This window comes from Passer montanus, unplaced genomic scaffold (assembly GCF_014805655.1).
Source record: "Passer montanus isolate IOZ18808 unplaced genomic scaffold, ASM1480565v1 scaffold9, whole genome shotgun sequence".
Taxonomy (NCBI): Eukaryota; Metazoa; Chordata; class Aves; order Passeriformes; family Passeridae; genus Passer; species Passer montanus.
The window spans coordinates 13,686,822-13,813,163 of record NW_024374367.1 but is presented as its reverse complement, the minus strand read 5'-3'; the positions used below and the strand labels follow the sequence as shown (position 1 = coordinate 13,813,163).

General features: G+C 47.9%; 1 protein-coding gene across 2 annotated transcripts; it reads left to right on the top strand.

Annotated features, from left to right (window-relative positions):
* The first annotated feature begins 52,931 nt into the window (after nt 1-52,931).
* Nucleotides 52,932-94,847, top strand: LOC120495668 (RING1 and YY1 binding protein). 2 transcript variants are annotated; one of them, XM_039695421.1, is made up of 5 exons: nt 52,932-53,187; nt 53,953-54,078; nt 86,567-86,743; nt 86,858-86,956; nt 90,863-94,847. In XM_039695421.1, exons 1-5 carry the CDS (start codon nt 53,156-53,158, stop codon nt 91,113-91,115), a joined length of 687 nt encoding a protein of 228 aa, XP_039551355.1. In that variant the 5' UTR covers nt 52,932-53,155; the 3' UTR covers nt 91,116-94,847. The 2 variants fall into 2 exon arrangements, with proteins under 2 accessions (XP_039551355.1, XP_039551354.1); XM_039695420.1 differs by lacking the exon at nt 52,932-53,187 and having other exon boundaries at nt 53,421-54,078.
* The last annotated feature ends 31,495 nt before the right edge of the window (nt 94,848-126,342 follow it).

The following is a 126,342-nucleotide window of genomic DNA, read 5'->3' as shown; positions in this document are numbered from 1 at the left end:
TAGTCCTGGCTTTGTTAGTCTGGCCCCCACATCTTTGGCCAACTTATTTATCCTTTTTTGCCTTTGAAATTTTCAAATAATCCAGTCAGGTTAATGCAGTTTGTTGGCTAATTTATATTGCTGTAATCAGGTGGCTGCTCCCAATCATCTGCCTTTTTGTTAGCCAATTTCTGCAGAAGGATTTGGGAAGATGGAGCATGGACCACCACGTGTGGCTCAGCAGGAGCACAGAGCCAACAGGAGCATCTGATTCACTCCTCTGGAGAAGCAAGTTTTGATTACTTTTCAACCTTTTTTCTATTAAAGTGTACAAAAATCCTAAGCTAAAGGACTTATTCTTCAGCAGTGCTGTTCCCTGCTGGAAATCAGCAGGTGAGCTCTGCTCCTGCTCAGTGAGAGCTGCAGCCCTCACCTGCCAATATTTTTTATGTTCTTAAATACCTGCTGCTCCTTTAATCAGTCTCTGTTTTCTGTTCCCTGGGGGAGAAACCTTTCCCATCCTGTGTGGCAGGGAGCACTTATTCTTCTAAATGCCAGCAATAAAATCCACACCAGAGCTGCCAAAGTCTGAGAGAAGGGGGGAAATGCACTTCAGAAGAGAAGAGCAATGGTCCTGCTCTCCCCAAATTCCAGGGATGAACTCAGGAACTTCTGCAGCTGCCCAGGGGCTGGAGAGATCTGTGTAAAACTTGTTTTCTGGCTGTGGAGCTGATAAGGGGTGTTGATTGGTGTGGATTGACTGATGGCAATTTGATATGACCTCTGTAGGGGTGGGGTGTGAAGTTTTTGCCTGTGGGGGGATCAGAATTTCACCTGAGGCTGAACTACCCAGCACATGTGGAGGGTCAGGATGAGCAGGGTCTGTGAGAGGGAAGCCTTGCTTCTCCAGAAGGAGAGCACAGAGACACTTCTGAAAGAAAATAATACTTTTAATTTAATACTGTTTAGCCAAAATTGAGGGTTACTGAGTCTGTGAAGTATCAACACTTCATACTGTTTAGCCAAAATTGAGGGTTACTGAGTCTGTGAAGTATCAACGCTTGAGAAAACAAAACAAACAAAAAAAAACTAACAAAACAAAAACCAAAAAAACCCCAAACAAACACACACACAAACAAAAAGGAACTCCTAAGAAGGCACATTTACTTAGAAGGGAAGGAGGCCTTTGCATCCAGGAGTTGGCTGGAAGAGGACAGAGATGTCTTAGGGACATGCTTGTTCATGTAGTACTTTAAGGTGTTAAAAGCAGTTAAGTGGAATGCTGAAAACCATCAGAAGGAGCTAAACAGAACTGGGTTTTGATTTTTATTCCTTTTTCTCATGGGAACAGTGCCACATTTTCCTCTTTCCCCAATTCAAAAATCAGAGCCGAATTGATTAAATATCTTTTTTTTCCTCTGCTTGTCTTAATTCCAAACAGATTTGTGAAAAGCTTGTAAGGGCTTTGCTGCACGTCAAAACAAGAAAGCATCGATTAGACTTGATTTACTGCAATAAATGATAAATATGGCCAAGGCATTGATTCAGAGCCCTGAGTGAGGGGGCCGGGTGACCCTCCAGCAGTGCCACAGCTGAGCGTTGTCACAGCCCAGCCCATGGCTCAAGGCTGCAGAAAACAAACAGGGAAACACATGTCAGGCAGATAAATGGCTCTGCTGTTCAGAGCTCTCCGTGGAGGCCATTTGTCTCCAAGATAAGGAAGAATGCACTCCAAAGCTGGAGGGAGATAAGCTGGGAGAAGAAAATGGATGTGGTGGCACTTGGGTGGTGGCACAGGCAGCAGAGAGGGTCCCCAAGCCCAGGGTGTCTGCAGGGAGCAGGGTGAGCACCAGGGAAGTGTCCTATGGGAACCTGCAGACCCTTCCTGAGAATTTCAGCAGTGGGTGACATTTATACCTTCCCAGCAAACAAACAAATGGTGTCTGAGTCACCCAAGTGTTCCCTGAGCCTGTCCTGGATCTGTTCCTCCCCTTTTTCGTGGTACGTGGGCACATGTGAGGCATGATTTTGCATTGACACAACAGCTCTGGGTTTGTAGTACTGTGGTAGCCATAAATCAGGCTATTTTTATATCCTTAGGTTGTGGAGAAGTAACAGTCCCGCTTTGACAAATGCTCATTTTGGTGACCTGACTGATATCAGATCCAAAATGCACTCGGCGATGTTGGTTTGCATTTCTTTAAATGTTTTCTCATATCAAAAACCACCACACAGCAGCAACTGAGCACAGTTGGTGGCACTGTGAGGATGCTTGGAGACAAAAACAAGATCTGTGTCCCTTAGGTGAGGACGTTGGCAGAGCTCCCTGAAGGACAGCTCTGACCCAAGAGCAGCTCATTGCTGTGGGAGAAGTGATAAGCATGGAAAAGTACAAAAAGTTTCAGGTCTAGAAAGCAGCAAGGTCGGATAATGTAACCCTCAGTGACCCCAGGAGCTCTGTGCTCAGTCCTCCTTTTTAGTGTTGATGTGTTGACTGACTTAAATGAAATAATTTTCCCCGGTGTCACAGAGGTACCAGGCTAACTCAGGAAGGTCCAGACTCTGGAAGGGGAGCACAGAAATAGAGTAAAAAGGAGAAAAATTAAAATCTGACCATGGAGATTTCTCTGTCTGCTACTGACTTGTGCAGAGCAAGGGTGAGAAGCTAAAATCTGCAGTTTCTGAGGTATTCTTAAATACCTTTCTGTGTCTCAGTATCCAAGTGACTCAAGGCCATCGGTGCCTTGGAGCTGTGGTGCTCACCCACACCAGCTGCAGTCACTGCTCCTCTAAATCCCAGGAAATTTGACACAACTGACCAAAATTAGATCCCAGAAACCTCCTGAAAATGTAATGTTGGGCTTGGCCGGGCCTCTGTTCCACTGTGTTTCAGCAGCTCCATGAAACACCTCTGAGCTTTCTGTCCAGGGCACCTGTGAGCCTCAGCAGCACCTGGACAAGACTCTGGTGGCTCTCTGGGACAGGTCCTGCTCTCAGGCAGTCCTGGGGCACAGCTGACTTCATCCACAGCCCAGGATAAAACCCACTCGGTGTGTGCCAGGCCTGGAAACAGATTTCCTTCTTGCAGGAGGATCACCTTCCTTGAAGAGCCCAGAAATTAAAAGCCCCTCTCACTCATCCCTGATTTGCCTTGTACCCCTCTTCTCCGTGCAGAGCCTCCTTTCCTGAGTGTTACCCTGCTCCACAAGGCTCGCAGGGTGCTCATCTTCACCACACCCACTCCTTAACTCAATGCATTTTATTTAATATTATTTTTTATTATCTTTCTGCCACTGGGATATGGTGGGAGCTCACCATGTCCTGCTTCCCACGGGCTGGGAGCTGCAAGGGCTGGAGAAGCAGAGCAGGGAAGCTGCTGAGCAGGGAGCCAGCACTGCCCTCAAACAAAGCTGTGCCCGGGGAGCCACAGGAGGAGAAGCTCAGCAGCCACTTCAGCTGGAGCTGTGTGTGCTTGGCTTCCCGGGGAGGGCAGGACTGCTGCTTGCGTTCTGCAGCCTCCAGTTGTGCTTTTGGTCTGGAGGCAGCGGTGGGGCGAACGGCTGCAAACATCCCTCTCTCTAATTATGGATGTGGGAGTGCAGCTCATCAGTGGTAATGAGATGTTTAAAGCATAAATCAACAACAGAATATCAAGATGAGACCCAGTTCCCCTCAGCTGTGCTGCAGACGAGGCAGGTAAGTGACCTGCTGGCTGCACCCCACCTGCCGGGGCTGCGATTACATTCCATCTCCCGCCCGCAATTTTTTGGCAATTACGCAGAAATGTCCCATTTCCTGCGGTAAATAAATAGGGATCCGTGCTTCGCCTTGATGCAACTCCACCTCCTGTAATACGCTGCATTGTCCATTGATTTGCCTAATTATGTGTATTAGAACTGCACGAGGCGCTGGGTAGCAGCGGGGGTCCGTGCGGGGAGAGGAGGAGGGCGATTGCTCCATCTGCTCCTGCGAGCGCCGGGAGAAGCGTCGGGAGCGCCCTGGGAAGCCGAGGGAAGGAATTACCATCCGGTGCAGGTGCCTCTGGAAGGGGAATCCCACTGCCAGGTGCTGGGCGGCTCTCCTGAGCTCCCCACGTGCTTAATTACCCTACAGCGAGTCTTCCCAGCTCGAATTAGAGCAGGCAATTGCTGCCGAAGCCTTGAAACAGAACGGGGAGTGCAGCAGGGCTTCATCCATCTCGCTGCAGAGAGCTGCATCTCCCACCCAGCGAGATTCATGCCCCATTCGGCCGAATTTAAAAGCACTTACCTGGAATTAGATGATTAATTTTAAAATCTGAGTGTAGGAGTGCAGCAGACAAGGTCAAAGCATCCGAGCTGTGAATGTGGGTTCCGGTGATGGCATTACAAAACCAGGGAGTGTGCTTCTGTGTGCTGTGGATTTAGGGAGAAGTCGCTCAGGACTGTGGGAGGCAGCACAGGGAGAGCCAGGGGAGCCTGGGATGAGCTGTCAGTCCTGAGCAAGGAGCTTTATTCCTCCAGAGCCGCTGCTCCCTGCCACGCTCCATGTGGGAGGCAGCACAGGGAGAGCCAGGGGAGCCTGGGATGAGCTGTCAGTGGCTGCTGTCCTGAGCAAGGAGCTTTTTTCCTCCACAGCCGCTGCTCCCTGCCACGCTCCGGGATGGCTGATGGATCAGGGGTGGCAGCAGGGTGATGTGCTGCTCCTTCTCCTGCTGGCTCCTGCTGCTCCTTCTCAGCAGGTAACTCAGCAAATCAGCCTGTTAGCCCGACTGGAAAATATCCGAGGGTAAAAACTGCCCAGAACCTGTTGTGTGCCTGTAACGAGCAATACACAGGGCCTGTGACATCCTGGGAATAACACACCTGGAGGGGGAACACTGTCAAAGTTAAAGTCATGGTGTGCACCCTGCGGGGTTTTAAATTGCCTCAGCACTTTTTTGTGGGCTTCTGCAGTTTTTTGTGGGCTCCTGCACGGCGGGGCAGGGCTGTGAGGAGCTGCACACAGTCTGTGCAGGCTTGGCTGTGTCCAGGTGATGCTGCAGCACCAGCTGCATCCACCCGGGCTGCATCAAAGAGCTGCGGGTGTCACGCTCGGGAGCTGTGAAACTGAACCCAGGTGCCTGGCAGTGCTCCAGGGCTTTATCCACGGTGTGAAGGATTAGACAAGGATTTGGCATGGGGCGCCAGAGGAAAGTTGCCTTTCACCTTCAGATGTCCGACAGAAAAGCCCATCAGGCTCGGTGGTGGAGGGAGGGGAGGCTCTCGGGGATAGGGGGAATAGCTCTGCCTAAAAATTGGGGTAAGTCTCTATTCCAGGATCCTGGTGCTAACATGATTATGCTCTGAAATCCTGGAGGTTTGAGCTATGAATAATTGCAGTGATATGCCTTTGCAGAATCCCTTTATTACACAGCAGGTTTGGACAATGCTCTCAGGCACAGGGTGGGACCCGTGGGGTGCCCAGTGCAGGCACAGGAGCTGGATTTGGATGATCTGTCCCTTCCAACTCAGCATATTCCAGGATTCTGATAGCTGAAACAGCTTTAATACCCTGCTCTTAATGACCCTAATGCAAAGTCCTAAATTACACTTCGATTGTAGCCTGCAGAGCTGTTGGGTGTCAGTGCAAAGCCAGCACGGGCAGGGAAGGATGTGTGTGCGCCCGCACAGGCGTGTGTGTGTGTGTGTGTGTGTGTGTGTGTTAATCAATTTGCTTTTCAAAGTGGCTAAAAACAGAAGCCTGAGGAGTTCCCCCTGCGAGGTGCTTTCCCTGGATGCTGCTCCTTGCGCTAATGGTATCCTCTCACCAGAGAAAACATCCCACTCCAGAGCTGAAGTGGTTGGCAGGAGCTGTAATTAAGGTGTGAAGAGACTTTCCACACGCGAACCTGCCTTCCCGTGCTGGGCTCCTCGCTGGAGAACAGAGACTCTTTGGCAATTGGCTTTTACACGTGGGCTGTTTGTATTCCTGCTATTCTGTTTGGATTGCTAATCCTCCAATTTGCACCTTAACTCCCTTAAAATAAAACAGGGGCAGAAATGTTTTCGCGCTGATTTGTAGTAATAAGCGTAAAATAACAAAATATTTATAATATAAATATTTATAATACAAGTGTTTCTCGACCCAACTCTATCAAAACCTTGTTCTCAAACTGCTATTAATTTTTTTTTAAATACTGCTAGTTGCTAGAACAGTATTTCTGAGGCTTAGAAATACGGTTGAGATATTTTTTCTTAAAGAATTGCTGGATTTATTAATTAAGTACAGATTTATATGGGGAAAAGAGAAATGAAAGAAAATAGTGATGTATTAGCTCGGTAGGAGAAGTGATTCAGTGTGAGGAAAGTCACAGACCAGTCCATTAAGAGAATCTGTTGGATTTTGGTGAGTCATGGGAAGATATTTTCATTGATAATGTGAAGCAGACCCTGGTGCACGTGTCTGTGGGAATGCAGGAGGCTTTGTGCAGGGAATGCCCAGCCCTGAGCGTGTGTCTGCTCAGGGATCCACATCCTCCTTCCCCATGGGCTCTGACCCAGCCAGGCCCTGCAGAAAGGGCTGCACTATCAGCTTTTCCTGGCTGCTAATGTTGCTTTAAAGCAGCCCCGAGTTCCTTGAATCTGGCTGGGTATTTCCACTGGATCCCACCCCAGGCACAGTGAGGGCTGAGCATGGGTAATTTTGACTCATTGCTCTGTTTTCTTGAGCGACCATGGGCACCTCCCTTACACTCCTGGCACCTCACATCCTTTAAGATTCCAGCAGTAAAGCTCCCTAGCCACAAGCAGGAAATCAGCAGAAATCTGTGCTCATATTCCCTTTCTCTCTCCCATTTACATTTTGCTGGCAGGTTGCTGAGATTACAGGTTAATAGCAGTGCAGAGAAACTGGGTGATCTGGTGTAACTGGGCCTGAACGCTGGAGCAAAGCTGGGATATCAGCATGGGATGGATGTTTTACAGCTCAGGGAGAACCGCCGGATGAGCGGCAGCGGTGGGGAAAGTGCAAATACCCGGAGACACCCAAGGCTGGGAATGTGGTTTGAGCGCTGAACTGCCCCTCGCATTACACACACAATTACAAGCTGTGTGGTGAGCAGATGGGAGCTCCAGGGAGGCTTTAAGCTGGCGGAACGCGCGTGAGGGAAGGCAGGAGGAGATATCCAAACCTCCCCTGGAGAGCGTCCCGGCTGGATCCGCTCCACGGGCCTGCTGGGCTAACTCCACCCTGGGGAGCTGCATGCTGCTGCTGCTGACTCGAATCCATCCTAAAGATGCCACAAGAAGTGCCTGTGGAGGCTGGCTCTGTGCTCAGCCACGGGAGATGCCGTGAGCCCACAGGCTGTGCTGGCCTTTCCTCAGCATTCCCTGAGCTCCAGGATTTCCAAGCTTTGATGAGACCTCTGGGTGCTGTCCTGTGCTGGAGGAAAGCCCCCCATGAGGACAAGGACACGGTGACTGGAGAGTCCTCTGCTTTTCAAACTCAGTTGTGGCTGCTGCTGCTCTGTCCCGAGCTTGGCTTTGTGTCCTTCCAGCAGCCTGGCACGGTGGAGTCCATGGACAAGGAGGCTGGGAGCTCGGCCAGAGGTGAGACCATGGTTTTCCTGGCCTCCTCCATCCCTGGTAGGTTTGCATCTTGCTTTGGGGAATATAGACAGGACAAAAATGGACACGTGGCTTAAAAGAATAAGCTGCTGAATTGCAATTTCCATCAGCTGCAAGAGGCTCTGAGGTGCCCAGCAGTGGCCTCTGCCCGCTGCGGGTGGGGTGGGAAATCAAACCCGGAGATTTCAGAGGTGACAGAAGAGCCCCATGCAAAACACACTGCACAACTCGAGTTAAAACGTCTGCGAGTCGCCAGCCTGAATTTTCACTCCACCCTAGTCCAAAACCAGCCCCTGGCAATTCTCTGCTGGCTGAGATTAATCCGTGGGCGTCTTTAATCTCAGATGCTAAATCGGAGCAGAGTTTCAGTCTGTGCAAGCCCGCCCGCCTGCGCCCGGAGTTCTGATTCTCTTTTTCCGTTACTTTTTCCCTATTGCTACAACAATTAATTAAGAATGGTTCTGCTGAACCCTGTTGATTCATTTGGCACTTGGAAGCTTAATGAGGTGTGAACCTGCAGACTGCGGCATCGGTGTAGCTGACACGGTAATTTATATCAATTGCTGTGATTAGTCCAGCTCCTCAATCACCGCGTTGTTTCTCCCAGCAATCTGTCACAGCCTGGACGGGGGGACCTCAGAGCTGGGTTTCTCTTACACTGCCAAGCAACGTTCTTGAGGTGCTGCTAACAAGGAAAATACAACTCATGGGATGCTTTGAGAATAGCAGCGCAGGGATTGCTTTGGTTGTAATGTGCTCTTCTCTCCCGAGGTGACTGAGATGCAGCGTTTTGGGAGGGTGTTCTTTCGAGGTCAAAAGGTCTTGTTGCTTCAGCCTGTCAGGAGCTGGCTGTGAGAGCCACTCTGTGGGCTGTCGTGTTCGCTGTGCTGTGACGAAATTATTCATCAGTAACTTGAACTTCTGCAAATTGAGCCCAGGGCCGTTGGAGCCACCCCGGATCTCCTTGCCCATGGCATGGGGTGGAGTAGAGCACAGCAAGGGCTGTGTGACCCCTCTGCAATCACACCCCCAGTTATGTCCTTGGTGATGGCACTGCATCCTCTTAACTTCCACATTCTAACAAAAATCATGGAACCACAGAATGGGCAGGAAGGGATCCTAAAGACCATCCTGTTCTATCTCTGCTGCCATGGGCAGGGACACCTTCCACTATCCCAGGCTGCTCCAAGCCCCATCCAACCTGACCTTGGACACTTCCAGGGATCCAGGGGCAGCCACAGCTGGGCACCCTGTGCCAGAGCCTCCTCACCTTTGCAGGGAAGAATTTCTTCTTAGTGCAGATCTAAACCTGTCCTCCTTCAGGTTGTCACTACAATCCTTGTGAAAAGTCCCTCTCCAGCCTTTTAAACCCCTACAATCACACAAATGCAACTATTTTGAGTTTTGGGAACAGCTCGGTGTTGAGGCATAACAAGAAAGAGAAGGACAAGCTCCCTTTGGGCAGCCTGGGTTCAACAGAGCCACCACAACTTAAACCATCACCTCTGCCCTTCAAAAATACCCGCTCTGTGGGCTGAAGGCCCATTGCCTGTTGCTGCATCACCTCCAGGTGCCCCTGTACACACTGCCTTGTTTGTTGGGAGAGGATGGCTCTTTGTGGGCCACCAGGGAGCCCATCCTGGCTGGGGACGAGGGCCGGGGTGGGCAGCAGTGCCGTGGTGGCCGCTGCTGCAGGCAGAGGAGCGTGGAGCGCCGCGGGGCCGTAAATCAGCCCCGCTGGTGGGGAGGGCTCTAAATCAGCCTAATTGGGCTGGTGTGCTCGCAGTGGAGCTGGTGATACTTTTGTTTATTTTACGCCCAGTTAATGGGAAAATAAACAAACCACCCCCACTGAACTGAAACCAGAAATGGGAGAAACTGGGCTGCACCAAAATAAACCCGCTTTAAATTATTCCCTTAAGCTGGATGTCTAAACAGGAGAAATGGTTACATGAGTAAATCTAAAAAGCTGAACAATAAAGGTAAAGATCTTTTTAATGTTCACAGAACCAGCAGGAAATCGTTAAGTTGATGTTTCTGGAAAAGAAAATTCAGCATTTGCAAAGTTAACGCTTTTAAACTGATCGGTGAGGCACGGGCACATCATTTCTGTACCACTGCAGATGTGTAAACTAATTTTAACACCCTTTCTATTTTCAGCACAGAGTCCTTAGAGTAAGTGAGCGTTTGACCTGTAACCACTGAGAGTAGTGTTCACTTTGGGGCCTATGTGTAGAGAAATATGATTTATTTTAATGATATTTAAGCTAATGAGCTTGGCTAATAGATATTTTTTAAGCCCTTTATAGGGGTTCAGTCATGGGACAACATGCCACTGGGCACAAATGCTCATTTACTCTGTAAAATGTCAGAGAATGGCCCAGCTATTAGTAAAGTGCATTCTGTTTGATTTTTAAGAATATATTTCCATAAATTACTGGCCCTAGAAATGAAATAAATCAGCCAGCTATCCAGTGAAATCTTAAATGTTAATTGAGAGTCATGGGAGTGGCTGGAGCCAAAGGAGAGAAGGATGTGGGGGATCTCCCTGGGTGCTGGCTCAGAGGCTGCCTCACCCCAGGGCTTGACCAGCATCCCATGGATGTGTTCACCCCAGGTGGATTCACCCCAGGTCTGGACTCACTTCTGCTGCTGGAGATCCTGGCAGGAGACCTCCCCATGGCTGGGCCACCACTGAGCAGGCTGGGGCCAGCTGGGCAGGCTGGGGCTGCTCTCCTGAGCAACTTGGACAGCCTGGAAGTGCAAAGTGAGCCCTGAGGGAGGAGGAGAAGTGAGAAACTGTCTGGGGACCAGAAGGGTGATGGCCAAATGAGTCCCCTGGTCTGGGTGCAGGCACTTGAGTTACATCGTGTATAGGCTGCTGTAGGCTCAGCTCCTTCCTGATAGACCTGGTTCAGTTTGGGTATCAGGATGCTTCCTTGCATGTTCCTTTTCTATTTATTTGCTCAATGCCAGCTAACCAGTGTTTCCCATTGAGGGAAGATGTTCCTTCCACTGGCACCAGCTGGAGCTGGTCACATTTTCAGCAACCCTAGAACTGGGCAGGGAAAAATGTATCTGTGATGTCATTGCATCAGGGAACACCAGAAGGGAACAGACCTTGCAAGGGCTATTTTCTGCCCTCAGGCAGGTTGATCTGTGTCAAAATCAATCCCTGAAGCTGTTTGTTTATTTAACCCCTTCCTGGACTTTGCCAGCAGTGGAGGTCCCACACTGCCAGCACTGTCAGAGTTTTGGTTACAGCCTGTGGCGTGGATGTATTGTTACAGGAGTGCTTCATACCAAGGACAGCAGGTTTCTCTTCTCTCCTTGTTAGCAGCAGTGATGTGAAGCTCCTTCATACCCCAGAACAGCAGCAGCAGAGGGAGGGGGCAAGGGCAGCAATTAAATCTGTGTCAGTGCTGTCTGTGGGCAAACCCAGAGGCTGCTCAGGACTCTGGATCTGAACCCCCATCTCCCTTCCTCTTCCCTCTGTCAGGTGAGATGGTCTGGGTTTGTGCTGTGCATCCTCCTCCCAGCCTTGCTCCAGGGCTCCTCTCCTCTGGACATGCTGATCCAAAGCTGTGGCACCTCCACATGCCAGCAGCCCAGGCTGGCGCTGAGCAGATGAAAGATTATAGTGATCAATTTGGTGAGAAGGGAGATTTTTCTCCATCTGTCCACCCTCAAGGTTCTATTTCCTCATAAACCATTCCCCGAGACATCAGGAAAATTGAAGCTGCTCAGAAATGGAAGAGATAGTTAACCCAAAATGAATGAATATCCGACACGCTGGCTGCTCTCTGGAGCAGGAGGGGAGCAGCCAGCCGGGCTCTCCTGCACCGTGCTGGCTTTTGCAAAGAGCAGAGTGCCTCAGATCCTGATGTTTTCACCCAGCATCACTCCTCTCCGAGCTGCTCTGCTCAGCCAAGCGCATCCTCCTCTGATCAAAGATCCCTCTGCCCCAAACCAGGCAGGAGGAGGGCTGGATGAGCCCCCCAGACTGAGCTGCTGTTGGACCCTGGCTGTGTGGGAAGTGCTCAGCAGCAGAGCCTGGGGCTGGCAGGCTGGTCCTGGCCAGCCACAGCAATTTCCTCCTTGGAATATGGGCTTGTGGTTTGATTGGTTTGTATTTTAAGGGAAGAGCAGAAGATGAAGAGACTTTACAGGATCTGTGTTTGTGCAGCTTTCCTGTCCCGTGATTTCAATCCTCCCAGCTTAATTTGTGAAACTTTTTGGAAGCAGCAAGGTCAGCTCTGCAGGACTGGGGCAGGTTTCCAGGTGGGACTTCAGGACACAGCAGGGCACCTGCCTCAGTTTCCCTCTTGGGGCTGGAAGAACTGAAGGGATAAAATCTTTGTCCTTGTCCAGGTATCCCTCCCTCCCCACCCTGGTTCTTTCAAGGAATTTAACTCTCTTCCTGCTCCATCACTTATTTCTTTTTCTTTTCCTTTCTGCTGCAATGGAGAACATTTGTTACATCCCCACAAAGGCTTCTTGCCAGCCAAAGATCTTCAGGGCATCCCCCAGACAGAGCAGAAGAACAGGGGTGAGCCACTGGCTGTGGAAACATCCTGCACGGAAAATGCTGTGGATGAATTTGCAGGTGAGCCTGCTGGAGGAGAAATCCAAGGGCTTTCTGTAGGTGCCTGGGTGGTTTTCCTGAGGGCCAGGCATGGCCAGGGGTCAGGAGTGGGAAGGTCCTTGGAGAAGCTGGGAGCTGCAGGGCAGACCTCAGCCTTGCTCTTAGCCCTGTTCAGCCTACGGATGCTCCAAAGCCCTGAGGAAACGATGGCACTACAGATTTTATTTCTGCCTAAAGCCAAGTTTCTGCCAGGAAAATTTCTCCCACGGATCCTGAACTGAGCCTGCGTGGGCAGCCCCCAGCAGCTGCTGCTGTCTCCCACCAAAGCCCAGTGGCAGTGAGTGCAGCAGGGAGGCCAGAGCTGCATCCCAAAATAACTGGGGTCCTCACGAGATGGAGAGCAGCCAGCTCAGCCTGGAGGAATGAAAACCACGTTTCCTAAAAGATAGCCCTGGAGCCGTGGGTGATGCTGGGGGATGATGGTCCAAGGGAGAACCTGTGGCACCAACTCAGCCCACTGATGCTGCAGGAAAGAGCTCAGCTCTTCCCACAGCCACCATCCTCCTGCCATCCCTGTGTCCCTGCCATCCCTGTGTCCCTGCCATCCCTGTCCCCATCTTCCTGCCATCCCTGTGTCCCTGCCATTCCTGTGTTCCTGCCATCCCTGTGTCCCTGCCATCCCTGTCCCCATCTTCCTGCCATCCCTCTTGTATTTCTGGGTTCCCAGACAAAGGAAGGAAATTATGAATTTGACTCCATGTTCTTAAAAGGTTAATTTATTATTTTATGATCTATATTATATTAAAGAATACTATACTAAACTATACTAAAAGAATACAGAAAGGATTCAGACAGAAGGTTAAAAGATACTAAATGCAGAGAGTCTGACACAGCTTGGCCATGATTGGCCAATGAGTCAAAACAACTCACATGAAACCAATGAAACAATCAATCTCCAACCACATTCCAAAGAAGCACAACACAGGAGAAGCAAATGAGATAAAATTGTTTTCCTTTTTCTCTGAGGCTTCTCAGCTTTCCATGAGAGAAATCCTGGCAAAGGGAATTTTTCCAGAAAATATGGTGGTGACACCATCCCTGTGTCCCTGCCATCCCTGTCCCCATCCTCCTGCCATCCCTGTGTCCCTGCCAGCCCCGACCCGCAGCTCCCTCTGGGCTTTCAGATGCTTCTACAATGCCAGCCAGGGCTGGGAGCAGCATGCTATTGTAAGCATGAATGCAGAATCAGTCCCTTTCCTACCAGCTGTCAAAAAGTATTATTTAATCTCAAATAGCTCTCAGTAGCTTTTTTTTTGTTGTTGTTTCCTCTAGTTTGTTTTAAGAAGGTTGTTGAGTGTGAGAAAGCAGGAAGCAGTGTCAATAACACAGTGGGTTTTTTTCTTTTCACAGACACCCTTTGAACTCCCTTATACTCTGCCTCCCCTCCAGTTACATTTACACACCCTATAAATAACCTTCCAGGGCTTTGAAATGCTTTTATTAAAGCTAAGAGTGGAGATTTTTTTTCCAAATCCAGTGTTATTTGCTGCATTATCTGTAGACAACCTTCAGCATAATTACTATAAATGGCTTTAGGTTTTAACCCATCCCTGTGCGTGCTGAATGAGAGGAAAAACCAGGCAGAAAAGTGGCAGAAGCTTGGGAAGGAGATGATGGATGTGCTGGCACCCCATGGCCCCAGGTCTCTGGGGTCTGTGGGGTGAGGGGAGCTGAGTCCAAGCCTGACCCATGGCCATCCCTGGGGACAGCTGCCCTGGACACTTGCAAGGTCCTACATGAGCACTGGGAGGAACTGGGACCAGTGTTTGGGGGATGGAGGCTGTGGGTCCATCAGCAAGGTGTCCCCAAGCCCAGCCTGCCCTGCCCAAAACCCCTGCACAGGTACAGGTGTCACCTCTGCACCCAGGGAGGGAGGGGGGCCACCATCCCCATGTCTGGGGTCAGTTCAGCACAGTCTGGCTCTCTGGGATGGATATTTCTGCTGCTTAGTTGTTGCTTTAGCCTTTACCTGGGTAACTCCCAATTTTCACTGATTTAAGCCAGAAAATGATGGTTTTTCATAATAATTCTCTGTTCCTTGGCTTCCTCTGCCAGAATCAGTGCAGATCTGGCAGTAAGGTTTTGGGATTTCTCTGCTTTGGGTTTCCTTCCTTCCCACTGTCCTTTGTGGTGCAGCAAAGTGAGGGGAGCCACCTGTACAGCTTTTACTGACCCACATTTTGCTCTTCTCCCTTTAATTTATTTTTTCTATTGGTCATCACTAAGGCTGTGGCTCAGAGAGTGCTGGGATTAAGTTTTGCTGTCTTCTGGAGCCAGCCCCCTGGAAAGCCACCACATCCCCTTGTGTAGCCCTCAGTGACAGCAGATGGAGCTTGCTGGAAACTTAACGAGGTGGAAGACCTCTCCCCCCAGCCTTGCAGCCCCCAGGAGTGTTTATCTCTGCCTCTTACCTCACTGAATGATGAAAATCTCATTTACCATCATCAATCTTCAGTTTTCTGTGCCTCCAGGCTGATGCAGGGAACTCCTGCAGCTCACCTGGGCTGGGGGTGGCTCTGCTCTGCTCAATGTCCCTTGCAGCCACCTGCCCCAAGAGCTGGATCTAGATGGCCTTTAAGGTACCCACTAACCCAAACCATTCTCTAGCTCTATGATTCTGTGCCTTTGAAAGTCAGGAAATGACATAATTCACAGAAAAACACATAATATTTTGAATTAATTGAAATATTTCTGTTTGTGAACACTTTCTTCTTGTTTCACCAAACCATTCTCTAGCTCTATGATTCTGTGCATTTGAAAGTCAGGAAATGACAAAACACATAGTATTTTGAATTAATTGAAATATTTCTCTTTGTGAACACTTTCTTCTTGTTTCGTTAATAACTACCGAGGTACAGTTAAAAAAATTAGCTCCTTAATAATATTAACTAGGAAGTTAAAACCGTTATCATAATATTAAATAGAATAAAATTTTGTTATTGGATTAAACAGTCCTTAATGCATTTATTCCTTCACAATGGATTTCACTGTTTGGAGATGGACATTTTTGGTAAGGGGAATGAGAACCAGAAAAAAAAAAAAAGGACTTTTAGAAAAATATTATAACTACCTAAAAATAAACCCACTAGTCCTGAAATATTTATAAATACATTGTTGATATTATTGGGATGATGCATTTTGGAGGAACTGAAGGAAGGAGGAATTTTCCTGACCAGTGTGCTGGGAACCTGGCAGGTGATTTTCTATTCTAGATGTAGCTTTTGCAGGCGAGTGCGAGCGATGAAGGGCATTAGCTAAATAAGAGATGATTTAGTGGTGATGGCACTGTTGGTCCACAGATCCCACAGCTGCTAAATTTCAATATAAACTCCGTAACTCTGGAGGCAGAAAGAACTGAACACGCACAAGAGACTGTTTCTGAATATATTTTTCCCCCTCTCTCCAATAGAAGGCACAAATAATAGTGCATTTTTCAAAGTGCAAAGCACTTTACATTGCAAATAGTTGCATTAAATTTACATTTCATGGGTGAGTGGCCGTAGCTGCTGCTTGCCACATCCTTGCTGGTGACACTGCAGCAGTTGTACATGATCTAGTGCCCGCTGGGCTGTGTGTGCCTGGATGCCCAGGAGCAGAGGGGACAGAGGGCAGAGCACTCTGGAGCTCCACCAGCAATCCCTCAACCTTGTCTCCAACTCCAGAAGGGAGAAGGATGGGAACTCAGGGGAGCAGGTGCTGGGAGAAGGCTTGTGCAGCAAGGTGGGGAATTCTGGGCAAAGCCAAGGTGAAATCCATTCTTCCAGTCCTGGAGGGACATGATTCCTGTGCCCTCGAGGCCGGGGGGAGCGGGACAAATCCTTTTTTTTGCAGGGTGACAGCCAAGCCGCGCGCTCCCGCTCGGCGGCGGCCGGCCCGCGGATGCGCGGAGCTTCCCTGGAAAGGTCAGCACACTCGGCGTCCCTGTTTTCTCCAGAGGTGATCGATGAGCTGCAAACACTGTGCTGACAGTTGTTGTGGCCATGGAAAACTCATTTTCTGCTGCTCCTCGCTGGGAGGTGCAGGATGGCCGCGGTTCCTCCGATAACGGCTGGGCCCCTCCTGCCCTGCGCCACCTTGCTGGTTCCTGTTGGCAGGGACAATTTTCATGGAATCACAGAATCATTTGGGTTGGAAAAGACCTCCAAGACCATCAAGCCCAACTGCTAACCCAGTGCCAGTCTCCAAGTGCCACATCCACATGTCTTAAATCCCATGTCTCCATGTGCCACATCCGTGTCTCTTAAATCCCTCCAGGGATTTAAGACTGCCCTGAGCAGCCTGTTCCAGGGCTTGACAACCCTTCAAGTGAAGAACATTTTCCTAATAGCCAATCTCAGATAATTTCCTGTATAATATCCAATCTAAGATGATTTTCACGCCCTCCTTTGAGGAGCTCCCTGTCGGAGCCACCCTGGCAGTTACAGGCTCCCTGATTATCCTGCCTCATCAGAAAAGGTTGCCCTCCCCTCCCTGGCCCTGCAGGCAATTGCTGCTGTGCTTGAGGCCACTGACCAAACCTGGCTGCTCCCTGGGGCTGGGTGGGTTGTAGGGATGGGTGTGCAGCCTCCTGGCTGTGGTCATGTCCCTCTGCAAAGTCCCTCTGCCACCAGCACGTGGTGTCAGACAGGAGCCCAGTGCTCCTTCACTGCCATAAGAAAACGTGGGGAATTTTTTCTCCTTTCTTCGTTTATCTACAGCATCCTTGATGACTTTTCTGGTCAGTCCATACTGTGACCTTCTCACTCAGTGCATGGTTTCATTTCTAGTCTCAAGGTTTAGTGTTTGTCATTTATTTGTGTTGGCTTTGGCACCTGCGAGCCCGGGGTCTGCCCCTGAGTCATTCCTCACCTGCAGGGACAATTCCTCACAGAAACAGCCAGTTTCTGTGCTGGCATTTACCATCCTGGCAGCCTCTAGAGCCTGCCTGGTGTGTGAGGCCAGGCTGAGTCACAGCTGGGTTTGCATCCATGGAAAATTAGCGGAGACCTGAGAAGGCACAGGGGGGTCTGATCTCATCTGCAGAGAGCACAGCAGGGCAGGGGTGCCAGCACAGGGAGCCCTGGTGGGAACCTGTCCATTCCAGGCCTGGAACAAGCATTTTTTTCCTGTGGGATTTATCCTACTGTGGGTTTTGCCCACCAGTGCCCACACTCACAGATTAAAAACCCACGTCCGTTTGCCAGCCTGTGCTGCAGCCATGACTTTGCTGATGTGTAACTCTAGCTGCCTGCTGGGATTTGCTCTTCTGGATTTGTTTGCAGGCTCCTGGGAGAGATCTCCCTTTTTATGAATCTTTTTTGCTGCAGACTGTGCTCCTGTTCCCTGGGAGCAGCAGCACAGTGTCACTGAGCCTCACACAGTGTCACAGCCTGTGCCACATCACGGGGCCAGCTCCTGCTCGCAACATCATCATTTCCAGAACGGTCCCTCTATGAAAAAATCCCAAGCAGTTCCTTAATAAACTAGTTCAGCGAATAAAGTAGTTAACTGTTGTGTAATTTCCTGGCAAGCCAGCGGGTCCCCTCATAAATGCAGGAGCGTCGTGCTGGCTCCTGGCCAGCGCTCAGGCGTCCCTGGCCACTTGCCCTGTGCCAGCTCGTAAAACCCTCCCATGCTGGCTCCCCTTCCCATCCCACTCCCCCTCCAGATCCCTGCGGTGGCACTGCCAGGTGGGGGGGTTTCTGTGAGCAGATTAAGGCTCATTGCCCTGTCCTGTGCAGGAGGAGGCTGGACAGTGTCACCCAGCCACCACGGCCCCAGCACTGTGTGACAGAACCAGTTTTTCTCCTCCCGTTTGCACACACGGAGCCCTTTCCCCAGGGGTCAGAGGGTTTCTGGCGCCTGCAGCAAAGCCACAGGAAATATCACCGACTTCAGGGGTTTCTCTGGGTTTTAGCAGTTTCTCACCTTTCTGGGCAGGAGGAAAAGCGTGGAGAAGTGATTCATCCCCCCCTGAAAACCAAGCCAAAACCCACCAGGGAAGCAGCCAAGCCTCGGGCAGCGAGTCAAACCTCCCCGTGCTCTAACCCAGGGTCACGGCTGTGGGCCTGACTCACACATGTCACCCTCCAGGGTCTGATCCCAGGGGCCTTGTGCCTCACCACAGTGGCCCATCCCTTCTTTCTGTTTCTCAGTTCCCTGCAATAACCCCCAGCCTGTGCCTTCTCCCTCGAGGCACAGCTCCTGGCTCGTGCTGCCGAGTGCCCGCGGCTCTCTTGGGGTGCTGGGGCATCTCCTGGGGTGTTGGTGGGTCTGCTGAAGTGCTGCTGGGTTTTTTGGGGTGCTGGAGGGTCTGTCGTGGTGCTGGTGCTGCAGCTGCCCGTCCATGTGCTGTCCTGGTGTGCTGGCCAGCTGAGGGAGGCGCGCAGGCCGCGTTTGAACCAGGAGGGAGGTGGGACGGGGATGCAGCTTCAAAGGCTCTGAACCGGTTGCCAAGAAGTTCAAAGTGGCAGATTTGGGGTTTGTTTCGAGTCTTGATACCTTATTTTCTGAGCTGCTGGGATGCTGTGGTGGGGTTTGAGAGGCTCTGGCTGGGAAACAGGTCCTGTGTTTGCTCAGACCCCTCCGGGCAGGGGATGATGCCTGACCTGGTGCTGCAGCCCCCAGCAAGCCTGGAGGAGAGAGGAGGAGAGACCAGATGCCTTTAGGTGTGAACTGAATCCATCTGTCCACAGACAGACAGACAGACACCCCACACTGGGCTGTGTGGGCCTGGGTGGGTGGCAGGGGCTCTCCAAGGAGAAGGATGGGGAGAGGAGGACATGGAGCTGGGCTGCCTGGAAACACCTGGGCTGCAGTGAGAGAAGATAATTATTCACCTGGCTGTGACACTGGGCACACTGGGCACTCTGGGTTTCCTGTGACACCATCACAGAGGGCAATACCTGGCCTGCATGGCAGGGTCTGCTGGAAGTCCTTCCTCTGCCTGGAATCAGTCAGGATTGTCCCAGATGATCTCTAGGGTCCCTTCTAACCCTTCTAATGATTATTTGATTCCACATTTTGCATTTTTGTGCAAAAAATAAGGTCCTTCTTTTATTCTTCAGATCCTCCACAGGAGGATCCTTCAGATCTTTCTTTTATTCTTCAGGTCCCTCCACGTCTCTGCAGAAACATTCATTTGGGTGTGAGCAAAGGTTAAGTTCCCACAGCCGTGCCCGGGCCTCCCGTGTTCAACCCCATGAAAACAAAGAGTGAAGGAGATCTGCTGGCACCAGGCCCTGTGCAAAGCTCACTGAGGCTGATGAGTTTTCCTGATAACTTTGAGGACTTTGGACCCTGCCCTTTGGCACTTGTGGCTGAGTGCCCTCAGAAGGGATTGATGCCCTGTGGGTGAGAGAGGGAGTTCCTGGGAAGCCCCTTCTATTTTCTCATCCACAGAGGTTTTTTTGTATTAACAGATATGTTTTGGGTAGGGCAGATAAAACTCATGCAACATCATTATCCATATTTCTGAAGGAGAATCACTTACAGTGTTTGGAAAGATGTGCTGGCCTGAATCTGCTTCAGGATGCAGTTGTGCTGGGGATGGTTTGGATCTGATTGGATCATTTATGCCAAGCCAGAGAAGCAGCAAAATCATCATGCTCTAATTGCTCATTGGAAGGATTTTGTTCTTGTGAGATTTCTGTTAATTGTCTTAGTGAGGGGTGGCATGCTTGAATTTGGCAGCTCCTACACTAAATGCACAAGAGGGCAAAATTTACTGGCAGGTCTTCACCTAGAAATGCTCCCAAACACCCACCTTGAACCATTCCTCATCAGTGCAGGTGATCATGGCCACATTTTAGTCCTGCATGTGTAAGTTAGTGGGATTTACACGTACATTCTCCCCCCAGGAAGACCCGAGCACCTGCCCAATACTCTGCAGAGTCACAGCTTCAGAGCACAGCTTACAGCCATGATACCAATTAGGATTTTAGTCACTATTTTATACCAGCACTATCTGTACCTCGCTGCCTAATGTGGGTTTTTTTCTCTCTTTCCAGGCCAATTTCAGACCAGTTGCTTTTCTTGCTTGTCCTGCATCTATTTCCTCCAACCAGCTTCTGCCCTGGAAGGTTTCATTTGGAAGCACCATCCCACAAGGAAATCAATTGTGTTTTGGTTTGAAATTGCACACTTCTCCATATTTCCTTATCTTTAGCTAAGTGGCTGTCACCTCCTAATTATAATTTCCTCTTTTTTTAACTACTGGGCTCAATTTACAGCCTAATTACTCTTACCTTGTTTGTTTAATGAAGCTTATATAATGATTCCTGTGATCTTCATGAAACGTTACACTGGGATTTTCCTTTTCACTTTATAAACTGCGATTTTATATTAATGTTTTTAACCTCAGGTTTCTAATCATAAAGTCATAAGGAGTTTAATTGATTTGAAACTAGCCATGCCCTGAAGTGTGTACATGTCAGATTGATTCAAATTGATCCAACGTGTTTAAATAAAACTCGTGCCAAAAGCCCGTTGCACCTTATGCTGCCAGATATTTGCCCAAAGCCCTCTGGTTACTTAATTATGCTGCCATCTCAGTGTAATAAATTATTGATTAGGATGTGTTTTTATGTGTGTTTGTTGTAGTTTGGGGAGCCAGAGAAGTCCCCCAGTCCCACAAGCCAGCACAGGCACATCGTGTTGGGGGGAATGGTGCAAATCCATGTGCTGCTGGTACTGGAGGCTCTCACTGCTGCCCACTGCTGTAATTTGCAAGTGTCTGGTCACATCCTTGTGTCTTCTCACAGTTTGGGTCAGTCTGGGGGCTCTGAGAATCCACTCCTGCAGTTTAAAGACAAGAACAGGAGGCCAGAGGGAGAATACAAGGTGTGGACCCAAGCTGGCAGTGCAGCACCATCTGATTTCAACCCCAGTGTTTGCCTGGAGACCCTCGGTGTCTGATCTGCTGGGTCTGCTTTGCACATGGACCTGCACAATTCGCTGAGGTCTGACAGACCCGAATGCTGCCAGCTCACAACACTCAGCTCTCTCGTGACAGACACAGAGGCTGCAGCCCCAAAGGCAGCCCTGCAAACTGTGACCAGCTGCCTCCCACAGGATGCTAAATTTGGTGTCTCTGGCTGAGGGATGCAGCAGCCATTCCTGCCTTTGAAAATACCCAATAAATACCAAGAATCACTGTTTCATGGTGAACACCCTGAAGCCACAGAAATGCCTTTTGGAAAGTAAGATTTGATTCAAGGATCCCAAGATGTAATCAGCAAAATCAAACGCTGCATTTTTACCTGAACCTGCTTGAGCAGTGCTCGGGTCATGTCACCATCACCAGGGTGTCTTTCCAGGGCCCCCATCCCTCCCCTGGAATTGTCTACACAGCTAGAAAATCTGATGAGCTGATTGACAGGAGTAAAAATCTGTGCAGTAAAATGAAGACAGTTCAATCTAGGAAGATGGCAACAGATTTTTGTCTTTAATTAGACCTCAGTATTACTATTGGATTTTTTATTTATTCTGTAGTTGGATTAGATATTAATAAAATAACTACATGTGTCAGTACAGATGAGCAGAGACAAAACTGCTGAGTGGCCTACAACGTGGCAAAGTTGATTACAGTGACTGGTACAGTCAGAAGTAATGAAGTCACTTTTGGTTTTAACCCTCTTGGATTATTTTATTAAAATTTATGCCAAGAAGCATTGGCTGAGCTATGATATATATGAATGCAAAAGTGCATAAATAAATTTAAAAAACCCAACAAGTGGATGTTGAGCCCCAGCAAATATTTCCTGGCACAGCCCTCTGTCACAGCCATGTCTCCTTCCCAGTTTCAAAGGTGAGAGGTTGTGCCTGGGGTGAAGAGTTTGAGCTGGGTGAGGAGAATCCCACAGAAAAATTTCCATGGAATCCTGGCCTTCACTGATCTGCCAGGGGCAGCAGAGCAGGGGCAGACAGCAGGGGTGTAGTAAAATACAAAAAAGCTGTTATCAGTCAAGCACCTGATTTCCAAGTTTCAGGGTAGTTTTCCTGTGAGTTTCAAGTTTGTGCTCCAGAGTCTGAGCTTCAGACTGCTCTTTTCTATGTAGATGACACTAATTAACTAAATGAGCTCTGCTCCTCACAGACAGGACTTGTGGATTCAAAGAAACCAGAAAATCAGAGCTCAGAAAAATTATGTTTGTTTGCTTTTATTTAACTGTTCATACCCTTGATACCACGGGTAAGGGAGAGCTTTGTGCACACAGAAAATGCACTGGAGGTGTTTGTGTGCTCCATTGCCACCTTGGCCCACAACAGACACCCACAAAAATCCTGGCTTAGATTGTCATTTTTCCACAGGCCAAAGAGAGGGGTTGTGCCTTGATTCCAGGGGAGAATTCCCCATGGAGCACTTGTGCTTGTGCTGCCCATGCCGGGGTAGCCCTCTGCTCACAGTGTGTAAATCACACATCGCCACGTTGTCTCACTAGTAAAATACTGGAGCTCTAGAAATAATGTGCATTGCTCTCATGAGAATATTTTTTATCAATTGGCCCATAAAATCCACCAAGGAATTATGTGAGCACCAATATATCTCTACCATCCTCCCACTGATGAGAGCATTTATTTGGTACGGACGAAATTGAATTTTAATTTGTTCTCCTTCACGCGGGCAGTTTTCTTCTCCGGGTGTAAATACGGTGCTTAAACAAACCAATGAGTCTTCTGGGACGTGGCTTATGTGCATCAGTACTTCTCCTGCCTTGGTGGCTGATGGCAAACACCCACTCCTGAGCAGCACGCTCCTCGTGAGCACTGCTGGGCACATTGGAAGGGACACATTTCCCTGGGTGGCCGTGGCAGCCCTGAGTGCCCACACTGCAGAGTCACACGCTGCAGGCGGTGTCTGTCTCTCCCTGTGTGCACATCCTGGGATTTGCAGCAGGTTCTGGCACCTGAGGACATCTCTGTGCTGCCTTCACGGCTCTGACAGTCCCCAAGTGCTGGGGTGACATCACCCACGTGGGGCTTGGGCTGCTCTGACAGCTCAGACAGTCACCCTGTCCCCAGCCAGGGCAGTCACTGCTGTCCCCCACCAGGACAGTCACCCTGTCCCCAGCCAGGGCATTCACTGCTGTCCCCAGCCAGGACAGTCACCCTGTCCCCAGCCAGGACAGTCACCACTGTCCCCCAGCCCAGATGGTCACTGCTGTCCCCCCTCCACACCGAGCACAGTGCCAGCCCTGCCAGCAGTGCTTAGGGCTGGAGCAAACCCTCTTTGCCACAGCAGTAGGGGAGGATCATGGAATCACAGAATTAATTTGGAGAAGCCCTCTGAGATCACTGAGTCCAGCTGTCACCTCACTAACCAATGTCCTCAAGTGCCACGTGCACACATCTATCTTTTGAGAACTTCCAGAGGTGGTGAATCCACCACTTCCCTGGGCAGCCTGTTCTAGTGCCTGACCATGCTGAAGAAATTTTCCCAAATACCCAACCTGAACCCCTCCATACAATCACTTGGCCCCTGTGGTTTTCTGCATCTCACCGAGGGTCTGGGGCAGCCAGAGATCTCAGGGGGAAATGTGTGTGGTGGAGCCAAATGTTTCCATGGTGTCCAGGGGTACAGCAGAGCAGCAGCAGCTGCTGGGGGGCTGATGGGCATGGGATCCATGGGAGTTGATGGGCAGCCAGGTTAAAGGCAAAACGGGACAGTGACACCCATGGAGCTGGTGATGGTGGTCTGCAGAAAAACAGGTATTTCCCAGCCAGCTCCTGGTTCACAGCTGCCTCTCAGACTCCAGCCTGAAAACCAGCTGATCCAAACACTGCTTCTCCTGGTGCACATATTTAAGCTGCAGTCCCGATGGCTCTGTGGAACAGGGCATTGTAAATTGAGCACTCCCTGCTTTCCCTGGCTGCAGGGAGAGCCCCCGGGTGATGCAAACAGCCCCAGGCACGCTCCGTGGCCCCGGCTGTGGCAGCTCAGTGGTGTGAGGGCTGGAAGGGGCAGGCAGGTCAGGTCTAATGGCAGAGCGAGGACAGGATGATTTATCCCAGCCCCTGCTGGGCAGGGGGATATCTCTATCTCTGCCGAGCCCCACAGCTGGCTGATAGAGCACAGCTCGCTCTCCTTGATAAGCATGTGGGCAGCATGTATAATTCTTGCAGAGCTTTCCTGCTAACCTAAACAGAGATTCTGCAAACTTTATGTGCTGGGAAGATAAAAGGTAATGAGACTCCATACATTTCCTGGCTGAGCCCCTTTACCAACCTTTCAATTGCTTCCAAAATGCCCTGTCGTAACCTCTCCATTAGAAATAGATTGGCGGTCTTAATTCTCCTCTTATCACCGACAGCGCCCAGGGGAAAGAGTCATGTCCTTCCCCTGCTGCTCTCCGGGAGAGATCTGCCTGCCGATGCAGCTGTAACCCCGAGCAGGTCCTGTGCTGGGCTGTGCCACACAGATGGGGAGGCGGCAGGGGTTTGTGGCACTTCATATATCTGCACTGATGGAGAGGAATTAAAGGAACAGGGGAGCATTGAAAACAGACAATTGTATTCCTGAGGTCGGGCTATTACATTTTATTTATCATTTAAAAGTACCGTGTCGGCTGCCCTTTGGAACCTGCTGAAATCCAGCCCTGCTGGTGCTGTCCTGGATTTGCAGAAAAGAGCAATTTCTGTTCCTCATTAAACAAAGATGCCATCCGCTCCATCAGCTTTTGGGTTTGGTTCCAAGCAGCTCAAACCTATTTTATGCTTCCTGATTTTTTTTTTTTAACCGTGGCTGATGCCCACTTTTCTTTGCTCCTGGCTCCCTGGTCAAGCCAGTGAGCAGAATCACATTGCTTTATCCTGCTCCCATGCTGGCCCAGGAATCCAGGGGCACTTCCCAGCCCTGAAGCAGTGATCATGCTTCTAGCACTGAATTCTGTAATTCCTGTTCTGTTTCTGGAGGTAAATAAGGCAAGGTGAGGTAAATAAGCAGTGCTTTGTGCCCTGCAGCCTTTCTGGCTCAGCCTGTGTTGATCCATGAGCTGGTCCTGGTCCTGGGATGCTCCCTGCCTGCTCTCCTGCCACAGAGGCTCCAGGTACCCAGGCTCACACTGGAGACGCCTGTTGCTGGTCTAGGCTGGGACATGTTCCGTATAAACCTGACATTTAACCCTCTCCAGGCTCTAGTGAGGCTGGTGTTTTGCAGGAGTTTTCCCTGTTTTCCTGGACTTTCAGGATGGGTGTGCTGGCAGCAGTGGGATGTGCTCTGCTGGGATGGGGAGGATGCAGAGAGCCCAGGGGATGTTTCCAGGCTGCTCTCTGCCATCTGACGGGCTGGGGCAGCCCCTTGGACAGGCACAGAATGAGAGTCCTGCAGGTTTGGGTGCATTTATCAGGCTGTGCTGCTCAAATGGCCCCAGAGTGCCTGCCCAAGGCCAGTCTGACTCTTGCTGGTTCCTGCCTGCTCTGAGGCTGGCAAGTGGGAGCTGCTCCTCCCAAGGCATTGCAATGCAGCCAGCCAAGTGCCAGAGCATCACCAAATGACTATTGATTTTCTAGCAGGGTGTCTGAGCTGCAAGCAAGAGAACTGCTCTTTAGCCTGGCTGCGTGTGGCGAAGAAGAGAAAATGAGCAAAGTGTCACTTACAGATCCAGTGAGCCTTGCTGACCCCACACACCCTGGGTGCCAGAGAGGGTGTTACTCCCAGGGGCAGCAGCAGGCACTGGAGATGCTCTGTGTCATGTGGGTTGAACACTCTGAGGCCTGTGCAGGCAAAGGAGGCACAGGGTGTTTTGCTTTTTTGGGAGGTTGTGCCCACAGGTGACAGTGTGGAAGTGGCTGGGGAACTCCAAATCTCCTGAGGCAGGGAGGGGGCTCGTGCCACAGAATCACAGAGAGGTTTGGGTCGGAAGGCACCACCTCATTCCAGTCCCCTGCCACAAGCAGGGACACCTTCCACTGGACCAGGCTGCTCCCAGCCCTGTCCAGCCCAGCCTTGGCCACTTCCAAGCCCTTGCCCGTGGGGTTTTGGTGGCTGCTGCTGCTCAGAGGTTTGTGCAGCGAGTTGCACTCTCTGAGGAGCAGCTGGAGTTGTGTAACTGCTGCCATCAGGACGGTGCCTGTTGCTATAACTACAGAGCTCAGGATCCTGCCTGGCCACGGCACTCCCAGTGTGGAGGGAGCAGGAGGGCTCGTTTGATTCCACATCTGTGGTATCAGTCATGGTGGAGCTGCATCCTGAAATCAAATTCTGACAGATTTGTATCTGTGCTTCAGAGACCCCAGGAGGAGATTGGCTCTCCAGTGTGTGGGTGCTGGCTGGCACAGCTGGGGTGTCCCACAGCCACTGTGTCACAGTGCTGGCAGCTCTGGCCCTGCTGCAGTGCCTCCCTGAGCTGCAGGGCTGGCCTCCAGCAACAGGCAGGGTCATCCACCAGGAGAGTTGTCTGTCTGGGTCAGGACACTGGAGTGATGCTCCTCCAGCACCCTGGGAACTGTTTGTGTTGCAGGGAGTGCTGCCTCAGTTTCCCTCTGTCTCTCCAGTAATCTCACACCTACCCATGGTACAAACACAGCTCCTCTGTTGGAAAAATGTGCTAAGGGCCCCTCTGACAGTCCTGTCCTTGCTCCTCCATCCCCACTGCCCCCAGCCATCCTGGAGAGCCCTGCCTGTCCCTGCCGAGGCTGCTCCTGCTCAGGAATCTCAGCAGTGGGTCAGAGCTCCATTCCCCTCAGGCTGGAGGGGTTTCAGCACGGTCTGACCACGATGCTCTGGCCCAAACTGATATCCTGCTCCAATCCTCAATCCCAGGCATCGTCCAAGGGATGCTTTCCAGCAGAAAGAGCCCTGTGGCAGAAGGAAAAATTCAGTTCTGACTTGGCAAGTGCCCCATCAGGAGGGATAGCCAAAATCCACCACCATTTCTTCCACTCATTCTTGAAGCTGCAGCATCTGGGGCACGATGGAGGCAGCAGACAAAGCCCCCCAGGGCTGCTGCACCCCAAAGTGCATCCCTTGCCTTATTCCCATCTGCCCCAGAGCGGTCAGGTGGCTGTGAGGGAGCTCAGAGGGCACGAAAGCCTCTGCAGAACGTGGCCAGGCAGGGTCAGGGTGCTTTGGAACAGGGTTTATCTGCTCCCATCAGCTGCAGCAGGACGAGGTGGTGGCTCTGCAGGGCCAGTGGTTTGCAGCTGCACTTCATTTGGGGCACTGGGGGTTTCTGGGATAAATAAAGCCTCCTAGCAGACCATCTTGAAGAGATGTGTGTGCATCCTCTGCTGCCTTGCAGAGAAGATCTCAGGCGGGTAATGACTTTCCTTGGCTAATTTAGCCCCTGCCCAGCTCTGACTAATTACAAGCCCTTTTAGCTTTATTCTTGCGTAACCCTTTAAGTGTTTCCTTTGGAAAAGGCATTGCTTGTGCTAAATGCAGAGCCTGTGAGCTTCCCAGAGCCTTTTTTAAATTTTTTTTTTCCAGGATAGCATCAAATGCAGGCTGCCAAGAAACCAGGCTGCAACACGTGTGGAAGTGCTGCTGAGCCAGCTCGGGAGTGCCCGGGGCAGGGATGGGGCCAACAGCAGCCAGCAACTTAATTTTCCTCCTCTCCTTTATACAGAGGGAGGGAGGGAGGAGGAGGAAATATGTTGGACATCTTCTGACTGCACTTTGAACTAAGTAATAAAACTGTGCAGGGGGATTGATTTTTGGTGCCTCGAGGCACCTCTTGCAGGAGAGGTGTGGGATGTAAATTTTTCTGTTGGGTCAGGCTTTGCAGCCAGGAGAGGAGGGAGTGTGGGGCTGCTGGCCTGCTCCAGCCCTGCTCCCACATCTGCAGGGTGTTCCTGTGCCCAGGGCACTTGTTTGTCAAGGACTGGGCGGGGGAGTCACCGGCAGCCTGAGAGGTTTCTTCTCCCCCAGCTGTGCTCGTGTGGGGCTGCTCCATGTGCAGAGTGGGTGCTGCAGATGTGCACCCTGTGTTTGGCACTGTTTGATGGGCTGGAGGTCATTTAGATTCATTTTATAAATGAGATGGAGCAGGAAAGGGTCTCCCTGAGGGATACTCCCTGGAGGGAGCAGATCTTGGCTGTGGCTCCCCAAAACCAGCAGCCTCAGCTGGAGAGACTGGGGCTGCCTCTTGCCCAGCACCCTGGCACGGGCTGGGGCAGCTCATGCCCACATCTCTCCTGATTTGGCAGCCTGGGGAGGCAGAGGCTGGGCAGGGAGGGGAGCTGGCAGTGCCCTCCTGCTGGGCACCCGCAGGCTGTGATCCATGCATAGCCCGGGAAGTACACGGGCAGTGATGGTGTTAAAATAAAAACAAATCGTGTGGCATGGGCAAAGGTGATTTATGGCAAGAAGCAGCAACCAGAGTTATGAGATGGGTCTGACAATGGCTCGGTGTAATAAGCTGCGAGGGGAAGATGCAGGGGGGAACACGTGGCAGAGTTATGCAGGGATCAGCAACCCCTTCAAAATTCATTAAGAGCAAAGATTCAGTCTTGATGTTTTAATTATCTGCTAGACACAATGCCCTGGACAACCAGTGGCTTATTTTCTCTCCTGGGCTCTAAACCAGGAATGATTTTCTCTCTCTCCCAGCTTAAGAAGGGATGGAGCAGTGCTGGAAAAAAAGCAGCATGCAGGCTGGGGAGATGGGGAAGGACCTGGGTGTGTTCCCAGCATCACAATTTAACTTCTGCAGCCCCATGGAATATCTGGCACCCACCACACTTACAGGACAGGGAGGTGTGTGTGGCATGGCCGTGACACAGAGATGTGTTTGCGAATGTAAAAGAGTTATTTAGCAAATGCCAGAACTGGAGGCTAAGTGATGGTAAATGGAGCAGCTGTTGGCTTCTATTTTCCTCCAGCAGCTTATCAGAGATCATCTCTTCAATCAAAGGCACTTAAAAAATCTTTGACAATCAATTCATATTCTCCTCTGTGCCGGGGAGAGAAGAAATACTAATAAAAGACCTCCCATGATTGCCTCTGTAATTTCCTTTGTACAAGATAAGTTTAGGTCCCAGTTCATAAAGTACAACACGTAGGACATTAAGTTGTTGTTTTATTCAGAAAAATGCTGCCAGCCCCTAAAGAATTCAATTTTGTGATTCATAAAACCTTTATTCCACATCTCTATGTCACGCTCTTTGAATACATAATCCCAGACAGACTTGATTGGTAAAAAGATAGTCCTATTTTTAGCTTGGAAAAACATCTATACAACAGCAGGGAAAACTTTCCTAGCAGAGCAAGGAAAAATGTAAGATCCTGAAACATTAGGTAACAACAAAACACTCATTAAAACTGATGGCTTTACAGAAGCTACCTGGAGCCAGGCAAAAGCCCGTTCATAAATACTTGAATGTCTCTTTGTTGTGTCGTTGTCCCTTGTTATCCGTGTCCTTGAAGTGTCTCCTGCAGGAAACAAGGGGCATGTTGGGATCCGGCGGAGATGTGCGAGGCTGGGGCTCCCAGTGCCAGGGCAGGAGAGGAGCTGCTCTGCTGCTGGCCTGGGACAGCTTCTGCCCGAGGAGTGCAGGGGGCAGACCCCAGGGGATTCGGGGTTAAGATGGGACTGTGCTGCTGGTGGTTTTAACCTTTGCACCCCAGTGAAACAGGTTTGCAGACTTTGTGCTGCCCGGGGATCTGAGCTTTGCTCTTGAAGAACGAGCTGGGGTCTGTGGTTTTATTGCCCTTTCCTTTTGGTTAAGGTCTGCGCAAGAGGCTGGCCGCCCCAGAGCGCTGGAATTGGGATGCTTGGGATGCTTCAGAAAGCAGCTCCACTCCACTGGAGAAACAAGCCTAATAGGAAAATGCAAATTCACCAGGGAGCAGGTATCAAGTGGAGATATTCTCCCTGTCCAGGTGTTTGTGCTTAGAATACAGGCATTTGGATGTGCCAGCTTGGATTTTGCTTTTTCTCCTAATTGTAAGTAATGGGGAAGCAGATGTTTAGGGCCATGCTCAACAAGGCACTGAGGTATCTAATGGCCACTGAAGGGTTTGTGAGCCCCAAACACACATATTCAACTCCCTTCCTCCAAAACCTCAAATCCCAAAATGTTGGGATTTTTTTTTCACATGACGCTCTTTCATCAATTTGAGATCAAACTAATGAGCAGATGGCAAAACTGCACCTGCAACACTTCTGCCAAAGCCTCCCCTGGACTGAACCTCCCCAGCTCCTCCTGGCAGATTTGGGGTTTTACTTTGTGATTTGAATTTTTCGACGGGGCAGCTTTGGGCAGACAGGTACAAAGGTGCCCAGCACTCCCACCCTGACCAGGACCCCCCCTAAATCCCCAGGATCCCACTTCTGCCTCGCTTTCTGCCAGTCCTGCTGGGAACAGAGCTGTTTGTGCCTCCTGATTGATGGCCGGCATAAAACGCTGCCGCTGAGCCGAGCGTGGTTTATTGCTCGGTAATTCATCCCCTGCGGCCCGGCCGTGGTACCCGGCTGTGCTGATGGATGCTCCAAGGCCACCGCGGTCCCCGGCTGTGCCCCGCGGTGGGACGGGGCTGGCAGAGGGGGCACAAACCCCTGGCACTGCAGGGAGGGTTTGGTTCAGGCTGCTCGGGCTGGAGCCCTGCCAGGGGGTGTATATATGCATTTTCATATATTTATGTATACACATAGGTCTAAAGACCCTCTCCTCAGGTTGGGGGCGTCGAAAATCTCCTCATTAGCTGGAAATGAACCCCCGGGCCGTGCAGGGAGCATCCGCAGCTGCCTCAGGGCAACAGGTAGCAGAGGCAGCGTGGTGGAGCAGCATCCTACCGGCTCCCTCCTGACCTTTATCTGCCCGAGGAAGGAGAGTGATAACTCACCGGCAGCACTGCCACCTCCGGCTTAATTGGTCTCATCTCCAGAGCGAAGATAAAGGTCGCCTCAGAGCTGAGTTCAGCCAATATGTTCTCCATATGGACGAGAAATGTTGCTTTTGTGTTAGCCATGTGCTGAAGTAAGGTTTATTATTTTATTTTATTTTTTTTCTACGGGGTTTAAAACTTCGATGTAGCTAAGCACCAGTCATTAAAAGTAGCTCCAGCTATGACAAGAACTTATGGTATTTATAGGCAGTTAAAAGAAATCGCTGCTTCCCATTTAATGCTGTTCAGTAAATCACTTAAGTGCACGTTTAAATTGCAGCGTGTGATGGATCCTCCCCACGCTGTCCATGTGTACACCTTCCCGTGCTCTCCGAGGGACTTAAGTGTGCTCTTAAGAAGGGAAAAGCAATATTTATGGGCTTTACTCAGAGCTGGGCTGAATCGAGGCCGTTTTATTAGGAGAAAATGTAGCGATATTACATCAAAGCTGATGTTATTTATAAAGAGAGACAGTCCTCTTCTGATGACAAGACAATTGTGGGGAGTGATCAAAGAAGGTTTGAAAGCCACGGCGAAGGCATTGTTTTGGCACATGGGAGAGGACTCCTCACCTCCTGCTTATCTGCTGCTGCTGCTCCCCAGCCAATATTGACACGGGCTGCCGAGCGCCGGCTGAAGGGCACCGCGTGTTTAAGTGGTGGTATTTAACATGACAAACACGCTAATCACTGTATCAACACTCCTGCCCGGCAGATCTTGCATGTCTGAGGAGGCTGCAGCCCCCTGGAGCTGGCTGTGCGGCAGTGGAGGGGGTGGCAGGGGCAGGGGCAGGGGCAGCATCCTCGCCTGGCCCGGCTCTGGCACAGGAGGGGAGCAGGGGATGAAGGTCTCCATCCTCCTCCACGCTTCTCCAGCCCTGGGTGAGCAGGGCAGGGGCATCGAGGGGAACACGATTTTGGGTTCCTGACGCTGAGCAGGGTCCCTGCCCTCCGAGGGGCATCGCTCCTCCGAGCTGGTGCCAGCAGGAGGGAGCCGGAGGGTCCCGGGATGCTCATGGAGCATCCCTCAGTGCTGCCAGCTGTGGGACACCTCCCACGCCCTGCTGCCGCTGGGCACGGCCGAAACCTGGGCTGAAAAGGTGAAGTCCGAATTCTAAAGCCAGTCCTGGAGCAAGGAGGCAGGGACAGGGTGAGGCATGAGTTGGGATGAAATCGTGGGGTCCCTGGAGCCCAGCCTGGCAGGGACATTGCCTGGGAGCCCCAGCTGCATGGGAAGGGGTGGAGAAGGCAGGGAGGGATGCCAGCACGCTGTGCTGAGGAGTTCCCCTTCCACATCCAGGGTGTAGGTCTGGGGATGGCAAATAATTTCTGAAGGCTGTGTTTGCCTGGGAGCCCCAGCTGCATGGGAAGGGGTGGAGAAGGCAGGGAGGGATGCCAGCACGCTGTGCAGAGGAGTTCCCCTTCCACGTCCCAGGGTGTAGGTCTGGGGATGGCAAAGCATTTCTGAAGGCTGTGTTGTGAGCCTACCTGCTCTGACTTTCTCAATCCTTTGCACAAAAAAGGGGAACGTTTCCTTTTTTGGATTTTTCCCTGCCTTTTTAAGGATTTTTTTTCCCTTTTCTTGGAGTGCTGGCTTTCTTCAGAATATAAATGCCTGGATAATCTCAGCTGATCTTTCTTCACTCTCCTCTTGGGACTGAGGTGTGGAAGATAAAATTCCTCCCCCTCCTTCGTGGAGAAACAGTTTATCCAAAGAAATCCTGTTGTTCTCTGAAGAAATGCTGTCCAGGGGAGCTCAGCAGCGGTGCCCAGGGCAGGTGCCAGCCCGGGGAGGTGGGAGCAGGGCAGCATCCTGCAGGGATGGCCCCGGCCCAGCCTGGGCTTGGCGGGGGTTGAGGTGAAATTCGATTGCTTCCTTTGCAGATGGCAGAAAGGCTGTGACCCAAGGGCTCGGGGACATCTCCGGTTCCTGAATTTGCTTCCCTTCGAATTCTCAATGCCAAAAAAAAAAAAAAAAAAAAGAAGAAAGAAGTAGCAAGATCCCAAGATGTTTTGGTCCGACAGCACTGTGAGCTCGGAACCATTTGTGTGGGAGATGGTGAGGGCAGCACCACAGGGGTGGTGGGGCAGACCTGCCTGGGAGGAGAAGCCTGCATCCAGGACCACTCCTCCTTCAGATATCTGTGAAGGCTTTGAGCCCTTGAAATCCATTATTAAAAACTCTCTTTGACTCCAGCAGGAGCCGGATTTCATCTTTAGTCTGAGTTTTGAGCAGAGAAGGGATTTCAGCTTGGGGAAGCTGGGCTGGATTAATCTTTTGTGTATGGGCTTCAAACATCTTTCACATTCACTTTAGCTTTACCTGTGTTGAACCAGGAAATAAATAATGGATATGGGAAGTAGGGTAATGCATTGTGGCACTGAAACCCTGGAGATGGCTGAATAATAAATAAAAGCCTTTTATCAGTGGCTTATGTCCTCGCTGGCTGAGTATCAAGCTGGGCAGCGAGCAGAGCAGTGCAAGGGTGAAGGGAGAGGAGAGGAAAAGGCAGCAGGAGCACAGCAGCTCTGGGGGAAGCCCCTGGGACAAGCCAAGAGCAGCAGCAGGCTGCCAGTGCACTGCTGAGGATGGGGTTCTGTGCCACAAAGCAGTGTCCCCCTCTCAGGGGCTGTGACTGTTCAAGGGCAGGATTTGGGGAGCTTTGCTCATTGTCTGGCTGGGGGGTCCCACTGAGCTCTGCCAGGGGAACAGCAGCCCCTCCAAAACGGAGAGGGGAGTCCAGTTCAGAGGGACTCGTTTAGAGAAGAGTCAGGAATTGCAGGAAATGCTGGGAGGGGAGGGCTGAGGGGGGAGCTGAACCCCAGGAGGAGAACGTGGTGTAAAGACCCCGAACCAGGATCCTTTTCCAGGGAAGCAGAACCCAGCCTGTGGTCCCAGACCGTGCTGCTGGGAGCTGTGTGTGTATCCCCAGAGCCATCAGCTGCTTCACACAGAGATGCTTTGGAGCTGAGTCGAGGCGTTGGCAGCTACGGGCGTGGATTGCTTCTCTCTCTGCACATCTGTCTCCAAACCCTGTAATGGCATTGTTGCTATTTGCAGCAAAAACCCTCCTGTTTTCTACTTAATGTTTGTCTCTGAGGAGTGACCCAGAGGGGCTGGCAGGTTCCTGGGGCCTCTTGTCCTGTGTATGCTCCTGGTGGGTTTGGGACATCTGAGAGAGGGAGCAGATGGGGGAGGAGGCACAGGGGGATGAAACCGCTTCCCTACGGAGAGAAACACGTGGAGGAGTTTGTCTCCGTGAGACCTGCTGAATCCCAGATAATTCCTGCAAGTCTCCATGGCCGCTGGAGTTAATCGATGCCATTTGTTTGCCTCTGGGGCAGAGGGTATCGATCCCTTTGTCTCCCTCCCTCCTTGCGTGATGCCAGGTGTCTGAAACACATCCAAGTTGTGCCGGTGCCAGGCCGAGTGGCAGCTGAATTATCACCTGGGTCACTCGGTTGCTGTTGGAAATGCACAATAAGCTGCCAGCCATGAAAGAGAAAGAAGAAAAAGCCAAACAAAACCCCCAGCAGCTGCAAGCCCTCTGTGCTGGCTGGAGAAAAGCGTGGCCAGAACAATGCCCTGGCCCGTGTGCTGGGCCTGCTGGAGAGGGTGTCCCCCTTCCTTTGGGGCAGGGACCCCCTCCAGGAAGGCTCCACGTGGGTGCTGCAGCCCTGCGAGGTGGCTGTGCCTGCCCAGCTGCCCCTTGGCATGGCTTTCCCTGCTCGGCAAGTGGTGGCTGCGGCACAGCTCTCCCCCTCCTCCCCCTCCTTCTCCTCCTCCTTCTCCTCCTCCTCCTCCTCCCTGCAGCTCTGCTCTCATCCATAAACAGCCTAATGCAATTCCCTCCAGCCTGGCTCTGCAACAGGTACCAGCTCTAATGAGGATAACTCGAGGGGCTGCGTGCTGGCTCGTGAGCCACTGAGCCTTCTCGCTGCTGGGCTGCTGGAGGGCGTCCCTGCCGTGGCACGGGGTTGGCACTGGAGGGTTTTAAAGGTCCCTTCCAATGCAAACCATTCTGTGAGTCCATGGTTCTGCTGGCTCCCAGCAGGACAGCTTCCCTGGCAAGGTTTGTGCAGGTGAAGGGGTCCATGGGCCAGCTTGCCACCAGTGGAATTTCACCCTGTCCAGCCAGAAAGGGGAGCAGGGTGAGGCCATTGCTGGCCCCATTAGTGTGAGAGCTGTCTGTGATGTGTGTGACAGCTGTGCACATCAGTATATGTCTATATATACATGTGCTCTTTACTGTGCATGTGCTGAGGGCACAGAGCAGCAGCAGCCTCCCCTCTCAGGCTGTTGGATCCAGCAGGGTGAATTTTACACTCAGGACTTTGCCAGCTGCTTAAAACTGTATTGTTGGTGCTAGAAATGATCTAAGATTGGCATTCCAATGAAATAATTATTGCTACTTCATTCTTTTTGCTGTGGTCATTGAGGCTTCATATGGACCAGGCTTTTTGGGGCAATTTGGAGAAGCAGAAGAGAACTGTACACAAGACAGCGACAGTCACAAAACTGCTGGAGATGGAGGCTTGGTGCAAGGTGATTAATTTCTCAATCAGCTAACAGGAGACAATGTTGCCAGTGCCTTTTCAATGCTAGCAGAGCTGGTAAGAGCCAGGTCTGGTGGCTCCTCTGGTGCCAGCCAAGCCTGAGTGACCAGAAGGGCTCAGCCCACATTAACTGCAGCTGGACTCTGCCTCCTGTTTGAGCACAGGGGTGATCTGGCAGCATCCCAAAGCACCCAGCCTTTGGATGCTGGCACCTCTCAAACTGGCTAAGGCACCCACAAGAGTGCTCACAGCCCCATCCCTTGAGCAGCCCTGATTCAGTGGGAGTTGCCTGCACAGCTCTGGGAGTGCAAGCGAGCACTGAAGTAGCCAAGCGTGTTATTCCAGCAGAGCAGAAACCATCAGGAGTGCCCCTGCTAGGGCTGCAGAGGCAGGTTTAATGCCTCTTTTGATACACAGCAGAAGCATTAATAGGAAGCAAGGAGCATTTATCAAACACCTGAAGCATTCGTCTCTGTGTGGCTGATGGGAGCCAGCTGCAAATGTTTGTATGTGTGCCCTTGCTGGGGAGCAGAGAGAGGTTTCTTCTGCTGCAAGGAAATGGTGTCAAAACTGCCAGTGAGTGTGTTTGGGCTGGGGCTGCTGGGCCCACGGATCTGTGGTCTGTGACCCTTGGGCTGGGCAGTGTGATGGGACATTACAGTGAGGCAGTGCTGAATAAATGGCCAAAGAAAGCTCAGCACAGGCTGGTGCTGGAGCTCTCCTCAGGTGTTACACCAGGCTGACTCCATCACCCCAGGCAGCAAGGGGAAATCCCAAACCAGGGATGGATTTTCACCGCAGCAGCTGGAATGCTTGCACTCGCATTCCTTGATCGCTCCTTTTCATTTTCCTGTGGGAAATTGTGGAAAATGCCTTCCCCCCGTGCCGTGTGCCACTGGGGAGCTCCCAGTTTCCCTGTGCAGCTGGGAATGCCTCTTAGCAGTGCCAGGCATCCCAGCCCCACAGCGTGGCCCTTGGGTACCCGTGCTGTGGGGGACAGGAGCTGCAGGGCCCTCGGGAGCTGCAGGGCTCTTGCAAGAAGCATCTTGCAGATGTCATGTCACCAGCCTGATCTGCACTGCCAGCTGCCGTGTCCCCAGGCACCTTCCCTGTAAGAGGACGTGGGGGGACAATGCCACAGGAGCAGCAGCACCCAGGAGTGCTGGGGGTGGCCACCACGTTTGTGCTCCTGCTGCTCAGCCAAGCATCGAGTTCCACAGCTGCTCTCTAGGCAGGGTTTAAAAGCCTGTGCACACGTTATTGCCATTCACCAAAAGGTATTTTGACAAGGCTCTGTGATACGCTAATTAGAAACAGTCACTTAAAATCCACATCTGAAATGCATTGTGGAATTGAGGTTCAAGGAGTGCAGGTTTGCTACAGACACCAGATTCCTAAAGAACAATTTCCCACACCTAAATAATGATGTTTTCCATCATGTTACATCCATTAGCTATAACCTGGCAGTTGCATCCATCATAATATGGTATTTCAGAGAAATAAATGAGTGTATTTTTCTCTGTGAGAACCAAGGCAAAAATATCTCACTGCTGAAATATCGAGCAGCTTTATACAGTGAGACCAAGTGCAGATTTTTTCTCTAATACATTGATTCAGCTATTAACATACAGCATAGACCAGTCTGCTTTCTCCTAATCCTGTAACTTCAAAACTAACATTTTTGTAGTTACTTCTTATTAAGGTTGCTTTTAAACCATGCAAGCAGCTTTCCAGCAATGTTATTAAACATTATCATGACTCTGCCAGAACCAGCCTGTATTTGTGGCTGCTCCCAGTAGCTGAAGCACTTTTTAGTCTCCTTGTCTTGGGAGGGTGTTGGCTTTCCCTTCGCTATTTAAAAACATTTAAATTGAATTTTCCAAGTCCTTTCCCACCATACATACACGCCAGCAGGACCCTGATTTTCTATTCCCAGAACGGGGACTGGGATGGTGCATTTCAGGAAGAAGAGTGACACAGTTCCACACACATATGCTCTGCCTGCTCTCCCCATGCTGTTGATGGGAAGAGCATTGACATTCCCGTCGTTCTCCGTCAGCGTCACTCCTGCTTGGCGTTGCAGCGGGATGTGCTGCTCCGGTGGGATGAGCCAAGGAGGAGGAGCAGAGCAGGGCTTTGCTGTGCCCCAGCAGCACCCCTCACGTGTGCTGCCCGGCTGTCCCTGGGTGCCTGTCCTCTCATATTTTTCCAGCTGGAAACCGGGAATGAGGGCATTCCTTCGCGGGAGGGATTAACAAGCAGCTGGCAGTGCTGGCAGCGCAGGGAGCACCAGGTAAAAGCTGCCCCTTGCCAGGCTGAGGGTCTTCCCCAACACCTCCGAGGTCAGTGGGATTTGAAGGGGATTTACCACCCCTTGGGAGGAGGAGAGGGATCATCTGAGCTTGATTTAAAACTGGCCCAGGCTGTAGTTTAACAGCATCCATGAGACTGCTGATGTGAGACTGCTCCTCATCTGGGAGGAGGAAGAGGAGGAAGAGGAGGAAGCAGCAGCTGCCAGATGGGCACTGCCTGTCCCCTACAAGGCCCTGGCCCTTCGAGGGATGGTGCATCACCTGCTGGGGTGCAACTGAGTTGTGGGTGAGGTGAACAACACTGAATGGGAATGAGCAATCAAATATAGCACTCCTAACATGCTCCAGCCCCAGAATATGCCAGCTGGGAATCCTTTCCCTGAACAGCAGTGAGGAAAAAATGCCTTGGGGATTGGGGATTATAGTGGGGTATTCACTCTGTCTTGCTCTGGGACTGGCACCCAGGAAATGTATGGAAACAAGTGTGTTGAGGGATGGAGAACCTTGGGATGGTTGATAAACAAACCACATACAAACAGCACAGACTTTGGAAAATGTGCCAGTTAAAGATTTCCAGTGATATAATCACAGGATATTTAAAAAGCTTGATTCTCAGCAAGCCTAATAAAAGGGCAGTTCCTGAACCTCAGCTACAAAGCGAGACCACATGCTGGAACAACACGAGCACTAATCTCAGGCTTTAATAGACTACAAGAGCTAAGAAATGCTCCTGGGACGTTGGCAGCAGATACCTCATGGAGCGAGTGAGCAGCAGAGAGAAACAGGCTCTGGAATCAGCACCTTCCTCTCTTCCACCGGGTGCTGATACAGGAGTTGGGGAAACACCAGTGGGATCTTCTGCTTCCAACAGTGCAGCCCCCATTGATTGCTAAAGCAATAAAATCGGCCTTTAGTCAAGCACTGCAAAGTTGCATAAAGCACATTTGATGGATTACACCTATCAAAACTTTTAGCGAGAGGAACAGTTACAATTAACAGGCTGCGAACAGGATCTTCTCTGCAATTTTTTCCTTGACATCATCAGTAATTACCTGCACTAAACGTGCTGCTGCTGCTTGCTGGGGGCTTGTCAATCAAGAGGCAGCTCAGACCCAGAAGATCATAAATTTGCTGTCGTAAACTTTGCTGCCAGACTGAGGGAGAAGCACTGACAGAAGGGTGTGAAGTGTCTGCAGGGCTTCACCTGCCTCCCTGTGCCTTTGTGGTTGAGGATGAGGAGGGAAACTACTCCAGGGCTGTGCCACACACACCAGCTGAAAATGCCAGTACTTCCAGCTCTCCAGAAGAGCCATCCCACAATTACCTTCTGTGAGCCTGGCAGTTCCCTCCGCTGGAGAGATACAAGGTTATTAAGCAAATATGATTAATGAATAAAAGAACCTCTGGCATGCTGGAACGAGGCCTGTTGGGCTCCAGGAGGATTCATCAGCTTGTGCTTTGGGAACTGCGTCAGATTTCTGCAGTAATATGATTAACACGCTGTGTAATGGGCTAAATCCATCCCAAGCGTCCCTCCAGTTAAGCCTCTGTGTGGACACCTGGGATGAATTTGGCCCTTTTACAGTGGATGCACTTGACAGAGCTGGAAGGAAGAAGGGTACCGAGTTACTGCTGCAGCTGGGAAGGGGGATGGCAAGAAGGATGGAGAGGAGGGATGGGTCTGGAAAGGATCCTGCCCTCAGCACCCTCCTGAAGCACAGGAGGGCTGTGGGCTGGAGCAGATGTGTGATGCTGTGCCACGCCTGCCATCCCCATGGACAGCTGCTGCTCCGTGGCACCTTCCAGCCAGAGCTGTGGGACTTGGCCATGCTGTCGCCTGCCACGTGGCACTGCTGTCCCCAGCTCCAGCACCAGCAGAGCTGCCAGACCTCCCCGGCTGGAGGAACGGGAAGGATGGGGAGCGCTGCCTTCCTTATCTGCGGGGCCAGATTGCGAGCAGCTGCGGGCAGATAAAGAGCGATGGAGATCGGCTGCAGGGAGGCGTTTGCTTCCCCTGCAGAGCAAACTCCTCTCCCTTTTTCCAGCGTGCTCTGGCAGCAGCCAGGCTGCCTTCTGGGCAGGGAATCTGCTCTGCCACAGGGGTAAAAGCAGGAGGGTGCACGATGTAAGGGCCGGAACCTGAGTGACCCATCTCGGTTTATTTGCAGAGTGCTGCTTTATCTCACCCTGTCGGGGTTGCTGCTGCTTCCTATCTGCCCCAGCCCAGGATGGGTGTCCCCCAGCACACTTGCCGGGCTTGGCCACAGGTTTTGCTCCAGTACTGGAATGCTCTTTCATAGGTAGGCTCTGTCTTGCTCTCATGTACTGCACCGCATTAATTGCAATATGATATTTCTTACTCGTTCCAAGGTACCTTCCATTTTGGGTGAGTTCCATGTTTTTGTGCTGTTTTAATAATTTCCAGTGAGTACCTTTGTTTTCCATCCTTGGATGGTTTCATCTGTGTGTTCACTGTGGTCTCTTACAGTTCACTTTAGTCTTGTAATTCCTGAGCAAGGAATGGAGTCTTTAGAGGAGCTGCCTAGAAAGGGATTAATCGCAGCCAGACCTCGTTAAAATCCCGTTGCCACACCAATTCCCCACACTTACAGAACCTGACCACAGTGTGAAAATTGATATTTATGCTGAGGAGTGTCAATGCACTGCCTGTGCACTGTTCCCTGATTTACTGTCCTCTGGGGGTGTGAGCTCTGGGGATGCTGGTGAGATGTGCTGGTCCATTTCCAAGCCCCCAAAAATTAAATAATTGCCCACCTGGGCCCTTCAGCACCAAATGTGATCAGCACATTAATGCTGCTGGATTCTGTGGATGATCAGCCTCCAGCTTTATTGCCTGATTTCTTGCAGCCTGGTTCCTGCAACTTGTTGAGCTACTGTTGCAGCAGAACAGCCAGATTTTGCGATAGGGACTGAAAATTTGCTTTAAATTCATTTCTCTCAGCCTGTGGTCCCCCTCTGTCCTGCTGGATAATGGGGGACAGCCTTGGCACATTGGTGACAGATTTCCAAGGAGACCCAAACCACTGGGGAAAGTTTTTCCAGAGGGGACACGACCCTCCAGGATTCCTGAGGACCTGTCTTTTCCCTGGGCACCACATCCCATGGCTGGCTGAAGAGTGCTCCTTTCCCAAAGGTCTGCAATGGTTTTCAGAGTTTGTTGAAACTGATAAAAATCTCTCTTAGCTACCAGGATTATGACACAACAAAATAGAAATTTTTGTGATTTTTCTCTACAGTGGAAAAACTCTGCAGAGTAAGTGTCTGTTGGCTTTGAAAGTCCCTCGCTCCAATACTCTTACCAGATGGCCGACGGCTCACAGGGATGTGGCTGCTCTGTGTTTGCAACCCTTTAGCTCCCGTGCAGATGTGGCTGTTTTGTCAGGAAACAGCAGGTTCTGACTGAGATCATGGCTGTGGCTTTTCGGGGTGCAGGAAGAGAGCGTGGGAACCCCACATGCCACACCTGGCAGGGCACAGCCTGCCCATGAGATACCCGTGCAGCTTTTCCATGGGATGCTGCTGTGGCCTGGAGGAGCATCTTGCCCAAAAGGATGCCAAGGCACATGGACTGGATCAGGGGCAATGACTGCTGAGAATTCTAATGGTCCTGGTGTGACCAGTAATGATCTGTTAACATAGTGTCTGCAGCTAGGAAAGACAGGCTTATTTCTGTACCTCCCAGGAGACAGGCTGAAGCTATTATAAAGTTATTAAGCTATTATTATACACAGGTATTAAGGCTGGATGAAGAAGTCAAGTGAGAGGAGGGCATACAAAAGAGAAACCTCAGGTGTGCAGCAGAGTCAGGGAGAGAGATGGGGAGGCATTTGTTGTGGGAAGGGGCTGGTGTATCTGTGGGATCAACCAGAGCCAGAGGAGATAAACCATAAGTCACCTCTGAGCTCTTGTCAAGGTGTGTAAACCATTTTCTGCCATATGATAGCTGATTTGTGAGGATTCCTGCAGGGAGCTGAGCCAAAGGGCCCTGGTGCTGATGACATCCTAGTCACCAGATCACTGAATGCTGTTATGCTCTGCAGCATGAACAGGGACCAGCCGAGCTCCAAAACCCAGGGGAAAGCCCACCTGGGATTGCATTTGTTATGGACCTCTGCAAGGATTATGTCATGGTGTGCAAAGCTTGTGTTTTTGGTGTGAGCAAGTGTACAAAGCCTGTAAGGCCTGAATTCAAGCAGCCAGCTGGAGGAGGGAAGCTCAGTGAGAAAGGAGGATGCCTCAAAACGCAGCGTGGGTAGTGTCCCGGATCCACTCAGAGCTTAGAAGCTCTAAACACAGTGGGATACAGCAGCTGGATCTTTTTCCAGCAATCTGAGCATCCACCACAGGGAGCAGAGCCAGGGCTGTGACAAACAAGTGCAAAATGTTAGTCAGAAAGGACAAATGGAATGTGAAAAACCACCAGAAACTCCCAAAGTGGGTCAAATTCCTTGATGCATCTAACAATAGATGTAGGACGGGAAGGACAGGGTGGATTCAGTTCCGTGCCCTCCTGTGCCCCCTAAAATTTGGGCTGCACTGTGGGCCTGAGTCTGTGGTGGTGAAATTCAAAGCAGGTGGCTGAAATTGTGGAAGCTGGAGGCTCCAGCTCTGCCTCCTCCACCCGGGCCTGCCTGGCATAATATTATCTTCACGCCTGAGCGGGGAGGACTTGGCTTGTTAAACTTGCAAACCTGCCTTGCTCGCCCTTGGGTATCCAGGACTGCCGGGTCTCTGGGGCAGGATGTTCTAATGCTCCTTTTATGCCACGTCTACCGCAACGAGGCCTCCTTAATTGGCTTGTGGTTCCCACCAGCACTGCCAGCACGGAGCCAGCGATGCAGGAAAAGCTGCCAGCCACAGCTCCCGCGCGGTGTTGGTGCATCATTAGCTCACATGTTGTCTCTCTCCCCAAAGACAAACACACTGTGTAGCCAAAAAGGTCTGTGGGGAGGATGCACAGCAAGATCCAAGCATAAGGAATAGGGGGAGCACAGGTAGTTCTCGTTCCCCTGCCCCTTTTGGTTTCTCTGCTCTGCCAAATCCCAGATTTTCAGTAGTATGGGGGAAACTTGCAGTGAAACATCCTTTTATTTTCCCTCTCTTTTTTTAAAAGGACATCCTCCCCCTTCTTTGCTTTAATCACTTTAAAAACAACCCTAGAGGAGCAAGACTTGGGTAAATAAATGTGGGAACCAGGGGAGTTCTTGAACTGTTAAAGAAATCAATATAAATCAGAGTAACCTTGCCCTGATGTCTTCCTTATCACCTCTGAAGCTCTACCTGCCTTTGTCTAACAACAATCTCAGTTAATTAGATAATTAATCTAATTATCTAATTAGGTGGAATCACTAATAGCTATTCCACCTAATTAGGCCAGTGGCTGTATCTCAGCAGTGGTGGTTCTCTCTTTCTGGCTAACCCTCCACCTTCTGCCATGCCTTGAAACCAGGCTCTGACACAGTTCACAGCTCTTTGTTTGCTTTAACCAAAACCACCTGGAAGCAGTTTTACATTTTTTACTCAGGCTTTCCTCGAATGAAAGCAAGGTGGCCAGTTGAAAAGTAGAAAAGGAAGCTCTCAGAAGATTAATTTTTTTAGCAATGAATGCAGGAAGCTCTTCATTGTTTTAATTCATTCTCCTGGTGTAAGATTAATTTTAGCTCTGAACACAACAACCTGTTATGAATTGATCCTAGGGAAGTATATTGCTCTGAGGCTGGGGAAACAACATAAGTAGCTTTTTCCCCCCTTTATTTGGACAAGTTTAGCTAACTCATGGCTGCAGTCCTAACTAGAGTCTCTTCCCTGCGGAAATGTGGATTGTGCTCCCACTGCAGCTTTCCCAATCCGTCCTCTGTGTGACAGCCACGAGAGAGCTGGCAAGAATTAAAACCAGCCTGAGGCCATTGGTCCCCTGGCAGCAGAGTCCCACTGCTCCTCTCTGCAGGGATGCTGTGGTTGGCAGCACCACCATGCTTGGTTTGGATCACCTCTGTCCCTTCATGACAGTGCCTTTGGGGCTGCAAAGCTGCCATAAGGCACTCATGGGGTATTTTCCCTTTAATGCCTAAATTGGATTTAAGGGTGTTTTGATGCATTCCAAAACAAATCAAAGTCTGTCTGCAAGACAGCCAGACTTGGCCCTGAGAAAGCGATGGATGTGCTCACCCCTCACACCGAGAGCTCTGCTTCCCTGGCGTCCCACCTCATGCACCAGGAAAAGCCACTCAGCATCAGAGGGTCAGGAATTGAGACTCTTCCAGCCCCAGGAGTGTTATATGGTTCACTCCATCCCTACCTGTCACTGGAGAGCACTGCTGGATCCCCTCTGACACCTACAGCCTTAGTGGGTACAATTTAGCACCACTCTGGTTGGGCTCAGAGTCACAGAGGCCATGGGAACCCTGGCTGGAGTCTGGATGAAGTAAAAGGGCCAGGTAAGTTCTGCAAGAGCATTTCTGCAGTGAACCCCTTCTCTCACCTGGAAATGCTTCCTTCCTGTAGTGCTCTCAGGTTAATCTGCTGCAAAAGCATCCAGCTCTATGATCTGGTTCTGGGGAGTGACCTGTTCCTGCCTGACTGGAACGATGGGCAACTCACAAATCCACAGCTTTTCATTTTGTTTTATTCTGTGTTTGGTTGGGGTTTTTTTTCTCTACGTATATGTAACTGATATACCATAAAATGTTTCCTTGGGGTAGTTGGATTTTTCTTTAAAAAAACCCCAAGTTATATATTATATATATATTATTTTGAGCTGCTTGGAGCAAAGTTGTCTCAGCATTCTCATTTTGAAACCCCCATATTGAGGTGTTTATTACAGAGTCGTGAAAATCCACGTTTAGTTGAAACTCGGTGAATGTTTTTTGGCTTGAAGCAAGTTTTCTTTTGAAGGAGTTTACTATTAAGTGTTTAAGGGTTTGTTGTTTTTTTTCTTTCTCTCTATTTTTCTTTTGAAAAAGCAACACCTTCCAGAAGTGGCTTCAGAAGCAGAAGGCCAGCTCTGCAGCAAGTGTGAAATCTGTGAGTTGAGCACAGAGCTGCAGCCATTCATGCTTTTTTTCTGACATCTGTTAAGAGAATGGAAGGAAGGGAAATCAGCTGTACTCTAGGAGAAAAGAGGCTTTTTTGTTGTTGCTGTTTTGGTGAGTCCTGAGTAGCTGCACTCCCCCAGATGCTGCTGATCCCAGTGCCAGCTGCACAGAGCACAGCATCTCTGGCTGCCTGGAGCTGGTGCTTTCACACCCCCAGAGCAAGCCAGGTCTGCTGTATCTGGGAGAAAATTGAGCGTGCAGCAGGCTTGTTGCTGTTGTGTGACTTGGATGTGTATTGAACAACAACATTCCTGACAGGGGCTGGGATCATGTTGTTACAGTTCCACTGGAGTGACACAGCTACTGCTGCTCTGGTTTGGGCTGTGGCTCAATATCCATGACAGTCCATACTTGGCTTTATACTCCCAAGTTTCTCTGCCTGACACAGCTACTGCTGCTCTGGTTTGGGCTGTGGCTCAATATCCATGACCATACTTGGTTTTATACTCCCAAGTTTCTCTGCTTTTTCGAGGTGTGCAGACCCATTGTTTCCAAAGTGAGGCTGTGCAGGTGGATAACCAGGTTTATGCAACCCCTGCTAGCAAACTGCACATCCCACAGAGCCAGGAGCAGGAGCCACTGGTGGGAAATGGCTGCTGGGTGCAGACCCATTGTTTCCAAAGTGAGGCTGTGCAGGTGGATAACCAGGTTTATGCAACCCCTGCTAGCAAACTGCTCATCCCCCAGAGCAGCAGCAGCCATTTCCCATTCACTGGTGGGAAATGGCTGCTGCTGTCCAGGGAAGCCCTGCCAAACTCCTCTGCCCCCTTTTAGCCTGCAGGGTGGGAGATGGGTGAGCATGAGGGTGGCCAGAGCAGACAGCCAGATCTCAGGCTGCACATCAGCAGGACCAGCCTTAGTGACCTTGTGTTTGCTTATGGAGGTGGACAAACATCTCCACGGAGAGACAGGACCTCCCTGCTGCCTGAGCTGGCTCCTGAACTTGAACCCAAATGGGATGGCTTCTGAGATTCTGAAATACTGTAGACTGTGCTGATTGGGTTTTTTTCCCCACTTCCAGTTTCTGGCAGCAGCTAGGAGTGGGAGTACCGAAGTCTCCAGACTGAGGCTGCTTTCTCTGGCTCTACCTTGGAAAGTCAGGAAGTTTGAGGAGGTCTGATAATCACCCTTAAGTACTTATCGGCTTAGTCTCCACCCGAGGGCGTTGCCAGTGCCCTACCTGAGCTGGCTTTGCTCACACCACCGTGCTGGCTGGCTGCCACTGCAGTGCTCACTGTGGTAGGAGTACACAGCAGTGGTACTTTTGGTCCCATCTTCCCATGCTTTTCCCGTTTTTGCTCTCCTGCTGAAGATGCTTCAACAAAATGGTGTTTGTGGTGTGGAATAGCAATGGACTGCCCCACTTTGTATCACAGATAGGACAATTTCACTGCAGTATTTAAGGTGCCTGGCTGGAATACCTGTGGTTGGACAACTATGAATTTGATTTTACCTGTACTAGGACTTCTCAGCCCCTTCCACAATGCATAATTCACTTAGGTGATTGAATTGCAATGTTGACTTCCTCTTCCCTCACTCATGTCATCCTAATATTTTTAAATATATTTTATCAGCAGTTGTTTTTTTTGACACTGTGCTCGTATCATTGCTATGCAGATGTTACAGAGATCTACTGACCATTTTCCACTTGCTGGGTTTCACCAGTCTGTCCAGGAACTTTGTGTTTCCTTATCACAGGCTTCAGTGTTCTACACAGACCATGGATCTAGGAGATCAAGGTGCTTTTTCCTGGTTGCCAGCATTTAGCCCAAAGGGGGAAGCAGATTTGGAGATGTTGCTTGCTTCTATGGATAATAATCAATAAGACCCATTAGGAAGACAAGTACATACATCACTAAACTTTGACCTCTGCTCTCCAGATCAGTCCCAAGATGCCTATTCATATGCTGGTGACATCCAGATTGTGCTGTTGCAAAAGCCTCTTTGCTTGGGAAGGGATTACAGATTTAAATTGCACAGCCTTGCTATCTGTAGAGTACAGCATGCAGGATGCTTAGCTAGAGCCCCTAGTTTTTGTTGCCTTTCTTTACTACTCAGCCGAGTTTTATATTTAACACTGTTGCATGCAGAGTGTTTTATGCCTCTCCACCTTTCAGGCTGTTTTTCACTCCAGTCTTTCTGGCATTTTAAGGGTTTACAGACCCTGGAGATTCCTGGCACTGGCTGCTGCTTGCATATTGCTCCTCATCTTTCAGATCCTTTTTCTCCTACGTTGCTCTTCAGCAGGCTGTTTCTGATAGAAAGTTTTTGGCTTGCTGTTTGAAGTTCCTGATAGTCGGTATTTGATCACTTGCTAATTCAGTTCTACAACTTTTTTCCAAAGAAACATGAAAGACTATCTAAAAATAGATTAAAAATAACAAAGAAAGAAAGAAAGAAAACTTTTAAAATACCCTTATTTTGCTGAATACAGGAAGTTTTAAGTTTCCTGGGAGGACAAACCCCACATCCCAAATTTAGAAGCAAATCAGAGATCCCAGGATGTTTGAGAAATCCATTTCTAGGCACGAGAACTGGATGAAGAGTTTTCTTCTCCCTGTACGTCTTCCCTTCCCTTGAGAGAACATCCACTGAAATCTGTTGGCTGGGAGCAAGCCAGATGAGATTCTTTGGTGTGGCCGGGTGAGAAGGGAGAGACAGGACTCTGGTGACAGCATTGGGGTCTGACCTCAGCGGGATCACGGGGACTGTGAGCTGCTCCTCTGGGTGATTCCTTCTGCGAGTGATCAAGGTCCATCTTTACTTTGAGTGCCTCTGCTCCTCCCACGGCAAAGCTGTTTCTGTTCCATGTTCCTCTGAAGGTTAGAAACAGATGTCTAGTTTCCATCCCACATGTCCAGCACGGATCAGTTGCGCTCTTCATTCTTGTCTAAGAGCTCTTTCATTGCTGCAATGTGCTGCCTCCTTCCCCAGTGTATTTTACAGTGGTCATATCTCCTCCTTTGTTTGCCCAGACTGAGAAAGTTGAGTTTGTAGAGACTTCTTTCATAAAATAGGTTTTCCATTCCCCTGACCATCCTAGAAACTCTTCTTCTCTGTGCTTGTCCCTGCTTGAATGCATTTTTGTCTTCAGCTGGAGAATTCCAACAAGATCTTGCCTGTGCACTGTTCAGTGGTGTTAAATGCTTCCCTGTCTCTATTCATTGGTACTTCTGACACCCCTGCTTGGCATTGATCTTTCCAGGAGCTAAGTCATGCCAGTGGCACTCAAACACCTGAGGCAGGTCTTCTCCCTCCTGCGTGCCACACCAATGAGCTTCTGCTTTAGGTGAGAACAGCTGATTACCAGCAGCCAGCTGCCAAAGTCAGTAACAGCCTATTTCACCCCATTTCCATTTTGCTCTCTCAAAATTGCTCTCTTTTTCCAGTGTAGCATTCTCATCTTCAGGTTATAAGCAAAATCCCTCCTTTTCCTAATGGAGTCACTAAAGGAAATATCAAGTAATGTTCATCCCCAGGCAGTTTTATGAGGACCTCTACCAATTATCTCTCCAGCTCCTTCTTGCTTCATCCCTTGCCCACTTTGCTATGCTTGTGCTCCCAGCACAACCAAAAATAGCCCATCTGACCTCGCATCCAACTCATTCCTGAAGTCTGGAAAATGGAACACTGTGTGACAACTTCTGCTTATTGTTCCCCCACCCCTCCAACTATCAGTAAAGTCTGAGTGTCCCTGTATTAAGCCAAAATGGTTGTTAATTCACTAAGTTTTGCTGGAGCGTGCATACATCTCTGTGTTGCACCAGGGCCATCCATCAGCCAGCTCCGTGTTTACACAGTCCCTAGCACAATGCTTTTCCCAAAAAGCTTATGAACTCAGTCTGGGCCGTATATTCAAAGATGTTGTCAAGTGCTAAGCGAGATTTCCAAGAGTAGTTTCCTCCTGACTTCTCTCTGGCATCAGCACCCAAACCCGACGGCAGTTAACGCTGTGCTTTGAAAGCAGGAGAGGGTGCAGTATGTTGGCCACCAGTGCCTCTGGGCAATGCTTGCTTGCTGGTTTGGTATTTTATTTTGTGGTGAAGACTTCCAGGCTTGTGAGCACAGGCTCCTGCCTGCCTTGCCAAGGATGCTCTTATGTATGGCAAACATTATGCTGCTTTGTGTGAAATCTGCCGGCCTCCACACAGCTTCTTTTTCTTCCACTCCTGGACAGTTTCTCTTCATGCTGGAAACCTGTGGAGGTTAAACACATTTAACACTCTTCAAGAGGACACAGCAAAATGCATGCTGGCTGCTAAGGCGCTTTTTTCACCACTTCTGCCCTCAATTGCTAATTTCCCTTTCTACCCACTTCTACTAAAAGGTGCTAATTGTGTGGTGATCCGAAACTTCCCCGCCCCGGAGAGCGGCAGCATCACTTCTGATCCTTCTAGGTCTGGCTGAACTAATAGAGAGATCTGTGATCTGAGCCTGATTCCAACTCCTGTATAACAAATTCCTTATTAAATCCACACAAAAGTCATTTACTAGTGGTTAGATTTTGGGCTGTTCAGGACAGCAGTCACTTCTGAGAAGTTACGCATGCCTGATGCAAAATCACAAAAATGTGTATTTACCACAGTGACCAAGGGGGCTGAGAAGCTCAAGTTAATATTTATATTTGGCATTGAACCCTATGCAAAAATAGTGACTTTGGCTGGGTGCAGCATCCCCGTTTATTTTTAAATCCTTTTATACCCATGCAGAGAATTACCCCTGCATTCTTGGCACCCCAGGTTTTGGAGGTGTCACTGTGCTGAAGAAGCTGCTAACAGGGTGCTTATCTCAGGAGCACATCTCAGAGCACCTCTGGCCAGTTGCTCCGGGCAGGGGTATGGACTGCCACACGGTGGCTTTGGACTGTTGCCTGTTTTCAGGGCTGAACAGGAGTAGCTGCGATGCCATTGGGGTGAGGGGGATGCTGAGCTGCAGAGGGGGAATGAAGCTCCATCTGTTCCATCCCAACAGCTCTGTACAGATATAAAGGATGTACTGAAGTAGTTTGCTCTGGACCTCCCAGCACAGGCTGTGGCTGTCGGGTTGGCCCAAGAGGTTTGTGGCCTGTGCTGTGAACCTGCCCTCGCCACTGCTCTGTCTCTTGTGCCCTGGAAACACCTGCAGCCAGTGTCTCTTTACAAGGATTTTCTCATTAAAAATCCACGTGGTGAGGGAAGGGTGGAAAGAAGAGGGTTAACTCACAGATGAGAGTACTCTTGAACAAGCAGACATTGGCATCAATGAGAAAGTGGCATCTTCTGGAGGCAAGGGTGGGAATTCCTTCAGGCGGATTTAGGACCTGCTGAACATCACTGTGAAGTTCAAACCATTTAGCTGGAATGAGTTTGAAAACTTGTGCCATGTGGGAGCCTAGAAAATTCATTCCTTACAGTTTTGAAATCCAGACTACTGGATTTAAGTAGAAGTGTTAAATAACTTGCCCAAGGCTGCCTTGCAGGGACACGAGAGCCCAAAGTCCACTAAAAATCCTCAAATGCTCAGAGGGGTGCAGTACCTGTGCCACCTCAGTGAATTTTGAGGCTGGCAGGATAACTCGCTGTGCTAACACCAGAGTGTGAAAGAAATACCCCCACCAAGGCACTTGCTCTTCAGTTTGACCGTATTTTCAGCCCTGACTTCTGCCAGTGATTCCTGTCTTGGTGTCTGGAGAGGTCAGCAGGGAAATGCTGCTTGCAGGACACAACACATCCCAAAAGCTCTGGCTGGACCAGAGCCCACCAGTGGCCATGGAATTCCTCTGGAACCCTCCATGAAGGAAGAGACCCCAAACTGTGGCTTGAAGGGGGTTTAACAAACTGGGAATGATCACCTCCTGATGGATGTACGGGATTGAATGAAGTCATGCTGTGCTTGGCTTGCCAAGTTTTTAACACATGACGTTGAAAGCGTTATTTGTCAAGGAAGGAAGGTTTCCAGGGGAATTGATAACGGAGGATGTAGTAGGTTTTTGGAAAGAAAACAACTTTTGCTATGAAAACAGCAACGCTGAAACTTTTTTGAGGAGATAAACTGCTTTCTAAAAATGGGCCACAGCTCCCTGCTGTTTCCACAAAAACTTACTGTACGCCTGTGGTGGCTGTCACTCTGCTTAACACAACACTGGAGCTAAGGGAAACACCTGTGGCAGAAAATGGGAGCTGGACCATGCCTAAGTCAAAATTTCAGTGCTTTCTGCCTTTCTGTGCTTCTCAGGTTCTCCACTGACTTTGTCCCCAAGAATGGTGCTGTTCCTGTCCCCACACTCTCCATTGCCACGAAGATCTGGAAGTGACTGCACACCAGGTCTCTGCTTACCAGACCCCACAAGCACTGCTGAGTTCCTGTTCCCACACAGATTCCCAAAGCAAACGTTACAGCTATAATCTAAAAGAGCAAAAATGTTTGGAAAACAGCAGATGCAATGGGAAAATGACACTTCCTACACGTGATAATTGTGCAACCTTAACTCTGCCCTTGGAGTATGTCTGCGTCTTGCTGTATTGTTCAGGAACTTGTGTGGTGAAGAAAAAAAGTCACTGGAAGCCTGTCTGGAAATTAAAGTGGTTGGTGGAGGTGACAGCAAGGGTTAAATTACCTGGGTGGGCATGGGGGGGCTGGGTAGGGTAAATGGATTACACAAAGCTCTTAAATACAGGAGGTGACTCTGTCAGCATGATTTGACTGTTAAAATGGGCATCGCTGGAGGGAAAAACCCTCTGTGGCTTGTGAGTCCAGATTCCTAAAGCTTTAATGGACATGGTTATGTTGCCTCCTGCCATGTAGGTGCCTATCCTGCTTTAAGCCACTTACATTGGTTCGCTTTTAAGCAACAATTTTATTTTTTTTTCCCTCCTTGTACTCAGCCATGGATTAACTCTGCCGAGACTGTCTCCATGCTCTCCCTGCAGCCCCACTCACCACTCTCTCAGGTACAGCCCCGTGCAGCCCACGTCCCTCCTGTCTGCCCTGCGCCTTGCCTGGGGATGGAGTTTGCTGTTCACTGGTGGGAGATGTTTGCCTGGCTTAGTCACTGCTGAGAAAGTGGGAAAGCACAGTGAAAAGCACAGTGGAAGAGCAGAGAGAAAGAACGCCTGCACTGCAAGCCGTGTGTGTGGCTGTACCAACTTTTTAGCCTTCACTCATCACCCCTTGCGCCATCCTTGCTCAGCTGCTCACGGCCCCCATCCCCTGCGGCTGCTGCAGAGGAAGGGGCTCAGCAAAGGCACTGACAGCTCATGCTTGGCATGTCACCATCCCAGCCCGCCCTGCCAGCGCTCCCACAGGCCCCAGGGGGCCGTGGGGAATCTCAGGACAGGACTGCTGCTTTTCGGGAAACGCCAGTATTGGAGAATGCCACTTTTTAGGAAAGCCACGTTTTGCCACCTCAGGAGTTTCGCAGAAGCACAGCTCGTGCTTGGTGGAGCCGATGGATCACTGAGGGACTGATGGGAACATTTCTGGAAGCAGCACTCCAGCAGCGCTGGCCAAACACCTTGGCCTCTGGGCGGGCCGCTGCCCTGACCCCGAGCCGGGAGCCAGCTCACAGAGGCGGCACCCGAGGCATCCGTGAGGGCACCGGGAGCCCGTCCCCGCGGTCAGGGCACGCAGCAGGAGTTGCCTCGCTCTGCCCAGCCGCTCCGGTACTCCCGGCGCAGCCGCCGGCCGGGCGAGCCGCCTCCGGCCGCCCTTCCCCTCACGGAGCGGGCCTGCCGTCCCCCGTGCGCCGCCGTCCCGCCCGCGGCAGCCCCGCTCCCCCCGGGGCACAGGCGGGCGACGAACCCTCCGAGGGGGCAGGGACGGGAAGGGAAGGGGCCACCGAGCCCTCCCGGCGCGGAGGGGCCGCGGCGCGGGCGGCTCCCCCCCGCTCCCTCCCCGGCAGGGCCGGCGGCGGGGCCGCCCCCATTGGCCGCGGCGCGGCAGCAGCTCCGCCCGCCGGAGCGGCGCGGCGCGGGGAGGGAGAGAGAGGGAGGAGGAGGAGGAGGAGGGAGGGCGCCGGGCTGCGCTGCGCTGCTAGTCCGGAGCGGAGCCTGGCAGCGGCAGGATCGGCGGCGCGGGGTGCGCAGCAGCCGGAGCCTGCTGGACGGAGGCAGCCCCGTCCCCCCGCCCTCCCTCCCCTCGCCTCTTTCTTTGTGCGCAGGGCAGGGGCGGCCCCGATCCATGGTCATGGGCGACAAGAAGAGCCCGACCAGGTGAGCGGGGGCGCGGGGGCGGGCGGGGAGAGGCGGTAAGATGGAGGGAGCGCGGCGCGGCCGCCTCTGCCCCGGCCCCGGCCGAGGGGATGGCGGCGGGTAGGCCCTGGCTGGCAGCCGCCGGCGTGTGCTCGGCCCCGGCGGGGGGAGGCGGCGAGGGGCGCCTAAGATGGAGGGAGCGAACGGGGCCGCGGGCGGGGAGAGAGAGTGAGGGAGGCTCCTAAGATGGAGGGAGCGTGGAAGGGCAGCAGCAGGAGGAGGAGTGCCGGTGTCTCCCAGCCTGCCGCCGGTGCCAGGGCTGGTGCGGTGCGAGCGCAGCCATGGCGGCTCCGCTCGCTCGCACTCCCCGCTCCGCGCACTCGCCGCTCCCAGACAAAGGGAGGTTTAACAAGGTGGAGGAGGGAACGCGCCTCCCAGCCCGCAAACTCGCCCACCCACCCTCCCACCCTCCCGCCGCGGGCGGGGGGACGCGGGCGGCCCGGCCCGGCGGGTTCGGCCCGGCGGGGCCGGGGCGGAGCTCGGCGCCCCCCGCACCTCGCCGGGCCCGGCCCCGCTTGGGGTTTGTCGGCTGCTCCCGGCCCCGCGGGAGAGCGGCGGTGCGAGCAGGCGCTGGGTTTCGGGGCTCTGTAACATGGTTTCTCATGTGTGTGTTTTCTTTCTCTCCTCCTCCTCCTCCTCTCTCTCTCCTCCTCCTGCCGCCTCTCTCCTCCTCCCCAAACACACACGTACACACACACGCTTCCCCTCTCCCTCCCCCTCCTCAAGGCCGAAAAGGCAAGCCAAACCTGCAGCCGACGAAGGCTTTTGGGATTGTAGCGTGTGCACCTTCAGGAACAGCGCCGAAGCCTTCAAATGCAGCATCTGCGATGTCAGGAAAGGCACCTCCACAAGGTACGTCCGCACCTCGGAGCGCGGCTCGTGCTCCGCGCTGGGCTGCACCGACTTGTTGATTTTTTCCTCTGTTGCCTGGATATCGGCTGGTTGCATCCCCTCTCTCCCCCGATGCGGTCCCTTCTGTTCAAAAGCTTGTGGATTTTAAAAATTCTCTTTCAAGCGTTTTAATTGGAGCTGGAAGACATGTTTCGTGGATGTGGCAGCAACCTGAATCTTTTTGTTCTGTGCTTTTTTTTTTGTTGTTGTTGTTGGTGTACAGAGAACCTTTTGGAGATGCACGGCCAGCCAGAAATGCTCTGACTCGGTTTGGGTCAGATGTTTTTTTTTGTGGTTTGGGTGGAGGTTTACCTGCGTAGAGAAGTAAAAATGATTTAGGATTAGGGAGCGAGAAAGGAAACGGCTGAAACTAAAGATGCCGTGAGAACAACTCTCTCCCTGAGATGTTGATCTCTCGGTGACTGTTGTCATCAGAAAGGAATCGGCTTTGTGCTCAGTGTGGGAATGGTGCGGGTTTTTGAAAGCTTTAGCTGTCAGGTCTCTCTGATTGCCTTGCTCTGAGAAACTGTGGAGGTCTTTGTGAGGTGGTGAGTCTGACATGCAGTAGTTAATTTAATCTCAGAAAAGCCCCCAGACTTGCCATTTCTCAGTTAGAGGGTTCGGAAAGTTTGTCCTGGCAGTATCAGTTGTCGCTAAAGCAGGCATGTGGTGCTGTGCTTTTCCTTTCTTCTTGTGATTTGTTCTACCATGTTGATTTCTGATTTTTTTCATATTGTACCTTCCAAATTTGAGTTCCCATTGCAGTGCTCTGCCAAATAAATAGTCTGTGAGGTTTCCATTGTGGGAGGCGTCGTTTTCCTTGAGTGCAGCTGTGTATTGAGGTGCTCTCATCAGCAGGCTGTTTGCATGACTTGGCTGTCTTGGCTTGATTGACAAAGGAGGTGAAAGCGTGTTGGATTGTTATTGTTCGCACTGTGCTTTAGACAATGTGAAGTGCCTACATTTTTAATGGAGAGCATGTTTTCGGGCCATTGAAACTCTCTGAGTTACTGTAACAGAGCGCTGAAGTGCTTCACTCTTCGTTTTGTGATGCACATCAGCTACAAGTATCTGTGCTTTTTACAAAACATACAAAGGTGTTGAACTTAAAGCAGTAAATAGCATGCTTAGAGCATTGAGTTAGGCGGAGCTTTGGGACAGCAGTGCTCTTTGTGCACCTGGAGCTGATTCTTGACTCCTTCAGCCTTATTTAGTCGTGCAGCTGAGCCTTCCCAGCACGTTTGACTCCTGTGGGTTTCTGCCTTCTTGGCTTCCCGCTAGGCTCAGGTGGAACGTGTTGCTCCCGCAGTTGCCTGGTCCTGAGCTGCTCCTCCGGCCATGCAGTCCCAACACGCTCCCAGTGTCACTCCAGAGCCTGGGTGTCAGTGGGAGCAGAGCCCTGATGAAATGTGGGAGCCCAGATGGGATCTCTCCTGTATCTGGCACTATTATTTTCATTGGCCACCATGCTGCTGTTCATTTGGAGAGCAGCAGCCTGCTCTCACAAGCCCTTACGTTTTTATTTTTTTTAAAAGATAATTTTCAAACTGTTTGTTGCAGTAGCAGGATGGTTTGTCTTTTAAAGGGCCATTAAGAGCAATAGCAGTCGATGATTTCAGGTTAAGAGCTGTAGCCTTACTTGCAGATGTGATCCTCGGGTCTAGAACATTGTAATTCTGTTTAGCTTTTAATGGACCCTTATGAATGGCTTCTAATTTTAATTCATTTAATTCATCAGCTTTCTATTCATTTTTGCTGCTTTTAAAATGGCTTTTGTTTGTAGAATTTGAGAAAGTATTTAAAATATTCAATGGCCCATCATGTCTTCTTGCATATTTGTATAATTTATGAATAAATATAACAGAAAGCAGGAGTGATTGAGTGTTGTGAGAGAGCATTGTGTACTGGGAAGTTCTGGGAGGTCAGAGCTATTTGTGGTGTTACTTTGAATTTTGTAGTATGCGATGTACGAGTCAGTGCTTGGAAATTATTCAGAATTTTTAAAATAAATGACTGATGTAAAGATACTTGATGAGTTATTATTGATAATTTATTACTTGAAATATAAGGTGTCTGATGAGCTTGACTTTTAAGTTGCAATTTGACAAGTTGATGACACTTTTCCACAGTTAAAACTGCCTTGCTTCATTGTGACTTACTTCAGTAGCACTTATGGAAATTTATCAAACTCACTTTAAAAAAAACTCAACCAAGTAGTGAAAGACATGGTGAGGCAACTGTTTTTCATCAAATTATTGTGTGCAATCACAGCATGCCCAGGGATTTTTTTAAGATCTGGTATGACCTACTTCCCCCCTCCCTCTGCTGTGAAGCCAGTTATTTGTTGTGGAATTTACTTTGGCTGATAAATATTCTCTTATTTAAGAACTGGTGAGGCCCTGAGCTAATTCTCACCGTGTGTATATTTTTTCAGACTCAATATAATCTGTTGGCGTGTGGGAGGGGTGGCTGGCAGCAGTTAGAAGTTTTATCTTCTCAGATCCAACTATCTCCTTTCCCTAGGATCTCCTAAAAGCAGCTTCAAACAACAGTGAGTTTTAGAGCTGACCTGCCAAGTCAAAATCGTTGTAGAGGCTAAACAGTTAAATTGTAGAGGCTAAACTCGACTGTTTTTTCAAGGAGCTGTTTATAAATATTTCAGGTGCACTTTTAAATAAAAATTAGGTCAGATCCATCTCTGAAGAATTGTTGTGCAAAGATTATATTAAACCTGTAGCACTTGAATACTGGATTTGTTACAGTATGTCACTGACTTCCTTTTCTCACCTGGATTCTTGCTATTTTATGGTTAAACTTTTATTACTTTCTATTTAGGCAAGTATGATGAGGTTTTTTACTGTTTCCCTTCTGTGAGGATGATGGCAAAGACAACACAGAGCTCAGCTGGGTGAGATGATGATTTAGCTGGCTGCAGAGTGAGCAGTGGGGAGCTGTTTGCTGGCCTTATTCCTTTCCTGGAGATTTTTATTGGTGTCACAGCACAGGGAACTGGTGCTGGTCACCACTTTCACTTGTGTCCTGTGGCTCTTCTGGTGGTTTGCTCTGGTGTAGCAACACCAGCTCCTGCACTCAGGAGAAGACTGGAACTGCCAGGAAGTTTGCTCCACAGAGGCATGTTCCTTTCCAATATCCATTACTTCTTCAAACACGGAAGGAAAGTTTACTCTGGATTTCCTAAGAATGTGAGGGCAGGATTTGGCCTCGTATTTCCTGTGAGTTCCTCTTTGGGGGTAGGTGATGGCTCTCTGTTTCTATTTGTTTTTCTTAGTGGCATTCTTGCTCCTCTTCTCCTTTAGTTCTCTGATAGTTTACATATATTGTGTTCCTGTACACCTCTTGTAATTTCCTCTCTCGTCCCAGGCAGGGCTGTAAGTGTTTCTACCTGGGATTGTTTTCAGACTTCATTGTGAAGAATATTTGCTCCCCTCCTTATGATTTCAGGGAGACTGGTTTTTGAAACTTTCTTTTTGGATGAATAGACAAGTGGTGCGACGTGGTGGAGCTTCTCTGATGTTAATTTTTCTGTAAATTTGGGATGAATGCTTTTCTTTTCCAAACTCCACATCCTCTTATCATGAATGTGCCTTGAGTACAGAGAAATGCACTTAAAGTCAGTGGAAAATGTGAAAGCAACAAATGGATGTCTGATATGCAAATTAACAAAACAATGGGAGCTTTTGCTACAAAATTGAGTTGAAATGTGTGTGTCCTCTGCAAGTATAAATTGAGCAAGCATTTCTTCTTTATTTGTTGGTAATACCTGTATGCTTGAAGTGCAAGGTTGGGAGTTTGCATCAAGTGATGTGAATGTACACTTCATTGTGGAGTGCCCAAGGACTGATGACAGTAGTGCTTCACCTTCTTGCCATCCTTATTTTTGAGGAGAGGCTGAGCTAAAACTGTTTATATTTATCAACAGAATTCTCTTGTATGGACCCTCAGATACTGGCCTTTGTTTCCCTTTAGTTCTGCAGAAAATTTTTGTGTTTGCAGGATCTGAACTACCACCTTGAAGGATGCAAACTACTGTCCATGCCATCGTGGAAAAGTATTCCCTTCTGCATCCAAGCTGGGCTGACCAGAATAGGAATCAGATAGTCCTGCTATTCCTGGAATGAGGAATCAGGCTTATGATCTTGACCTTCACACAAATAATATGTGCCCTGCTTATTTGCCATGTGTTTGCAGGACTGTTCTGAAAACTCTTGCTGTGATGTGTGGCAGTGGTGTAGGTTGGCAGCCAAGTGGTTTAATTTGGTTCTCTCCTGTTAGTTAGCTTTCACTTGCATAAAGGTGGGTTTTATTTAGCATCATAGCTGGCCTTAAGATGGCCTAATTTCTATAAAAATGGAATATGTAACTTGTCTAAAAAAAAGCCATTGTAGCAGCAGTGTTGGTGCTTTTACTCTGGAATATTTGTTTTACTATTTGGCTGTTTGAAACTATTGTTAAATCATCCCTGGTTTTCCTGTTGATTGCTGAATGTAAATGGCTGTTGGATTAGCAGGAGTGAGGCATGGGCTGTACTGGAGTTGTGGCAGTGTTCCACTGGAGCATCCACATCCTGAGGATGTGTCCCCTCAGGAACTGCTGTTTGGGTAGGGGAGGGTGCAGTGTAACTCTGCCTGGGTACTGCTGCAGTGCACAATACCTACTTGCAAAATGTTTGCCAGCATGCCAGGAGTTCTAGAGATCTTTTATGTCTCATCCCTTATTCACCAGCACTGCTTAAAAGTAAGTGCCTGTTACTTTGTGGATTTGGGGAGTGCTGCTGCTAGGTCTGGCAAACCCACCAGGGCAGAGGAGCCAAGGGCAGGAGCAAACACCATCTGACAAGCAGACAATGCTGATGGTTCACAGCAAACCCTGAATTCTGGGGCTGTGGTTTGACAGCACACCAAGTTTGAATCTGTGACTTGCATTGCAGAACCACATGTGTCTCAGCCACATGGCTTGGAGTATTGATCTGTTATGAACTGACTTCTGGTACAGATTCATGCTACACTTATTTTTTAAACTAGCTTGGAATTAGTCTGTGAGTCTTCAACTGAGCAGATGAAGCTGTTCAGCTTCAGATCAGCTATTATCTGTCAGCCTGGTGCGAGCATAACCCTGGCATAAGATCTGTGTCTTGTACTTTGGCTGTTTGAAAGAAGTGAGAGTTGTGTCCTGATTTGCTCTTTGCGGTGTTTGGCTCTGATTAATGATCTCATTACCATCACCCCAGGATTTCTCTTAGATCTCAGCACCTCTGGGAAATCATTCTCAGCAGGGAGAATCCTCAGTGTTGACGTGCAGCACCAAGGCAATACCCCTTTGCTATGGCTGTCAGATTTGGGTACCTGAGAAGCTGTGGGTGGCAAATTCAGTAGGGAGTATGGTGGTTCCTGTGACTCACTTTGCTTTTACCACTTTTTTTCTGAATGTCCTACTAAGTAACAATAGCTATACCTGGTTGTTTTCCTTCTTTCGTTAGGATAAAAAGATCTTTTGGTTAAAATAAATAATAAAATCTTCAGCATGGAAAAGGGGTGTTGGTAATATTTATGTAGAGTACTTTTAGGTTAATTGTGGGTGGTAGGGTTTAATCTCTGATTTCTTGTGGAGACTCTCTGAAGATCTAATGGATAAACTGCGACACTGAGCGTGTTAAGACATCACTGATAATATGCAGTGTGGATATTATTCATTTTTCCCTTCCTCCATAGGCTGCTTTTCTGGGAGATGGGAATCTAAATCAAAGTGTGTATGTGCGTGTGGGAGGAGAGGGCATGCAGCTCTCTTTTATTGCTGTGAACAGACGTGGAGTCCACTGGGATGCTGACCCCTGGCTCCCAACAGGTCCTTGTGGGGAACTGGTAGGCAGAGGAATGCAGAGCAACTTTCTCTGCATGCCTTTCTTAATTGCCCTGATTGTTTCGTGTTCCCATCAGCTGCTGCTGCCTTTGCAGCGCTGGTGGGTGTGTTTGCACCCTGATGTGGGGATTGTCTGATAAGAGGAATTGGTTGAACTGGAAAAAAGACGGTGTGCAGTGTTGCCCAGAGTGGCAGTTGAGAGGAGGGAAGTGGTGGATGCAAAGTGTGGTTCCCTGTGGCCATCCTCTGCTCCTGTGACATCCTGGCTGAGTGTCCTGTGCTCAGTGTTGGTGTTCCCCAGCAGTGTGCAGCACTCTGGGACTGTTTTGGCTGAATTTTTAGATCCCTGACAAAAATGCATGAGACCCAAGACCCTCATGAAGGGTGAGAGGAGTGAAGAAATGTGCTGTGGGCTGGTTGGATTGTTTTGGCTGGCTACACCTGGCTTTTGTGCTGTAACTTGGGCACCCCTGCCTTAACTCCAGGCGAGTTCACTGCCGATCTCGAATCGGGTGTTGCTCGTACTCCAGCTGCTTTGCATTATTGCTGGGCTTGGTGTTCCTTGCTGTGGCACTGCTCCTTTTCTTCCTGCTCACTGTTCTTGAACAAGCAGACAGGTCCTTCCAGGGTCCCTCGGTGAGGAACACAGAAGTTCACAGCACTTCTGGGGAGTCCTGCTGTCTGCAGGAATATGGCAGCAGAGTGAGACACACGGCTCCTGCATCAGGCAAAGCATGTGCTCTGCTTGTCCTTTATTTCATGTGCATCTCTCCTTGTCTGGGGAATTCTTCATAGGAGGAAACCCACTGACCTATTTTGTGGGATTTCTGGTGGTTCTGTAGGTTAGTGGGTTCCACTCCTGCAATGTAGGTCACTTGCAAGGTGTGCTGGAGTTTTGTAATGTGCAGCTCTGACCTGAAACAGGATTCATACAAACTCTCTCTGTGCCTGTGTCTTGCAGCTGTACTTTGTCTCTTTGCACTGGGCTGTTTCTTCACAAGGTAAAAGGAGAAATTTGGCCATTTCCAGAGGGAAGGGGTCTTACAGGAGGGTTATGAGTGTTTATTTAAAGTTGTTTTAGACAGGTGAGGGCAAATTTCCCTTATTGCCACTTTATGTTAAGGGCACAGCAAAAAAAAGACAAGGAACACTGAGTAGCCCGTCCATGCTACCCTAAGCAGATGTCCAGGATTACAGGATACAACAGAAATAATGTGGAAATGCCTCCATTACGTTTATGTAAGTTCCTTTTATAGCTGACATATGCTAAGTACATTGATTGTCTCTTTGTGCAGACAGATTTCCTTTACATCAAGCAGAGCTCCTTTTGCACTTTTTTGGTGCATCTGGAGGTACAACCAGATCCTTAACATTGCTCTTCCCATAAACCAGCTCTTAATTAGGAGCATGTTCTTTGTAGCAGAGTGCTAATTGGTACACCAGCAAAATCACTGCCTGTTGAACATGGGAAAGATAGTAATTCTGACTGGCTCAAATATAAGTGAGAGAGAAAATCATCACTTCTCTTTGCTGGCCCACTGGGTTTTGTTTGACTGTTCAGTAACTCATTGTATTCCAAATCATGTGAATCTCAAGTTCTCCCAAAATAAATTGCTTAAAATTGGGTGTTGCTTTGATACTATTTTAGTCCTGAAGTTCTCTCAGTGTTTCTGAAAGTTCAAAGTACGTCCACAGCCAATCTTCTGTTAAATAATATGGGAAACTAACAAGGGAAAGGGCTTGTAGGGATCTAAAATATGGATCATGAAACCAGGAGACCTGATTTGAACTCTGTGTGGTCTGTATAAGACACTGGCCTGGGATTGTGGAGCACACCCTTATGCCACAAGGATCAGGGTGCTGAAAATTTGGAGAGGGAATTTTTGCAAGGGTGTGAAGGGACAGGACAAGGAGAATGGCTTCAAACTGGACAGAGGGCAGGGTTGGATTATGTATTAGGAAAAAATTCTTCATAGTAAGGGTGCTGAGGCCCTGGCACAGGTTGCCCAGAGAAGCTGTGGCTGCCCCTGGATCCCTGGAACTGTTCCAGACCAGGTTGGACGGGGCTTGGAGCAGCCTGGGACAGTGGAAGGTGTCCCTGCCCATGGCACAGTGGCTGGAACAAGGTGATCTTTAGAATCCCTTCAAACCCAGGTCCTTCTCTGTTCAGAAGTTCCAAAAACTTTCATTTTAGGATCTTACCAGATTGGTTGTCTTTAAATAAAATGGAAGCAAAACAAGTCAGTTTTGGATTTTATTTAGGGCTAAACAAGGAATAAATGTTTAGACATGTTTTCTCGAGCAGATTGTTTATGGGGATTTCAGAGTTATAATGAATTGTTTGTAACATGCAGAGGTGCTAAGTGAGATGAAATATCTTTCCTGAGATAAAGCTGTCTTCTTCAGATTTATATTTTTGAGTAGACAGAAGTGAGACTGATCACAATCTAAAATATTTTATCTGAACTAAATTATTTTTGTGCATGTGGAACTGTGTCTGGGTAATTCATGTGCAGCTTCACGTGGTCGATTTGGGGAGGTGGACAGAGGATACAGAACTGCTGGGATTTGGAGGCTTCAGTGGTTCAGTAAAGTTGATCAGAAAACTGCCCCCAAAGAGTGGAGAGTGTGGGTTACTCCCTGCACCCCAGTCCCATATGTGCAGTGTTTTATAAATTAGAGAGGTATTTATTAATGAACTAGAATTGCTGCCTTTTTTTTTTTGTTTTCTATGTAGTAAATAAATACACAGAAGGATTTATATTTTTTTCACTTCTGTTTGCAGGTGACAGTGGAGCTTGTATGATGTTAATGTGATTTCAGCCTGTGTAAGAGAGGCTGGAATTCACCCTTTAGCAAGTCAGCTAGCTAAATATCCTCGGGATGCCATTTTTAATCTGTATGATTATATTCACTGTCTGTGTTATAATTTGATCAAGAAATTTATGTCTATGATACGTGTTTCATTCCTTTGTTTAATTAAAAAGAAAGAAGATCTAGTTTAGCAGAAGGACATAAATCTTACTTGTCCTGGGTGGACAAAGCATGCTGATGTGTTCAGGTTGCTGAAAATGTGTCTCTGCTGAAATATTTGGCTCTCATTATATATCTTGGAGCTCTTATGCTGAAAGTGCTCTCACTGTTTTTTTCGGAAGTGGCACAGAGCACTTTCTCTTCCTGAGATGAGATTTCAATAAGAGAGGCAATACATTGATGGATGATGGCCCTGTGATGGAGTCAATCAGCCAGTGCAGTCATTTGTCTCCTGGGGATACAGGGTAGAGCACATCATTAGCAGCAGAAGGGGAGGCTTTCCTCTGTAATGCTAATAGGGCCAGGGAGCTGGTGGTGCCTGTTTGCTGCCATTGCTCCGTTATTACAGGTGCCTTGAGGAGAAATAAAACCCTTTTCATTTGTTATCTATGGGTGTGGATCAATTTAACAGAAATAATTAATAAGCTTTAGGAAATGTTTGTGATTCAGCATAGTCTTGGCAATTTGTAAACCTGCATCACGAAAAATGGTGATTTATTCTGGGGGAATTGTGTGTGTCTTATTGGTTTTACACACAAGTAGCTTGACTGGTGGAGAAGAGACTGGCAGCTGGCTGATTTGAAGGGCAGTGGGTCTTAATTGGAGGAGAGGTGTTGAAAGGGAAGCCCTTGGGTGGCAGAAGTTACTGCAGCAGAGTCTGGTGGCGCTGGGTTTCTGTCAGAGCAGAAGGCAGAGCACCAGGCAGTGAGGGGGGGTGGCTTGTCCAGGGACAGCTGGGGCTGTGCTGCTGTGTGGCAGCTGCACTGAGCTGGGTTCAGTCACCCAGCTTTGCCCAGGGAGGGTGAGTTAACCTGCAAACTGCTTTCTCCATGGCTGCTTTCTGTGCTCTTGGGAGCCACAGCAGTGATCCCATCAGCAGCAATATGGACTTCCCTCAAGGTGGGCAGGAGTGCTGCTGTTATGGGATACAGGGCTGCAAACCTTGTGTAAGCAGAGTCTGTGTCCAGAGGGTCAGTTCCAGCAGGGCACACACGGAAGCTGGAAATGTTGGGAGGACAGGGTTGTTCCCAGTGGATGTTCTGGTTTGGGTTTCTGTGTGCTCCAGCACTGTGAGCAGGGGCCTGGCAGCTTGGACATTACTTTTTTGGGGGAAAAAAGCTTTAACTTGCTGTGAATCTGGACATTTAGGTAACTCCCCTGCATACATTTACCTATGTGTGAAGTAATTGCACTATGAAGTCCACATACAGATTGTAGGAGTTAAAGTTCATTTTTGGGAAGCACTTTAGGTTCTGAAGTGTCTTCTCAAAAACTGTATGTGAAGTCAGACTTAACAAACAGTGTTTATCTTATTTTTTCTGAACTGTGTAGATAATGGTTAAAAAAAAGAGCAGGGGCAGCCAGAAAGTAAGTGATGTTGAGTTGCTGGAATGGTGTGGTGGGTACTTTTTGTACACTTCTTTTCTCCCGTGTACAGTGATGTCTTTGCTCCTGAAGAGGAATGGCTCAGCTGTGTAGCACTAAAGGCATGAGGCTGTCAGAGTTGTGCAATTTTACATATGGGTTAGCAGAGCATGCTTTGTCATGGGTGTGGGAATACAGGGCTCTGGCAGCAATTAAGAGTCATTAATTAGGAGTACTTAATGCCGGATGTGAGTCAAGTTAGTTGTAAGTTGCTTAACTTCTGAGGTCAAGAAGATCTGATGCATCCGAGCCTTGCTTTGTTAGCATCCATGGGACTGTGGGGCTGCCCACAGGGACGGGCTGGAATAGCAGAGCTCAAACTGAAATGTTGAGCTTCATTAGATGACTTATTAGCAGTGACAGTTTGGCAGCACCTCTGCCAGCTGGGGCCACACATTTGCATTCAGAACTGTAGACCTCTGAAGGGTTCCTTGAGGTTCCTGGCTTCCATCAGCTGGGAACGTACAAGTGCACGCCAGGAATTTACTCTGCTGGGCTGAGACACCTGAATCAGCATTCAAAAAAGCAACAGTGAAACTTTCTGGTGAGGAAAAGCTCTTCTATCTGTATGAAGGGGATGATTTTTTTTCCAATTACAAGTTAACAAATTGATAGAAAAAAATCAATGACAAGCAGAACATGGGTAGAATATCATCATGCCTGTGTGCTGCATACCTGCTCTGTGAGTGCAGGGGAGCTCACACCTTCATGTTCAGCCTGTGCACTTACAAAGATGTAAAAGCTGAGGACAATCTCACTTCTTGTGCCTGCAAGAGGCAGGCTGCCAGTGGCCCAGCATGTCAAGCAAGTAATGGGAAAAGATCTGTAATAATGTACCTGTTATAGTTCTCAGGCTTTTCCCTAATGTGCAGGGACAGTGAAGGATAGCACTGAGCAGTAGTTTGGTTTTATTTCCATCTCTCTGGTTTTCCTGTCTTGCCATTTTTTTGAGTTTTAAGCCAGACTAACTTTCCCACTGGCACTCTGAATTCAAAACTCTGAAGTTGTACAGCTGTGTACTGCACTTTCTTGTTTATAAAAGCTGTCACAAGCATGAGTGGTTTATTTTTTTTCCCCCACAAAGGTGTAGTGTGAGGAGCAGGTTTATTTAGTCACAGGTGTGGGAACACAGACATTGTGCTTAGAAAAGTGTTTAATAACAGTTGGTCGCTTCATTTCCGAGTGTGCTGGCATCTGCAGGTCTGTCTTGGTTCAACAGGTAGTTGATGCTTGGGGAGAATGTGACCTTTTGCTCCTTGCATTGATTTTTTTGAGTCATGTCCAGAGGCTGCAGAAGTCAGTGCAGCACTTTGCTGTCAGCTGCAAGGGCTGGATCAGGCCTCTGGGATTGAGGCACTGAGAAAAAAGGGAATAAGTTGACATGAAACTTAACATGGTTGTCTTTTGTGATCTTTTTTTTCCCCAAGACTGTTTGTTCAAGTAGATGTTTTTAATAGATAAAAAAGATTTGAGAAATGTGTTGAATAAAGCCCTAAACAAAGACTTCAGGAAATAGCATTTTCTGTGTCCATGTAAGCAGGGGACTCCTCAGCCTACTCGTTGCTCTTGGTCTTCCTGGAGTCTCTAAAGTCTGAACAGAACTTGAGACTGCTACAATTCTGGATCTGGTTTTTTTCTGTTTGTTTTTGGGGTTGTTTTTTTTTTTTTTTTTTTTTAAAGAGAGCGCCTCTCTGACCAAACATTTTCTTGTTTTCAAGCAGAATGTAACAAAATACCCAGAAAAACCTAAGAGATTCACCAAATTTTGCAGAGCTATAATTTTCAATGATCCTCATCCATGTGCTCACTTGTATCAAAAAGATTACGTTCCCTCTCCCTGGAGTTGTATCCATGTCTTTGCTTGTATAGCCAGCAGATTATTAGTAGGTAACACAGGTTGATTATCGTGACTTGCTGCTTTCCCTGCTTGTGCCAGTTCAGGGTATTATTGTTAACAGCTTTTAAAGTGAAGCTCCTCCTGGAAGAATTGCTGGCTCCAGGCAGAAAAAGTTTTCCGACCAGTTCTGAACTACTGGGACTGTTGAATTTTTTGAAATGCTGTTAACTGCTGCGAGTACACCTTGAATCATGCATAGCCTGAAGAGCATCCTGGGGGTAGGGAGACATAAATAATTGTTTAATTGCTCTGCTGTGTAGCTTACATCATGTTAAGTGTATAGAAAAAACTGATTCTAAACAGTGTTTTATGGTCACAGTTCTCTGAGTCTGAAGATGAGCATTTATCCCAGTGAAGTTTAATGTGGTGGTAAGCAAGACATGCAAATGTGTCTTAACTTGAGTTTAAGTTTGTTAATAAAAATGTTGCCAGTCTCTCAGCTTTCAGATGTTTGGTAATTATGCTAACTGAAGTCTTGAAGAGTTTTAAAAGGAAAACATTCTATTAGAAGGAAAAACTTTGTCATTAACATGTACAAATTGTTAATAACTATTTTCAAATTTCATTAGATTAATGAATAAACATGTCTTCTGTGGTTGTTAGCAGATACAGCAGAAATCAAATAATATACTAACATTGTTTTAATTAAGAATACCTTGATAACTCTAAAAATTCACTTTTGACATCCAGCTCTTAGGCTTGAAATGAATCAAACTTGGGCTTTTTTATACTCCAGGAAAATATGCTGTTTTCTCAAAACATGCAGCAAAAGCAAGCTCAAAAATCAGTATAACAGAGTACAGCCATTGCAAAATATCATTACAATAGTTAAGTAATTATCCCACTGCATGACTTAGCAGGAGGGATAAATAATGCACGTAGAATTGTGTTGGAGCTTGCAGGGAAGGTCCTGCCTGGCAGAGTGGGGAAGGGCAATTCCAGAGGGTTCTGCTGCATCCAGGAGCTGATGGCTGAAACCTTTCAGTGCCTCTGGGGAAATGCAAACCAGACCCGATTTTGTGTTTTCCCTATAAATTGAAGGTGGCCATTGGGAAGAAGCCTTCCTTTGCTGTGTTAGCAGAGCTTGGCTCCTGCTGCTGCCCAGAGCTGTCCTGTGCACAGCATGTCCCAGCCCCTGATGGAGCTGTGAGTCTGGTCAGCAGGAATATTGGCTCTTTTTGCAGCAGACAGACGAGGGGTTTGATTTGTCTTCCTTTCAGCTAGAACTGAATATTCTGAATCTGTCAGTTGCTGTCAAGAGGATTGTACTTTGGATTAGTGAGCTCCTGGAAGCAGTTTGAATCATTGCAGTTAAAAGCATGCCGAACAGCGGTGTAATTAATAGTTATATAATGTACCCAACCAGCTTAGGAAGCCAGCATGTAACTTGGAAAGAAACACAGCCCTGTGCAGTCCCTGCATTGCCTGAGGACCACTGTGCATTTCAAGGGTGGTGCTTTTTGTCCCAGGACCATAATGGTCAGGGCAGGTTTGTTGCTGATGTGTCAGTTCCTCACGAGACTTGTGAAGACATCTTTCTGCACCTTTCCCCTTCCCTTCCTCTTCTCTGATGTCCTTCTCATCAGGCCCTGGTCAACACAAGAACATTGCTCATGTTACACTTGTTGGAATTATTCTTTGCTTCTGTGCTTGCAGAAATCTTTGGCTGCTGTGTAATTATGGATGCCACATGAAAAACTCCCCAGCTGCTGAGAATAATGCACATTTCTGTTGTGGAGTTTTTGACTAGACATTTCAGGGCAATTATGCAATACCTTTGTGCTATGCAGTACCTGTCAGCCCTTAACCACTTGTGTTTTTAGGGGAGCTGAAATGGCTATTGAGCCTTCCAGAGTAATTTCTGCTTTGTGACAAGCTCGAACCTGTCAGGCAAAGCTGTGTATTTCAGCAAGGCAGCAGGTGAGTCTGTGCACCTCAGACCTCCTGTCATGTAGGAATTGGATTGGAGGTGTAATGCTTTTAAGTTCTTTATATTAAAATCTGTGAATAGCTTATGCACAGAGATGGTTATCAAAATTCTGAGGTGTTGCTCTAATTCTGGGTGAATTGATAAAAAATTAATGTAATTTTCTTCCTTTAGCTGACTGCTGAATACTTCAGCTATCTTAAACCTTTGCACTCCACTGTCTAAAATGTTTTTTTCTCTTCTGATGTGTAGGTGTGGTGTTTGGAGACATGGTTTAGAGGTGGACCTGGCACTGCAGGGTTGGGCTCTATCTTAAAGGTCTATTCCAACCTATGTGATTGTGTGAAAAAGGGAGAATTTTTCTGGTGCAGAACTTAGTATTTCTGTTTCTAACAAGGTACCTTACCAAATGTGATTGGTGATTAATTAGAAAGTAATTCTCATCTCTAAAAAAAGTACTTTATTTTAAAATGGGATGCTACTGCTAATGAAATGTAAGGTTGCCTGCCCTCCTGGTTTCTATCTACATTGCTTCCCCAAGTCAGTTTGCTCATTATTCACTGCCACTGACCTTGGATAATTAAGAAAAAAGCCTGCTGTTCTGAGATGATAAATGCAGCTTCTGTTTGGAATGAGGCTGATTAGCTCAGTTGTGAAAGTGTCATTTAATGTCTGTAGTTTCTGGTGGATGGATGCTGCCTCTGCCAGGGTTGATGTCCCTCTTCTGCTCCTGATACCCAGCTGAAGCTGTTGCTGAAAACCCCCTGGGCCTCCAAGATCTCAAACTTGCAGTGGACCTCTGCAATTTTCAGTGAAAATGAATTTAAGGCTTCTTTTCCTTTCTGCACCACTGACACTTCCAGCATATTCCCAGTGCAGCTCCAAGGCTGCAGTTGTGCCCTGGGTGGGGATTTGAGATTCCTGCTTGGAGGAATGTCAGCTGGAGCAGGGCTTGGTTGCTGTTCCACAGCAGGGTCGATGCCACTGCCAGCCCTGTGCACTGGGGCTGAGTGGAGACCAGAGAAACACCAGTGCAGAGAAAAGGCCAAGTCACAAAAACAACAAAAAAAGTTAAGGGGAAGAAAAATTCTTTTCAGACCTGTGAAAATATTTGTCAAAATTTGTCTGTTAGACAAGTCCCTTGCTCTCTTATTTTTCTCTGTGCTGCTGCTTGGGCTTCATTCTTTACTTCTGTTTTTGTTCTCTGAGTTACTTGGATTGTTTGTGACTTAAAATACCTGCTTGTTTACACTGTGAAGGCTGTTTGTTTTTTAAACATCTTCATGTTGATCATTCAGTTGCATGGTATTTTAGTGGGCTTTTTTCTTAGTCTAGGCTTTCCACATGAGCCACTCACTACTGAATTTGTTCTGGCAAAGTACTCCAGGCTGAAGTTGGTTCATAAACTTAAAGCTGTGTTTTATTGATCTTTTTTTGATTTTGTTTTTCTTTAGCTGGTGTCACCGTCTTCTTGAGAGACTATACTCTGGTGGTAAATTGTGTATTTTGTCAGGTTGTCTTTTGTTATTACACAGTGGATGACTATTCCTGATGGGATCTTTGGTGCTGATGTGGTGGCAGTAATTATCAGTAAGATTTTGAATGCCATGAGGACTCTCAGCTTCTGAAGCCTCATCTGCAGCCTTGAAAATCTTCAAGTCATCATAATCTTCCCCCCTAGAAAGGTAGAAATTTATTTGGGAAATTGCATAAGACTTGTTATGCAAGCAGTTTTTTTAGCCTCCTTGTAAAGTGTATTATAGAAAAAAGGTGGGGTTTTTTTTCGAATTCAGGCAGCATGTGGCACAAAAATCTCACAACTGAGATGTTTTAATAAAGAGAGATTTTAATGAAGGTTGTGTTGTGTTTGGAACAGAGGTAATGCAGAACTGCACACAGCTCCAGCAATGCTCACACCTCTTCCCACAAAGAGATTCAGTTCTCACCATGCATTCAGTTCCACGGAACACTGAGTGGACAGACTGGATAAAATCACCATAGGTCTGTTAATTAAAATACATTTTTACTGGAATGTTGCTAGTAAAAACTACTTAAGTGAAATCTATCCATACCTTACTTTACATCTCATTTAAGGATTTGCTGCTTACCCTAAGTTCTAGGTCATTTTTCACATGTCTCTGCGTGTCCTGAAGCAACTCATTTTGTAGACATCTCTCTCTTTCCTCTGCAGGCTGGTGCATGGCTTTGTTTTTGAGTTTCCCTGAGAAGCTGGTTTTAAATAGAATGAATTGATACAGTGAGGCATTGCTGGGGTTGTAGGAGGCCACCGGACCCCTGGTCCACTTTACACCTTTAACTCCACAGCATTAAAACACAGTGTGGCTGCTTCCCAACATCAAGGACCTTATGGGTTTTACATTCAGGTTGTAGCTGTGTGCCTTGAATAAATCTGTTTAGTTGAGGAAGGGTTGTTTCATGTAATATGTCTGAGTGGAAGAGTTACTTGAACAAAAGAGACTTAAAATGAAGCTGTTAATTGTCACAGCCGGTGACTTTTTTCTATGCATTGCTGCCAGCTGAGAGCACTTTAAACTCCCATCTGAGGTATGAGAAGGCCCGTGCCTCTTATCTGCACCTCCCTGAGTAAGGAAAGCAGTTGTTCAATTATTCTCTATAATTAGTGTGCTTCAGTGGGTAGGCAGGTATTACTTATTCACAGCCTCTTTCACTCCTGCTTTTCCAGGAGTGTTTGCCTTCCAGTCTTCTCCCTTCTCTGTCCTGAGGCATCTGGATGAACCTTACCTGCCAGGATCTGGGTAGTGGGTGAGCTGTTCCTACCAGGTGTGAAAAAGGGGAAGTTCAGATCAGTACAAAAATCAGTCCAGCTGATAGAAGAATGTCTTACCTAGGCTGAAAGAATTTGAGAGATGCTGTGATTGCAATAATGAATGAAATATTTAGAATTTTTCCAGTTTTTTGTGGTTCCCTTGAAAGAAGGCATGCAAGTCTGAGGGCTTATTTTTCAACTTCTTGGGATAGATTTAGACTAAGTGTGTATCTTACTGTAGATATTATTGAACTTAAACCAGCAGATCATCACAACTTTAGTGCTACTGCTGCTGCTGCTTTCTGTAAAATGCTTGTTATAAAGTATTGCAGGATCCAAAAGGTTTCTGATCACTTGGAACTTGGGCAGGTTTGTTGTGCACCTGTGTGTGGTGTGGAGGGTATGTGCATCCAGGGTTAACATAGCATTTATCTGCACAGAGAGCTCTGTGGTCTGTACAATTCTGACAGAAAACTTAGACCCTGTGTTAGGGTAGTGATACTCTCCTGTGAGTGGACAAAGGGGAATATATGATGTTCTTGCTGATATGAAAAAAGAAATACAGAAGATGATTTTGTTGCTAGAACCTGTGTTATAAAAGAAGCTGAGTGTGAGGCTGTTGTGGTGGATTTTGTTTTTTAATCAGTGAAGAAATAGCTTGTCAAAGGCTTTGTGTCCTGGTTTTGCAGTGGGCATTGTAGATGCTGCCCATTAACAGGTCAGCTTCTTTAGACTATCATTCAAGGTTCTTTTATAAGCTTATCAGGTATTTTATGTCAGTCATTGAGATGGTAGCCTTTGAGACATCTGTTTAGGTTATAAATCCACTTTCTGAGAAAAATCTTTTATTGGAGATTTCTTTTACCAGGTACTTTGGTGGGAGTCTCTCTGCTTGGGTGAAACTTGTGTTTCAGCTCCTACTGTAAAGAAAAGGCGACTGTTGGGGCAGAACAGTGGTGGAAAAGCACACTGCATTTTTGCAGGCTGGATGTACCTGAGATTAGGAGAGTGAGGGCCCCAGATTTATACCTTAATGCAAGCACCCCATTCCCAAAGGAAGTAGAGCAAAGAAGAGCACTGCTGCAGATGTCAAAATGAGCAAATGATGTTTAGTATCCAGGTTTTCTGCTAAAAATATATATTTAAAAGGTTCATGTTGCGCTTCCTTCAGCCCTGATCCCTCAGTCAGCCCACTGCCTGTGTAAGGCAAAGAGGTTTGCTTCAACCTGGTGGAATTGGTGTCACTGAGGTTAAACTTCATTGTAGGATGCATTGTCTGAAACACCACCGAAGTGCATTTGTCTGTGAGCAGGGAAGCCGGATGCTTCCCAAGCCTTTGGTATCTACCAGCATCTCTGGGAAATGTCTGCAGCCTCCAGGGAAGAAGCAAAAGATTCTCTTCCAACTCACCCTGGTAGTTTTTTAACCACCGTGTGAGCGGCATTTAAGCTACATGAAGCTGTGACTGTGTAACTTGTTGGCTTTTCCCTCTTCACCTCCACCACCTTCTTTGAGCTTCATGTGACACTTGGAGTCAAACATAGGAATTCTTTTCAAGGAAGCTCTGAGGTGATTTGCTGCCTTTTCCTTTCGAGGAGACTTGAAGCTTTTTCCAGGTTCACAAGGACACTGGCTATCTGTGGTTCAAAGAGCAGCATGGAGTGGCTGTCAGGATCAAGGGCTGCTTGTTGCTTTTGGATGGAGCTTCCTGCCCCTGCTGCCCTGGCTGCCACCGGGAGAGGGAAGAAGCTGAATAAACAGGGAAACGGTGAAATAAACAGAAACAAAACCAAACCAAGCCCCTGCCTCGGGGTGTGGGCTCAAGTCAGTTAAGTGGACTTTCTTTTGTTAAAAGGAGGCACATAAAAGCTCTTCTGCTTTTGTTTTTGTGCCATAATGATATTTTCCATGTGTTTTTCTGTGGTGTTTGATTGCTTGCAATTTCTTCTGAGGAAACTTAGTGGAAAAGCAAAAATTTGTGTTACTGCAGATGAAGGGGTTGATTCAACCTTTCCTGCCGCACATACCCCAGTGTTTTTAGTAGAAGTGATCAATTTCAAGCAGTCAGCTTAAGCCTGCATGTTTTGCCAATTCGCTACTCAGCTTTTAAAGATGTTATTAGACGTTTTAGATTGCAGGTCAGGCTGTAAATACTCATTCTGGGGCTTCAGTACTCAGAACCTTCCTCACTGTTTACCATGAACGACAAAGCTGCCACTGCGCTTGTGCCAAGCCCTGTGGCTTTGTGGGTTCATCAAGGGGGAATAGGTGGGTTTGGGAAGCAGGAATGGCAGGAACAGGCAGGGCTGTCTCATGTAGGCAGTGCAGACAGATGGGGAGGTTTGTTTGGTTTGAATCCTGGCACTTGCTGCTGCTCCAAGTGACTCCAGGCATTATGAAAAGAGATGGTGATGAAAAATATTTTCTTGTTTTTCCTCTAGATGGTTCATATGTGTGTAATTGCTCACAGAGTTATGCTAACCCCATAGCTTGTGCTCTTTTACTCCCCAGTTTTGGTGCAGAGTGCGGGTAGGAGCTCCTTAGGAAGTGGTTGCTCAACTCTGTTTTCCGCAATGCGTTCGAGTAAAAACAAGGTTCTGTTTTTAGCTTGCTTTAACTTGGAAATTCTAGTGATAAGCATTTAGCTGCACAAATCCAGTAAGAAATTAGAGGAAGAAGCAGCATAACATAGTAGAATCCCACTGAGTCATTCTTGTAAATCTCCAGAAGCGAGTAATTTCTCTAATCTGGTAGATGTGTATCACCAGTGGGGTGTAGTCCCAGAGCTCAAACAACCTTCCCCTGTAGTTAAATGGAAATAAACCCTAACCAAGGGGTATCTTAGTAGGTACACCTGAGGTTGAGGTGCCTGGGTACTGTGATGCTGGGAGCTGGATGATTCACTTGAACCAGAACCCAATCCAATGTAGTTTAGTAGTGTCAATTATTTTAGATTAGCAAACACGGTAACAAAGTTGTTTTGTTAATGAAACAAGTTTTTTGTTACCGTGTTTGCTAGTCTAAAACAACTCATATGTGCTTATTAGCACCAAAAAGAGTTGTAATATGTTGTCTAAAAATCCCTGTATTTAGTTACATAGTTGGTAGTTTTATCTTTCCCTGCTCATATAATTCACAAAATCTCTGTAACATGACATCAGGTATAAAGTAGAAAGTCTTGGTGTGTCAGGGCAGTGTGTGTTGTCTGAGGAGATTGTAGAGGATATGCCATGTGCTGTTCTTGAGCTTTCTGTTCTCTTTTGTTGTACAGAGGAAGTGAAATTTCAGCTGTATTCTGAGTATTCTTTACTTCAGTTTCCAAGTAAGATCTCTGACAGCTTCTGTATTTCATTCATCTACAAACCAGTTTCACTTTTCGTTACACTTCTTAGTTACACATGATGGTAAATTTGCATTTATTTGCTATTTGCACGTTGCATGGTATTTCCTGTTGTATATTCATCCTGTCAGAATTTACAGTGGGATTTACAGGGCTGATGCATTGTCTCACACCTAAAAATACCTCAGTATATCTTTTATACAGAAAAATGCCCAAGCCTCATTTCTTTATGTTCTGACTAATTGGCAGGCATAGGGACAGTTTAACAAGTCCTTAAACTTAATTAGTGGCAACTGACTTGGTCACAAATCATTTTTGAGTCAGTGTCTTTGAATTTTCACTGTCATTATTTAGTTTAACCGAAGGTAGGTTATATAAAAAGAAATTACTCAGATCTATATTCTTGATGTGCAGATTTTGAGTCATTGCAAGACAACAGTCAAGCAAGGACGGATGTTTTGTACGAGAAAACCAAAGGCTGGAGAGTCAACATGAGGCTAAAGGATTGTGCTGGATGCTGCTGTTCTTACCTCACGTATTTGCCTCTCGGAAATCAAACGGTGGCAAACACCCAGACACTCACTTCTGTACCTCCTTTTCCACCAGGGCTGGGAAGTGAAGTAGCTGGAAGTGTTGGGAGCCGCGGGGCCTGCTTCGCCCCGAGCCTGTGCAGATGACAGAGTGCATTAGGCTGACAAACCCACACGTGTTGCGGGTCAGGCAGGCTGCCAAGAGCTCCGTGCTCGGCCAGCGGGGAGAGAAGCATTAGGAATCCCAATAATCCACACATCAGTCTCTGTGTGCTGCCTGGTCAGTGGAGACCGAGCGAGTGAGCTGTGGAGAGATTGTGGGTATTAAGTGGGATGGGTAATGAAAGGCTGTGCTGGCGCTGATGTGAGAGTCTTTAAATGGAAAATGACTTTAAATGATGGTGCCAGGGCAGTTGGAGTGATTTGCCGCTGGTGCAGGATCACAGTGTAACTGGTAGTTTTCAGTGAGACTAACCACTTCTCCAGGGTGGAACACCAGAGTTGTTTGAAGAATTAAGAGGTGGGGGGAAAAGAGTTCTTCACTGAATTTGCCTGCTTTCCCTCCTTGGGACTTGTACCAGACTGATGGCAGTTCAGGATTTTGGTTGGGTGTGTTCAGGTACATACAAATAAACACAAGCCATGTGAGTATATGCAGAGCTGCAAAGTAGGAGTCAGGATGAAAACAGTGGTAGGACAACAAAATCAGCATTTAGGCTCAAGATTCTCTTATCTGAGAACTTTCTTGAAAAATTATAGTTTGTCTGGACAAGTAGTTATCATTGTTATCCGCAGATCAGAAGTTGGCTCACGGAGAGCTCGGAAATGTTTCTGTTGTTGTAATTAGTTATTCCTGGCTTTTTGTTGTGTAGGAGAGCACTCTCTGCTAGTTTTATTTACAAAGGTAGCTGTGTTGCCCTGTCTTGCATCATGCTGGCACATACAGGTAACTCACACTGGTACTCCAAGTGGGAACCAAAGTTTACTTAGCTTCTTCTAAGGCTTTCTTGCCTAGTGGGAGGAAGAGCTTTCAAACTGAGTATTGTAATATTGTTTCCTGGCAAATTTTGAAACCATCTGGGTCAGTTCCTCACGCCCAGGAGTAATAATTCTGAAAGCAAAAGTTTCAGTGCTCTGGGGCTGTGCTGTTCCCACGGTGCCTGCACAGCAGCTATCGACGGCAGCCTGATTTTCCCTGCGGCTTTCCCGGGCAGCGGCAGCGTGTGCAGGATTGCTGGAGCTGGACACCCCCAAATGTCACTGGTACATCTGTGTTCACTTATCACATTGTGTTCAGAGAACACAATGGAGAAAAAGAGCTCCTCTGAGCACATGGTGGCCTTTTGAAAACGCATGTCTGCCTGCCCCGTCCTTCAGAGCAGCTTTTATTTCTTGGCGTGTTTAGAGAAGCAAGCTGGGTCATTGAGCAGTGGGGTTTTCTCTAAACCACTGGCAGTGACCTTTTCATTGCTGATGGTGCTGGGACAGAGGTGTGAAGGGATGTGTGGGGTACCACTCACTGGTACCAGTGGGACCCTGTGCTGCTTCCTGGCAGTGTCTGCTCCACCTTGGAGCAGCTCTGATGCCTCTCTCAAAGTGCACGGCTGCTGCAGGCTGGGGCTTTGTCATGAACCTGCATTCCTGGCTGTTCAAGGGCTCTTGAAATGCTGCTTTCATATGAAAGGAAATCCTATCATTGATGTTCTTTTAATAAAAAGGAGGTTTGGCTTGCTGGAAAAGCTCAAGTTTTGCTCATTTAGGTAAAGCCTGCAGTGTGTGATGTAGCTGAATTAAAATTACTGCCTTGCTCAGTTGGTGCTTTTTTCTTTTAGTGGCATCCCTGGAGATTTAGGGCCTACTCAGTTTATTCAGAATATGTGGTAGAAATGGTAGTTTGTAATTTTGCTTCTATCTGGACTTATTCTGGTTGGTAAATGTTAGAGAAGTCTTCATTTTTAAGTATACAGTATTCCAGTGTCATGCAAGTGTAGCAGAATTTTGCTCTGATAAATCAGCCCACGTATTTTGAAGGCACTTTGCAAGAGTTGCTTAGTAGAAATTCTTTCACTGTTTTTAAGAAAAGCCTCTCTATCCACTGGTTGGGTATGCAAGTGATTTGCTTTTTTCACACAGTAAATATTATGTGCATTTAAGTACTATTCTATAAATTCTGGACTGGTGATAGGGGGTCAGCTTGAGAATTTAACTGACATATCTTTTTTTTTTGTAGGGAGCATATTTTCTTTACATCTCTCCTTTTTGTTCCTTGTTTTCTAAGTTTGATCTCTCTCCTGGTGTGATTTTGAAGTGTGAGACCCGAGTATCCCAAAACCTGGAGGCAGATGCTCACAGATGGGACATGTCAAGCTGGATTATATATGACAATTTCTATTATTGGTCAGGATTTCAATGTCTGAAACAGAAATACATATATTGGCTCCAGTGATAAGGTACTTTTATAACACCAAGCCTGGTATTCCTGGTTTCTAGCTTTAGTGGTAAAAACTATTATTTTCCTCGTATTTGTTTTATTTGAATTTATTGAACAATAACTATGAGAAGTTTGGGGAATCTGCATGTTAAATTTTTATCAGTTTCATTTATCCCTTCATGCTGCCCAAGTGTACTTTGTTACTCGCCAGGAAGTTTTGAGCCAGTGTGGTTTTCTCAGGATTACACATAACTTAATAAAGAGTTAAATGAGAAGTATTTTAAGTAATTGTTTTTGTTGTAAATCCATGTATTTTATTATACACCTCTTGCTTGCTTCCAGCTTTATGAAGTGTTTTTGAATTTTTGCTAGTGAGAGCAGCTTATTTTTGTCAAGCAAGTAAAATGGCCTTAGTTTTATCATCATTCTGGTGCTTGTAGGCAAGTAAATTTTGTGCTGAGATCAGTGATTTTCCATAACAACTTTGTAAGTCCCTGTAAATCATGGAACATTTGGTATTTTGCAGTCAGGTATGGCCGTAGATGAAAACACCAGAAGCAGCTGCATGATAAATTCTCCTCTTTGGGAGTGCGAAGTAGCGATTGGAATTTTCAGTGATGGATTAAACTGAAGCTCCAAGTGGATCTGTGATGGGTCAATAGCACAAGCAGGGCAGTTGCAGTAAGTTTCCAGAAATTAAGCTTGTGCAGCACTTGCAAGATAGAACTAAAATTATTGGTGACCAAGGAAATTGGCATAGCTAAGTGGAATGATTTTGGAAACTCAAGGCCATCTTTTCAGGTTTGGACTCAGGATGATCTTTACATTTCCAGTTGCATCTCATTTCAGTTGTGGTTTTTGTGTATGTTCACACAATTTTGCTGTTGCTGTAGAACTTCTTCCCTGTAAATGCAATAAATTAATAGGAAGTAATGCTCTTTCTGGAGTGCATAGGCCTGGACCAAGCCACTGCTGGTGGCAGAGGGCAAGAAGGGGAGTTGTAAAGTTGTTCTTATTCAGCTGGAATTTAGGGTGATGTTGCAATTGGGAGTTGATGCCATTTTAATCTATTACATATTGTGAGTTTTGTTTTAAGCAGAGGAGATGTATTGTGCTGTATTTTCTTAATTTATGATTTTTTTTAATGGACCATTAAAAATCTTAATAGAAACTTTTTTTTTTTTTAAGTAAAATAATGAAGCAAGAAATCATCTGAAAAACTGTATTTCTGGCTATGTACTTTAATCTTACAGAGTCACAGAATCCTGGAATGGTTTGGGTGGCAAGATATCTTAAGGGTCATCTTGTTCAACCCCCCTGCCATGGGCAGGGACACCTTTCACTAGGCCAGGTTGCTTAAAGCCTGGTCCAGCTTGATCTTGAACACTCCCAGGGAGGGAATATTTTGTATATAGGCATGAATCAGAAGTAGTAATTTTATAGTATTTGTAAGCATAATGAAGTTGTGATCACTTGGACAGTTCTGCTTCCCCATCAAACGAGACAAAAATGGTCTTAAAACATGGTAAATTTGGTTTTTTGCCAATTCTTTACTAATTTTATGCTTGTTTAATTAAGGGTGTTGAACCCCTTATTTAAGGAAATGTTGCTTTTTAAATGAAAGCAGGAAAAGCTATTTCACACATTTCCCCACTCTATTCCTTAAAACATTTTCGTATTGGAAGTTAATTTCAGCAGATGAGCACAGAACAATCCTTAGTTAGAATACACAGCTCTTCAGCACTGTGCTGGGTGTGGTGTGTGAATATATTTATTTATTTCTACACACCCAGGGCTCCTGCACTGCCCACTGACAGGGAGCTGTGGGGGCTGCAGCTGCAGGGATGAGCTGGGACTGGCTGGGGGCATCCAAGGAAGTGTTTTCCAGGGATTTGGACCAGTCACAGACAGCAGCTGTGGGATGAGCCTCTGCTGGGCACCTCGGGGCTTTCACTAGCACTCATTAGTACAGATTAGATATGAAATGATCTGCTTAGATGGGTGCTACAGGTGAGCAGGCAGGTGAGGCTGCCAGCACCGGCTGTGCTTCCAGGCAGGCTTTTCCTCTGAAAGGAGGAACAGCAGCCTTTCTTCCAGGACTTCAGCGTGCCTTTTGTTTTGCCTCCTGCAGACACAGTAAGTTAAATTTCACGGTATTAGCGCTTAAGTAAACGTCAGGCTCTGTTCCAATAACTGATACTCAGCGTTGTTACTCATCATCACTGCTATTTTCAGTCCTCACTCTGGTAGCAAAGAAGCCTGAAGAACAGCTTCTGTTTAACTCTTGCTTTTGGCTCTCTGTCCTCCAGAGTGTACAGAAGGTGTTTGCTGCTGTCTGGAAACTGCTCAGTATCCTCCTCCACAGAGGATTTAACACAGGTTAACCCTCCTCAGGATAAACCTGTGGTCCAAAGCACATGCACCATACAATGTTAGATATCTTTTTGAATGGTTTTATAGCGTTGTGTGATAGGCATGGACAAGGAGCAGAGCCCATGGGATTTGGTAGAACAGACCCAGGTTTGTGGTCACCCAGGTTTAGCCCTTTTTAACCAGAAAACCCACTCTGTGATTTATCAATTTCCCAGTGGGAAAAAACCCCAAAACAAACCAAAAGAGAGGCCAAATGCTTGCAAAAATGCAAACAATGATGCTTCTCTGCTGAAAATTTTCCAACAAAATCCCAAATAGCCCTGTTTTCTGGCTCAGGGCTCCTTTCTTGCTGGCTGCCCACCAGGTCCTAAGTCCAGCTGTGCAAGAAGCACCATATAAGATGTTTCTTAATTTGTTAGGAGGTGAGTGGTCCAGATTTACTTTCATGTTTGCATTTACTTTGCAGTTTCTAGTTCTGTAGTGTATTAGAATGGGTGTTTTGAGGAGTTCTGTGGCTGCTTCATTTTGGGGTGGCAAAATTCAGGTCCAATTGCTTCCAAAAACATCTTAAGGCCCTGACTTCAGATTTTTGTAATGGAATTATATGGAACAATGTATATTAAAAAAGAACTGAAAAACCTATTGCACTGTGCTGTTGAGCAGTCATAGTGGAATAGTTTATAGAGCAGTTCTGGGACTCTCTTAGAACTGTTTTTGCATGTTTTCACTAAAAAAAATTCAGAAACATGAGCTGCAGAATATGTGCAGTGACAACTCTGGGAATAAACCTCTTTTATTTATACACTTGGCTTTGTAAACATGCCCAAATATTTTTTTAAAAATAATGCTGAGGCTCCTGTAATAAGCAAGAATGGAGTATTTTTTTTACGGGCATCATTCAGTCTCAACTCTCCTCTGGTGGCACTGACCAGACACTTCCCAGCAGCCAGGAATGCCTGTCCTGTTCGTTCTATGCCAGTGACAGCTTTCATTTCATTTAATAACGTTCTCATTCTTATTTGATTCAAAAGAAAATGGGGGAAAACAGAAGAAAAGCAGGTTTTTATCCAAAAAGGCAAAGAACTGGCAGCTTTATGTGAGCCCACTAAATACTAACTACTGCAAATAGTTTTGAACTTTTTAAAGTTTACAAACATAAGTATGTGATGGCACGGGGGCTGGGGAGGATTGTTCAATGCGAGAAGTGATCTGAAGTCTAAAATCTTCTGGTGGAGAAACAAAAAGTTTAAAACACTCCTCTGAAATGTGAACAGCTCAAGGTTTGTAGTCATGGCCAGGAATAGTTATCAGCAAAGCTGAGGCTTCTTTATCTCTGTTGCCTGTTCTTGACTCTTCAAGGAGGTGGAACACAAGGGCTGGATGGTCAAGGAGGACTGAACAGTTTTGAGTTGAACAGTTTTTGGAGGTGGCTGTGCACTTTCAAATGTACTTAGTTTATTTTGTGACAAATAGTCGCTCTCTTTGTGTGAAGCTGTTGTTTTCTTTCATGTTTTTTCTAAAATATTCAAAAACTTACACTTGGAATCATTCAAACTTGTTGCTGTGCCCAACACCTGGAGCCCTCAAGTGGGTGTTCCTTAGATGGACTTCTGTATTTTTAAATGTCTGTCTTCTAAATAAAAACACAGTGCTAGCACATCAGTGTTAAAGGAAAAATCTTTTCTTCCACCAAAACATTGCTCAGGCACATATTTCTTGCAGTTTGTCCTTCTAGTCTGCTGTTGTTATTGTTGCTTTGTTTCCTGGATCACGTGGAGAACTGGAGATAAATGTATACAGCTTCCATGCTGCTTTGCAGTTCTACTCTAAGGACAATGTGTCTGTTCATCCTTGTTCTTGTTGCTAAAAAGGACCCTGTGGTCATCACAAATGAGCTGGAAAATATTCATGTAGGAATGGGGGCTCACCCCATCATGTTTACAGCTTAATTTCTCTCTTTGGTTCTTCTGGATGTAAAATTCTTTTGAGGAGATGTTAATTTAGTTTGTGCTCATGGGTTAGTTTCTAATCCTGCTTCATGCTCAGAAGGATGCTTGTTGTATAAGTGTTTTGGCACTAACTGTTTTATAAACACTGTAAATACTTTTAGTCTTGTTTTCTTGTTTTTCTTTGAGCAAAGATATATTCATGTGTGACTGGGGTTATTAAAATAATCATGTACTTCACACTGCACAGTGCATGAAACATTTTCTCAGAGCACCGCGGAGCCGCGCAGAGGTCGGCTGCTATCACCGCGTGCATCAAAGTCAGAACAGCATGAAATTATCCAAATCCTCCCTACTTCACTTTACATGAGGCTTTTGACTCTGAAATCCCACTCGATGCCACTTTCATTCTTCTGATAACATAGTTGTAGGGAGCTCAGAGCAGTTGTAACGAGATCCACGTTGCTGGGGATTGCTGGCTCCCTCCAGGTCTGTGGTGCTGCAGGGATAAAGCCCAGTCCTGTTCCCTGGTGTCTTCAGGAGACAGGTACCTTCCCTTTTCTCAAGGCAGTGGGGCCAGAGAAATCCCAAACAGATACAGAACTTAGTCACAAGAAAAATGAGGTGCAGCTTATCCTCCTGTATCCCTGTTGAAATCCAGGTCAGAGTTACTCCCGTGTTGGATGTGTGGTGATTTGTGCTGCTGCACTCCTGAGCCTGCTTGCAGGGGCTGAGTGGAGCAGCAGAATTCCTTGGTGTCCATGCTCTTGGATTTGGTTCTGAGGCATGCTTTAAAGGGAAATTTTGAGATACAGAAGGAAGTGCAATAGTGAAACACTACTTGCCAGAATCTTAAAGTTACCCTTTGCTGTTTAATTTTTAATTTTTTAAAAGAGCACAGCAGTGTAAGTAGTGAGCCCTTCAGAAACGTCATGCATTTATTCCACTTCCCATGACTGAAACATCCCAGTGTCACTTCACATGGCAATCTGAGGGTACAATATTTGCATATAGTGTGTGTGTGTGTATATATATATGTATATTTGCATATAGTTTGTATTTGCAGGCACAGTGTTTCTGTGAAGTCTGTTACTAAAAGGTAGTAAAGATTATTTGTGTGCATCATTTATGGGAGTTGATGGTGAAGAGACCAGGTGCCACAGCAATTCTTAGAGCAGACAAATATATTTCAGCTTTTTCATGTAGCAGTGTGTCCTTGCTGCAGAGGTCATGACTTCTTGTGCAGATCTCTGCTCCTGGGATGAAAATTACAGTTAATGTGAAACCATTTATTTGTCTGTACATAACTTTGAAAGCACAGTTTATTTTCATTTAATTGCTCTTATTTTTAGAGGAGGAGAAGACAATCATCTTCATGTTGTAAAAAGAAAAATGATGTGCATTTATTAGTCAGATCAGTGTTGCATCTTTACTCAGGCTGTCACCTAAATCAGGGGAAAATTACCCAAGCAAAGCATAACTTTACTGTCATAAAGAAGTTCAGGTAGAAGAGAGCACACCTATTTCAGATACTTGCACTGAAAATTCAAGAACTAAGTCCAACACTAAGTGTTGCATCTCTTCAGATAATTTTTGGGAAGTTGAGGCTTTTTAGCTGTGAGTTGTGAGAACCTTCTAGGAGTTTACACCATAGCTATTCCCTAAGCATGAGTGCTGGTTAGAAAGCCTGAAGAAGCTGAGCTAGGGTTTGATTTTTGTCACTCAGATGTATTCTCTGTGTATCTGAATACTTGAATGTTGCAGAAAGTAAATTGATGAGAAGATTTTGGGATAAAAAATGGTTAATACTTGTTTCTGTAGCTGTTTATTCTTAAAAATAAAGTTTAGAAGTAGTTGCAACTTCCTGTTCAGATTGTTCTGCTTAAGTGATAACTATTTTAATATAATAGTGGTGTATTTGGGTTGAAGCATTCACTTTGGAGGTGGTCAAATAAATCATTTTTGGTAGGCAGGGAAACTTGGAGCAAGTTTTGGATGTTGCAGCTGCTTTACTCAATTGTGGTTCCTATGGTTATAGTTTGCTGTGGTTAAAAATGTGCTGCTCGACTTGCTTTGCTTGGCTTTTTAGTAAAGGGCTTTTAACCAGTGTGTCCTGGCTGTAGTGGCAGTGTGGGCCTCACTTGAAGGATTTTATTACTCCTATTATTATTACTATTACTATGCCAGTTACTTAAATTACCTGGGTTTTACCCTTTTCCTAAGCTTGCTGCTGGCATGGGCGAAACACTCAGATTAGGAACTGGGAAGTTGTTGGGTTATTTGCATGATTTAAAAAAAAAATCTGTTTTAGTAGTGCAGCAGACCTTGAAAGATGCTCAGTGTTGACCAAAGTCTCAGCAACTTTGTGCTCCCTCCCTCATGGCAGGAGCAAACCCATGGGCAGGGCTGGTTTTTCTTCCCACAGATCCCTGGCTGCTTCCAGCTTTGGCTTTGCCCTCACCAGCAAACCATCCTGGTGGGTAAGAGGGAGTATGTAAATATGGATTATGGAGAAGCTGTGCTGGTTAGGTCAGTGACTGGCCAGAAAATGATCAAACTTTAAAAATGCAGTGTGCTGTCACAGATACAGAATAGGAGAAGAAGAGCACAGGCAGTGTCTCCCCAGGAGTGCTTTAAGGCTGGTCCTTCTGCCATTCCAGCCTTCTCTAGGGAAATACAGTGGGACACTTTTATGCAGGTTTTGGTTTTACTTTATTTTGCATTTTAAAATTTGTATCTCTCTTCAAGCAGTGCAGCACTCCTGCAACAGGAAGGGCAGCTGCACAGGTTGGGCCCACGGCTTGGAAATCACATCACAAGGATCACGTCAGAGTTGTGTAAAGTGGGAAAACCTCTCAGGTTCATGAATTGGGATTTCCCATGAATGGCTCAGGTTTCTGACTTAGCTGGTTGTGTAAACAGCAAATAACTAAGTCTGGGCTGAAGTGGAAGCTTCAAGCAGTGAGTTAATCATGTATAATCATGCAGGGAGATGGTATCTGCCCTCTCTTTGAAGATTTCTTGACATTTTATCTTTTATTTTTTTTAGTAGGCGGTGAGCAGGTTGCTTGACACAAGTTACTGTTGTCAGCTTTTAGTGTGGTTGCATCAATCTGAAAATCTTTTCCATGTAACCAAACCACTTCTTTTTACGTGTTTCTTCTCAGTCATACAGACAGAAATTTCTGTATACTGGAGTTCAAGGGTGCTAAGTATCTTCACTGTTCTGTGGAACAGGTAACTGCTTGATCTGATGTGCAAATGTTTCAGTATCACACTTATTTAAGGCTGAAGGCCAGATCTTTGTTCACTCACTCACTTTGTGTATGCAGATTGTAGCATCAACCGAGTTACAGTGTCTGTGTTGGGTGAAAATTCCAGTTGCCAGAGGTGTTGAGATGGGTCAGGGGCTTGATTTCAACTTGTTGCAAAACCTTCATAATAATCTGTGGTAGAGAAATAAAATTCTTGGATATAGCTGGCTTTAGTAAAAACATCTTGGTACCATTGTACAGGAAACCAGTAGAGAGGCTTAGCAGATACTTGGATTTTCCCATGACAGGGAGTAGAAATTCTCTGGGTGTTCCCTTGTGTGTATAATTTCTCAATGCAAATGTTATGTGTGAGCAATTAATGTTTAGACTTTTTCAACCCATCACACCACTAAGTAGGTGCTTGAAACCTCTCTAGATGTTTGTAGTAAAAGCTGGGTGCAGGTTCAGAGCTGTGCAGCACAAACCCCTGGGGTTCATCAGCTGTAGAACTGATGGTACCTGGCTGCAGCTTTCACTGACAATCTGTTGTAGTCTGAGCTATGTGCAAAATTTGAATTGTATTTATGAACAATTTAACAGCTCTGGACAAGCCTGGGCAACTGTTGCAATTAGTGTTTGGTTTATTATGGACGACTAAGGGAGTTGATTACCTGGTTTTGTTCCTCTCCCACGAGCTGTGTGGTCACAGGGAGTACAGATCTTTCTGGAGTGTTGAAGGAATCGAATTCATCATGAATAGCTGAAGTATTCAGAGTATAAACTGCTTTGTGATATGCCAGGGGGGGAAGTTTTTGAGTTGACAAGAGAGAACAGTAGAGTTTGGATGAGGAATGCAGGAGACACAAAGGTACCAATTCCTGTGGGATATGAGAGGATCAATAACCAAGATATTGGCTACATGCAAAGCTCCTCTCTGTGTAAGCCATCATTTGCAGTGGAAGCAGCCTTTGAAAGGCAGCTTGCTTGTGTTTTTTGTCTGAGCTCACTGGGGGCTGGGGACAATGGTGTGAGGACAGTGTGTCGGGGGCTGGCACGGCTGTTCCCAGTGCCACTGTGAATGCCCACTTGTCTCCTGTGCTCCTGCCAGCCCGGCCCTGGGGACAAAGTCATCTCAGTTACCTTCTCTTGTTCTTTGTTATTTGTGCAAGGTTTGCTGCTGCTGGCCCAGAAGCTTATTTGAGAAATTAAACTGAAGGATATGAAAGAGGCTGATGTTTATCAAGAAACATTTTTTTTGTCACATTCTGTTCCTTTTCTTAAAGTGTAGCCACAGTGTATGGCTGGCAGCTTCTTGAAAGCTGATTTTTCACTACTGGCCCCCCAAAATCAGCTGTGATTTCATGACACAGATGAAGAAAGGGAGCATTATACTTAATGTTGGATGCTAAAACCTGATGAAACAGCAGTGCAGAGTATTTCTTTCTTTTAACGTTTCTGTCTTGTTTGGTAACAGCAGTAGTACTTCACGTCAAATAAGGACATCCATTTGGTTCTTTAAGTGGAGTGTTCTTCCCTGGTTGCTGAAGTAAATCTTCATACTGCTCTCGGTGTAGTTATTTTTACTGTGCAAGACTGACTGTAGATCTTTCTTTTCATTGTGATTATAGAAAACCTAGAATAAACTCTCAGTTGGTGGCACAACAAGTTGCCCAGCAATATGCAACCCCACCACCACCTAAGAAGGAGAAGAAGGAGAAAGTGGAAAAACAAGACAAAGAAAAACCTGACAAAGAGAAGGAAATTAGTCCAAGTGTTACAAAGAAGAACACTAACAAGAAGACTAAGTAAGTTTGAAGGATGCAGTATTAAATGTGATGTGATTTCAGTGGCACTGTGCATTGGTTAATTGTGCAGTTAAACCAACATTGTAATCTCCCTCTTCCCTCCAATTCTCACAGACCAAAGTCGGATATTGTGAAAGATCCTCCTAGTGAAGCAAACAGCATACAGTCTGGGAATACTACAACAAAGACCAGCGACTCAAATCACACTTCAAGGTAACTCTCTAGACTAAAGTTGAGCCTGTGGTGTCTGAGAACTGTGTTAAAAAGCAAACACTTCTTTTTTTGATGTACGAGCACTTGAGCACTCTGCTAATGAGGACAGATTCAGGCTTTGGAAATATTAATTATGTTGTCCATTCTGTTTTCATTTCTCTGCTAAAATAGTTGTATTGTCAGTTGGGTAGTAATGCTTTTGACTGTAGACACAGTGGGGGAAAAACATTAACCAGCAATCGTATCAAATTCTTATCATCTCTCGATAGCAGTAACAAAGGTTACTTTTTTACTTCCTTATCTGTAATTCGGTCACTGAAATTGTCAAGATAATTTTCCAAGTATACAGGAACTAAGTATACATGAACAGATTTGCTGGGATCTTGCTATCAACAAAAAGCACAAATGGCTGGTTTGATATTTGTCTAAGTTTGAAATGAGCGTATGGAGTCTTTATTCCTAGTCTTGCCTATACTGTTCTTCCATTTTTTAAATCAAATTTCAGCATCACAGAACAGTTTTTGTATTATTGAACTTGAGAGCTACAAGAGGCAGAACTGAACTGGGTGCTTTGCCTGTGTGGGCTGTATAAAAATTGCAGATTATCTCTTTAAAATGTGCTGTAATAGGTGTTTTATAGTGAAGCCACATGAACTGCAAACACTGGTAAAGCACATGGGAAATGTGGTTTGCAATGCTGTTGGCATTCAAGTTGGCAAGGTGTGACTACAGAAAACTCTTGTATTGGAAGTTTTTAAATAATAGCATGAAAATCTTTAAAAAGAGGGAATATCCTTTGCACAGTTACCCACTGGAATGTAGTGAGGACAGTGTGAAATCTGCTGTGCTACAAGACTGAGCTGTTTGCAGGGACTGCTGTTAACTCTTCCTCAGCCCCCAAAGAGAGAAGTGTCCATTCCTGATTTGATTACAGAGAGGCAGCTTTATTGCAGTGACTCTTTTCTTGTCCTGTTCTTCTTTAAATGGTACTTATTTTGAGACTTAGAATGCAGGAAACTTGATGTACTTGACTAATGACATAATATTAAATTGAGAGATTACATCAAATAATTGTTTTTACTCATTAAAGGAGTCACTCTGTCTACTGCAAAGTCTTTTAGTCCGTGTTTTGTGGCAAGCTTTTGCCAGGCCTAATTAAGCCTTAATAGTACCAGGTCTAGCTGGGTATTTTTAAAGGATACCTCATCTTCTTTACTACTTGAACTGTCTTTTTAAGTGTTTTATTTAGTGGAACTTTTCTTGCTATTCACTGTTCTCAGGAGTGCTGTCAAGAGTCTATTTCTGATTTTTACAGAATGATAAGTTTTTTCATGCCCAGATTGCTTAACAGTTTTTCTGGGTTTTTTTGTAAATTGTCTTTTAGGGCTCTCTGGATTTTTAAGAAATCCTCTATAAATCTCTTGGATGCCATGCCTGTTTCTGACAATATGTCTTGGTTTATACCATGCCTTCCTGTGTGCTTTCAGATTGAATGTTTTGAAACACTTCACTTATTTGGCCATAAAACCCTTTTGCTATAAACCTGAAGCATCAGGGTGTTTAATTTTGCAAAATAACATGAGTGGGCCAATCCCTTTCTTCTATAAGAAGCAAAAATTCTATGCATGTGCTGAAGAGATTGGTGGTTACCATCTGTGCTTAATCAACTCTTTCTACAGGGGAAACCCTGAAAACCTCCCAGAGAAATGGTTGGGAGGCTCAGTTCTAAAAGTGGTAATGTGAATGTTTGTGAGTGGGACTGTGGGGAAATCCTGTACCTCAGCCCTGCTTCCCACAGCCCTTCCACGTTACTTTGTCGTGGCATTTAAAGATGCATGGGCAGCTCCATTTTTTTCTTTTTTTAAGCTAATTACACCTCTCAGAGCTACCTTTTAACGAGCAATAGCCAGAGTTCACATCCAACCCTGTAGGAAGGCGGAGGCAGCGGGCTCTGTTCCGGTATCTGGGCCAGCATTTTGGCTGTTTGAGACTACAAGAGGAAACAAATGACCCAGGCAAATTACAGGAAGGACTGGGTTTCCTAGAGGAACTCGGGGCTCGGGGAGGAAAACACGTCCTGGTGCTGCGCTTCCGGGAACAGCGGCGGCCGTGCGGGGGATCTGCCGGGACGGTGCCGCAGCGCCGGCGGAAACCTCCAAACCTGCTGAGCCAGCTGGCCTTTCTTGTCAGCCACAAACGAGGTGGCATCATTTCATCTCCCCGTGGCTGCCCGTGCAGCTTGGCAGCTCCTGTGAGTGTGTCTGTGCAGCGTGGGCACGTGTCCCTGTCTGGGAATCCAGAGCGCGGCTCCGGGCTGGGAAAGGCCGGTCCCAGAGCAAAGGGGCTGCTGCAAGTAGGAGTTTTACTGAGTGTTAGCCCAGTGCAGCAGTGTTTTGGGGTTTTGTTTGTATTTTCTGTCTATTAAAAATGCTCTTCCTGTGCAACTTGTTAAAAATTGCAGCAGCCTCCTAGGTTAGATAAGAAAGTACTATTTTTGGTGCGGTAACTTTATTTTTGGTGAGGAAGTTTGCAGAAATACAATTGTTCTATTTTGGAAGATGTGCATCTGTCCTCAGTGCATTTTTCTGTTCTGATTTTGGAATGCCACTTGGATAACTGCTGCTTAAGGACTTTCTCCTTGTTAACTTACCACTGCAAGCCATTGAGTATTCATGGCGGGTAGAAAATGAGCTTAATTCCCTCTTTTTCTGTTTTACTGCACTAGCCTTGTGTGCTGCAAGTGAGGAGGAGAAAAGGCAGAGTGGTTTAAAAGCTGAAGCTTGATCCCAAAGTAAATTAACCTACCCTCCATCCCTCTCAATAAGGCAGCTCTCAGCAAGCTACTTTTCACTGATGTATAAAGACTCTCCTTTTTAATTTCCCTATTGGGAATATTCTGCTGCTTAAGTCTGACCCTTAATTAGGAGCAAAAGCTGTAAATTACAGCAGTCTCTGCAGCTGACTTGGAATTTGCTGGTAGCTGAAGAAGTGTCCAAGGCTTGTTGAAGCAGAGCTTTGGACCAGCCCGTGAAATGTGCTTCAATGTCAGCTTCCTCGAGCTTTGACCCTTATTAGCTACATTACTAATTGAATGATAGCACAGCATGCAAATTACCCAGATAATCCTGAGCAATAAATTCCAGTGGGTTCTTTTTGGGTGGTTTGTGTTTTTTTCTTTCCCCTTTTCTATTTTCCCCTAACCAAAAGCTCTGGCTGCAAAAAATACCGTTGTACATTTTGGATTTTATTTACAATAGCCTCGATTCCAGAAGGAACATTATGAGCTATTTTATCCATAGGCTGATTGGGCATCTGATTTGTATAAGCTCAAAGCAGCTGAAAGAGAAGCCAAGTTGTCCCAGTGCCTGTGTTGTTTGCAGCTGCAGAGTTCCAACATGGGGAATGAAAGAGCCGTGGCCGAATGCTTTCATGTGGTTTTGTATTGCAGAGTCACAGCCTTGTCTCATAACATCAGGGCACATGATGAGATGGTGAATTTAGATAAGAGAAGTCTTTCATCTGCCCCTTGGGGAGAAGATCCTTTGCTCTGTCTGGCTCCTGTCCGCTTGGCTCTGCTGTGGTGTCCTCCTTTCTGGCAGGGTTGGATAGGGAGAAGCCTGCAAGGGACTCCCTGTGCAGAGCGCTGTGGGACAGGTTGTTCTCTGGGGCTGAGTGTGCCCCAGCCCTCAGAGCACAGGGAGCCTGGCTGGCACAGGGAGCAGGGCACACCTTCATGCTGTGCTCTGCAGCACTCTGCCTGCATGGGTTCTCCTCCCAGCCCCTGCCAACTGTGCAGGCGAGGGAGCACAAGTCACGCCAAGTTTGTTTTCAAATGCTTTTCCTAATAAACTTTCCCTTTCTCCTTTATTTTTATCCTTTTAATAAATGTCTTCTCATTCGTTTTAGACCCAGACTGAAAAATGTGGACAGAAGTACTGCACAGCAGCTGGCAGTCACAGTGGGAAATGTCACAGTAATTATCACAGACTTTAAAGAAAAGACTCGCTCTTCATCCACGTCATCTTCTACAGTGACCTCCAGTGCAGGATCAGAACAACAGAATCAGAGCAGCTCGGGCTCTGAGAGCACAGACAAGGGCTCGTCCCGTTCCTCCACGCCCAAGGGGGACATGTCGGCAGTCAACGACGAATCTTTCTGAAAAATTGCACATGGAGTTGTGGAAACTATGAATCGGGGTATGAAATTCAAACACTCCACCTGCCCACGCTGTTCAAATCCTGGAGAGCCTCTTCTGTGCTTGAACACACTTTCTCGGACATCGACCTCTTACTGATGCAACCAGGATAATTTCTGCTTGCCGTGGGCATCTGGCCACCAAGGAATTTCTCACCCTAGCGATTACTCTTGACACTTTTATGTATTCCATTGTTTTATATGATTTTCCTAACAATCATTTATAATTGGATGTGCTCCTGAATCTACTTTTTTATAATATCTGCTGTGCACAATTTTCCATGAACATGACAACTTTTTGTTTTGGGGTAGGGGGTGGGTGGGGTGGGAAGGGGGCTTTATTTATTGCATTCACAAACTCCATCCTCTTTCAACATATCCTTTTTAAGTTCAGTTCTTCTTCCAGTTATACTGTGTACTATCAGTTTTGATATAAATTATATATAAATATATATATAAATAAATATATATAAAGGGTTATTTGAAACCAATACATGGAAACGCTGGTGCTTGAAACACTGTGAAGTGATAAAACAAAATAATTGAACAGTTCAAGATCTGGGACAGTCCCCTTCTGTGAAATTACTGAAACTGAAATGGAACTGGTCTTAAGTGAAAAGTGTTCCTGAAGGTTTGAACCTGGACGGGACCTGTTCTCTCTGTTGTTCCTTCCCCGTTTCTTCCCTAAGCAATGGCTAAGGTGTACTGGACACGGTTTTAATTGTTACAGCTTGGGATCTGAGCTGAGAGAGGATTGCTCCAGGCAGCTGGTGTTTCCCCTAGGGTCACTGAGGTTGGTGATGTGCAGGTCCATGCCCAGCTGGAGCAGCAGCATTCCCAACCAGACCGCTGGTGTTACACCCCAGATCCGTGTGTTTGGTAACACGAGCATGGCTGTGTCCTGCACAGCCAGTCCCACACGTGTTGGTGGTGTTAATGAATTCCAGCCAGCATCCTCAGTGCCTGAGGTAACTAGAACTGCAGTGGTTGCTGTGGGTGGAAGGCAGCAGGGAGCCTGGGAGCAATCCCAAGCTCAGGAACCGAGCTGGTGCTCGCTCCAGCCGCGTGTGGGCCGCTGCTTGTCAGCCCTGTCCCATCTGTCCCGTCCATGCTGTTGGGGTGGCTCTTTTCCTTGGCATCCATCTGTGTCCCAAGAGTGGTTTCTGAACAGCATCTTGTCCAGTGATGGGCTTGTCAGCGTTCGGACACTTCCAAGTCTCCTGCTGTGGCAGCAAAAGTAGGGAAAAGTTTTCGTGCTGGCAAGTGAGCGACGTGTGGCTCATGCTCATGACCAGCATCTCCTTCATTCTTACTCTAAAGCTATCCAGACTATAATTTCTTTTCCTGGCCTGTTAGTGTTGCTTTACAGTTTACCTTCCATGCATTATCCTGCTAAAACACTCAGCTGAAGAGGTGAAACAAACTTTTGTTAAAAAAAAAAAAACAAAACAAACCCCAGACCTCTTTGGCTTTTCATCTTTATTTAGTGGCCCCAGGGTGCTTTGCAGTAATTTCAGGCGCAGAGGCTGTGGCTTCATCTGACATCAAATGCATAACTTTTGGGCATGATGAAAGAGGGCCACATTTTGACAACTTTGAGCCTGCTTGTTATATTGTGAATTATTTGCTCTGCAAGAGAAATTTCTCTTTGTGGAGGCAACTGATTTAAGATTTCTTTTAAAATCTGTGTGGTTTTGAGTAGCAGATGTAGGTTCCTTTCACACTGGTGACAGAAATGTGTGAGTAAGGGATCTGGTAGGGCCCCTGCTTTAAGGCATGTGCAGTGACAGTGCCTTGGCAGCAGTGGTTTTATTCTGAACGTTAGCATGGGCACCCCAACTTAATTCTGCTTATATTCACAGTATAGACTGTCTTTTGTAAGCATTTTTAAAAGTATTAAAGAACCAAAGGAAAACAGATGCTTCCTATGAGCATCAAGACAATTTATTATACATAGTTTTAAATACTATGAGTATCTCAATCCACATTTTAACATTAGTGGGATATTGCAAAGACATTCCTTTTCCAGTTTTTACTATTCCTTTAAGGGTCTCAGGGAGGGTAAACTGGTCAGCCATATTTATTTATTTTACTGAAATGTATTGGAATAATTTTTTAAGAGAGATTTTTTGAAGATGCCCCTGAACTTGTATATTTTGCACTGCTTTATAAATGATCCATTATCAATTAGGCTTGCGTGCATCTCGGCCGCGATCCAGCCAAGAGCATGAGCGCGTGGCAGGTCCCGCTGGCCTCAGCAGGGCTCATTCTGGTGCTTCAAGTCAAACCACGCGCTCACCTTCCTCGTTGGATCTGGGAATTTGTGCAAAAAAAAAAAAAGAAAAAAAATAGCATTGTGTGTACCAGGAAATTGCTTCTTTTTCAAGTGAAACTAGACCTGTAGATCAGTTGAAAAGCTTTAACGCCGTACCCAGCTACTCGCGGTAAAGTCGGGAACATCTGTCCCTTTGGCGTGCCTCCTCGATGAAGTAGCTTGCTATAAACAGCTGGGAAGATTTCTTTGGAAAGAGTGACCTGTAATTCTGCAATCAGTTAGGAAGTGCTAGCTGAGCATTGGACCCCCAGCCTCATCCGTAGCTGTTGTGTTGTGGGTTTGAAGGGCAGCGTTTGCTTTCGGCATTTCGGAAGTTGGCGTTCCCGCGGCGCCGCACGTGCGGTTCCCTCCGCCCTTGGTGGGGAAGGTGTTCCAGAACCAAACCAAGCAAACACTAGTGTAGGGAAGGACCAGATTCACGGTGTTCAGTGGCACAGAACGCAGGTAAGTGAAGCACAGTGTTACGATGGCAAAGTTTCGACTCTTACACAGACACACACAGACACCGACACAGCTTGCCTGACTCGCTCAGTTGACGTAGTTCTGCAAAGGAAAGGTGACAGCGTTTTACACCACCAGGCTATTTATTTCAATTGGAACTTTGCTTCAGATTGGACAGATCCAAAATTTGGCAGCAGCTTCTGTGAGTTTATTTCCACTGAGATGTTTTCACCTGCCTTACCAAGATCATTCTCAGTCTACTTTTTTAAGCTCTACCATAAACTTAAATTATTGAAAATTTATTAATTGCTGACTATATAATAACCTTTGCTTGTATGTAACCGAATGGTTTTAAGAGCCAACATTTAGAGTATGACAATGGAGCTGAACAGTTTTTAATGCGCAAGCAGTTCTGTTCTTGTGTATGACTTGTAACCTTAATTTACTGTGTAAAGATGGTTACATTATTTCCTTAGCTTTGTTTGTTGGAGACAAATATAGATTGCTTGTTTAAGTATGTCAAAACATAATCTTATCTTGTGGATTTTTATGTTAATGTATTATACGAGCTCTATTTTTCATTTGCCCAGAAAGACAGCTTGTATAACGCTTCTGAAAGTTTTTCCGCTCTGTAAAGTCTTTAGAGCTGACAGTCCTGTTAGGTTTGTTTTAATCTTCATGCTAAAGTGTCAATGGTGGTTTTGTGAACTGGTCAGAAATTCACAGGTCTTAAATGTTTTTGGGAAATTTATATTGGACACTGCTCTTTGTCTAGCAAATAAAAGATGTTAATATATTCCTGTTACTGGCATGTGCACGACTGTTATTAGAAGCCACTTTATCATTTTCCTGCTTTAAATAGAAATGTCTATTTATGAATTCTGCTTGTAGTTTTTTCACAAATAAAATAGTAAAATTTAATTAAATCTGCAAGCTCTCTTTTTTGGGAGATGCCAGTATTCAGAAAAGGTGGAGAGTCCTGTTGTTGGAGCAGCTCCTCAGTGCGTCTCGCTCGTTCCTGAGCCACTGCTCGAGCACCCACTTCTGCAAACACAGGTTGTGCCCATGGAAAACCTCAGTCAAGTGAGTAAATCCAGTTTATTCCCTGGCACTCACAACTTGGGGGAGACTTTGTGGCAGATGTGTCTGCAGAATTTGGGTTTCTGGTCCCTGGAAATAATAATTTTTCCCCTTTCTGTAGCTGCAGGAGTGGCAAAGCTTAGTGCGGAGGATTTAGTGAGAGCCCTTGGGAGTTCCTTTGCCTGTCTTGCACTAACAAAGTCCCAGGAGTAAATTTAATAAAATGTAATTGAGAGTCTAATTGTATTTTTGTAGCATAAAAATACTGGTATTTTGCAAGCAGTGTTTTGGTTTCTGCCTAGGAAACAAGGTGATGTGAATTACTGTGCTCTTTCTAGTTTGTGTTTCCCCTCCACCACTGAGATGGGAGATGTGTGATGTAACTGTTCAAATATGAAGTTGAAATTTGAAAATAAAGCAACGGATAAAATGCCAAGCGGACAGAATTTTCCTTGGAATAGGAAGGCAGTTCCTAAAGGAAAAGGCATTTGGATTCTTTTAGGTATGCTGAGGGAAGTGTGTATTACAAAGAGAGGTCGCTTTAGAAAACCCCATGAGCAAACAGACGCTTGAATGCTTTTAACCTCAGTTGGAAGCGATTCAGGTGCCTTTGTGCCAAGAATGAGAAGAAACAGGAAAGGTAGTGGTTGTTCTACAGCCCTGAAAAGCACTTGTTTGGCATGCTGAGGACTGAGGAGAGGAACAGTCCTTGCCTTGAAGCGTGTACAGTCCCTGTCCTCAACCTGTGACCAGCCAAAGCTGCCAGAGCCATCCTTGGGGGCAAAGCATAAGAGCTGCAGGGAGAGGAGGAGGCGGCTGCATCTTCATCACCTTGATGCTGAATAGGAAGATAAAAGGTGGAATGGAGCCAGCAAAAGACTTCCATGGCAGTGTCATCTCCCTCAGAGCCTGTCCAGTCGCCCTTTGCTGGGATTTCATGTGTCTGGTCTGGAAATTCCTTGCCTCAGAGCCATGTGAGCCAAGGGCCACGTCCAGTGCTGGAGCTGCAGTTGTCTCTGGCTGTCACTGCATGAAGAAGATGCAGTGCCACTCTCACGGATTTGTGGATCCCTCCAGGATGCACATGGTCAGATTCAGGCTGGTCGCTTGCCTGGCAGCAGGCTGGATGGATTCCTACAGCCCCACTTGGTTGTTTAAAGGTAAACCTGAGTCTATAATGCTTTAACAAAGCAGAGCTGTGAAACTTCACTTGTGATTCACAAAGTGATCAGATTAAAAGAAAACCAGAACAAACTGATCTGGAGGACCAGCAGGATCTGGAAGGAAGAGGGAGACTGGCTGCATTTTGTAGCACCTGGATGCCCTCGTGCCTTTTGTAGTTGTAACAAGGAGAGGAAAATGTCAGGTCTTTCTGCCTGCCTTTCTCTCGGCTGTTTCTTGAATATTTACATGCCCAAGTCTTGCTTGCCTTTGCTCCTGCTGTCAGCAGACACAGCAAGGCTTGTTTCACTGTTTTCCCTTACAATGATGGATTGCTTGATATTTGTGTGGAGCCTTTTCCTAGACAGGGTTGGGGCTGGTGCTGATTCCAGCTGAACCCGTCTAATAGGAAGACACTGGAAACTTCAGCTGTGTTTTCTCATTGTTTATTCTCAGCAGAGAAAAACCTGCATGCAGAGATCACCAATAACATCAAAAGCTGTTTCAGAGTTTCCCAATCAAAGCACTTCACACCACTGCAATTATCCCACTTGCAAAACTTCCCCGTGGCAGGGCAGGGAAGCCTGTCACAACGAAGAGCACTCTGTGCCTGGCTCTGGTCTGCAGTTAGTACTGATGGCAAAGGTAAAAATGCTGTCTCTCTGCAGCCAGTGCTGCACATCTCAGCACTAGCCTGCAGTCCCCTGGTGCTCCTCAGACAGGGATCACTCCCTGCTCAGCAGGAGCTGCTCTGGCAGCCCCGGCTGCTCAGGAAGCACGGAAGGCACGAGCCAGTTGTGCTTCCTAGATGAGGAATCAAGGAACAAATACTCCCTTGTTCTCCTCTGTCTCCATACAGAAAAAAAAAAAAAAAAAGGAAAAAGAAAAGAGAGAGGCATTGCTCTCCACCATGACTATTTATTTTTCCCAGGATACTGGAATTTCATTACTTTCTAACATTCTTAATTTTTTCCAACCTCTTTTCCTTCATTGTAAGGAGTTGTCAAAAGTGTTCTGACATCCTTAAGAGACTGTTCCGCTTCCCCCCTTTCTCCAAACCCATTCTAAGAAGGACTGAAAATGGCACAGTGGCAACTAGAGAGTCCCAGGGTGAGAATCCCTGCTGCTCCACATCCCTGCCTTGGCAATCCTCCCTTCCTCCTGCCAGCAGGTGAGGCAGAGGCATCCAAAGCTGATATTCCCTTAAATACTGTGAAATTCCCAGTCTATACACACTTGATAACAGCACATCAAAAGCTTTTTAGGAAGGTTTTTAATTTGCCACAGCTGCTGGAGCTGGACAGAGTTTGGGCGGGGGGAGATCTGAAGTGCTGGAAAAAAACAAGTTTGGGAGCTGAATTTGGGTACAGAATATCCCTGTGAGCAGGAGGAGGCTGGAATGCTGTAGGAACAGCACATAGTGGCCCAGGTAAGTAGAATGGGAATGGATAAAGCTGATTTTTGTGCCTCCCCATGCTGTGCTGTCTGATTCTTGTTGCCCTGGAGGTTTGGTGTGGAGCTGGCAGGAGGAGTTTTCCATGTTTGTGTGTATATTTTAGGAGGGATTAAAGCTCACAGTAGAGAAGCAGAACCACTGAAATTTTAATTCTGCCTTCACCCAGGAATTGATAGCTACCTAATACATACAAGCTATAATCTTAAATATAGATGGTATATTTTTACATAGGTTGTAGAGATATTCTATGGGATAGGCTAAAGTGAAGTTTAAAAGCACAACTTTTCAAAAGTTGTCTCTGACAGGGATTTACTCTTTTTTTCTGAGTCTCCAGAGAAATCACCAGCATAAGCCAAGAGTAAATAGGGCCAACAATCCCTCCCACCCCTTTTGGGTGGTTATTACTCTCTTACTCTGCAAATTGGCTTCCACACCAAGTAGGCTGTCTCTGTTCATATGCTTTACTTCCCTGTGGGGTTTATAAAAACAAGATAAAGAAAGGGCAGGAAAAAAGTAGCTTTCCATTAAATTAATTTCTTTCTGATCCAAGAAAGACAAAATCATGGAGCAGCAGAAGGAGCTGGTTGGGGCTCAAGGCTGATGCTGCTCTCTGGGTGGGTTAATTTATTTATACATCCAGATTTTTTTCAAAGGTTTGAAGAGATGTCCATCAGCCTTGAGCCTCCCAATGGCTTTGGAAGAGGCTTTAGGGAGCCTGGATAGGGAAACTGCCCCACAGCCAGGGGAAGCCCTGTGGGTGCCTCTGCCCAGGAGCCAACGCCTCGTGCTTTCAACCTTCCTCACATGCACAGTCCCTTTTCTTCATCCAGCAAGGAGAAGCCTCTGAAATCTCAAAATCTCTCTGCTCAGCCTTTGTGAGGGGTTGAGGCTTTGGCTGAGGGTTAGGGCTGCATCCAGGCTCTGACAGGATTGACGGCAGAGCCCGCGGAAGCCTGGCAGCATCCCTGGGACTGCGCTTGCTACCAGGGACAGGGGCTGGAAATGTGTTTAGCCGCTCCTATTGTTCTCCTTGCTCAACGCGAGTTTTGTTGGTGTGAAGTTAAGGAAGGGAAATGCGGGCTGGAGCCGCGGAAGCGTTCCCTGGAGAAGGAATCCGGTGATTCCCGGCGGGCGGGATTGCTGGCAGCGCGGGCTGTGATGGAGGCGCGACAGCCCCTGACAGGGATCGACCTGCGAGTCGCTCTGCTACAATGGCACGGGGGAAATGAGTGATGGGAACCTCCCCTGACTGCAGAGCTCCCGAATTGTGATGGCACTCGCAGCGGGAGAAAGCCTGGCGGGGGGCGGGAGAGGCTGGCGGGGGTGCCAGGATTTGGGAATTGCTGCTGTCTCTGACTCAGCCCTGGCTGCTGTCTGTGCTGCCTGCCTCCACCTTCCCACTCATCCCGGGAGGGTCTGCCATCCCCCCGGCATCCCTCTGGCCTTGGCAGGGTCTGCCATCCCTTTGCCATCCCCCCTGGCATCCCCCCTGGCATCCCCCTATTCTGTTTCTCCCTGCTGCTGTGCTGCTCCAGCAATCCTGGAGCAGGCTGGGGGAGATGGCCCCGCTGGACACCCCTCACTCACAGGTTTGTCAAGCCTTACACTCATTTCCTGCCTCAGTTTATTTTACCATGCAGGAGCAGCTCTGCTTTTGGGTCCTCATGAACACATGTACCCTCTGCAAGTCCTATCAGAGATGCCAGTTGTAATTTTCCTCCTGTGCCAAGTTATAAATCCCGCTGATTTATATATCCAAAGTCCTCGTCAATCAAGAGATTGGATCAAAGGCAATGAGTTAAAACAAGTGGGAGGAGACTCCACTGAGAGCAATGAGGAGCCAGAGCTCACTCCTGTAGAGCTGGTGATTCCCCTGAGCTGGGTGTTGTGGGCTCACACTGCCCTCACTGCCAGCCAGAGAGTTTAACCCGTGGAGAAAAGGGTTTTATCTAAAGGAGTTCATCAGAGTGCTCCCTTTCCTCCCCACATCCATACACTGTCTGAGGAGCAGGAGCTGGATGGAGCAGGATGTGAAGCTTTCAGACCCCTGGTCTCCTGGCAGACCACCATCCCTCCTTGCCTTGGGGAGGAGCCTGCCCTGAGCCACTGGAGTTATTCCTGCTCATCAGGAATAACTGAGTGTTGTGTTTTACACATGGCTGGGAGTGACTCTCCACGCAGGAAGGGAGTTTGTGCCTTGTCCTGCTGGACACTGGGAGATGTCTTTCCCAACAGCAGATCAGAAGTTTATTTGTAGTGGGTTAATGACTCTCCTGCTGCTCAACAGGTTCTCCTTCCTGTTGGGTTTGCCAGGAGGGGGCTGGCATTCCCAAAAGCTGGGATGGTGGAGTGGATCTCAAACAGCACTGAAATCCAGGGATGTTTTTCTCTTTTCTCACCTTTATCCAGCACTAACAATACTCTTGACATCTGGACTAGGGTAAATCGTGTTTATTTAGCTGTATCTCTGCATCTGGATTATTTCCATCTTGCTGGCAAAGCTGGAGGTAATCTGTGTCTGCAGGGACAGGGACCTGGGATCTGGTCACAGACCTGGTGGCACACAGAAGCTGAGGGTGAGCAGGGAAAGCTGCCTCTCTGTTCCAGTCATCCCTGGCTTGTCTTGTGTGTTTGGGCCTTGAGATGTTCCTGCTGAGGCTTTCACAAGCTCTCTCTTGGGATTTTGGCCAGTGCAAGTAATTCCACTTGGGAGTCTTAAAACTGCTGCCCGCGGAGGCAGAGCTCAGCCTGCAGCTCTGAGTGCATATATCCTTGCTATTCCATGGATTAAAAAAAATAATAAAATAAACAGTGGTGCTCTTACCTCAGGCTATCCATTAGGAGTGTGATTTAGTGCAGGGAGGGCTATAAAGGCAGTTGATAAATCTTCTGTGCAGCACAAATAAAATCTCTTGCGGGAGGAGGAAGGGCCCTGGATAAGGGAGCGGGGAGGGAACAGCCCTTTCTCCCTTCTCTAATTAGGCTGTCCAGGAGGAGTTAATATAAAATAATAGATCTGGAAAGCCCAAATCTTCACAGCCTCAGGAAGGACTTCATCCCCTTAAATTACGAGGCTAAGACCTCATTCAGCAATGCTTTGAAGGAGATCAACTGGCAGCGCTATTCACGGCGGCTCCGGGCTCGGGCGCGGGCGCTGCGTGATTGCAGCATCTTCTGAAGAGAAGAGCTCGCTCCTGTTCCCATTGAATGCTACTATTTTTATCCTCCTTAATTTCTAGAAGGTATTTCCAAGTGGGAAGCGGAGCAGAGAATAGCAGATCTTAACTCTGCTCCGTGTAACAATTGCTGTGAAAAGGAGGGAGAGATGTTTGAAATAGCCTGCGTCTATTTTTGGTGCCACCAATGTGGTGGCAAAGCTCCTGGAGGTGTTTGCAGCCCTCGGCACCCTGAGGGTGGAGGGGAATGGGGTGAAAGGGTCACTGGAACCTCTCCCTTGGGGTTCACAGGCTCCTGGCTCTGCCTGGAGCCAGGAGGAGTCCTGGCCATTCCTGGGGATGTCTCGGAGGGGCCACAGGAAGGGCGATGCTGGCAGGGAAAAAGGGGGTGTCTCTGCTTGACTGTACCCCCTCCCAGGCCAGGAGACCCCTCCTGGGCCCCCCTTGCCTTTGGAGGGCTTTGATCCTTCTCCATATGGGAGGCAGAAGAGCAGAGGGAGTTAATTAGGTGCAGTTACCTCACCCACCGCAGAGCAGCCAGGCCTGCTGGCAGGAGGTCAAAGAGGAAATCCTGGGCCCACCAGGGCCAAAGTGGAGGAGTTTTGGGGGATGCCTTGGACCTTGTGCTCTCTCCTGCTGCGCTGTAAAAGCTCAAAGCCTTCCAGCATCATGGAAAGGCAGGAGAGCTCAGGAATGACCGTCTCTGACCCCTGGATCACTGTTAGAGCTGTGGGGTGAGGGGAGTGCTTTGGGAAGAGGATAAAATAGGATGGATCCTGGCTGGAAAACAGCCTGGGGCTGAGCATTGTGCAAGGGGGCAAATAGGGACAGTGATTTGTGAGTCCCCATTTCAGTTTGTGACCCTGGCCACGCAGTTTTGGATGTGTAACAGGGCTTTTATCCTGTGATTGTCCCTTCTGCAGCCACAGCTTTTGCTTCTCTACATGCCCAGGTTCTCTGAAGCTGCTGAGCACAATGTTGGCACACACAGCTCTTGTTCTGGACAGAAGCGTCCTGCTTCACTTGAACATGAAATATAAATCAGAGATCAAGTGAATTATTGTGCCATGCTGCTGCTCAGGCAATAGGGAGTCTTTAAATCAATCAGGCCCCAAATAAATAAATAAATGTGCAGCAGACATGCTGGAGTGCATGTCTGATTCCTATCAGAGGCAGTAATTCAAGGCAGATGCTTGCAGTTCTCTGCTTCCCCCTCTGTGGTACCTGGGCTGCTGGAGTCACAGGAGACAGAAAGCAGATTTTTTTTTTCCCTAAGCTTTCATTATTGTTGCCAAAGAAACCATTTCATTTGCCTGCCACGTGTGCAGCAAATCTGGTTCAATCCATCTGGATGCCAAGGGATGAAGGAGAAGGGCTCTGGGGAGGAAAGCCTGCAGAGTCCAGCCACCCCGATGCCCGTGATGACCCTGGGGATGGGGCTGGCAGCTGCAGCAGGGAGAGAGCTGCTGCTGCTGCTGCTGCTGCTGCTGCTGCAGCTGCTGCTTGGGGGCCCCACGTCCAGGGTTTAACCTGCACGAGCATCTCCACAGCAGCCTGGAGAGCTGGGTGAGCTGAGGCTGGAGATCTCATCCCTCAGAGACCCTCCAGACATCACCCCAGGATGCAGCACTGCCCCTGTGCCCTCAGGCACTGAGACTTCCCTGGTTTTCCTTTCAGCTCTCGCTGGCACTCGGCAGAGAAACATTTGAAGTGTTTGATCTTCCTGGGCTGTTTCCCTCCCGCAGGTGCTGGGATCAGGAGCAGAGATCCCTGGAGTTCTGAGTCTGCCAGGCACCATCCTTCTCCCCCCTTGGCTGGCACCATCCTGTTCTCTCCTGGCTGGCACCATCCTGCTCCCTCCATGACCAGCACCATCCTGCTCTCCCCATGGCTGGCACCATCCTGTTCTCTCCCTGGCTGGCACCATCCTGCTCTCCCCATGCCAGCCTGGGCAGGATCATGGAGGGTGCTCTGGCTGACTCTCCCCATCACTGCCCAGCCCTGGGGATGGTTCCAGCCCCAGCAGTGAATGTGGGCAGCCCAGCCTGGGCTGGAGGGGGCTGGGGTGACACAAGCTGTGCTGGCCAGGCAGAGCAGAGGTTGTGAGGTGGGTGTGCTGCCCCAGGAAGGTGGCACTGGGGGCTTAGTCCTTTTTCCAGGGCAGATTTTGTCTCTTGCAAATGGTCCTGGGCCCCTGTCACCAGCGCCTGAGGCTGGAGGTGTGTATTTGGGTTTCACAGGAGCTTTGCTTGCAGCTGCAGTCTGTGCCCAGTGCTTTATAAAGGCAAACAAGCCCTGATGGGAGGCTGCTGGCACAGCAGGGAGTTCCCTCACACCCTTCCATCTGTCCTGAGCACACCAGGCAGCATCAGCCCAAGGTGATGATATTTCACTAAGTCAGGGCCTCTTCTCCCTTGAGTTCCCCCAGGAGAGTGTTGAAAGTGAACCTTGGACCAGTGGAGCTGACACTTTGTGATAAGAGATAAAGTGATTGCAACACTGGGGATTCAGCCTGCATTTCTGAAGATTTATCCCCAGGGGAGAGCTGAACTGATGCATGGGTAAGGTTTTTCCTCCTAAAACTCCACTTGTAAACCCAAAAGAATAAAGGTCAATCAGTTAAACCCACTCAGCACATAATCCTGTGCCCTTCTGAGTTAGCACAATCTGTGTAAAACAAGGCAGGCTGATAGACACAGTCGTGCTGGATTTATCCCACAGCAGGCTCACCCCTCAGCTCTGAGTGCCATTTCTGGTGTGTTCCTCCTCCAGCAGCTCATCCCAGCCCTGGACAGCAGTGTAAATCCTTCTCTGCAAATCATTGACCCAATAGGTCATAAAAGTTCCTTTATGGCCTGTCAAGACAAGCGAGGTTCTTTACGTGCACCCTAAGTCAGCACAGTAAAACTTTTATGGTGTTTTCAATAACAAGAGCTACTGCACATGAACAGCAACTAATTTTTAAAGCCTTGGTATTTCAGCTGAGATGAGGTTTTTTCCTCTCTTCTGTTGGAAAAACACTGAGATTAGTGTGCTCAGCAGTCAGTGCCTGGAGCTGACCTCTCTGCCTGACGTGGTGCTCCAGCTTCACAAGTACTGACACCCCTGGAAAGGAGCTTCAGCAAACCAGGCTGCTCTTCTGGTAACACCAGTGCAAGTGGAGAAGCTGAGCTTCAGGTTCCCAGGTGCCTTTGGGAATCAGGAGCCCCAGTCCCAGCCACTGCTGCACCCAAGGGTTGAGTGTGGAGATACCCAAGGGCAGGGGGTGAGGGCACTGAGGGGCACACACCACCCTGGGACACCTTCATCAGCGAGTTAAAGGGTTTATTCAGAGTGCTCTGCTTGTAACAGTTGTGATTTCACTCCTCTGAGGTTGCTGCTGTGGCCATGAGTGCCTGCTCCACCCCAGGGTCCAGTCTGGACAGAGGTGATGGGCTTTGCTGATCTGGACAAAGGATTTTTTTTTTCTTCTTTTTTTTTTTTTTTTGTGTTGCTGTTGTTGTGTTTTGTTTGTTGGGGTTTTTTAATAAGAGAATGACATTCTTCCCTGAGCTCTGCCAGGCCTGAGCTGTCCTGGCTCTGCATCTGACCTGAGATCTCCTCAGACAAGGTGTGATGGATGTTGTCCCTGTGCCCTTTAATTACCTGCTGGGAATGCCTGTGCCCTAAATCCACACTGCAGCAGCCAGGGGTTGTACCTTCTCTCTTCTTCACTGGAGCCTCAGTCACCCCACTGCTTCTCTTCACCCCCTTGCTCCACTTACAGCCTTTGCCTCTTTGGACTCAGGTTTGTTTAAAGCTGTGCTTGAAGCTGTGGGATCCCCATGACCCCAAAGTGGGGATCCCCTGACCCCAGTGGGTCACAGGACTGGGGTCTGTGGTCCCATGGCAGCAGTGGGGTCCCTGCTGGCTGGAGCCTCAGCCCTCAGGGCTGTTCATGCAGGGGTTCATGCTCCAGGCACCGGGGTGGAATCACTGCTGGGACAGCCAGCACTGATTCCCCAGCCCTGACAGAGCAGGGAGCAGAAGGTGAGAGAGATCCTGCTGTTGGGGCTTGGTTTGGATTGATTTTACCACATTTCATAGATAAACTCTCTGGGTTTGCTTTCTTTTTTCTGTAAAAAAAAATCCTCTTTTTAAGAAACATGCAAACATGCAGAAACCCTTCCTCTCTCAGGTGTGTCCCTGGACAAAGGACATGGCAGTTTGGGGACTGTGGGTGCTACATCACAGCCCAGACCAGGATCTGTGCTCTGGGGTGGAGGGGATGCTCCTGGTGCTGGTCCCAGCTGTAGGTGGATGTGCTTCTGGTCCCTCAGCTGGGCTCAGCTGGGCTCCAGGAGGGCTGGAGCCAGGGCAGCCCCTCCATCTGTGTGCAGAATTTGGTCTTTTGCTCCGTGTCAGAAACGACAGTGATGCTGGAGCAGCAGCACAGCAAAGGCTGGGAATGCTCAGGGGAGCTTCAGGGAGGAACTGTTGCTGTCGATCTGTTAATTAAGATTAATGTGCTAGCTGATAAGGATGACTCTGAGCCAATTGCTGTTCCCAGCCAGGATCCTGCAAGGCAGTGAGCAGCACATTCCTGCCTCCTCAGCAGCTGCAGCCTCTGCCTTGCAGCCCGAGGTTTGGGGCAGAAAGGGGGATCTGCAGAGCCCCCCCAGACTCCTGGGGGCCCCTGGGCTCACTTGATTCTTGAGAACCTGGTCTTGTGCTCTCTTGGCAAAGGAGCAGTTTCAGCTTTCCAGAGGGTGTTAAGGCAGAGCATCCTCTCCTCCTAGGATTGGTGTTGAACTTTCTCCACCCAGAAAGTGCATGAAATGAGGAGCATCGTTGAGAAATATATGTGTGCATTGTTTTTTTCCCCTCTCAGGTGGGATCTCTGAGGAAGCTGGATGTGCCTGGTGTGTGATGAATGTAATGAATTAGGACTGGCTTGCCTTTGCCACAGCTGTCAGTGCAGGATTTTGGGGCAGAGGCTGCTTGCTGAGCACCACAGCACCCCATCCCACCTTGGGCAGAGCTGCTGAATCAACATCTCCACATTCCTTGAGGGAAGCCAAAATGCCAGCAGAGCCACTAAAACTGCTGGTGACCATGTGTTCAAGGCTTCAGAGCATCACAGATTATTGAGGAGCTCATTTTAGTGTTCTTTGCCCACTTCTTTGCTTTGACAGCCTCCCCATTCCCTTGGTTTCTGCATCTGGTACCCGCTGCATTTAAAGGCAGAATTTGTGTACCAGCCTCATTAAAGCAAACAGGTTTGCCAAAGCCCCAAAGCTCACCTTTTTGAATAGCATCATTTTATTAGTAAGAGGTAGCAGTGGAAGGAGTGCTCCCTGAGTCCCAGATGAATTTCCCCCTGCTCAGTCCCCTCCTGCCCTGACTGCTCCTGCAGCTGCTTTCATTTCCCTGCTGTTCCCCACAAAGGCCTCTGGCACCAGCCCTAATGAGTAAGTGTAATTAACCTGTGACACATGCCAGTGCCTGCCAGCAGCGTGGGGGACAGGACAGAGGCCATCCTGCCCTGCTGCCATGAGGTGCAGCACTGGTGCAGCCAGGCAAGGACAGCCCAGGCTTTTGGGGCATCACCTCGGGCCATGGGCAGTGTTTGCTGTCATGCAGAACAAAGACTTTGCTGAAATAACACTGCCCTGGGGGAGGAAATGCCATTTTCCCTGCCATAAAAGCAATTCATCTCACATCAAAGGGAGAAGTTAATTTTTTTTCCCCTAACTTAGGAGCGGGATATGATTTTGAAGCCTCTGCTGTCCCACAATTTATTTTTCCTTACAGGCACTGCTGGCCTCACCAGCATCCCCTTCCCACCCCATTCCTGAGCTCCATCAGTTTCAAAGTTGAGCCAAAGCCTTCTTGCCCTGAGAGTCTGGAGTCTGCAGGAAGATGCCCAGGTCACAGATGCAGAAGAGACAACCTCACCACAGCACCCTGCACCCATCAGAGCCTCCTGTGACTGTCAGCTTCCTGCAGACAGAGGAATCTCCTAGCAACCTTGCACTGCCTCTTTGGATGCAGCCTAATTCGGTTTCTGGTCATCCAGAACAAAACCTCATGAAGGCATCTGGCAATCAGAGTGACAGACAGGCTGTGGTGGAGTGCTGGAGCATCTGGCATGATGATTATTTCAGCAAAATCCCTGCTTGGCGCTGATTTGGAGGTTTTTATAGTGAGCCTGAGTGTAGCATTCAGGTGAGGGCTGGGTACCACCTACCTGAGCTGGGTGCTCAGAGCAATGATCCTGGTGCTGGTCAGGGTGCTCCTGCTTCTCTTTCTCCCATCCTTGTTTCCTGGCAAAAAGGAGTGAGAGAATGTGCTGATGGTTGTGATGGCAGCAAAAAAAGAGGAAAGAGAGGAGGAGTGAGGAAAAGAGTGGCATTTTTCTAGCCTAGGGGAACAACACATCCAGCTCAAAAAATTTGAAAAATTTTCTACTGGCAGCCTTCCACTGCCAGTAGATTTGTTTGTGAATTGCAGCAGTGGAAGGATTTTAGCCACATCTGCTCTCATGTCTGTAGGTGACTCACAGTGATGCCCAGTAACATGCTGGGCACTGGGAGCTGCTTTAGTGGAAAGTTTGAGCACTGCTGTCTTAGAGTGCCAAGTTCTGACTTGGCAGGATGGGTTATGGAACCCAAATTTCCAGCATTTACTGACTGGTGAGCATTTGGCTCTGGGATCTGTGTACTGGTCTTTACCCGTGCTTCCCATGCAGAATCCATACAGGCAAAGCAGTAAGTCTTTCTGAAATAAATTAAATGCTGATGCTCATTTAGAAAGGATTTATAGGAGGCAGTGTGTGGCTCCAGCTGGCAGTGCAGGCATGGAAAGTGGAGCACGAGGCAGGGATGGGGGCAGACTGGGGGCTGGGGGTCACCCTGTACCCCACGTGGCTGGAGGGTGGCTCTGTGCCTGTGCCACGTGGGGACATCCCACAGGTCACCGTGCTCCTGTTAACAATGCCCAGCATTGCCCAGGTCCCTGGGAACTGCCTGGAGTTCAGTGAGTGCTCAGCCTGGGGATGTTAAAATGTAGAATGTTGAAATGTAAGTACAAGCCATTTCCTGTGGAGGGGTGAGAGCCCTTTACTGCTGCCACTGAGCTCAGTGACTCCCACCAGGGATGGCTCGTGCCACTGGTTTTACTCCTGGCCTGGAATCCTTCCAGAGGTGTCCAAACCCCTTGGAGCCAGCCCTCTGACCCAGCACCAGCTGAAGATCTGAATTTAAATCCACACACAACATTTGGGGGCGCAGGGACCGAGGGTTTCCCGTGGGCTCATCCCAAAGTGAAACCTTCAACTAGGATTCCACCAGCCCGTGCTGGATGTCTGGAGAGCTTTGTGCCCCTCTGCCCCAGCTCTCCCATCCCTCCATGGAGCAGCTCCAGGTGCAATCCTGCACACACAGAAACCTCTGGCACCGGCTGAGTCTCTGGAGCTCTGCAGGGAGGGTTTTCCTCAGGCAGTGCTGTGCTCTGGGGCAGTTCATTCCCTGGTTTTACCCTGCCCTGGCTGCTCACAGAGGGTTTCAGAGAACAAGGGGCCGGTTTCAGATCTTGCTATTACAACCTCACATTCAAGAATTACTACTACTATTATTTCCAAGGAAACAGGGACTCACACTCGTATCTTTTATGTGATTTCTCACATCCGGAGGTTCTCACGTGACTTTGCTGCCTATTTTTAGCTCCTCAAACATCTCTGCCAGGATGAAAGCTTTAAAGAAAACCCACCCTTGAAAGGGATGAAACAGGCATTTGCTTTAATGGTAAATTTGTGACTGTGACCCCCCGAATCCCTGCATTCCAGCAGCCTGGGGAGAGCAGGCAGGAACATCAGGCTGCAGTTAACTGTTTCTGTGTTTGCTGTTACACCCTCCTTCCTCAAACAGCAAAGACTTGTTGTAAAACAGAGCTGTTTCTAGAACCAGATCCACCTACAAGTCATTTAAAAGCCTCCTACCTCAAATTTGCAGGTAAAATGTTAGTCTAGCAGGAATTGAGAGGAGGGATTTTCCCCTCCATCTGCTTCTTGGCTGGTTTGGGGGAGGGAAAAAGCCACCCTGGCTGACTTCACTTGCAGCACCCACCTTGGGGTGGGATGGGTGAGGATGGGACCCCTCTGTCCTGGTGGGCTTGGGGCGGCTGTGGGAACCCACCTGGTCCTGCCCATTCCAGCACACTGGATGCAAAGCTTGGCATTTCCTTTGGATGCCTCACAGGAAGCATCCTATTTAAAAAACCCAGCCATAAATAACACACAGTTGTACCCAGCCATTAGAGCGAGAGGAAAATCGTTTGCATTGTCACAAACTTTCATTTCCATTTTTGTCTCAATTTCAGCTTCATTAACACACGCTGACCTGCCTTATCAATTACAGCTATTTCTAGTGTGGGCATTTTGGTAATTGGCATCAAAATGTCAGGACAGGCAGTTGGAGCTCTCTGGGTACAGAAGCCTCAGCAGTGCCTCTTGCTGATTACAAGCCCCAGTAATTAGCGATCAGTCCCACCCTCCCTGCCACAGCTGCAGGGTCCCCGTGGTGCCACACTGGAGGCAAAGCCCCAGGGCTCCCTCCTGGGACACCACGGGTCACTGAGCACAGAGCAGGGTGGCAATCAGCCCCTCCTGGCACCCCGGAGCCACACAGGGCTGTGCACCCCGACAAGCTCCGCTGGAGGTGCCAAATTTATCCTGGATGAGTCAGGGCTGAATCTGTTCTCCTTCCCCAGCTTTGCTCTGGCTGTTCCTGTCCCTTTTCTTCTCTGGATTTAGGGTCAGAGCCCTGGAGCTGTTGGGGTGTGTAGGGCCTGTTCCTGGGGGAGGAGGAGGCAGGAGGGGCTCAGCATTCCAAGGCACTGGCAGCTTGGGGGTGCTGGGCTGTAGGAGGGATGAGCTGGGAGCTGGAACAAGCTCCTGCCAGACAACTCACTGAGACAGCTCCAGCAGTGGGAGGTGGAGATTTTATAGGGCCCCTTGGTGTTTGGTTTCCTTTTAACTGCTGGTCTCCAGGGCTCTGCTGCCTGCAGAAAGCACAGCAGAGGAGAGGAGCAAGGTTTGGACCCGCCTGTCTGCAGCAGGGCTGTGGGTCAGGGCTGGCATCAGATGTGCTCCAGGCAGGTCACTGCTGAGCACTCTGCCTCTGCCAAATTTTCTTTTCCTTTGGGAGGCTGGGATGAGGAGAGGCCTCTGCCTCCATCTGAGGGGTTCACAGCTCTGTGTCCCTGCCCTGGGGCCAGTCTCTTGCAGGGAAGGGGCAGCTCTGAGCCCTGCTGGGCACTGCAGATGTATTTACCTTTCCATGCTGAAACCACAAAGCTGTGGAGACCTGGTGACCCCGTGTCACACGCTGCCCTGCCACAGGGACAGGGCTAATTGAGATGTGACAGCCTGTGAAAACAAACTTCTCCTCAGAGGTCAAGAAGGCAAAGCTGATGAATAGATGCAAAACCTGACACTTTGAGAAGCTCCTGGAAGAGCATCACAAAAAAGCAAGGTGTATCCCAGCTGTGGCTTCACTGGGCTGGGTGCTGCTCTGTGCAGACAGGGAATTTGGGCAAATGCCTGGAAAAAACTAGGAGTTTTTGTGGCTGGATCTGTGGAGAGCTTCCTGGGAGAAGCCTCCAAGGGCAAGGAAGGGCTGCAGGGGCACTGGCTGAAGCAGGCAGATAACACAGACCATCAGGTGGTTTGGGAAGGAAAGATGTGCAGGTGATGGGGGAGCAATCCTGACCACCCAGAGAAACCCTGAACTCCTCGTGTCTGAGGCAAATTAAAATGGAATGAGCAGAACAGCCTGGCTGAGGCGGATTAAGTGTGTGTGCCTGTATTTCCCTTCAGGAGCGAAAAAAGCACAAACAAAACCGAGCTAACAAAAAGCTGCCAACATTTTGAAATGAGGCAAGGCTATAATTCTCAAGAACAACCCACGGGGTGCAGGGGGACCTGTGCCAGCTGCCCTCCCCATCAGCAGCAGCAGCCTGAGCTGGTACCCAGCGTGTGTGGGACAGCCAGCAGCCTGTTATCAGGGTGACATCCCAGAGATAAATGGCTCCCATTATTGCCTTCAGCCCCGGGCAGCCCCCTGAGGCCCCATCAGCTGTGGCAGAGGTGCTCAGGGCTCTTCCCAGCAAATCCCCCAGGCTCTGCCTGTTTGTGCAGGTGGGGCTTGCTCTGAAAATCTGAGCCACGCTCTGGGAGAGAGCTGAGGCTGCTGCAGTGTTTCACCAAGAGCAAGCCTGCTGCCAAGATCCCCTGGATTGGGAGAGAACGTCTGTGTCTGGCCCTTCTGGAGGGGTTTTTGTGGCACCTCCCTCTGCTCAGGTTTTGCAGCTGGGACAGGGGCAGTGAGGTGCCTTGGCATGCTGTGGTGCTGTGCACTGCAGCCATCAGAAACACGCCTGCTGCCCTGTTTTAATCTTTTCCTGTTATTTGCCTCCATTCCCCATCTTGTCTTTCTGTGCTGAGCCCCACAAGCACCTTTCTCTCCCACTGGGGCAGGAGAGCAGGTAAAACTGGTCCCTCTGCAAAAGGCACAGCAGAGTTTGGGCTTGTTACCATCAGCACAGGTGGAAAATGGCTTTGGGGTTAAATCATCCTCACAATGATCAGGTTTCACAAATATCTCCTTGTGCCTGGAACTGGTGTGAATTTATTTGTGCAAAGAAGTCCTTTATGGAGGTAGGTGCTACCTTGTCTTTACAGAAATAGAGATGCTTCCTGCACAAACATGGGTGCAGAGATCCTGAGTTTCTGATCTCTCCTCTGCCTCAACACCCCACAAGAGGCTGTACATGAGCAGGCTGGGCTCAGAACCAGCACCCAGTTCTGCTGCCAGCCAGGGGTGCAGCCTTAGCTCCCCATCCCAGGGGCTGGCCCCACATCTGGGGATGCTGAGAGCTCAGAGATGTGATCTGAATGGTTTAATTCTATTACTCATGAGCTCTGAATAGCTGCTTTAGACACCCTTGACCTTCTGCTGCAGAACAGATCAAAGCAAATCTGTCTGTGGTGATATACTTTATCTGATTCAAAGGGGAAGCATCCAATGAAGCGCTTGTTTTGAAAACATTATTTTACGTTGTGCCCCATTAAATTGTTGACATGTTGCCCTCTGGCTATTTGGCATTAGTTATACTCAAACGCTATCTACAGCCTTAATCTAATTTCTCCTTTCCTCATCTTTATTCCTTGATCTTCATATTACGCTGCTTAACAAATCTGTTCAAGGACAAAATTGTTTCAAGACGGGGTTTGATAAGCCGGGGGAAAGGGCTGCAGAGCCAGGCAGGAATTGTGTCAGGTCCCAGGCACTGCAATTCAGAGCAGCCAGAAGGGGCCTGGTTTATCTAAACTTTTCTCCTTCCCTGCATGAGCTCAGATTTGTGCTGGTCATGAGCTGTGCCAGGGGGGTTTTTTGTTTGTGCCATTGGTGGGTGTCTGACTTTGGGGTGGTTTTTGTGCCCTTCCCTTTGAGGAGCTGTGTGGTGCCGTGGGACAGGCTCTGTGCCCTGTCCCCGTGGGTGGCACTGCTCCAGGGAGGGTTGGTTTGCTCTTCTTCACAGCTCTTCAGGCTGCATCACCTACACATTTCAGCAAACACCCTGCTGCTCCAGGGGTGTTGGTGGTGCTCTGCACCCCTCCTGAGCCCTGCCACTCCTGTGCTTTGGTGACATTTTGCTGTGCTGCTGCTGAAAGAATCATTTCTTCAGCAGGGCTGGACCCCAACTGCCATCATTTTTGGTGTAAATCCCCTAAGAAATCAGCAGGGAGAAAGAGGATACAGTGCCTCCCAGCCACTGAACCATCAGTCTGGAGGGAGGGCCTTTTGCCACCACCCCTCCAAGCTGCTCCATGCCTTGGAGGGTTTATGCTGGGTATTGAGTCATATTTATTCTGTGCTCCTTTGTGATAAGCCAGAGGATTTGGTGGGGAATTTGGGAAAAGTGAGTCCTGCTGTGCTGGAAGTGTGCTGGATGCTCTCACTCTTTGCTTTGCAAGTCTAGATTGGAACCAGGTGAAAAAACGTGCTCACAAAGCAGCCAGTGGAAAAAAATAGCTTGATTTTAAAAGTGTTTCATTTTGAAAAAGGGAAGAATAGCTAAACAACCAGTGCTGTTAAAATTTTCCATCACTATCCTTTTCATGCAACAGGACCTTTCCCATGCTCCAGCTCCAGCAGCAGCACGTGGCTCCTGGGAAACAGCTTTCATTAGAGGAGCAGGGAAAAGGTCCTCAGAAGTGGACCAGGGCTTTACAAAATGGAAACAAGGGTTTCCATGAAATCCTTTACCACCTTTGTACTCCTTTCTGGGGGGTTAGAGTGCATCCTCTTTGTGGTGGCCAAGCCATCATCCCCAAAATTCTACAACAGCGGGCATCTGTGTGTGGAATTCTCCAAATAACAACCTGGCAACCCTGTCAGTCCCTTCAGGAGCTTCAGACAGGGATCCTAGCAATTTTCCTAGGAGTAAAACATAAATTTATACTGTCTGTTTCTAGTAAACTGTCATGGGAATAAAAAAATAATAGCCCCTGACAAGATAAGAAGACCCGAGGTGTTGAAAAATCCTTTGGCAATACAAAGAGCTGAATGAAGCCCCAACAAACTGGACATGTTTAGCACCAGCTCATCTCTTTCTGACATCCAAGCAGTTGGAAATATAGATATAATTAAAAGGATTTGCAAAGCCAGCATAACACTAAGAAGACTATTTTACATTATTTTTATAATGAACTTTAGTATTTACACTACTGCAGCAGGAATCCAAATAAATGTTCGTGGTTTATCTCTTTTCTGCCTCCAGTACATTGACTTTGGTTAAACAGCTATATTTATCAGAGCAATGCTGGCTATAAAAATGAAAGAAACAAACTATAAAATGTCCAGTGAAGCTGTGTTTTTCTTTAGGTGGGTGGGTACATGGGCAGTTTGTGATTCTGGGGGTGGTAGCCACCTTTACTGCACATGAACAATGCCATCTACAGTGATGGTCCAGATTTACAAAGCTTTTAAGACTCAAAAGCAATAGATATGTGTTTATCAGGATCATAAAATGGCTGGGGCTGGAAGGGATCTTAAAGATCTTGTTGCAAGCCCCTGTCTGGTCAGGGATGTCACTGCAGCACAGCTGCCTGGGGAGCCCTGTCCTCCCAGTGTGGAGAGGACAAACATTGGGAGGTGCATCTGGGTACCTGCTGGGTGGCCCTGCCTTCCCAATGGCAATGGATAACCTGAGGCTGACTATAACTCTGCTTTTTTAAAGATTTAATCCTTCACCTGGTGTAAAGGGGAAAATGGTGCTGCAGAGACAAGAATGAAGATCAGCTCCAAAAGTAACAAATGAGCAAAAAGGCCCCAGAAGGAGTAAGGAGCCAGATCCCAAAAAGACACAGTGGTTTAGACGGCCTTGAGCTCCATGGGTTTCTCCATGCAGTAAAATTCCAGAAAGTGAAAGATAAGGCTCATTCTTCACTCCTTACACTCTACCTAGTTCTGTAATGGTCCATGTTGAATGGTCCATAGCTCTGCTCTTCAAGTGATGCTTCTGGTTGGGATGGAGCATCCTTTGCTCTCATCCAGGAATTTCTCTTGAGATGTGGACCTGGAGGGTCCCTGTCATGGGCTTTGCAGGAGCCTGTCCCCACACCAGGAGCAGAGCAGAGTCCAGGCTCTTACAGGGCTGGGCAAGCAGAAAAATGCATGGGGTTTTTTGGAAAGGAAAAAAAAATAAGTAAAAAAAAAAATGTTGTAGAATGCCTGGTTGAGTTACAGTAAATCTTAGGAAGCAAGAGCAGAGGGCAGCTCCTTACATCTGGGTTAAAACTAATTGATCGCTTTCCCCCAGCACACAGACCTGTCTTTATACTGAGCCTGTAAAGAAAAGTTCCCTGAAAGTCACCGGAGACAAATAATCCTTCAGGAGTCAGTGCTGACACAGAATTACATTTTCAGTCATTTTTCAGTTGTATGCGTCTCCATCCTGTCACATTAGTTTGCTAACACTTCCAATGCAACAATGAGACAAACAGAGCATTGTGCTGGTCCAAGCCAAACATTCATCTCTGCTTGGCACCGGTTCAACAGGCCTGTCAAAACTGCTGGCGAGCTGGCCAAAGCTCATTAAGTGGTTGGATGCATATTTAGCATGGAAAAGAGCTTTACCCAGGGCTCTGAGTAATGTGCAGAGTGAGCGGGCAGGAAAGAGGAGGGACGGTAGGAAGGAGAGAGAGAGCAGGATGTATTCCTTGTGGATTGCACCTAAACTGGAATAAAAGAATCATGTAAATATCTATTGAGGGAACATATTTCAAGGCAGAACAGAAGTGAGTTGCAAAATCCTCAGGCCCAATGCCAGCTTTAAATGTGTCTCAGAAGAGCTGTGGATGTTACTGCTCCTCGATGTGCACAAAGCCACGGGGAGGGTTTCCTTGGGATGGGAGCTGACCTGCTGGCCTGAGCTTTCCTTCCCAGCCTGAGCTTGGTGCGTTTGGAGAGGTCTGACCAGAGGCTTCCCTTGCACACTGACTTCACCAGAGTCCACGGAAGAATCTGGATTTTGGGGATCCAGCAGTGCAAAGCATCCCGAGGTGCCGGCAGGAGCCTGGCTCAGCCCCCCGTGCTCTGGCACAGCTGCTAACAGCTGGTGAAGCATTTCCTCAGGAGGAGACAAATTAACAGAGATTTAATTGCAGAGCCCGAATGTTTGTGTTGCCTTCTGGTGTTGAGCTGATGTCAAGGAAAGAATGATCAGGGTACAAGTGGCACTTCCCAACTCGCCCACATTCCCGTGCCTTTCCTTTCTGGACTGCTCAGTTTCAGTACATCTCTGCAGCAGACTTTTCAACCTGCAGGAATGCTGCTGATCTTCACAGGCAAATGGTCAAATAGTAAAGAAATTTACCTCCAAACATGTATATACATGACAGAAAAATTCCTTTCCTTCTTCATGTATCTGTGTTCATATATCAGTGTCCACATAAATCTGGGTTTCCTAAAGTCATGCCTAAAACTCCCAGCAGTGTTTCATTAAGTGCTCTTGGACAAGGAACAATGAATGACAAAAAAAACCTACATGTTGCAGGGGGGGAGAAGAGAGAGAAAAACTTACTACTTAAGAAATAAATTTTTCTGTGTGCACTGAGATGATCCAATATAAAGGCAAATAATTAAGACACTGGAATTGAGAAATTATTTATTACAGATGAAGAAAGAAGCCATTCATGGACTAATTAACAGAATGCTTCAAGCAAATATTAATGATTAACCCATTGAGTATTTAAAGGTGTGTTTTGTTTTGCACCTAACACCTCTGATTGCTTGCTTGCTTACACACTTGCAAACAATTGCTCTGTTCATTCAGCTTGTCTTCTTCCCCCACCTTTTTTCTCCAGCTGTAAGTTCTTGCAGGGCCTTGGAAGGGATCCTTTAGTTTACAGTGATGCCCATCCTGATCTGTGCAAGAAATCCAGGATTATCCAGGACTGTGGTCTGTGCCAGGATCCATCCTTGCCAAGGTGAGCATCTCCTGAGATCTCTTTGCAAGGTGCTCAGAGGTTGTTGCTGCTGGGTTTTGTTGTAGCTGTCAATCAACTATCAATTGTTGAGCTTCAGTGTCTGTGATTTTAAAAGGGAAGTTAATTATGCTTAAAAGTGTGCAGAACTACCAGAACTGATTTAAAGTCTGCGAAAGGGGAAGGAGTTCAATCTTCCTTATCTAAGTAAAGAGCTTAATGAGCGTATCTAGGAGCAAGGTAATTTCCTGGATAACTGTGATGACTTCTGGTGCATGGGAGGTGAAGCTGGGTCTGGCTGAAGAGAAGATGAAGAGGTCATGTTACTCTGGCTGGTACCAACCCTCCTGTGTCTGAGACTACCCAGGGTGGGTAGTCTGAGCTCATTGCTTCCAGTCTGGCTGGGCATGGCTTTGTGGTGCAGGTGAGCATGGTCAGGTGAAGATGACAGGATATTTTTCTCCTCATGGAGGGTGGCAGAGATGTGCTGGAGTTTGATTAGTTCAGCCACTCCTCAGGGCAGAACTGCAACCTCGCGGCAGATATTTCTGTAATCTGCCTCTTGTAAAGCCCCTTTTTGGCTGAGGGATAAGATCCCATCCCTCTCCAGGCTTTGGGGAGTTAACAGGCTGCAATGTTTCATTTCCACAAACCGGAGACACGAGCGCCGAGAAGACATCCAGAGCAGGATTTGCTTTATCTCTCTGGCCTTTGGGTGACTTTTTCCTCTCACTATGGTGAGCATTGTTCCCTCTGCATGCAGTTACCTGACACACTTACCTGACACTTAATCACTGCTGCCTGGGGTTGCTGTTCTGCTGGGTGAGCTCAGCAAAAGAGTGCCTCGGAGGCAGAAATCTCTGGCAAGGGTAAAAACCCCCTCAGAGCTTGGGTTTGGGAAACTCTTTTTTGCCCCCACTTCTCAAGGGCTTATTATTGAAGGACTCCAGGCTCAATTAGACCATGAAAGCTGCCTGACATTGTGATTTATGAGATCTTAAAAAGTGAGTGCTGCTTATCAGCCACGGAGTGCAGCCAGGGCCCCGTGTCCCAGCGCTGTTCCTGCAGGATGGAGCCTTGGAATTCTGCTGGGGGAGGGTCCAAAGCCCACCCCAAGGGCTGGACCACACTGAACAGGAGGGAATGAGCGAGGGTGCAGCCACTGGTGGATGGCACAGGCACTGCTGCTGCCTGGGCATCCACAGGGAAGGGTGTCAGGGATGCCCAGCTCCAGAACTAAGGGTGTGCTTCTCAGCAGGGCTCTTCCTTTTGCAGCATTTGGGAGTTTCTTAATTTCTTAATTCTCTGCATTGTCTGAGTGACTGGGAAAGCACAGCTCCATCACAAAAAAACCTAATTCTGATGTGGTTTAGCTTTTCTCCAGCTGACAGAGTGGCTGAAAGGTGTTCTCTTCTCACAGCTGGCCAGAAACCTACTCAGTTAAATTATTGTGGGATTTTTAAATAAACATCTTTAAACCAATTGCTTTTTGAAATCGTGGGTATCTCTGGTGCTCCTCTGCAGCACTTGCAGGAGCTGCAGCCAGAGCTCAGTCACAGCTGGCACACTGGGATCCACGAGCAGCAGCTTGTGAGAGCTATTCCTGCATTCCTGCCTGTCCCTGCATCCCTGCCTGTCCTCTCTCTGGCTCCTCCAAACATCCCTCTGCTCTGGCTGTGTGGCCAGAGGGAGTTGCTGTGACTCACAGCATCCCCATTCTGCCTTCCCCAGCCAGGACTGGGTCTCTCTGCCCACAGGGAGGCAGGGAGGTGTTTGACAGCCCTGTAGTCAGATGTCTTTGTGACAAGCCCAGTCCTAACAGCTCCAGGTCTAAGGTTGCTTTTAAATGTATTATAAATGAAATTATTTATTTTTTTTTCCCCGTGGTTCAAGCATCTTAATGTGCTATGAAACAAATACCTCACAACTAAATACTGTTCTTCCACAGTAGATTCCATAGCATGGGGCTGCTGGCTCCAGCACAACATCTGTTAAGAATCTACACATTATAGCTGACGGGATTTTTCACCTTAAATGAGGTTTCTGTGATCTGCATAGTTTTGTTCGTGGTCCTCAGGTGGTGAGGGAAAATGTAGCTGCCCGACTTTGATCTCCAGTGTGCTCTTATCCCAAACCACTGTTGAGAGGCTTAATTGTACAAGATGCAAAATAAAACCTCTGTTAGAGCAGCACTTAGATATTTTAAGTAGACTTAGATCTGCAGTTACAGTAACAAAAACTACAGAGGACACCAAGAGACAAGGTTCCAGCAGTGTTGGCTGGATTGTGTTGTGTACCCTGTGTATTTTTTGACATGAACCCCAGTACACACATCTTACCCAAAGCCCTTGGGTTTAATATTGTGAAAATTCATTGCACAACATGAGCACCCCTGGCTGCTGGGGGAGCACAGGGCTGAGCATCCCTGGTCCTGCATGGCCAGGTGGACCTGACCCGTGTCCACACCTGGTGCAGGAAGGGCTCTGGCAGCCTCTGGAGCACCCCTGGAGCAGGCTGGGGCCCTGCCTCCTTCCACCTTCCCCTGTGGCTGGATTCTCTCTGGCTTCCACACTGCCTTTTCATCCCTCTGCCTGCCTCCAAAACTGCATCACAGTTGGCTTGGTCTGGTGTTCCAACCTCTTGTCCTCACCTTTTCACAGTTCTAGAGTAGTAAACCATGTCATGTAACACCAAGTTATGGGACATAAAACCATTTCCCCAAAGAATTTGAAATGTCTCCAAACTAGAGCGTTCAATCTCATAGTTCATAGCCAAAGTATAAAGTTATTTTTCTACACATGTATGTTTCAGGTTGGGGGATTTTTTTGGATGGAAAATAGAGTAAAAGGAAGGCCAGGTGGCGACTGGAGCTGGAGTATCCTGGAGGAGCAGAAAGATGTGGCCCCAGGCAGATGCAAGGGGAGGGGAATGCTGGCAGGTGACAAGGGGAGATAAAGTAGGTGAGGCTGGGGCTGGAGTGGACAGCTACAGGATAAAACTATGAGATATAAAACAGCACAAGAGTAAAACTTTGTGTCTGGTAATAAGATTTGTATTGGGGAAAGGGAAGAGCAGTAAAGACTTTTAAGAGTTACTATGAAACTTCAGGGTTTTTAAAAATATATTGCTTTGTCCTTCAAAGAGACTGACTTTATTTTTATTTTTTCTTAATAATACAATAATCAATAATAGATTAAATCTCCATTCCATTACAAATCCTTTTGCACAGTAACAACAGAGCCAAAATCTCTGGTGGTACATTAGAAAATGTAATTTGAACCCAAATCTGGCTGGAGTGCACTTTATTCCAGGCCTGGCAAGACTGTCTGCCCAGACCTTTCCCTTTTACAGGCTGTGCATTTGATGAAGGCCTGTCTGGAAAGCCACAGCCTGTGAATCCTACCCAGCCCCCTCATTAGATTTAGCCCTGCAATAGAGGCTCAGAGGCTTCAGTGCCTGTAAATTAATTTTCAAAGTCTCTCCAGGCTCTGGGATGGGCTCTGGTGCCAGCAGGAAGAGCTTGGCATGTTCCTGGGGTGCCAAGGAGGGACTGCAACATGACAGAAAACAATGGACTGCTGCAGGGTCCAGCCTGAGGGGTGCTGGAAGTCCTGTGTGCCTTTCAAACCCAACAGATTCCTTCTCCATCGGCTTCTTGCCTCCCCTGACCCTCCTCTCCACCCTGAAGAAAATTCCCTGCACTGAAGCTGCTCTGGCTGTTTCCTGCAAGGCATGAACACGAGGTTTCTGTCCATGGAGAGGAGACGTGGGAATAATGAAGGAGAGAGTGGGAATGGTGAAGGAAAGCTCCTCATTACAGGCATAGTGGGACAGAGGGAGAACAAAGCGCTCCCTGCTCTGCCCAAATGTCTGGGAGGGTTTTTGTGGCAATCCTCCCGTGAGCAGGCCTGCTGCTGGGAACGTGCTATCTCCTCTGGAAGCAGAACATTCCCCTTCCCCGTGCTGCCTGACTGCATCTCCCCAGAGCATCAACACCAGCTCATAAAGAAGTGTTTGTGAGGGAGAACTGGAGCCCAGAACTGCTTACTTGGCAAAATGCAGGGAAAGCACGGGGGAAGGAGGAAAAGCACTGGTGGACCTTGAGCTCCTGACACAGGATGATGCTGAAGCACACGTGGGAGATGTTTCTTGCAGTGACATCTTAAAAATGCCTACTAAGCACAGGCCAGGATGCAGATCAGCGTGGGGCTGATAAATGCTTGCATGAGGGAGTGTATGGACACCATATGGCAAAAAAAAGTGCAGGCAGAGTGGGTCCAGCAGGTATTTCTACAGCAACGTCTCTGTAAATCTGGGATTTTGCTGCTTGGTCCTTGGGGTGGCTCCCAGGGCTGAGTGACAGGCACTGTTCAGCTGTGCCAGCCTGGGCTGAGCTGTCTGCCCTGGAACCAGGCTGCCTCTGGTACCCACAGCAGGTCCTTCACCTGCTTTAGCTTCATGCCAGCATCTCTCAGTGTCTCAGTGTCTCTTACATGATGTCAAACACGAGGGTCACTCTCCTTCAGCACAAGGTTTGCACAAAGCCATGAGCAGCTGAGGGTGCTGCTGTTCTTTTCTGGGAGCTGTGTCTCTCCTGGACAGAGAGGTTGATAAATCCCATCAAATACCGAATGTTTTATTAATCACCAGAGTGAACCAACACATAAAACCTATGGAGCTCGCTGGCAGGAAGGCAGGTCACTGCTGCCCAAGCCTGGGGTGATGTTTGCTGCTTTCCTTTCCCAAACTGTGCTTTCCTGCAGCTCTGCAGGATGTCAAACCCCTTGGGAAAGGGCGTGTGTGTTTGTGTGTGCACACGTGTGTGCTGACTCCCAGCCTGGGCTCTTTGAAGGGCCTTGTCCAGTGGGTCCCTGTGGTGTGTGTGCTGAAGGAAAAGCTGAATTTAACATCTGTCTGGCTGTGACACCAGGTTTCCATGTGAAAGTGCATCCAGTGAAGCAGAGCAGGGTGGAATTCCTGCCCTCATTGAAGTTCAGTGGGAAATTTGCCACTGACCTTGATGGATCCAGGCTTTCACCCCTGACTATGCAGTAGCTGATCCAGCCCTTTTGTCCATCAATCTCCTGGCAGCAAGTGCCTCTATAAATCGCTCCTTGAAAGAGAAGAAAGGACACGACTTCAAAGTGTCCCCTCACAGTGCTGTCCTGCAGAGGCTGGTCCTGGCTGGGGCTCTTTTCAGGGAGATGTGGCTTCTGACACATCCAAAGCACTCAGCATGCACTCACAGGGATTTCCATCCACCAGCAAGAAGTGGGGAGTCTGTGGGGCAGATTCACTGGCTGGGAAAGCCAGGCACTGCTCCCAAAAGTGACAGCATTTCTGTTTAACACAGGTGTGTCAGAGCAGTGGCTGTGTGCTCGCATGCACAGAGGATGCAGCAGGTCACAGACTGAGCAAGCAGCACTGGTGGGGTTTTTCAAGAAGCATCTGCTTGTTGGCTTAGTCAAAGTCTCTTTACTAATTTGGATGTGACATTCAGACAAGATATTGTCTCTGCTGTGAGTTTGGTATCCTCTGGTCCAAAGGGAAATCTGTGGAGGGCAACTACGAGTGCGGCTGCCCTGGAATCCTTTCGGAGCAGGAGGGGATGCAGATGCTGCAGGACACGGCCACAGGGAGCTGCCCATCCCACCAGGCAAGGGCTGCCTTTACAGAATACCATCCCGATCGTGATTTGCGGGGCTGGGACAACAAAGAAAGGACCCCGGCAACAGGGCAGGCTGTTCCCACTTTGCAAAGCACTTTCTTCACCTCACAATATCCTCAGGGCTGCCGGAGTTTTTTCCCCATCATGAGCCCCCACTGACTTGTGGGCCTCTCGCTGGCAATTTGGGCAGAATCTGCTTTGTTAGATGGCCTCCTGCTGCTCTTTTATTTCCTTCTCTCCCCACCCCTTTCTCTTTTCTTTAAAAGCTTTATTGCAAAGCAATAAGTCGTTTCCCACCTCCCTGCCTCTCCCTTCTCAGACTCTTTTCCTAAGTCACTGGGAATTTTTTCACCTATATATGTAAGTTGACTCAATCAACATTCACCCTACTGTCAGTTCTCAGCTAATAAAATAAACAGGTTGTTATGAAAGTCAGAAGTTTAAAAAGTTGTGGGTTTGGCTTCCCTTACTGTCCATTTTTTGCAAGGAGTCTTGTGCTGCTGCATGTGATGATTGAGAGAGAAAATGCATACTCAGGGCCCAGACAGTGCTTGGACAGAGCTAATTAAAATAATAATCCAACTTTTTACAGCAGCTGAAACGTTTCTAGGCTCACCACACCCCTCCAGAGGCTCAGGCACTTCCCTTGGGTGAACCCAGGAGCATCCATCACCTCCCCAAGCACCGCCAATGGGTGTTCTGGTGCTGTCCCTAAATGCCTTCGCTTTAGAAGCTGCTAAATGGATTAAATGAGACATTTTGGTCAGCCTGGGGCAGAGCTGCAGAGGGCCTGGCTGGTGTTGGGCACCTGGACTGTGGGGAGGAGCAGGACCAGGCAGTGTCTGGGCCAGGGAAGGAGGCACAATCACAGCAGGGCTGGGATGGGGCAGTGGTGCCTGCTCTCAAGGGCCATTTGTGACCATCCAGAGCTGTCTGAGACCCTCCCACATGCCTCCTGCTCACCAAGGTGACCCCCCAGCCTCCACCGCTGTCATGAGGCTTTGTGCTAATTTGTGTGGAATAAATGAGCCGCTGGAGTAAAAAATGTGTCTCTGCTGCTCAAACAGAGCAAAAAAGTGACATGAGGTCTAGGGCAAAAGTCCTAAGAGCTTCACTTGCCTCTTCCCAGAGTAACAACTGCCATTATAAATAATTTTCTCCTTTCATTAAAGCCCCAGTAAAAAGGAAATTGGCTTCAAAATTTCAGATGTAAAGTACTAAATTGGAGGAGAGGTTAGCTGGAGAAAGAGCTTTTCCAAAGGAGCCTTTTTGGGCAGCCCTTCAGCTGGCATTAACTGTCATCTTTGGGGAAGGACTCACCTAGGGCCTGTTTGATCCAAATCCCATATTGTGTCATTTAGGACAAAACAGCACAAAGCTCCAGAACTGGGAGGAAGGAATTAAAACAGGCAATGCAGTTTTCACCTCTGCCTCTTCCCCAGAAAGGCTGTTAGCTGACTGGAGGCACTGTTATTATTCCATCCACAGTGAGGTCCCATTCCACTCACAGGAGCAGAGCTCCAGTCTCCCTCTTTATTTTGGTACCAGCTTCAGGTGCCCTGTATAGATATGGATATTTTTCTTGGGCTAATTCAGCCTCTTTTCCGTTTTTTGTCCTTTTAAAGCTGTTTTCCAGTCCAAGGGACTCTCCAGCTGCCATGGACAGCACAGAGAATCTGCCCAACAGGACACAAGCCCCTCCTGGCAAATCTCTGCTGGCTTCCAATAGTCCTTAATTTACCTGGTAAAGGCCAAATTGTAAACAACCTAATGCCCCCTCAGGCCTCACAAGTCCTTCTAATTATTAGCACCAGAAGGAAGCTCAGTTAGATAGATTCCTTCTCCACTGAGCTGGGGGATTATTGCCACTTCCAGGCCTCTCCCTAATTTTTTAACAGCAGCGTGTTTGGGTCTGTTCTGGTAACCAACAATAAATTCTAGGTCTTTGCTGGATGCTCTTAATTTATTGTGTCTATGGGCACCACAGATTTATTTTGATGCCTTGTGGAACTTTGTCCTGAACTGGGGTTTTGTGATTTACCACTTTCAGCTGGGGGGATACAAAGGATGCAAAGAAAGTACATGGAGAAACTCTGCAGATTTTTGTGTCCTCCCATTTCTCTTGTTCATTCCTCACAGGTAAAGAGTTCTCTTTCTTCCCATCCTCTTTTTATCTCAGAAGCTGTAATATTCATAACTAAAAAAGGGAAAAAATGTAAAGAGGTAAATCTCCAAAGTCTGGAGACCACAGAGCTGCTGAATAAGACAGAGCTGCATGAAGGTAATTGCAGGGGATAAAGGATGTCTGTGCTGTAGGATGTCCTCGTTGTAGGATGTGGTTGTCAGACACACACTTCCTATATTTTATGACATTTCAAGATCTTCAGAGTGAGTTTTGTCAATCAGCTGGAGCTGCAGGGTCTGTATAAACCAGCTTTGTGTATTTAATGAATTCAGTTATCTGGACCTGCAGATCTGTGTTGTTTTTTTTCCCCAAAATGAAAGGCAAAAGGTGCATTTCCCCTTGTATCCACAGCCAGGTCTTTTGTTTGCTCTTGTGTCCCCAAAGCTGCCACGTACTTTTAAAATCAGCTTTGAATTTGCATTCCAGATGGAATTCCAGAGTTTAAAATGTGACTGTGGCAAATCAGAGGGTCCTGAGGAACAGTATGGCTCAGGTAAGGACAGTCTTATCCTGGTCTGTGCAAAACATCCATTCCTCATCCAGTATTTGCACAGACTTCATCCCTTCTCCATCCTGTCCTTCTCAGCTTCCTAGGAGAGTTCCTGCTCCTTTCTTCCCTTTTTCTCACTCGTGCCTCCCCTCCTTCCCTTGGATCCACTTAGGATTTCTTCCAAAATAATATTTTTTGGAGGGGTTTCACTCTCCCAGCGGGTTTCACATCAGCCCATTGCTTTGATCCGTGGCTGATCTCCTCAGGCACCCCTGATCCTGTCTGGCAGCACTGAGAAGAGCTGTCTGCAGGTCCCAGCCCCTGTGCCTGTGCCAGCCTTGGCTCTGCCCGCTCCCCCGGCAGCAATCCGTGCCACGGCTGCAGTTCTGGCTGGATTCCAAGTGCTGCTGGCAAAAACATCCCCGGGTTTTGGAGCTCTGAGGCTCAGGGGGTGAAGGGAGCAGCCCTGGCAGGGAGGAGGAGCATCGCTGTGGGGAAGGGACCACCAGAGCTAAACATTGGTATGTGCAGGGTGTTTGCTCCTGATCGATGGAATTTCTCTCCTGTGCCTCCCTGGTGTCCTGGCCAGGGGCTCAGAGGCAGATTTGGAAGCTGGTTAAGTGTCTTTATTTCACAAAACTTGGGCTGTGTGGGCAGCATTTGCCTTCTTCACCAGAGTTTGCTGTGGTCTGGGCTGTTTCTTGGCGCCAGCACAGAGGGTCAGGGCACTGCCAGCTGTCTCCATCTCTTGTCTTTTTAGTGGCATTTCAGTATTTAATTACTTTCTTTATGGTCCTTCTCAGAGCAGCTGTGTGCTGGAGGTTGTCAGAGCTACTGGAGGTGCCGGATGTTTCTGTAAACACCTCAATCCAAGCACCCTCATGGTTAGACTGAGGCCAGCTTGCTGCTGACTCCTGCCTCTGCCAGAAGGGCTCAGACTGGAGAATATGAGCATTTCACAGATGGGATTAAGCACAAGTCACTCCTGTGCCCATTCCTACCAGTCCCTTCAGGAGATGTGTTTGTCTGGAGCTGCTGGAAATCAAGCATTCCCCAGTATGTAACTTATTTCAGGGCTGTTCCAAAGGCTGCTGGAATGCAAGAGACTTCCAGAGTATTTTAATAAATATAAAAATTTAAAACAAGTGCAGACGTGCTGGTTCCTGCCAATTCTCCTTCCTTTCCCGTTCTGGGTGTGTGTTGCATTACTTTTTTCTTAAAGCACCAGCTGAGGAAAGAGTGAGGCAGGCTGTAACCGTGTGGGTGAAAAAACATCCCTGCCCTGCTCCCCGTTTCCCTCCAACCTCTCTGAATAGCTCATCTCGTTCCTCTCTGTCCCCTCTTCAAACAACCAACCACCTTTTCCCGCAGGAAGCATCTTTGGGATTAAAAAGCCGAGATTTTCACACGTGTTTGTTTCTGTGATCAGGCAGGACCACAATGGCCGGGTCAATCACCTTGCAGCGGGGAGCGTGGCACGGGCAGCTCTCTCTCCTGTGCTCCAGCACTGCTCCCTTCCCCTCCCGACCCCGCTGGGCATCGATTCCGGGGGCTGCCCAGTGTCCCTGGCCGGGGATGCGGGATGCAGGGTGCGGGATGCTGGATGCGGGATGCGGGGTGCGGGATGAAGGATGCTCAATGCGGGATGTAGGATGATGCAGGGTGCGGGAT

Excerpts from the sequence above, each read along its gene's own strand:
- LOC120495668 (XM_039695420.1), top strand. The coding sequence starts at position 53,819 with ATGGTTTCTCATGTGTGTGTTTTCTTTCTCTCCTCCTCCTCCTCCTCT. Across the intron at positions 54,079-86,566 it reads AGGAAAGGCACCTCCACAAG|AAAACCTAGAATAAACTCTC; the intron begins GTACGTCCGCAC and ends TTGTGATTATAG. Across the intron at positions 86,957-90,862 it reads GACTCAAATCACACTTCAAG|ACCCAGACTGAAAAATGTGG; the intron begins GTAACTCTCTAG and ends CATTCGTTTTAG.